The sequence below is a fragment of the Mauremys mutica genome, chromosome 2, assembly GCF_020497125.1.
Source record: "Mauremys mutica isolate MM-2020 ecotype Southern chromosome 2, ASM2049712v1, whole genome shotgun sequence".
Taxonomy (NCBI): domain Eukaryota; kingdom Metazoa; phylum Chordata; order Testudines; family Geoemydidae; genus Mauremys; species Mauremys mutica.
Genome location: NC_059073.1, coordinates 40992515 through 41127705, shown reverse-complemented (window position 1 = coordinate 41127705; position 135191 = coordinate 40992515). Strand labels below are relative to the sequence as shown.

The 135191-nt window shown below is 42.9% G+C and overlaps 3 protein-coding genes and 1 long non-coding RNA gene across 9 annotated transcripts in view; 2 read left to right on the top strand and 2 right to left on the bottom strand.

Moving 5' to 3' along the window:
• Window positions 1-9896, bottom strand: part of LOC123365236 (cytochrome c oxidase subunit 6C-2) — a 10085-nt gene extending 189 nt beyond the window's left edge. The window contains exons 1-3 of one of the 2 annotated variants that reach the window (XM_045007946.1): window positions 9746-9896; window positions 8440-8567; window positions 4932-5070 (exon numbers count right to left, since the gene is read on the bottom strand). In XM_045007946.1, the coding sequence (XP_044863881.1) occupies window positions 4945-5070; window positions 8440-8553 (240 nt within the window). In that variant the 5' untranslated portion in view covers window positions 8554-8567; window positions 9746-9896 and the 3' untranslated portion in view covers window positions 4932-4944. Of the gene's footprint in view, window positions 1-4931; window positions 5071-8439; window positions 8568-9257; window positions 9277-9745 lie in introns of those variants that run through there. The other variant, XM_045007947.1, reaches the window with a different exon arrangement.
• Window positions 9897-31706: 21810 nt separating this feature from the next.
• On the bottom strand, window positions 31707-131697 carry RGS22 (regulator of G protein signaling 22). Of its 5 annotated transcripts, XM_045007937.1 has the most exons (29): window positions 131328-131697; window positions 131030-131141; window positions 130172-130200; window positions 124910-124972; window positions 117326-117547; window positions 111761-111846; window positions 110340-110505; window positions 109465-109633; window positions 107303-107386; window positions 103943-104642; window positions 87879-88040; window positions 86691-86871; window positions 84487-84650; window positions 83394-83502; window positions 77540-77665; window positions 75858-75959; window positions 63460-63654; window positions 59599-59691; window positions 58757-58923; window positions 55906-56068; window positions 53067-53225; window positions 51013-51090; window positions 47656-47817; window positions 42276-42455; window positions 40559-40720; window positions 36164-36262; window positions 34571-34673; window positions 33695-33814; window positions 31707-32178 (listed from the first exon to the last, which is right to left on the bottom strand). In XM_045007937.1, exons 2-29 carry the CDS (start codon window positions 131052-131054, stop codon window positions 32162-32164), a joined length of 4086 nt encoding a protein of 1361 aa, XP_044863872.1. In that variant the 5' UTR covers window positions 131055-131141; window positions 131328-131697; the 3' UTR covers window positions 31707-32161. The 5 variants fall into 5 exon arrangements, with proteins under 5 accessions (XP_044863872.1, XP_044863870.1, XP_044863871.1 ...); XM_045007935.1 differs by lacking the exon at window positions 31707-32178 and having other exon boundaries at window positions 33465-33814; XM_045007936.1 differs by lacking the exon at window positions 31707-32178 and having other exon boundaries at window positions 33465-33814; window positions 51022-51090.
• LOC123365233 lies at window positions 37172-45214 on the top strand. The gene is made up of 3 exons (XR_006577487.1): window positions 37172-37982; window positions 41754-41846; window positions 44592-45214. It is a non-coding gene; the product is annotated as an uncharacterized LOC123365233 (long non-coding RNA).
• A 2364-nt stretch (window positions 131698-134061) lies between the features above and the next one.
• On the top strand, window positions 134062-134862 carry LOC123362634 (ribosomal RNA small subunit methyltransferase NEP1-like). The gene is made up of 2 exons (XM_045003042.1): window positions 134062-134097; window positions 134383-134862. The coding sequence occupies exons 1-2, from the start codon at window positions 134062-134064 to the stop codon at window positions 134860-134862; spliced, it is 516 nt and encodes a 171-aa protein (XP_044858977.1).
• Window positions 134863-135191: the final 329 nt, after the last annotated feature.

Genomic DNA, 135191 nt, shown 5'->3' with positions numbered 1-135191 from the left:
TGTATGAATTCAAACAGAGAGGGAAAGTGTTTATGCCAGTAGTTTAGAGGAATTTCTCGCTACTATTTCCTCATGGCTTATTATGACACTGCATGAGGTAAATAAAATTGAAACATGGAACAAATCAAGAGCTACACAGTAAGATCTGGAACAGCCTTCACAATTCACTATATACACATCATTGATAAATGCACAAGTGTATGATGGAAAAAATAAGTCATCTTACTAAGTAGCAAGAAGCCTGAAAAAAAAAAGGAATGCAACAGAGGAGATAAATGAATGCAGGTGGATTACCTGAAAAGGAAGAAATCCAAGTTTGTTAAACTACTTCTCTGTATTAAACTGAACAGCCTCAACCTCAATCCTTCACAGCTGTGCTCCATGACAAGAGTCATGCAAGACCGTAGCACCAGAATGGCTACACTTTATGTCCCCATTATCACAGTATCTGAGCAGCTCACAGCCTGTGTGTGTTTATCCTCAAAAACACCTGTAAGGAAGGACTTTAGTTCTCCATTCTGTAAAATGGGGATAAAAGTGCTAAGGGCTAGATCCACAAAAGAACTTGGTGGTGCCTAAATGTTGGACTGAGGCATTTAAATTCCTCAGTATCCCCACTCAGTTGCCACTTAACTCTGTGGCACCTAAAAATCTGCCAGTGAGCATTCACACAGCTGCCTAAATTTAGATGCCTAGCTTATACCTAAACCCCAGCAGAATCCTCACACTAGCTCTCTCACATGCAGTGTCTTATCCAGTAGGCACTCAGAGCACAACTAAACCCACCCAAAATAGCTAGAGGAGCCACCATTCCCCCTTATAACTTTTAGTCTTTTGATTAGGGCACTCACACAAGCTGTAGGACCCCCAGGCTCATTTGCCACCCCAGACCCAGGAGGGAGAAGGGATCTGAATTTTAGTCACCCCAGGAGAGTGCCCTAACCACTGGGTTATGGGATATTCGGCGGCAGACCTCAATCTCTCTTGTAGAAACTGTTCCACTATGTACAAATACTTAAATATGAACTGAGCAGAGGCAGAGATTCAGAGAACTGCCCCAGAATACCCCACTGCACGGTGGGTAAGGCATTCTCCAGAGAGGACAAAGACCAGAATTCCAACCTCCCTTCTCCAAATCAGACAGACAGGGGAATTGAACCCACATCTGGAACAGCCTTGGTAAGAGTGGCTCCACTGCTGACACTTTTGGGGGGGGGGGGGGGGAATACAGGAGAAGGCAAAAAAGAGATTACACACGTAACTTCTGGGGAGAGTTCATTTGTGGCTGTGAATGCAAGTGGAGAGAAGAGCCTCTCTCCAAACCAGATTTAGTCACCTGTCTTTGAGGAATGGGGCTTAGGTCTCCTCAGCATTTCCTTTTGGGTACCTTCAGCAGCTCCCTACACAGCATGCTAGTTTTTCTAGGTCTCATTCCTAGGCATCTAACTCTTCTCATGCATTATAAAAGACCCTAGGTGCCCGCCTTGGGGCTGTGGATTCCACCTGGTAGCAACACACTCAGAAGTCAAGCATTGCAAGACTCAGCACTGCAGTGCCTAAAGCCCTTTGAAATGCTAGTCCTACCTACTTGCCCTATGCCACACACAAGTTTATAGCAGAGCAGGGAATTGAACCTCAGTCTCTCAAGTCCCATGCTAATATGCTAACCACTGACCTACTTCCTCTTCGGTAACTGCAAGAAACATTCCAAAACAGCAGGTTAAAAGAAGTTGTGTTAACCCTAAAATTAGGGAGAAGGGAACGGGGGGGGAGGGGGGGGGAAAGGTGAGAGAAAAGGATTTTCAGAGTCTATTTTTGAGTTAGTCCAAACCACTGACTTGCTGCAGTTTTAGATATAGTCTAAGAGATCTTCAGCATGGGTCAGGAAAGCCTATGACAAATTTTCTGTTTACTTATCCAGACCTTCAACAGGTTGGTATTAGTACAGTTCCTACAAGACAGGTGTCCATAGCAAAAACAGCATCAAAACTGAACCTCCATCCAGTTTCATATATATATTTGGAGGGGACGGGAGATTTCCCCATTCACTTTATAGGCAGAAAGTACAGGTGCAATCTTCTACAGATGACAGAAGCAGCAATGATAAATTGTATCTCCTCTTCCCCCTCCTTCTGATTTACCTAAACCAGTGGTTCTCAAACTTTTGTACTGGTGACCCCTTTCAAATAGCAAGCCTCTGAATGCGACCCCCCTTAACCATATAAAAAATGTGTTTTTAATGTATAACACCATTATAAATGCTGGAGACAAAGCAGGGTTTGTGGTGGAGGCTGACAGTTTGTGACCCCCCATGTAATAACCTCATGACACCCTGAGGGGTTCCAACCACCATTTTGAGAACTGCTGACCTAGGCAGTTATATGCACCCTACAATCACTGCAGGTCCCCACCAGCTTCTCTCCTACTGCAGAAGTTGAGGATATTTTTGCACATCTGTTGATAATTCTTCTAATGCACTACCTAAACAGAGTTACAGATTAAGATTATGCTATCTGTGCCACTTTCTCTCAATTAATGCCACTGGGTAAATGATGAAGAAAGGATAATCCCAAAATCCCTTTAAAGCCTTGAGCTAGTTAATGTTTCACAGTTCTAACAAACAGGTTCACTCAACCTGGTCAGAGAGACTTTTGTACATTGCTTGCAAACTGGAAAGCTTACAGCCTCTTGGTGTAATCAAGTGTTTCTTTTAGCTCTGTTTGCACAGCAAAGCTTGATTCTTAGCTTCAATTAAAGAGTTTTAAACTTGCATCTTTGCTGCCAGTATTGTTTCAGTTGATTTTCCTCCCATACTCAGATCTGACATTCTTGCCAAATAGCCTTTCAAAATACCCTGAAGGCGGCCACCTGACCAAAGCACTGGTGATGTAAGTGCCGGAGAAAGCTAGTTTACATAAACATATTAGCAGTATTCTTTATTATGATCTTAAACTGGAGTAGAAGTATGACTGTGCAAAGGTAAAGTGATCCCTTTGTTATTTACCACGCTCTTACATGTTGCTTAAAAAAAAAAGTAGAATTTCCAATGGGAGGAAGAATAAAAGGATGGTCAATAATCCCATTATTAGTCTATGCTACTCTGTTTTGCATTTGTACTTTACAACTATATGAGGAGCATCCATCATCCATTTTTTTTGTTATACGGGAACCAGCTGCTATCTGATGTTATGTTTGTGTATGGAAGCGAGAAACATTAACACCATCAAGTCCAGTACTGAAGCGTTTACTTAACAAGTAACAAAACTGAATGAGACTAAAAGTCAAACTTTAGCTGGCCAGGATAATTAGGCAAGACAAATCATCATGTGATGATCACAATAAACATTCCTGAGCACCGGAAGACTGGAGAAGTTCTTGCCCCTGATCAGTCTTTGAAGAAGTAGTTTTAAGAAAGTGGAAGAAAGTGATCAATGAAGAAATCAATATCAGTTTCATATGTAGCCCCCCAATCAGGACTGGGGTTGGAGAAGTTTTTTTTTTTAAAAAAAGCTCTTATGCCAAGTTACAGCTTACTTTAACACTGATGTTTCTAATCACAGCATCTGGAAGAGAGGAGGCAGAGTTCTGGGGACGTTTAAGAGCAAAGTTATTAGCTGTTTGGTATTTTTTATTCAGAAAACCCTTTGTAGTTATATCGAGGGAACAGTAAAGTCCATTAAGGGGAAAAATCAAATGCTACTATTTACAAAATATGTGAGAAGGCATGAACTCCCATGTTCCCTTGTACCACTTTCTTTTCTTTTTTTTTTTTTTAAATAGGGAAATTCAGCTTGTGGACAGTTATCTTCCCTTTTCCTCAAGCTCTGGAGAAAGCAGGATGTATTGGAAGCTGCTTCTATGACCCATGAACATGCACTGTTTCTCTCCATCCCCAAAAGAAGTGATCTTTTGGGTTTCTCCCTCTCCTTTATGGTCAAAGGAAACCAGGAATTGCCATAATCAATCAGACCCGTGGCCAATCTAGTCCACATTTTTCCCCCCCATCAGCCAGAAGCAAACGTTGCAGAGTAAGGTGCAAGAAACTCTGCAGCAGGCATAGGTGAAACAACCTGCCCCCAGCTTGATTAAGCCAATCTTCAAACAAACCATGGAACTTGAGGGTTTATATATCCCTACCAAGTCTTAATTTTTTCAACTAACTCTCATGACTGGATATACTTGTTGTATGTGCCCCATCCTTCTTTCAATCTTGAGAAGGTTTTGGCCTCAGTATCCTATGGCAAAGAGTTCCACAGACTAAACAGTTGTATGAAAAAAATATTTCCTTTTCAGTTCTGAATTTGTCATTTTCACTGGGATGTCTCCTTGTTCTTGTATTACAAGACAGAGAAAAAAGAATCTCCCAGCCTACCTTCTCTATACTATTATTTTGTATACTTTTATCATGTTTTATAAAGGTAAAATCTCTCATATCCAAATTCTTCATGTAAGAGTCTCTTCCTTTGTGAGATAGGGTTATCGTAACTGCACAATATTGCAAGTTAAAGTGAACCACTGATTTATATCATGGCAATAATTTCTGTATTTTCTATTCTTTATGCATCTTAACACATTACTTTGACAACTGCGCATCATGCAGAGATAACAATGATGCCAAGTCCTTTCCTTAAGTTAACACTTAATTTATTACCCCCAAAGGGTGCATAAGTAGTTCAATTTTTTCCCTTCAACATGCAATACTTTGCATTTATCATCATGGGCCCTGCAGATTTAGGAACAAAAGGAATGTTATCTGTAGCTCCCACTGAGACCCTTTTTCCTTTTCTAAACTTCAGGAACTCACCTCCATTTAACTGAATGTCAATTTAAGGGTAGAATTTGATCAAAAACATCAACATGGGACGTTTCCAGTGTATCAATATAAACAGTAGTTAGTGAGATCAGTTTGATGTAAGGCATCTTGCAATTACCTATATATGCTGCTTATGAGTTTTTGGGTTGTACACTTTCAAACACACCAGCTTCCCTCATGGCCTCAAAGTCCTTCATGGCATCAGAGTTTTTATAGAAGTCTGCATATGCTCGTTTCCTGGGCTCAGCCACGCCATACTGAAATGCAAAAGTAGAGAATTAGAGTTTTAAGAGTAGAAAAATTTGTATAACAGATGCAGAAAGCTTGTAATTCACTTGGTGGTGCCGTATCACCTGATATAACACTACTTCAGTCTCAAAAAGCTGTTTTTAGTTCAACACAGAACAGTTAGATATTAGAGGGTTACAGCAATACTTTTACTCAGATTTAGATCCTGAACTATTTAACAGATGGCAAAACAAATGTTTTGTGTTGTTTCATCTAAAAATTGGAACCAGATTTACAAACAGCATTACTAAATTTTCAGGAATAAGTTAATTCTTCCTTGTCAGATAACGTGCACAAGTCCAAGTGATCATTTTCTGCCAAAAAAATGTCACCACCTGCCAATTGTTCTATACTTAAAGGATTTACAAATAAACTTTTAATATGCCCATGGACAATCACATGGTTACGTGATTTAGGGATGCAGTTTTATCTATCGTTCCTACTAAAACTGAGTTATAGTTAGAGCAATTCTGTAAGGTTACAAAAGGGGCTGCCAAAGCAAATAGCCAAAGTGACGCACCCACTTTGGCCACATCTACACTAAGAAAAAAAGGTGGGTTCATACTCATTAATTAACACACGATTAAATCCTAGGGAAGACAAGACAGTTTAATATTAACCTGGTACTTAACCTAACACATGTGAACACTACAAACTGCTTTGTCTTCACTAAGATTTTACCTTGTGCTAGTTACCATGTGTTCACACATAAAGAACATCCCCCATCTTTTTCCTAGTATGAACACACTTCATACACTTGGGCTCCATGCTGTGGTTCATTTGTTTTGATAGGATCTTTTAGTCAACTGAATAGCCATATAAATCTGGGAGCCCTTCAAGAATCATCTGATTGGGCACTGCAGTGGCAAAGGGCAAGATACCACACATGAATTTCTTTACCCATCCCCATCTTTCTCTAATTTCATACCAGCTGTGAGCGTAGCTGGCTAGGAAAGAAGGCAATTGACAATATTCCCAGACCGGGGCATATTTTACATTAGTTTAAAATACATGCAGATCTAGACGAATGCAAGAGGTCAATGGAGTTATACACCTGTACATTTTCAGGATTTGGCCACGTGTGTGCATAATTAAGGGAACAGTGGATGAAGTCCAGTCTTCCTACACATACCCCTTCAGTTCAACAAAGTGTGCCCAAGCAAGATACAACAATGAAGGAAACTAACTGCTCTTACGTGAGGAGCTTGGCTCTTCAAACACAAGCCCCAGGCAGAAAAAGCACAAAACAGATTTATGCCATATCTGCATTCCCAGTTTTTGTGGTGTGCTCTTTGTACATACCCAAGAATCTGACCCTTTATTTTTTAAAGAGTTGCCCCACCACAGGTGCTCCAGGTTTAAAAAAAAAATTGTAGTGATTAAAGATACATCAAGTGTCAGTTTAGCTATGTCCTGGTAAGTTGTTCCTTTACTTTAATGGACTTTTTTCAAATCTCCAATAGGAGCTGAAGCCTCTGACTGTGCTAGTAACAGAGCTAGGCTTTACTGATGAATAATAGTAATTAAACCTTAATATTTATAGCTGTCTTCAGCTAGAGCTTTCTGAAAACGTAAATGCGGCAAGTGACAAGAAGGAAGTTTAGTAAAGGACTGGAGGCTCAGTTATTCCATGTACTTAGAAATGAGTTGCTGAGTGTGTGTATTTTGATTGCTTAGGAAATCAATTCTGAGTGAAACTTTTTAACAAGAAATCACCCCTCAGAAACCTAGCAAACATTTAGTAATAAAGGCAATGAAGCCATCCTAAGACATAAAAAGTGATGGTTATGCATTCAGTGTATTAAAGGTATTTAAGTGTTTAACTACTGCTATTCTGTCTGCACGACTCTTTAGGGTCCCAGAAAGCAAAGCTTCACTCATGTGGCCTTGCCCCACTCCTTAAAAAAAAAAAAAAAAAAGGTCTTCAACCTCACACTTAAGCCACAGTTCTATTTTTTCACCATGTTGTCCTTACCCCTCCAGAGATATTTGTGTCCACCTTGCCCACTGTACCTTATCAGATAGATTGCCAACAATAATGATAGACGCTCCACTGAGCACTTAGGTAGTCTTCTGACCAAAGCAGGATATCAAGGCTGATTAACAATTCTCTAGCTTTCAATGGTGGCTAAAGTTAGTTGAAAAGGTGGCTCTCAGCCTTTATGATCACCCAGCAGATAGCATTTTTATTGTATTCATTATTACTTCTATTGCAGTTGCATCCATAGTGTATTAAGCACTTTGCAAACACAGAGGAAGATCTCATCTTAATGAGACCAGTCTCTAGATGTTTATTTTATACTCTACAACAACTTTACAAAATACTCAGATGCCAATGCACATGCCAAGAAGGGTTAACCCACTCTAAGAAACCAGAAATGGCTGAGAGATGTTTGACTCTCCTAAATCAAATTAAGTTACAGAGGGCAGAGAGTTTGCCCATCTTGCTTAGCTATGCGTTTCAAAGACCATCATTCTGTGGATAACTTCATAAGTGGGACCCTCCTCAAGGACCGTCTCTCTCCCCTCTTCCCCCTCAATAAATATCCTACATTAAACATAGGCAAGTCCATGGACCAGTTTGAGCACCATCAATTTTAAATTTCTTAGGCTGAGCCACCATGAGCTATACACAGCACTAGGGATATGTCTGAACTGCACAAGTAACCTGGGTGACTGGCATCCATGTTAGCCTACCCCGGGTGTGTACATCCCCACAGCAAACCCCTACCTGTATTACTGTGTCCTCATTCACTCATGTGTGTCTGCAGGCATATCTCATTGTTCTTAATGGTGAGATGCCCTAGGACTCTTTCCCACTTAACTGCAGGAACACTTGACTGTCCTTCAGGAAAAATTGTGGGAAGGCATTGGAGGATTATCTCCTCACTGAAAAGCAGTCTGAATTAAAGTGGAGCCTGTATTCTAAACCCCCACCTCCACCAGATAAGATAACCCAGGCTTAAAGCTCTTCCAAACGTGGGTAAGATTTTTTTCCCCCCCATATGAACCAGGTGGGCTAAAAGCTGGGTATGAGATCATGTTAACTGGGCAGTATAGACACAAATTGTGCAACGTGTGGCTCCTAGGGATAGTCCAAGGCTCGCCAACAACTATGTGGCCTCGGCCAGGTCATTCAGAAACTATCGGAGGATATCTGTAAAATAGGAACAACTCCTCTCAGAGAAGCACCAAAAGGTTTTATACAGCACTCTGGAGACATACTCATGAGAAACCCATCACAGCAGTTTTCTGATAAACCAAGTCAAAGTCCTGAACCAGAAGGCTATATAGATTGGTCAAGATGAACTGGGCTCACAGCTATTATAAGACCTCACCTTGTACAAAATTGCACTTCCCAGGGATGCAATCAATGCCCCTACAATATGGACTCTCAGACGTTTGCCCAGGAGGCCCCTCATCTGTGGTTTGGGCAACAGAGTTGATGACATGGTGATGATTTCTCCTAGGAAAGTAATACATTAGAAATTTATTAAGAGCTGTACACAGGAAGTTCCTGTCCTAATTAATGCATTTTGTTTTCTATGTATATAACAGACTTGATAGACTAAACATTTCACAAGAGGATACTAGATTAGCTTCACAACATACGCAAAATCATTCCCTCCATTAAAATACCTCCTTACAACATTTGAGATGCCTTTTGAAGGAAATCTACTTGTGAGGGGAAACTATCAAAACACAACAAACTTTAAATACATATAATAGACTAGTTCATGGAGTGTTTCTTTTCTACTGTTTACAGTGTCTTAGCCACACAATACTCTTCCCTCTCCTATGAAGTCTATTGTCATTTTATATTCCTGAAACAAGTCATACTCAGATTTTTTAGGCCAGGAACCATATTTTATTAACCTAGACAGCATCATGTATGACTAATGCGCTATATTAACAAAATTAAGATGGCAGACAACTGTACTGTATAATAATGTGTCTCTGCAAAGGGGTTTTATTGGGCCATGTACACAGTAGTGCAGCAGACTATGCACACAGTCCTATAAGAGACACAGGACTGAATGTCAGGCATTGTCTATACAAGAGTTTTGCCAGTGTAGCTGTGCCAGCAAAGCCCTCCACGGGCAGCTGCCGTTCTGCTCAGATCAAAGTGCTGGTGCTGGAAACACGCGGTTTGTACCTCGCTGCCTGTCCTCTCCCGGCAGGGACGCAAGGCAGCGGTAGTCTGTGGTCTGACCGCCCTGGGAACAGAGACCCAACACGGGTGTCCAACTTCACACTCATCCCCGGGGACCATACGCAGAGGACTAGGCCGGGCCCCGCCCCTGGCCTGCGGCAGGTGCTTGGTCCGCAAACACCAACCGGGCGACAAACTGGAGACAAGAGTCACACGGCCCAGGCGCGCCCGGGTCAGCGCCGGACCCAGAGCGACCGAGCCCCGCTACCAGCTCCTCCGCCGGCAGCGGGCCCCCGGCCCCAACCCCGCGACGCCCCCGCGCCGCGCCGCGCCCGGCCCCTCACCCGCAGGATGCGCGGAGGCTGGTAGCGGCCTCAGGGACACGGGGGTCAGAGGCCGGGTCCGGGGAGGGGGCGGGCAATGAGGGGGGGGGGACGCCGGGCTCGCGGACCAGCTCCAGGCCAGTGGGGCGGGGGGAGGCCTCCACTCACCTCAGCAAAGCACCAAGGTCCTTCCGCACTGACTGGAGCCGGGCACAGACTACGGGGCTGCAGCCGCGCATGCGCAACACACTGACTAGGCTACGGCAAGCCACCCGGCTCAAACCGCGAGCCACAAAATTCAGATTCGCATGGGGGTGGGGCTAAGCCACACAGCTGGGGACCACCATGGCGGAGGGGGAGGAAGGAGGGAGTGAGGGCAAAGGAAAAGCAGACGGGAGGGGGAGGACAAGCACCCCTGCTGTGGCTCTGGCTACCCCACCCCCATCTCTCTCTAGGCAAGGGCATGACACGAGCACCTCCCCACCCCCACCCCATACTGCCCCTTCTGTAGCAGCCTTCAGCGTGACAGCCTCATCCAGGGCCAGATTAACTTTTTGTGGGCCTGGCCCCAAACATATTTGTGGGCCCCCATGGGGCAAGGTGCAGGGGGGTGGGATGGTCAGTCTCCAGAGGGACGGGCGGGCAGGGGGCAATGAGGCACGGTGCGGCGGAAGCAGCGCCGCTCTGCGCAGCCCAGCAGGCAGGCACTGTTTACAAACCTGCAGCCGCCAGATGCACAGTGGTCTTCCCAGCCCTGTGCTGGCCGCATGCCCCTTCCCCCTGAGGGCGGGCCCCCACCACACCGCCCCCCTGCCCAGTGCCCCACCCTTATGCCCAGCGCTCCCTCCACACAGAGCTCTATGCCCAGCCCCCACCTCTCCCAGAGACCTCCCCTGCTGGCCTCCCACCACAGCTGCACAGCACCCTGCACGCCACACCGCTCACCCAGCACCTGCCGCCCATAGACCACTGCCCACCACCTTCCTCACAGTCCCACCATCACAGCTGCACAGCACCCCATATTCCTGAGGGGATTCTGCACCAAAAAAATTACAAATTTTGTGCACAATATTTTAAAATTCTGCAAATTTTGTCAGTAAATAAATGTGAAGGCTCCAACATGGCAGTGGGGAGCACAGGCCACTGGTCACATGGAGGTGGGCGATCACCCTGCAGCCTCCCCCCCATCCCACCCTGTGACAGGGACTTGGCAGTGAGGCTGCACCCGACCCTGACACAGTCCAGGTGTGGGTGAGCAGGCTCAGCCCAGCAGCAGGATCCAAGTGCGGAGGGACTTAGTGGGGGGCGGATTCAGGTGCGGGTAAGAGAGTTCTTTGTGGGGCAATCTGGGTGCGGGTGGCTCAGTGGGAGATCTGGATTCACAGAAGCTTATTGCGGGGCAGCATCCAGGGGCAATGGGACTGTAGGGGATCCAGGTGAAGGTGTTTGGGGCTCAGCAGGGGAGGTGGGGTTCATTTGGGTGGGGGTCCAGGTGCAGGTGGTTGGGGCTCATGGGGGGTGGTACAGATGCCGGGGAGGTGGGGCTTGTCAGCGTGTGGGTTTGATGGGCCTGCTTAACAGGGGAGCCCCAGCTTCTGCCAAGGGGATGCCACATGCTTGGCTCCAGTTTTCCCCTGCCCCCGCTTCCCCCATCCCATGCCCCTTCTCTACCACTCCATCTCCTCCTCATCCCACACCCTTCCTTCCCCACTGCCTCTTTCCCCACCCCTGCTTCCCCAACCCCTTCTCTTCCCCATCCCAGGCCCCTTCCCCACCGCTCCATCTCCTCCCCCTTCCTTCCCCCATGCCCCCGCTTCCCCATCCCATGCCCCTTCCTCACTGCCTCTTTCCCCCTAGCTCCAGCCTTCCCCTGCCCTTCCCCACCATAGGCACTCACTATTGTACAGAAAACAGGAGGCTCCCAGCACACACAAGGGGAGCTCAACCAGCTCTAGGACCCAGAAATTGGCATCTTCTGAGCAGCACCCTCTTTTTTCAGCCAGCAGCTCTGTGCTTGCAGAAAGTGGGGGAGGCAGTGGCATGTGACTCTGTGTGCCCCCACACCTCGCCTCTGTTTGGGGGCACTGCCCCCCAAACTAAGCCCGTGGGCATTCTCAGCTGCCACCCCCCTCCTTTGCTTCTCGGTCACTTTTGAAAAGGAAGCAAAGAAATCTTAAGGGGATCTGTTTTCATTCCCCCAGGAATACCACACACAGAACCTCCAGTGTCCCCCCACAGACCCTCCATTCCCCCACACCCTTCCTGCCCCCAGCCACACTCACCGGCCTGCTGGGAGTGACTATGTCCATGCATGGGCTGAGCCTGCAGCTCTGCTGTGGCCGGTCAGGTATCCCTCTGGCCCCTCTGAAGTGGCACAACCAGCAAACAGAGCAGGAGCCACTGGCACCATGGTAAACCCATGTACTGGCATCATCGCCGCATGCCCACTGCAGTGAACAACAGTGTCCTGTCCCACCCTGAATCATAGAATATCAGGGTTGAAAGGGACCTCAGGAGGTCATCTAGTCCAACCCACTGCTCAAAGCAGGACCAATCCCCAACTAAATCATCCCAGCCAGGGCTTTGTCAAGCCTGACCTTAAAAACCTCTAAGGAAGGAGATTCCATCACCTCCCTAGGTAACCCATTCCAGTGCTTCACCACCCTCCTAGTGAAAAAGTTTTTCCTAATATCCAAACTAAACCTCCCCCACTGCAACTTGAGACCGTTACTCCTTGTTCTGTCATCTGGTACCACTGAGAACAGTCTAGATCCATCCTCTTTGGAACCCCCTTTCAGGTAGTTGAAAGCAGCTATCAAATCCCCCTTCATTCTTCTCTTCTGCAGACTAAACAATCCCAGTTTCCTCAGCCTCTCCTCATAAATCATGTGCTCCAGCCCCCTAATCATTTTTGTTGCCCTCTGCTGGACTCTTTCCAATTTTTCCACATCCTTCTTGTAGTGTGGGGCCCAAAACTGGACACAGTACCCCAGATGAGGCCTCACCAATGTCGAACAGAGGGGAATGATCATGTCCCTCGATCTGCTGGCAATGCCCCTACCTATACAGCCCAAAATGCCATTAGCCTTCTTGGCAATAAGGGCACACTGTTGACTCATATCCAGCTTCTCGTCTACTGTAACCCCTAGGTCCTTTTCTGCAGAACTGCTGCCTAGCCACTCGGTCCCGACTCTGTAATAGTGCATGGGATTCTTCCGTCCTAAGTGCAGGACTCTGCACTTGTCCTTGTTGAACCTCATCAGATTTCTTTTGGCCCAATCCTCTAATTTGTCTAGGTCCCGCTTTATCCTATCCCTACCCTCCAGCGTATCTACCACTCCTCCCAGTTTAGTGTCATCTGCAAACTTGCTGAGGGTGCAGTCCATGCCATCCTCCAGTTCATTAATGAAGATATTGAACAAAACTGGCCCCAGGACTGATCCTTGGCGCACTCCACTTGATACCGGCTGCTAACTAGACATGGAGCCATTGATCACTACCCGTTGAGCCTGACGATCTAGCCAGCTTTCTGTCCACCTTATAGTCCATTCATCCAGCCCATACGTCTTTAACTTGCTGGCAAGAATACTCTGGGAAACCGTATCAAAATCTTTGCTAAAGTCAAGAAATAACACATCCACTGCTTTCCCCTCATCCCTCATAGAAGGCAATTAGGTTAGTCAGGCATCACTTGCCCTTGGTGAATCCATGCTGACTGTTCCTGATCACTTTCCTCTCCTCTAAGTGCTTCAGAATTGATTCCTTGAGGACCTGCTCCATGATTTTTCCAGGGACTGAGGTGAGGCTGACTGGCCTGTAGTTCCCCGGATCCTCCTTCTTCCCTTTTTTAAAGATGGGCACTACATTAACCTTTTTCCAGTCATCCGGGACCTCCCCCAATCGCCATGGGTTTTCAGAGATAATGGCCAATGGCTCAGCAATCACATCCACCAACTCTTTTAGCACCCTTGGATGCAGTGCATCTGGCCCCATGGACTTGTGCTCGCCCAGCTTTTCTAAATAGTCCTGAACCACTTCTTTCTCCACCTCCTCCCCATGCTGTGCTGCCCAGTGCAGTAGTCTGGGAGCTACTAAAAAATCATTGAGTACATAAGCTTTTTCCACATCCTCTGTCACTAGGTTGCCTCCCTCATTCAGTAAGGGGCCCACACTTTCCTTGACTTTCTTCTTGTTGCTAACATACCTGAAGAAAGCCTTCTTGTTACTCTTAACATCTCTTGCTAGCTGCAATTCCAAGTGTGATTTGGCCTTCCTGATATCATTCCTGCATGCCTGAGCAATATTTTTATACTCCTCCCTGGTCATTTGTTCAATCTTCCACTTCTTGTAAGCTTCTTTTTTGCGTTTAAGATCAGCAAGGATTTCACTGTTAAGCCAAGCTAGTTGCCTGCCATATTTACTATTCTTTCTACACATTGGGATGATTTGTTCCTGCAACCTCAATAAGGATTCTTTAAAATACAGCCAGCTCTCCTGGACTCCTTTCTCCCTCATATTATTCTCCCAGGGGATCCTGCCCATCAGTTCCCTGAGGGAGTCAAAGTCTGCTTTTTTGAAGTCCAGGGTCCGTATTCTACTGCTCTCCTTTCTTCCTTGTGTCAGGATCCTGAACTCGACCATCTGATGGTCACTGCCTCCCAGGTTCCCATCCACTTTTGCTTCCCCTACTAATTCTTCCCTGTTTGTGAGCAGCAGGACAAGAAGAGCTCTGCCCGTAGTTGGTTCCTCCAGCACTTGCACCAGGAAATTGTCCCCTACACTTTCCAAAAACTTCCTGGATTGTTTGTGCACCACTATATTGCTCTCCCAGCAGATATCAGCGTGATTGAAGTCCCCCATGAGAACCAGGGTCTGTGATCTAGTAACTTCTGTTAGTTGCCGAAAGAAAGCCTCGTCCACCTCATCTCCCCTTCTGGTGGTCTATAGCAGACTCCCACCACCACATCACCCTTGTTCCTTACACTTCTGAACTTAATCCAGAGACTCTCAGGTTTTTCTGCAGTTTCATACTGGAGCTCTGAGCAGTCATACTGCTCTCTCACATACAATGCAACTCCCCAACCTTTTCTGCCCTGCCTGTCCTTCCTGAACAGTTTATATCCATCCATGACAGTACTCCAGTCAAGTCAAGTCTCTGTTATTCCAATCATAATTCCTTGATTATGCCAGGACTTCCAGTTCTCCCTGCTTTTTTCCCAGGCTTCTTGCATTTGTGTCTAGGCACTTAGGATAACTCACTGATTGTCCTGCTTTCTCAGTATGAGGCAGGAGTCCTTCCCTCTTGCACAGCTCGTGCTTCCTCCTGGTATCCCACTTCCCCACTTACCTCAGGGCTTTGGTCTCCTTCCCCTAGTGAACCTAGTTTAAAGCCCTCCTCACTAGGTTAGCCAGCCTCCTTGTGAAGATGTTCTTCCCTCTCTTCGTTAGGAGGAGCCCGTCTCTGCCTAGCACACCTTCTTCTTGGAACACCATCCCATGGTCAAAGAATCCAAAGCCTTCTCTTAGACACCACCTGCGTAGCCATTAATTGACTTCCACGATTTGACTGACAACAGCCCTGTCCCAACTGACCAAGGGCACCCTCACCCCAACCTGCACAGACCCACCAACAACAGCGTCACCCTGACCAACCAAGGACAGCCACACCCTGACCAGCTCCGACTGACTGATGACAGGCCCGCCCTACTCCAACTAACCGAAAACAGCCCTGCCCCAACTTGCTCCAATCAACTGACAACAGCCCTGCCACGACCAACCAAGGACAGCCCTTCCCCATCCTGCTCCAACTGAAAGATGACAGGCCAGCTCCAATCAACTGATGACAGCCCCACCCCTTCTGACTGACAGCCCCGCCCAGACGACAACAGTCCCATCCCAACTGATCCATGACAGCCTCACTCACCCTGACCAACAATAGCCCTTCTCCGACCCATGACACCCCAACCCAACTGACTGACGACAGCCCCACCCCGAGTGACCGATGACAGCCCCAACCAACCAACAACAGCCCCGTCCTGCCCTGAATCATTCTCACACATCTTCAGAATTGGTGCAAGAGCAGATGATAGATAAAATGACATGATTTAGTTCACTGATAAGCACGACTGGTCCAGTCTGTAAATAAAACAAGCACGTTGTTGACCTTTAGCAACTAATCAGAAGATTTTTGTACCTCACTTTAAAATAAGATGATGATTTGCCCATGTTTCCATTCTACCTACTACCTTAGTCTTCTTTTATGGTCACCCTAAGTAAAGGGGATTTCTTGTCATTATAGGTTTGTATATTTTTTACCTAAAATCTTCCAGCACAACATGTCACCTTGGTCCTGTCAGCAATAACATCATTTTTAAGCAAATCAGCAATTCTATGTAAAAGGAGAATTAGTTAAATGACACTCATGTTGGCCTGAATGTTACCTCACCTAAATTCATTCACTATCCATAATTGTAAATTAAAGTGTAACTAACAAAGCTCTTAATCATAACCATTTAGCAATTCTTTATATTTCAATATCATAATTTAGTTTGTGTATATTATCATACCCCCTTAATCCATTTGGGTGCAGAGGATTAAAGAGCACTTTGACTCTAAAATATTGTCAATAGTTTCTTTATCTTCTTTTAGCATGGGTGTCCAGGAACTCTTTTTCTTGCAAATCATTACAAAAAGCTTCATTAGTAATTTTCTCTGTGTTGCGTTTTGAGGGGAGTCAATATTTTAGGGCCTTAATAATTGTTTGTGCTGTCCCTTCACCTATTGTTGGTGGCAGCTGCTGCAGAGTCTAACGTATCAGGTGTTAGGCATGCTCAGATCATGCATGAGGACTGGGCCCCTCTGGTGAGATACGTGTTTCCCTACTTAGTTTAAAAATCCCACTTCAGGGCCTTGGCTTGAGCTAAAGCTCCGAGCAGCTTGTTATCTGTGGGGCAGCGTCAGAGCTAAGGCAGCTTTGACAATGTTGACAGTTGGAAACTTAGGTGCCCAGGGGGCTTAGGCACCTAGGAGGGTTAAGTAGTGCCTGAGCTGTGGCTGTGAAAATGGCAGTGGCACCTCCTGATGGTCTTAGGTGCCTATCTGCCTGTTGAGATGTCTAAATCCCTTTAAAAATCTGGCCTTAAAGATCTAGTTTGTTTGCTTGAGTTTTTAATTTATTTGTAAAGAAAAGTTGCCAGATTTACAACTCTGGAGACAAGTCTCTGTTCATCCCCAGGGTAGTGTAGCGCTGGCAGGAACTGAAGCACCCAGGTGCCCTTTGGCATAAAGAGATCACTTCTACAGCAGGAAGGAGGTAGTTAAAGCTCATTTATTGCCTGCTTCCTGCTCCTAAGTTTTCCACTGACTTCCATGGGAACAGGATAGGGATCTGAATCCCTGGCTTTGCTACTGAGATGGCCAGAAAAGGTACCCATTATCATAGTGGTTTGTGTGACGTGGACAATGGTCCACTTCCACTAGCAGCAACACTGTAATAACCAATTATTTTCACACAGGCTACGAAACAGTCATTTGATGGCAATAATTGTCAGCCAACCTGGATCAAATTAGAACGAATACTCTAGTGGAAAAAGGCTGTATGTCACAATAGCAATCATCCAAGCCTGCCACATTCCTAATTTGTTTGTTATAAAATCTACTACTCTATCACCAAGGAAGGTTTTTTTAAAAATAAAAACAATACTAGCTGCTAGCTTTGTGCCACAAACAAAAACATTTGTGCTCCTCACGCTGTCTCTGAGCCAGAAATTAACTAATTAAAGACTTCTTTTCTCAGAAATGTGTTGGCATCAATCAGAGGTGCTGGGGCACAAACACAGATGCTATGGTATGATAAGATATTTTATAAAATTGAAGTGGCAGTTAAACAAAAGAGCTGTATTAATCTCAGCTGTATTCAGAGCATCAGGGACGGGGCAAATCAGTGATTCCTAAATGGAAAGAATACAAAATTGGTAGGGGAAAATAATCATTTTCAAACTTCTAAAAGGGTATCCCGAACAATGGAGAAGAAAAGCAAACATTAAAATCCAAATAAACTCAGTGGATGGAGATCTCATGAGCCTTTTGTTGATTTCATAAACTGTTTTTAGCATTTTAAAATCTCACTTCACAATTTTTTTAACTTTGTTGAACTTTTTAAAGGGCCAGATTCTGACACCTGTGCTCATGTGGAACAGTACCTTATTCCATGAATGACGCCCATTGATTGTCCAGCACATGGTGCCATGATGAATCATATTATCAAACAGGAGACTCAACTATGTTTCAAAATAGACACATCATAACTACAGGGTTAAGAGCACCTGTGGCCCCTTTCTGGTACCTCTGAGGGCATGTCTTCAGGTGTTAGGCCTTATGCCTTTACTTGTCTGAGGCTGGAATTTTGCAATTCTCCCACTCCTAGACTGAGCCCTGTATATCAACCATTCTCACTCTGATAGTCCAACTGAGTTCAGGCACCTCCAGTTCTTCCCTTCAAGAGTCTGTGACCATGGAATACAGTGATCAGGCTGCCTTCTTAAAACAAAAGTATTGTTTACTTTAGCTGTAAGAACAAAGCTTGTAGATAAATAGGATTTTAAATCAACATCATACATACTTCTATCTTACCTAAAGGTTTACCATCCCCTGATGCTAACTTAGGCAGGGCTAGCTTCTTCAGACACCCCCAGTGGGGTCCTGTTTCCTCAGACTATCTCCCCTGAATGGTCACTGCCTCTCTCTTGAGCGAAGGTCTTTTTAACCCTGTCAACGTTCTTTTGTCCTTCTGTGTTTGAGTGCCTTTTCCTGTTCTGGTCCAAACCAGTGTTGTAGGTTTGCTGGAGAATAGGCAAAATAAAAGCTAATAGTTCTGGCCTTGTCCCGTATCAACTCTTAAATGTTTGCTTATCTAGAGCTATTTTTTCCTTGCTACCTGTTTTTCTAGACAGACTCCTGTTGAGTTAAATCAATATAGTCATACAGGAAACACCCCAATAACTAGGCCAACATAAAATATTCATAAATCCTAATTTCACCTGAAAATCAGGACGTGTGTAACTGCCAACATTTCTTCAAGGAATTAATTCTGCCTGCAAAATTGCATCTGCAATTAATTGCAGGCACAAAATTCTGAGTGCACATTTGGACTCTGGTTTTAAATATCAGCTTCCTGGTGTCAGGTGACACCTATTTTCCACACAGGAAAGCCTCACCTTTTCCTTCTGTGGGCTGTGGCATATATTTGAGATGGACAATAAGACGGCTGCCGGCTTACAGTATATTCTTGAGGCTCCCCTGCACTTCTTTTTAATAAAGAAGTCTTAGTATGCATAGCTTGTTCAAGTATAAAAACTTTGCATATGTGTAAGCTGAAGTTACTTGCAACTGCAGCCTTTTACACAAAACTTTCTTAGCCCCCCTGTTTTAGTGGATTTTAATTCCTGTTGAGATGCTGATATGACAAATCTTATAAGATCATTGCAAGTAACTTCAGAATAATTTTGATGCCTGGCAGCTTAGACATATGCAAAGTTTATTTCTAATGGAGAAGGTGCAGTTTTGATGGAGCTAAATGTCCCACATTACATTATTGTAGTGACATATCAGATAAATGATGTCCACCATTTGTGAAATAAGAGTTCATGAACAGTCATGACTGCTGCTTTCCAGTACAATGTAGACCGACACCCATAATGGATATAATACACTAGGTCTCTAAGAGCAAATTGACAGGCAGCAGGTGAGTCATTTTCTTTTTTGATGGCTATCCAGCAACAGCCATCATTGGAAGAGGAGGTGAACAGGACCACCGCAGACTTGACAGACAAGTCCACTGGAACAAATTCTCCCTCAGCTAGCACAATGTTTGAGCCAGAACCACTCCTCCCTGATTTCGAGATACTGTCAAAATATGTATCGTCCGCTGTAATTTTTTGGATGGGTTATGACAGGCACTGGCCATAATGTATCCACCTCTACAATCTCAGCTCTGACACTGACTCCCTCATGGCTATGGGAAAGATGCTTAATCTCTCTGTGTCAGTTTCTCTATCGATAAAACGGGGATAATAACAACTTAACTACCTCATAGCTCTGTGGTGAGGCTTAATTAGCTAATGTCAGTAAGGCTGAGTGAGGATGAAAAATGATAGGTGTTTATTATGATCTATGTATGTATTAGGCAGGTCAGACAGATTATTGAAAGGGACACAGTTAGGAAAACATTTTGCCATTCAGCAAACAAATTACCTGCATTCTAAACCAATCATCCTCTCACGATCAGACAGCACTGTGGATACCCCCATGTTTTTAAGCAGTCTGATTTTGCTGTTAGTATCATCTCATGCATCTGAAAGAACACTGGGAAAACTTTATAGTTTAAGGCTTTGTTTTTTCTCCTGCAGCAGGCATGTTCTCTCATCAAACTAAACAAATAATAATAATAATAATTTAAAAAACCTTAGGCAGAAGCAAAACACTACAGATTACTAACTGTAAAAATAATATCAAATAATACTTAACATTTCCATAGCCCTTTCCCAGTGAGGATCTCAAAGGGAAGGATAAGTTTTATCCCCATTTTAAAGGTGGGGAAACTGAGGCACCAGGAATGGAATTGATTTATCCAAAGTCACACACACAGAGCAAGATTGTGAACCCATTTGTCAATAGATATGTCTTCACTGCAGAGTTAATGCCGATGATCAGCATCCAGGTCTGAGCACCCAGGTTAACCTAGGTATGAGCAGCCACACTGCAAAGCTACACTCGAGTTACTCTGTCCTCACTGGTGCTGCGCTCATCCGTGTGTATGTGTCACCAGGATTTCTGGAGGCCTATTCCATGGTTCTTTGTGAAGCATTAAGCTGAGCTGGAAATTGTGGGCAAACTTGTCTCTCCTTCTGGGCACACAGGGAGAAGTGTGGGAAGGCACTGGAGGGCTAGCAGCATGCAGGTGATTCAGCCTGCCTCTTTACTACAAAGTAGGCAGATTACCAGCCTAACTGAAAGTTTCACTCAGGCTTTAGCCTATAGTCCCAGACAAGGTAGCTAGCCTGGGGCCAAAGCACCACTGAACTCTGGTCAGAGGTTTTTCTGTGTGGACGGAAGGGGGCTTAGGGGAAATACTCAAGTAAAAGCCTGAGTTAACTCAGCATTGCAGACATACCCAGTGGGACTATTCCTGGGAGAAGCTGCTCACAACGGGAATAAGGAGGTCACAATCTGGCCCATCGACTGCCAGTGGCAGTCTGAAACAGAATCCACAGCCTCTGCACTCTCCAGTAGAGTACACCACACAGCACATATCAGACTAATTAAAATATTCTGTCTGGGACATTCTTTGTAGTGTAAGAATGACAGCACAGTTAAAGTATTATTATCTCATTTGAACCACTTTGCATTTCTTCTTGGCTCTGTAACCCTTGCCGCTTGCAAGGCAACTCTCTTCTAACAAAAGCATTCTTCCATGGTCCTGGTCTCAGACTGAGCTGGAAGGCCATTTCTCTCGCCCCAAGACCTGCTTTTTCCATACCTACAAAAAGGTATAGGTTGAGGAACAGATGGGTATAGCTGAGGTGTTTATGTTCATTATTTAAAAAATATGAAAGTACATAATTTGCATATAAATGTTGCATACTTTGATTGTATTCCTCTCCCTTACACTGTGTACACTGCTTGTCATCCTAGAATGTCAGTTCTTTGAGTCAGAGACCATTTCTGCCTCTTCCTGGTACAGCACCACACAATCGGGTGCCCAGTGCAGGGACCTCTGGCACTACTGCAATACAAATAATAACAAAAATAAGGACTCTTTTATTCATTTGGATTCATTTATAATGTGTGAGGGACCATCAACTTAAAAGAGCGCCATGCTCGACTGCTAAGCTGTATGCCTATGCCAGTAATGTCATTTGATGTTCAGGATTTTATAAATAAAACTGATTCTATTTATGATCATTAACATTCTATTTATTATCATGAACGTTAACAAGGTTTGTCATCCTACTAGTTAGCGATTCAAGTTAATTGCTGCCATCATTCTGCACACAAGATTCTTAATGAAGCTAAAATCAATGTCAGGATATGGTCCCAAGTTTGAAAGATTAGACAAGATAATAAAACTGGGCTTTCAGAAAATCACAGAATTATCTATTTTTATTTTTTAGCTAAACTATTGATGGCATTCAACCTTTTTAAAAAAAAAACATAAAATGGCCTGGTTTTACTTTATTGTGTTTGAAAAGAATCTAATTAGGAAATTGTAGATCTCATGTTTCGACCACATTGAAATGTTTGAGCTTTGTGATTAACAGAACTGGCAATAGATAACAGTGTAAACAATCCTGGCTAAATGTATTTTGATTAAATGAGTTTAGAGTACATTGTCTTAAGACACATTTGGCCATGTTCTGTCTGGTGCTAGATGTATATGGGTGGAAAAATTGCAGCATTTTTCCAAGCAGGAGGCATGAGATTGCTACAAGCCATAGCCTCCACCATGGTATTAATTAGCGTGTCTCACCAACCAGAGCTGTAATATTTGTAAATGAAATTCTAGAAAGGCATCAGCAAAGAACAGGGTGATGAAGCCAAATGGAAAACATAAATCAGTAAAAGGCTTAGCTAGCTAGAAGTGCAAGCTCAGCCTTTGAAGTCAGTTCAAGTACTGCATGCTTTAATTTTGGTGTAATCTTGTGATGAAGGGTACAAACAAGAACGCAGAAACAGCTTTTGTAACTTTTGGCCCACTTGTAGATGAATCAGTTTGTTGATGGTTACCAGTGATTATGCAGCCAACAAAACTGTGGTCTTCATTAAGTTAGATTTGAATAATTGGCTTCAGGGGAAGTTTTGGGCGCAGAGGGAGTGCAGTATCATGCCCCAAATCGTACTTTAATAGAGGATGAGCATTTGAATTCAGAGGCAGCTGTATATCTCAGTAACGTGGAAACCCAGATACTTCTTTATATCTCTGTATTGGTGGTTTTCCTTTGCTTTTTTTCTGTTGGCCTCAGCTGTAGAGCTGAGGTGGCACAGGATCTAATACTGTCCTGGCATTTCAGTACCTGGATGGTGGCTAAAGAATGGAAGGACCGGCTGGGTTACATTGCTCTGGCCCTATGGATAGCTTTCTTAGGACCTGCTACTGCCAGATGCTGAGCATCAACAAAGATACCAATGAAGTCAATGGGAACTGAGGTTGCTCAGAACTTGCCAAATCAGGCAGCCAGGCATTAAGAGGGCCCAGGAATGGCCTAAACACAAATACCATTACTGGGAGATACACACACACACACACACACACTTACTTTTTATGTCAAATATTAGTTATTATTTCTCCAGCTTGAAAACAGTAACTCATTAGTTTGAAAGCCTGTGGCCAGCAGTTAGCCATCTGCTGTTAATTGCTACTCAGTGAAACCTATGTACCTGTTTTGGGAGGAAAGACTAAAGAGAGAGTTACTCTTCTCTTGTAGCTGTTTCACTTAAAGCAGGGGTGCATTTCCTTTCCCCAGATGGTGATACATGAGTACAGAGCAGTTAAGGAGGAATAACCCTGGACCAAGGTAATATTATATCTGCATCCTCTGAGATGCCAATGGGTAAAGAACCAAACACTTTCGCCCAGTGGTCCCCAAACTTTTCACGGTCATGCCCCCCCTTATGCCTGTCCATGCCCACCCCCCCGGGAGCTGGGGCCAGGAGTGGGGCCCCAGCTGGGAGGGAAGCGTGGACAGGGGTAAGAGGGCCAAGGCTGAGGCTGCAGTATGGGGTGGGTCTGGGGCCAGCTTGGGGAATAGAGCTGTGGCTGGGAGCGGGAGTGGAGCTGCAGCTGGGGGCCGAGGCTGGTGGTGGGGCTGTGGCTGGGGGTGGGCAAGGTTGGGAGCCATGGCCCTGGCTGGGGGCAGGGCCGAAACAGGGCTGGGTGGCACTCCCTCCCTGCCCTCTATAGGGGCTGGCCCAGATCCCATCATGACCCCCTCAACGTTCCTCCGTGCCCCCCAAGAGGGGCACATCCCACAGCTTGGGGAGCTCTGCTTTAAGCAGATACCATAGTTTAGACAATGATATGGAAGAAAATGGCTGGAAAATTATTAGGGAAGATAATGTATACTGAACTTAAACCCCGATTGATTGCAACATTGAAATAGTTCACAGAACAAGACAATTTAATGTTTCATAGATTTTAAATTTGAATATATTTCTCAAGCAGCAAAGTTCTAAATTCTCATAGAAATGTGCCAGGTTTGTTTCACAATCTACTTGGTTCATGCATGAATGGTAATCAAGCCCACCAGGATCTTTTGTTTACAAGACTTGACCACCATATCCTTGGGGGGAACAAATGCGTATGGGTAAAGAGTACTAATGAAGACTGAACAATGGTTAGAAAGCTAATTGTTGAATAGATTCACTTACTTAGCTTTGTGTATTTCAGACTAGAGTTGTTTGTATAGCTGAAATTAAATCTCTTTATTTGCTTGCCTTGACAGCTACTGTGTTATGTATAAGCCATTGTGTGCTGGTGCATTCCTGAAGTCTGACAAAGGTGTTTTCTTTTAACTTGTTTGTGCTATTGTTTGTTTCATTGAACTTCCTTGCTGAGGACAAGAAGCACTTTTCTTTGTTCAAGAATCCTTTTCTGAGAAGTGATAATTCCTTTAAAAAAATCTTGTTAACAAAAGACCTTCAAACAGATATCGCACAAAATAGTTTTAAGAGAGAAAAGAAAAACCTCAAATTTTAAAAGTGACACTGTTAGTGCATTCCTGTTTTCTTTTGATGTTTCAGAAATGAAAAGTTAAAATGAGCACATATAGTTCATCGGAATACGTACTAAATAACTACATGTTCTAAACAAATATTTAATTAACACGTGGAACAAGCAACAGCATCAACATTTTTAGTTTCTTTAAAAAAATAAACAGTTTTTATTCAATAATAAAAAAAAATAGTAGCAAATCCAACATAAAAGCGTGTGCATTAGAGAGGTTAAAAACCTTGGCTAACTGATTATTTAAAATAGAAACAAAACCTCATATTTATACCTAGAATATCCATATCATGTTTTGGCAAGCCCAATAAACCTCTGCATATCCCTATCCTTCTCTAGTATTTGGGCAGTGTGGAAAAATATTCTTTGGCACTAAAGCAATTCAGTGTATTGTGTATTCATTTTCTAGTTACATTATTATATTGCCAGTGCAAATTGCAAAGTATGAGTACATTTGTTTGAAGGTGGAAAATGTATATTTTTATGTTTCATATCAGTCCAATTCAGTGATGGAATTTTGTTGCAAGATTTGTTTTCATATTAAAGGACTACAAACTTGGTTTCTAGTTTGGGGACTACAAACTTAAAATATTAGATATGGGTCTGTTCCAATACTGCACATTCAAGCAGCCTTGTACATGGGGGTTCAAAATACAGATCTGAATAGTGAATTTCCCTAATCCTGGGAGTGTTCTGAATCAGGTCATTAGAGATAGGTGCGAATGGTGAGCTCAGATCCAAACCCAGACACAGATCTGAAATTTTGGTGCAGACCCATCTCTAAAAATATTTACAGAACCTACCAGAACCACCAATAGTCTGCAGACACTTTGATCACAAAGTTTAAAAGCTCTAACTAACCTATCTTAGCTATAGTCTGAAATGATTTACAGTTGTTAACTGAGAGCACTGAAATCAAAAGGTGAAAAAAAATATTGACCAATGACCTATATAGCAGAGCAATTTTAAACCCCTTGGTCAAGTTCATCTTGGTGTAACTCCACTGGCTTCCATATATTTACAGCAGGGCTGAATTACGTCATATTATTTAATATTGGATACAAAAATTATTTCAGGAGTTTTATTAATGATGGGGTGAAATCTTGAAGCACTTACTCTGGTTTCAAACAATTTTTACCCAAGCAAAACATCCATTGCAATCAATAGTTTGAATAAAAACAAAGGGCTAGATTGTGTCTGTCCTTCTAAAGGTTGCAAGTGGGAAGGGCATCAAGAGCCTTTCTCTTGCCTTGCACCGCTGTGTGCACTAGCTGTTATGGTTGTATAAGGATGAGGGTTTGTAGCTGATAGCCTCCATTTTGGCAGGCAGGGTTCTGGACTGCAGGAAGCTGAGGGCTGCAGTCAACACTAGCTTCTGATTTCAAAATTTGATAGTTAAATACAAGTTCTCCATGCCTTAATAAGAACAACACAACCCCCAGCACAAGGACTATAAGACTACTCCCAGCTAGTAGCCTCTCAAGCATGGCTACTAGAATCGATGCGAGGGGAGGGGGCATGTGGGTTCACATGTCCCCCCAGATTGCTTGGTCACATGGTGCAGATGCCCCTCCCCCTCTGTGGAGCAGCTGAGCGGGCAGGGCAGGGAGAGGAATAGCTGGGAGGTGCTCAGAGGCGCTGCTGCTTTAACTATGCTGGGAGAGGCAGAGGAACAGGGGGGAGCTGCACCAAGGGGTGGCTGCTTTCCTGGTGGGGGGGAAGGGCTGCTGGGAGGGTGCTTTCTGGAAGGGGAAGGGCTACTTGGAGGGTGGGGTATGTGATTCTAGTTCAGGGGTGGGCAAACTTTTTGGCCCAAGGGCCACATTTGGTATGCAAATTGTATGGCAAGCCATGAATGCTCACGAAATTGGGGGTTGGGGTGTGGGAGGGGGTGAGGGCTATGGCTGGGGGTGCGGGCTCTGGGTTGGGGCCAGAAATGAGGATTTCAGGGTGTGGGAGGGGGCTCTGGGCTGGGGCAGGGGGTTAGGGTGTGGGGGGGAGGGCTCTGGGGGTGGGGCTGGGGTTGGTGTAGGGGGTGCTCCGGGCTGGGACAGAGGGGTTTGGAGGGTGGGAAGGGGATCAGGGCTGGGGAAGGGGGTTTGGGTGCAGGAGGTGGTCAGGGGTACAGGCTCCGGGCGGTGCTTATCACAAGCAGCTCCCAGAAGCAGCGGCACGTCCCTTCTCCGGCTCCTATGCAGAGCCACAGCTAGGCAACTCTGCGTGCTGCCCTGTCTGCCTTCCATTGGCCACAGGTCCCAGTTAATGAGAGCTGCGGAGGCAGCATTTGGGGTGGGGGCAGTGTGTGGAGTGACCTGGCTGCCCCTACATGTAGGAGCCGAAGGGGGAACATGCCGCTGCTTCTGGGAGCTGCACGGAGCGGGGCAAGCCCCCAACCCTGCTCCCTGGCTAGAGTGCTGGAGTGGGGCAAGCCCTGGATCCCGCTGCCCGTCGGGAGCTTGAGTGCCAGATTAAAATGACTGGAGGGACGGATGCAGCCCCCAGGCCATACTTTGCCCACCCCTGGGGTTGTGCCCCCCCCCATTGTCAGCAGGCATGTATCATCTATGAATGATGGCCACCCCCAAAGGGATCAGAATGTAGAAAAGGTAATGGCCAGCAGCACTGGCTAGATACACTAGAAAGATCATTCTGCCCCCCTTTAAAGGGTGGTGCAGCAGCCAATCCTGCCTGCATATCAGGAAGCTAATATGGATCTATGCCTTACCATCACAATCGAGGCCTATGTATTTCAGCTGTAGCAACTTGCTTGTAACTTGTTGTGAGGAGCATGGGTTGCAGGAGAGAAGAGATTAGGTGAAGCAACAAGAAGTCAGTCTGTGTGCACATGGCTGGAATGCTAGCTGCAGTTATGACATTTCTGTTAATTCTGTAAATAATCCTATTAATAAAGAGTCAGTTTAGCTTTAGAAACACAGAGTTCTCTCCTGTTATTAATCAGCATATGGTATATGAAACATCAGCCATTCATCACACAGTTGTATGGCTTGTGTCATACATTGGCAGGTTTGCAGGCTGAGAGATATGTATAGGGCCTGATCCTGAAGAAGGGGCAACAGATTCTTCCTAAAAGTGTGGGGGAGGATGATGCCCCCCCCACTGTGGCCCTGCTCCCACGTCCTCTTCCCCCCAACCCTCCGCCCCCCCCGGCCAAGCCGGAAGTCAGAGCTAGGTCTGGGACCCCAGGCAGGTGAAGGATCTGCAGTTACCTATAGCTGCCTGTGCAGCTGTTACTCTAACCCAGCTCCAGCTTCCTGCCTGGCCTGGGGGTGAGGCCTCGGGGGCGAGGCCTCGGGGGCCAAAGAGACACAGCCAGGCATGTTAAGAGACGCCCGGACAGCTGTGGGGAGCTGTGGGCCCTCTCTCTGCCCTGGGTGGGAGGCCCAGAAGACGTGGATGAGGGCCAGGGGCTGCTCTTGGGCTCACTCCACCCCAGACAGGTGGAGGGGCTACAGCAGCCCAGGCCACCAGGCTGGGCTTCAGCTTCTGGCCTGGCCAGGAAGCAGGGTATCAAGGGGAGGAGGAGGGTCTCCAGGGGAGGAAGAGGGGCTGGTGAAAAGTGGACAGGCCAGGCCCATCCGCTTTCAAAAGTGGGAGGGCTTTGCCCCCACTCCATTCTGATGCCGCTGTCCTGAAATCCTTATTCAGTCAAAACTTCTTTTGAAATCAAGGGGAGTTTTGAATGAATAATTTCATGGCTGGGCTTTTAAAAATAAACTGTCCACTCTAGGCAAAGAATACAAATGTTTTTCTTAAAAAATGCCAGATTTGATGAGAGAAATGTGAAGTAATATGGTAAAGGTACTTAGTATTAATACCTATATATTCAAAACGGCAATTAAAAAAATTCCAAACAGTTTCAATATATTTAGGCTTGGAAGGATTAATTTTTTACTGGTAAATGTCAGTGAACATTGATTATGCCCACAAATGTAAGAAAACATATTTCCATCAATAATAACTGAAATTTACAGATAGACACAGAAAAATGCTGCTTGAGAACTTATTAGAGTTTGATTTAAGGAAAATTTTGACACATGATGTTTACAATTTGTGTTTTAACAGCTCTGAAGCTTAAAGTTTTTGAATCTGTGTCTACTGCCATTAAATAATAATTGCCTGACCCACCCATCCCAAAATTTCCCACAGCTGTGAAAATTTCAGTTGATAAACATTGGAAAAAATGCTTATTGATATTATCCTTCAAAATGATAAAAAATAAAAATCAAATTCTGCTAAGCCTAAATATATTGTATCCCATGGCACTAAACAAAAAAAGGATATGTTCAAAGAAGTGTAATTAGACTCTGTGTTTTGATCATCTCTAGAGCAGAATAATCACCAATCAGGTTGGAATGGTTTCTGATATTGCATCTTGCCAAATAACAAAAGTTTTTTCCTCAGGCTGTAGCAACAAACTCCATACAAAACTGTTGTTCTGATAGAAACCTACAGTTTTCTAAAAGGCACATTTGATTGAAGCCAAGGTACCCATGGTTGAAGCTAATGGAAATGAAGTGTGGTTTGACAAAAGGGAGAGATCTTAAACATACATAATGCACCTTTTTGACTTCTTAAAAAAAATATTGACTGCATGTAGAGCTGAAGAAAAGTGCTGGATCAGCAGCCCTAGCGCTGATTTTTTGCATAGAACAGGGAAAGCCAAAGGCAGTGCTGACATTCCTATTTGTAGAGTGATCTAGAGCAGTGGTTCTCAAACTAGGGCCGCCTCTTGTTCAGGGAAAGCACCTGGCGGGCCAGGCCAGTTTGTTTACCTGCCGCGTCCACAGGTTTGGCTGATCGGCTCCCACTGGCTGCAGTTCGCCTCTCCAAGCCAATAGGGGCTGCAGGAAGGGCGGTGGTATTTGGTGGTTTTAATAACACATGAGCCTCATCAGATGCGTACTCAACAGGAAACTGGCTACATGAGATTTTTTTTATATAACATAGAAATTCAAATGTGAAATGGACTGAGGAACAGCAGAGAGACAAAATGGGCGAGGTAAGATCTTTTATAGGACCAACTTCTGTTGGTGAGAGAGAGACGCTTTTGAGCCACACAGAGCTTTTCTTCAGGTCTAGGAAAGGTACTCCAAGTGTCCCAGCTAAATGCAAGGTGGAACAGATTATTTAGCATAAGTAGTTAGTACATATTGTAAGCGACAATTCAAGGTAGAATGACTCATTAACTCCTCTGAGTCATAGGACAAAAAGTGGGGGTTAGTGGTTACAGATTGTTGTAATAAGCCATAAATTCAGTGTCTCTGTTCCGGCCATGATTTTAGTGTCTAGCAGAATTATGAATTTAAGCTCCCAGGCTCATCATTTGAAAGTGTCATGCAGGTTTCTTTTGAGGATGACTGATAGATCAGATATAGAGTGATTGCCGTGTGACACTCTCTGGGGGAACTTTGGGTTCATAAAGCAATGAATGGATTGTACCAGCCTTGCAAAATTCTAATCACTCACTGAGAGAAGTATTTTTTTTAAATAGGCAAGTAAGGTAATTTTTTTCATCATCATCATTGTCATGGTAATGGGTGGGAGAGTAGTTTTTGTGCGTGGGCTGGTAAATGTTCGTGACAATATTGCAAGGCTGGAATACATTCATGTGGAGTTTTATCATCTGTGACATATATCTGGATAATAGGCTTCATTTAATAAGTAATCCAAGTATGACTCAAGTAAAAAGCTACTAATGAAAGATAAACATTGTCTTCATGCTATTTAACTGTTTCAAAATACCATGTAGGCGAGAATACAACAAATGAGAAACAGACCATCAGTCTGGAACATTTCATAGCATGCCACACACTTCCCAGAATACAGGTAGAGTCACTCACTGATTTTTAGACTAAGACATGCCACTACCTTAGTGGCATGGCACAACTCTCCTTTGCCTTTCACTTTAATGAGAGGTAGGCCACATGCCCCTGCATGTGCTCTGCTAGCTGCAAACTGTTGCAAGGAGTGCTGTTCAGGCATACAAATGCAGAAATAATAGAACCAAAAGTCTATCTGAACTTTAGGAAGTTTTGTGTATACGTGATGGGTGGGCCTGAAACCACGAAAGTGAGGTTGTTCTCTCTTTGCCCTCAACCCTGCAGAAGCCCTTCCATAGGAGCTCCATATGGTTCCAGCTCCCTGAGCTTAAGAAAGAAAAAGGGGCTCCAGATTTTCCCCCTCTTCCCCGCACAGCCCACATGCTGCATTAATTTCCCACAGCCTATCTTGCCCCACTCCAGCATTGTGGAATGAATCCTTTATGGGGAGGGCCTCTAGGAATAGCAGAGGGCAAGGATGTTCTTGGTAGGCTGGCTACACGGGAGTACAGAGGATAGTCTGGTCTCTGGCAGATCCCTGAGATTCACATGGATCCTTGCCTTCTTCCACTGGGCGTGGGGAGAGAAAAACCCCATTCTATAATTGGAATAATTCCTAGGAATTGCCACAAACTGGAACTCAGTGAATTTCTTTTCCCATACCTGGGTTATGCCCATGTACAGCAGAAGCCACTAACTTTGTGGCTTGCAATCATATTGACTGAACAACAGGGCTAGGGTTTGGTTTTGACAGCTCTAAATCTCATGAATCATTGTCAGTCAATGGAAGTTGCATGCGAATATATAAAGGCAGAATCAGGGTCATAATACACAAAGCCACGTTGCTTGACAATTATAGAATCAAAGACAGGGGGATCCTTTAGCACAGGGGTGGGCAAACTTTTTGGCTTGAGGGCCACATTGGGGTTGCAAAACTGTATGGAGGGCCGGGTAGGGAAGGCTGTGCCTCCCCAAACAGCCTGGCCCCCGCCCCATCCAACATCTCCCACTTCTCACCTCCGACTGCCCCCCTCAAAACCCCTGACCCATCCAACCCCCCTGCTTCTTGTCCCCTAACTGCCCCCTCCTGGGACCAGGGCCACCCAGAGGATTCAGGGGGCCTGGGGCAATGCGGGGGAGCTGCGGCGCTTGTACTCACCTGGCGGCGGTCCGGGTCTTTGGCGGCATTTCAGCGGCGGGGGGCCCTTCAGTCACTCCACGTCTTCAGCAGCACTGAAGGACCCCTGCCGTCGAAGACCTGGACCGCCGCCAGGCCAGGGCTCGCGGAGACCTCTGCCCCCATCCAACCGCCCCTACTCCCTGTCTCCTGACTGCCCCCCAGGGCCCCCGCCCCTTATCCAACAGCCCCGGCCCCCTTACCATGCTGCTCAGAGCAGCATGTTTGGCAGCCGCGCTGCCCAGCTGGAGCCAGACACACTGCCACGCTGCTCGGCAGGAGCGCGCAACCCCGCCGCCCAGAGCACTGTCCACATGGTGGCGTGGCTGCGGGGGAGCTCAAGGGCTGGGCAGACAGTCCCATGGGCCGGATGTGGCCCACGAGCTGTAGTTTGCCCACCTCTGCTTTAGCAAATGCATTGGGCTGTATTTAAGATGGTGTAGCACTTATTCATTAGCTCAGGCACTGAAGAAGCTGAATCCAATTGTAAGATCTTTGGGGCAGAAACCACATCTACCTGTGTGTTTATATGTGTGATTGTACCTAATCCTGATGGCAGCCTCTTGGCAGCACCCAGTGTAAATAAGAACAACATTATATTGCTATGGAGTATGTTGGAGGACTTTCCTCTGTTATCTTGATTCTAGCATCTGTTGGCTTTTAAATATCCCAACTGATTATCTGTGCTCTGAAAATATGAGTGCAAAACTAACCACACATTATTTATTTTGACTGCTAGCTCATCCCAAGGCCGCCATAATTCATTATCTCAGCGTTCTGTTCTTCATTTAGGTTTTAAATCCTCCTGCAAAGGGTAATAGAATACCATTAGCAAGGCAGAAGCCATGGGAAAGGGATGGAACTTGCAATCACCAAGGTATCAAGAGGCTTTAGTTCATATCTAGGCAGTAATGAGATGTGCTGCTTTTTGGTAATACAAGAAGGAGAGAAGCAGTGCTAAGAGTGAGCTGCGTTCCTGTGTCACAGGCAGTCACATCACAATCAGAGTCTCACGGCCATCCTAAAGGCAGCCAAAACCCTGGGTTGTTTGTGGGGAAAAGGAAGGGACAGAAAAGGAGATGGAGTACTAAGGAAGTTGGTGGGGCAATGGAAGTTAGCAAGGAAATGGGATGGGAAGAGAGGAAAGGGGACTGATAATGAGGGACCGAAGGTGTGGGAGTGATTTAGAGAGCATAAAGGAGGGGTTGAACAGGCCGAAAAACCATGGGAAAGAAAGAAAGAATTTGAAACAGAGATGAAGAAAATCTAGCCTGTTGCATATTGCTCCTTCTGCTGGTCACAGACAAAAGGTACTGCCTCAAGAAGGGCCCATCCAGGCACTGCGAAGTGCAGTAGCAATAGGGAAGGGTCGAGTCCACCTTGCCTAAAGTAGGAAAATTAAAATAAAGCAATAAAAGATTAAGGGAAAACGGAAGGCTTGTTTACACTTACCGGGGGATTGATAAGTGGTGATCGATGCATCGGCGGTCAATTTAGCGGGTCTAGTGAAGACCCGCTAAATCGACCGCAGATTACTCTCCCGTCAACTTCTGTACTTCACCTGAATGGAAGCACAAGGGGAGTCGATGGGAGAGCGTCTCCCGTCGACATAGCGTAGTGTGGACCCTGCGATAAGTAGATCTAAGTACGTCGACTTCAGCTACGTTATTCATGTAGCTGAAGTTGCGTAATTTAGATCAGTCTCCCCCTGTAGACAAGGCCTGCGAGGGAATGGAAGCATGTTTCCTTAGACATTATAGTAGTTCTAGACTTCATCAATTTAAAAAAAATTCAAGAGAGGCACTGTAGGTTCAGAGAGAGGCACTGTAGGGGACTCTTAACCTGGGGATTCAAATTGTAGCAAAATCTGTTTTTTTCCTTTGACATCTCTTTCATTCTCTCTCCTCTACCCTTTTTTATTCTGTTTCAGCTGCAGTGGCAGAGGCCTGGTCTACACTGGTGGGGGGGGAGGAGGGGGTCGATCTAAGTTACACAACTCAGCTACGTTTTTTATGTAGCTGAAGTCGACGTACTTAGACTGACTTACCGTGGTGTCTTCACTGCGGTGAGTTGACTGCTGCCGCTCCCCTGCACCTCTCGCGGCAGTGGAGTACAGGAGTTGACAGGAGAGCACTCGGGGGTTGCGATAAATCAATCCCCACTGGCTTGATCGCTGCCCGCCGATCCGGCGGGTAGTGCAGACATGCCCAGAGTTAGTCTCTAGCTAGCTCTGAGTCATAATCTGAGAATTTCAGAATCCAAGGATGTAATTCAACTATGAATACCAAACAGAAGCAAATTATTAACTATTTGGGACTCACTTCCCACATCTTTGGGAAGATTGGACTGTTTCTCCCAAATCAGACTAGTGTTTGATGAAGTGATGGATTTCTCTGGATTTGCAGTGAAGTCTGGCTTCAAATAAGTCGTGGATGAGAAACCTGTATAAAGAAAGCAATTTGAAATTAAGGGAAACTGTGCTTTTGCTTAGGAGAAGTGCCTATTTTATGGTCAGATACAATCTCCAAAAAATGAATGGAACACCACAGTTGATTGTATAGTTTTGGGGCATGGACTATGAGGACATTAAATTAAATGCAGATATGAGCTGCTGCACCTCCCAGTACCTTCATGGAGAGAACACTGACAGTGTAATAGAATGTTTATTCTTATTTTGTCCACATAAAGTTCAAGTGGCTGTAGTGCAAGGAACTGGGGAGGTAAAATGCAGCCTACAGCACAGAGCTGAAATGCACGGCTGCAGAGCACTCCCCCTTGGCTGCTGTGTCAGTGCACAGGCTGAAACACTGTACATTCTCCTCTGTGCTACACGTGCCTAGGGTGACCAGATGTCCTGATTTTATAGGAACAGTTGTGATATTTGTTTTGTTTTTTTTAATATGGCTCCTATTACCACCCACCCCCGTCACGATTTTTCACACTTGCTATCTGGTCACACTACATGTGCGCTGCAGTGGTAACACTGGATCTCTTGGCCGCTCCCAACACCACCCTTGTCACTGAGCTATATGGGTGTTAACAACCACTCCACAGCAGACAGGGTAGTGGAGGTGAGGACCACCCACACAGCCCTAAAGCAGAGCAAATGAGGAGAGCCTCATGCTGTGTGACTTTCACCGTATAATGTTTAGTAGTCAGAACACTGTCCTCCTAAACCACAGAACATGATTAATAACCTGTAGAAAATAATGATGTCCTTTTCTCCAGATCGTCTTGTATTTTAAGGAGTACTCTCTCCTGCTCGAGGGCTTCTATGTACTTGGAATAAGACCAGGAAACCTGCAAGAACCATTTTCACACATCAGCCTCTGTACCGTGAGACTGGTAGTTGATGGTCTATTTCAGCAGCAGGAGGGCTTGTTTATGTTAATACAATACCAGCTTTCTCAAAGCTGAAGAAGTTATCGAAAGGGGAGTTGTGCCATTAAATACTGAAATTGTGAAACAATTCACTAGCAAGAAGTGAATCACAACGCATTGGGAGGTGCAATACAGAAAAGTCTGACAGATTGGATGCTTATCCTAATTTATTCAGCTCTCCATTTTCTTTTACTCTTCCCTTCTCCGTGTCACATTTTTCTTCCTTTCCTCTTCCTAAAACATTACAGAATCTTACTCCTGCCAAAATTTCATTCTTTTTGTTCCTTTGAACACCCAAAAGTGCCCACTCCCTCTGACCCACCATGAGCCTCTCTACCTGCTAGCTTCCCCGCCCAGATCCCAGCAGGTCATATGAAATCTCCTAATTCTTCCTGCCCACACTTGGCAGCACCTTTCTACAACATGGTACCTTCTCTCCTGCAGTAAGGAAAAAATGCTGCTCTTTAAATTTTAATGTACCCAGTCAGGTTCAAAGTAAGCTTTAGGCTGCTTACCCAAACATTATGAGACTGTACCTGTTTGGTTTAAGGCATAGCCCTAGTCAGGAATGTTCTGTTTCAGCCTTTTTTCCTGAAACATTGAAAGTCTGAGGCCAATTTTAGATTTGGTGGTTCAGTCTGAGGAACTTTAATTCACTTCCTACAGTAGCATAGGATTTGAAGACAGAAGCAGGTTCAGCAGAGATTACCAGACTCCTAGAAATTCTGAAGCCGCTCCACCCTGGCCTGTCTGTGTAGGATAGCATCCTGGCTTCAGAAACAGCCAGTCAAGACTTTTCCAGCAGTAAAGCAAAGGTAAAAGGCCTGTTTGAGTGAGAGGACTGTGGGGGGGAGAGTGTGCTTATTCAAACTTCACTGAACCTAAAAACATGGTTTGGATTTTGGTTGGTTTGAGATTTTGGATGACATACAAACTGGTCTATATTCCAAACTATATTCCACCCATCCATTTTACACTATAAACCATCGCTTAGTGTTCAGAAGTTGCTGTGCTCATTCCTTCCGTTATTTTAAAGAAAAAAAATTACTATTCCCCTGGCATTATAGACCCCCAATCTTCAGGAAAGCTCTGATATGAATCTGAAACTCCATTGCCTTGGTCTTATCTCAAGTGTAAATCAGCGCTACCCTCACTTATAAACTCAAAAGGCCTCAAGTTGTTAGAAATACTCCCCAGCATCTAAAAATGAAAGAACCTCAGAAGAGGCAGAGCAGGCTTTTAACCTGAAAAGTTAATGTGTCGAGAATGAGCAGTTTTCTAAGAACCCTGCAACAGAGGCATTAGTAGCCAATCCTCCACCTTCGCTTTACATCAGCACCTTGCCTTACTTCTCTTCATTGATGTAGGTGGGGGTGTGGATATCTGTAGCAAGATATTTTATTACTCACCTGTCGTCCATATCCAGTTACAGATGAAGGTGTTCCTCTACCCAGACTGGTGTCATCCACAGAAATACTTTCTGATAAGCTGACAACTTTTTTCACTTGCTGTTACCAATAGAAACAATTCTTTGATTAGTTGCAAATAATTGAGCTGGGGTGAAGAATAAGGTCAGAGAAGATGGTATTGTTGCATTTCAGCTGACCCACATGCAATATCACATAGCACTCCAAGCATATTTTGTACAGAGCTTTCTAATGCCCAGTTTTGTAGTTTATCATTCTTGCATACTAATAAGATTTGGGGTTTTATAGGTGTTTCTTTGCCCAATTCAACGTTTCCACCACTCTAAATTTCTGCCAACCATTTTCATTGTGAACAGTTCCCATCCACCCTCTTGGACCCTAAATGGCATAATGAACCAGCAATGGAACACATTTCCATCAGGCTTGTCTACACAATCATTTAATTTGCAGCCCACTGGGATGTGAAACTACCCGCTGTGGACTAACTGTCTGTGTGGACCCTGCTAATGCACATTAACAGTTTGTTAATGCACTTTGATCTAGTCCTCTTTGAAATAGGAGTACATCAAAGCTCATTAACAAATGGTTAATGTATGTCAGCAGAGTTCAGTGGACGGTTAGTTCACAGCAGGATAGAGCAGAGTAGATTTTCACCCCAACTTGCCACAAACTAAATGTTTGTGTAGACAAACTCATATAATCTAGATTTTTAAGGCCAGAAGGGACTGTTGTGATGATCTAGTCTGACCACGTGCATAAACATGTCACAAGACTTCCCTGAATAATTCCTTCTTTAAGTCCAATAGCTCTGGGTGAACTAGAGCAGATTCTTTAGAAAAACATCCAATCTCAATGTAAACATTTTCAGTGATGGAGAATCTACCACAACCCTTGGTAAATTCTTCTAGTGGTTAATTGCTCTCACTGTGAATGTTATTTTGATGTCATCATAATGCTTTGTGTTTGAACCTTCCGTCTGAGGAACTCAAAGTCCTTTACAAACATTGATTAATTAACTCTCACAACAACCCTGTGAGGCAGGTGTTACTCCCATTTTGCAAATGGCACAACTGAGCAAGAGAGGTTAAATGGCTTGCCCATGATTACACAGCAGAGATGATAGAGCTGGCAAAAGAACCAAGATCTTCCAATTCCCTGCCACAGAAGAGCATCTTTCTTCTATACTTCCCTCATTCTCCTCACCCTCCGACTGACCAGAGCTCCTGAAACACTGTCCAAGGGGGTCCTCAGCTGCTCCTCCATCATGAATTTTATCTTCCATCCCAAAACAGGCCCTCTGACCCCTCAAACTCTCCATTGATAGGACAGAGACACAGTACAACCTTGAGTACAAATTTTATACTACTATTCTTTAAACTGGGAATGGGGGATTTGTGTGAGTTTTTGGATGATGTCAGCTCATGCTGTGCTAGATCATGACACAATATCATGTATCATAGCATCACATCACCCCCAACAAATATGCTTGGTGATGTCAACTGAATAAAAGCTTGAAGAAAATTTGAAAAGTGCTTCTGCTTTCATAGTTTATCTTTAATGCAGGAAAATGTAAGTCAATAGAGAAGCCTGATCAGGCAGGAGAGACAAGAGCTTGGGAGAAGAATCACAAGCCTCGCAGCTGAAGCAGGAGTTTGGCAAATACAGACATTACTTAGCCAACAGAGGACACTGGTTCAATAGCAGAAATCCCTCAAGGCCCTGCTAATTGTTGGCAGTGTTGGAGGAAATTCAGGACTCATTTTTAGACTCTGCACCATGCTAGTCTAACCCACTAATGACTGTATGTTGCACTGGCACAAAGCAGTACCACTTGGTCAACAAGTCAACCCACTGTAGGATTTTAAAGTAGAAATTGGTTAAACATTAGCAATCCATTCACGTAATAGATCTTCTCTGCCTCTAACCTTGGATTTTCTGTTTTCTAAATTTCTTGGAATTTTCATAAAATTTTATTTATCTTCCTCCCCTAATTGTCCTAACATACCGTAAAGTCCTGGAAATTAAAGCTAAGTAATTTTGCTATCTACCAAAGAACTGCAAGGTTTTATAAAATGGTGACTGACTAACATATATCTTCCAAGAAACTGCTTTTAAAAATAGTTAAAGCTTTATGGTCTAAAATTTAAAGATCCTGTTTCTGCTAGATACTGAGCACCGTCAACTTCCATGGATAAGAGAAGCTTAGCGCTTAGCAGGATCTAGCCCAAATTGTTTAGTAACCTACATTTGTGCCATGAGGCTAAAGAGAAGAAGGAAAAGTCAAACCCAGGCATGGGGGATTGTCCTCTCTTGGTGGAGGGGGAGGGAAGGATGAGCACAGATTTAAAACTAATTGCAACTTTTCAGTCAGGCTTTGGGTGTTTTTCTGGTTAAGATTTCAAAAACTCTTTTTGTAAGTGAAGTGTAACTGCTTATGCAGAAATATTGGCATAAGAGCAATTAATAGAGTGACTAATGCAAATAGGAATAAGGAATGTAGCATGTACAGCCTAATGCCTTACCCAGGAGCAAATCCATAGCTCAAAGCCCAGGATTAATGGCTGGCTTTGGCCACGGGCCGATGTGCAGAAAGGGAGGAGGTAAAGCAGCCTCCCTCACGCTTGCAACCTTCACAACAACTACTTTACCCAATAGCTGAAATATTGGCATGTGAGTGAATCCTCTGGCCCTGCTATGGCCTGCCTTCACCCCACACCCACACTACCCTGCACATCAGCACCCAGTGACTATGCATAGAGCTGGACTCTGAACTGGACACAGATGATGCAACCCAAGTATAGCTCCCCTGTGTCCAGCCCCTCTACATTGGATTCACTGCCACAGGGCCATCAATAGCCACAGATGAAGGAGCTGGATTTGCCCCTACTGCTGAATGGCACATACACAGAATATTAAAATATTCCCATAATGTAAAGAAAAGATTTTGCACAGGCATCAACTTTTCCTTGCTCCATAACAATCTCCTCTTCTACACAGGACTTTCTTTGTGCTATATAAGGGCTAGGGAGTTTCAGCTTTGTTGCTCCAAACTCCATCCAAACAATAGTCTTAAAAAAAAAAAGAAAGAAATTAGAGAGAAGGAAAAGTCTGTTTTTACTGGGGTGAAGACACAAACATGCACTACCCATAAATGTTGCACTCTTTATTCATGCCCATGCTCTGGCATTTCAGTAGGGAGGCAGTGTTCTCTGGAGGAATGAGCGCGAGTTGGGGGTTTCAGTCTTGGCTTGACACTGATAGCTGTGTGGCCTTGGGAAAGTCACAGCATCTCTCTGTGTCTCTGTTTCCCCCTCTATAAAGGGGATAATAATAGTTACATGATCTCCCAGGTTGTTGTGAGGATTTATTAGTTAATGTCTCTACCTATCTAGATACTCATATAGTTCATATCACTACAGTATCTGAGCACCTGTTGGTACGGTACTTTGAATATGTACAGTGCTATATAAATGCTAATTAGAAGTCTTGCAGGTGTAATAGCTTATTTGCTCTTAAAGGGACACACACAGATCACATTTGGCCCAACATTCAGATTTTGTAAACGCAACCTTTCATCAAACAAAATATCAACAGAAACTTTTCCATATTTTAAAAAACAAAATTTCAAGAGAAACAGCTTCACAAACATTCCCCTGTAGTAGCTGCATCCCAAACACAGCCTACTTCTACTAGTGCATTAGCAACTAACAACTCAGATTAGAAACTGCTCACTAACAAAAGTCAAAGTGAGTAGCCTAATAATTTCATTGTCAGTGCTGAGGGAAATGCAAAAAATAAACAGAGGATAAAGAGTGAATCCTGCATCAGCATTTCAAAATCTTTGTTTGAATAACCTAAAGTGCTTTTTATTACACATGCAAGGAAACATGTTGATTTTAAATATAATTTGTGACCTGATAGTAAACAGCTAAACATGGTCTACTAACAATGCCAGCATGTTCTAGTGCAATTCCATGTGCAATTGTCAGTTTTACACATGCAGCACATGCAGATCTGTTTGAAAATTTAAGCCCTTCATGTTTTTACTTTCTCCCTCACCACAAGAGATGAACAGAAATATATTTCCACCCTATTTAAAATGAGAGGGAGGATAAATGCCCCAATCCTGCAAACATTTACCCATGGGCTTATCTTTAAGCACACAATTTAAGCATATGCGTGAGTGTTTGCAGATTGGAGCCTAATTCTCCAAGGACTGAATTGTACCTGAAGCTTGTATTCTAACAAAAGACATTTAGGGCCTGATTCGAAGCCAACTGAAGTCAATGGGAGTCTTCTCATGGCCCATAGGGGGAATATTTGAATGTTTTACTCTTGTTTGCCGAAAAATGTGTTTATGGTATTTCAGCTTCTCACCTTTACAAGTGCGAGTCTTTCCTCTGTTGTTTTTCTTTTAAATTTTTGTCTCTTCTTTTCCTTTTTTCTCTCCAAAGTAGGCAAAATTTTCTCATCTGCCAAATTGCTTCGAAATTCACAAAATTTTGGCCAAAATTTAAACAGAAGAGCAAAAATAGTCATCTGAGCAGAAAGAAAAGGAAGTGTAACATGACTATGTTAAGAAAACAGAGTGTACTGTAAAAAGTAAATGTAGTTTACCATAACAATGCAATAACTATTCCTTTTTAGTACACAGCACGTTTCCTCCCACGTATTGTCTCCTGACATTTCAGTCCAGCTTTGCTCTGCACATGCTTCTCATCAGTATGTTTGTTACTGGTGAGAAATATTCCTAAAACACAGTTAAAAGGCACTCTTTTTTATATTTCCCTAAACAATTGTTTGCATTAATGAAAACATCCATCATTTTTTACAAGTATTCTTTATAAAGTATTCACCACTTGGATTGCTTTTTATACCACTCTTCTGCTTAAGTATTCCAAATATTCTGTTCATCAGGGAGACAGCTTTGGTTTTTTTCCCTCCTTAAGAGGAAGGAAATTTTTTTTGTTGCCTCTGGAAAAGCTCTTAAACCACATTAGAGATCTATGAGTAAATCTTGGATAATTTTTAAATGATATAATCTCTCATGGGGTCTTTTTTGAATGGGAATAAGAAAAACAATAAAAAAAGCAATCAGAAAGCAATGCATTCTACCAACACATTGTACAAGGCATGATATTGCTGAAAGTCCTGTATTGTCACTTGACTTTAGTGGGAGTTGAGGGCGCTCACCACGTCACAAAATTGGGGCCAATGTGCTTAATAGTGATATTTAATAAGAATGTCAGTCTTATCGTTGTGCCAAATTCTTCCATTAGTCCCACGCTGTATTTCTGGAATTTGCTGTATTCTATACAAGTTGGGTCCTTAAATCAGCATCTTCCCTTATCTTATGATCTGTATGAATCCTCCTGTCTTCCATATCATTCACCTCATGATCTGAATGTTTTGTGGATTTGCATTAATAGATCTTCAAAAAAGGGGTGGGACAATTTGGTGGGAAGAGGGGGAAGACACAGCTACATGTTTTTGAGGAACAGAAGTATAAAAGGTAATGACCATAGAAGGTAAAAAGTGTGGGTTTACAAATGACTTTATTTGGTTTGTGCAGCAGAATGAGCAGAGAGAGAAAAAACCTGTTCACAGCCTGTTCCTATTACACAGACCTTATGAAGAAAAGGAAAAAGAAAAGGCAGCATTTTCAGTAAGTTATAAGCTGCTTTTGTGTTTTGCTAATGTCTACAACATTTTTTATATCTACTTAAGTGGTTCCTCAAACTACAAAATTTGGTCGCTACAGTTTAACTATTCACATCAAGCAACTCAGGAAAATGGAGTAGTAGGTCTAAAGCAAGAACTCCTAATGCAGGGCTGATCACCCCTTCCCATGGTAAAACCAGCTGAAAAAGATCATACAGTGTATTGGCAATTAACAATATTCAGAGGTCTCTCCCACATCTTAATCCCTTAATTTTCAGGATAATAATTAGTATAATAGGTGCAACTTTGTGCCCACAATGGTTTATGGGACCAAAATTGTGCCCATAATAACAGAGACCATCTCTAAAAATCAGGTACAATATCTCTAACCAAATCTGGATACTTTTCTCCGCACCCATCCCCATCATCTTACCTGCGCCTCTCTAAATACATATGGCCCTAGTTCTCTCCTGTGCTCAATAATCTTCTGAGCTTGCTCTTGTGGGATGTCAATTTGCAGAGCCGGTGGGATGGTGGAATTAATAAAGCAGTTGATGATAGCTGTGATCTTATTCTGGATAGTGGCATCATCACAGTGAGAATGGCACAAATCCTGAACAGTGGAAAATGCAGCATACAGTGAATATATTACTCATCAGTAACTAGCCATTCAGTCCTTTACAAAAGCTAAGCGATCTGACTAACATCAGTTATATGCAAATAATTATGACACACAGTGGTGGAAGTAGATTTTAACTCTTACCAGTATGGCGACTCATGGGAGGGACACAAAGTGGGGCACCAGCTAAAGGGGGGCACGTGACCTCCCCACGTGACCCCTCCCCGCCCTGCTCCCAGCCCCCACACTGTCCCTGTCTCCTCCCCATCCCACATTACCTGGGAGGAGAGCTCTGTCCTCCCACTGCACTGGCTCCCCCTGTCATTCGGCTGCTCTTCCTGGCAGCCAGGCCCCAGAGCCACTCCTGGATGCTGCCTGGTGCAGCACAGCAACTGCCTGGGAGAGTGCCTGGCTCTCCCAGGCAGCTGCTGCGCGGCACTGGGCAGTGTCCCAGGCAGCATGGCTGGAAGAGGAGAGGCGCTGGCCTTCTGGCTCTTGCCCTGCCCCTTCCTCTCTCCCGCCCCAGGCTGGCGGGGGTACTTGAGCCTGGGGAGGTCACTTGACCCTTTGTGCCCCTCCCACCAGTCGCCTGCACCTCACAAAAAATGTTCTATGACTAGAGCCCTGCATGGAAACAAATTCGTACTCGCAGATGTGGATAGAAATCGGTATCTGCTGAACTGCGCGGCTCTCCCAGGAACGACAGTGACAAAAGGAGCAGAACATGGGACCACCGGGTGACTGCACGCCGGCAGCTCCTACAGTTCAGCTGTATCGCCCCCATCCCCGTCCCCATCCCTGTTCTCCAGCAGCGCTGTACAGACCCCAGAAAGGAGATGCAGCTGCGTGGAAGACCTGGGGGTGGGGGTGGAGCTGAGGACGGTTCTGCTCCTTTCGCCACTGTGGTTCCTGGGAGAGCCCTGCAGTGTTCAGCAGATACCGAATGTGTCTTTCTGGTATGGTGTATCGGCAATAAATGTCTTAATGGTACAGTGTACCTGACCGTATCGGCTTACTTGCACCAATGATCACACACACACACACACCCCTCCTTAACTAAGATGCAACAGAATTCTTGCATTGACTTTCTTAACAACAAATGGCACCAAAAAAGGAAAAAAGGCCAATGACACACTGGGTTGCATTCATAGTCATGGAGCAGATGTGATAGTACCTCTATGTGCTTCTGGGGAGGCTGTGCACTTGATATTCTAGGTTCAATGTGAGCATGTTATTGACAAAAGTAAGGCAGTTCCAAACACAAATGAAGGTGTGAGAAGGAACAATTTAGGCTACCAGTGAAACCTTCCTGATATTGAGATCTACTGGATTGTGTTATAGTTTCCCAAAGCCCCATGGCTTGGGATTATTAAAAGTAGAGTGGACACAGCACTAAAACATGGACAACAGGAATTCACTTGCAAGAGTCTCGTTCCTATGATCCTATAACTCTGATAAAACCCGTGACTGAAAGCAAGTGCTGTGTAGTCAAGCTCTGATGAAGTGCAGTGGCAGCATTAACCTATGAGAAAATGTTGTGAAGAACTGTTATCAAATCCTTTGATATGTAGTTTCCTTCTATGCAGAAATCCTAACTTTCCATTGTATTATATGTTTATCACAGTTCCTTAAATATCTCTATTAAGATACAGTGAGCACGCTAGAGAACCTGTGGGAGCAGATCTGATTGAGCTCAAGAATTTGGGTTAACTTTTGATAGAAGAAATTGTGTTGCAACTTGATCTTTAATCTGAAAGGAAATTAAACCCTATGGTTTTTAAAAGATATTTCATAATTCAGAGAACTGTTTTGGTTTTATTATTAATACTTTTTTAATGGTGTGAAGGGAAAAATGATAAAAATTACAATGAGAAAAGATGAACACATGTTTGAAAGGACAATAGAAAACCATATTCAGCATATCATAAAATAATATTATGCCTTTTCTTATTAATTTAGGATGTAAAAAAATTCAAATAAATCATAGAGGAAAGAGGAACAAGCCATAGGATATAAGAGGAAAGATGAGAGGCAGAACATAGTGTAGCAGACAGAAAAAAAAAATCCTACACTCTAATATTTATCCATATTTGTTTTAAAAGTCATTTCTTCTTATTTATTATCTTTCAGTTGCCCAAAAATGTCCTACCAATCTGCCAGGTGGTAAGGAGCACTGCAGACGTCAACTCCCACAGGGAGTTCTGTTTGAAAACCAATGGCACAATATGATTCAGACACTGCAGGCAGGCACTATGCAAAGTTCTGCACACAGCTTTTTGGCAATAGTCCTATGGTACATCCTGACCTGCAACACGCCTGCTCGTCTAGTCCTTGGCATCTATGAAGAGCAGCAGCTGCCAACCCTGCCAAATTGTGTACATGTATAATTATGGTCAGATTGTACTTTTCCTTGTTAGATAGGAAAACAAATAAAATTAACATAAATGGAGGGTAAAACAATGGCTTTTTCTTCATAGAATATGTCCACAAAGAAAACACTTCAAATTGGAGACCACTTTTCTCCATAATGTAGCTTGGGAGAACCACAAACCAACAGAAACCTCAGACATTTGTGTGTGGGTTTTGGCCTCCCAGCTACTCCCAGTTCTGGAGTAACAAGTGAATCACCATCTCATAGCCTTAGCTAGAGTCTCAGTTCTGCTGTGCCTTCTGAACCGGCTGGCTTAGGGAAGCACTTAGGGTTCAGTAATTTCAAAGCCTGATGAGCCAGCTTTGCTTTTCTATGGTGGCAGCGTTATTCATGTGCTAACTTGTATTTATGATGGCTAAGCAGGTGGCCAGCAGTGATTATTGGTATCATTAGTATCTCATTTATTTATAACTATTATTTATTTTTTAAATAAAAACTTGAAACATGCAAATTATCTCATAGCTTGCCCAAGCAACCACATATTTTTACACTATTATCCTCATCCTCCCTCCTGCCAGCCCTTCTGTTTGTTTGTTACTCCTACTTGGGACTGTCTTTAGTGTGTGTGTTCATACAGTGCCTGGCACAATTGGGCCCCAATCCTGACTGATGTCTCCAGTGGTTACTGCAATATGGAATGAATGATAAATAATAATATTCATTGATCATATTAACTGATCACAGCAGCCTTCCCCCCCTCTCTGCAGCCTGTATGTAGGGGCCAGGGATTGTCATAGTCATAAGAAAGGCCATATTGAGTCAGACCAAAGGTCCTTCTAGCCCAGCATCCTGTTTTCTGACCAGTGGCTAATGCCAGGTGCCCCAGAGGGAATGAACAGAACAGGTAATCATCAAGTGATCCATCCCCTGTCACCCATTCCCAGCTTCTGTTAAACAGAGGCTAGAGATACCATCCCTGCCCATCCTGGCTAATAGTCACTGGTGGACCTATCCTCTATGAACTTATCTAGTTCTTTTTTGAACCCTGTTATAGTCTTGGCCTTCACAACATCCTCTAGCAAACAGTTCCACAGATTGACTGTACTTGTGTGAAGAAATACTTCCTTTTGTTTGTTTTAAACCTGCTGCCTATTAATTTTATTTGGTAACCCCCTAGTTATTGTGTTATGAGGAGTAAATAAAACCTCCTTATTTTCTCTCTCCACACCATTCATGATTTTATAGACCTCTATCATATCCCCCCTTAGTCATCTCTTTTCCAAGCTGAAAAGTCCCAGTCTTATTAATCTTTCCTCATACAGAAGCTGTTCTATACCCCTAATCATTTTTGTTGCCCTTTTCTGGACCTTTTCCAATTCCAGTATGTCTTTTTTGAGATGGGGTGACCACATCTGCATGCAAGATGTGAGTGAACCATGGATTTATATAGAGGCAATATTATATTTTCTGTCTTATTATCTATCCCTTTCTTGATGATTCCCAACATTCTGTTTGCTTTTTTGACTGCCGCTGCACCCTGAGTGAATGTTTTCAGAGAACTATCCACAATGACTCCAAGATCTCTTTCTTGAGTGGGAACAGCTAATTTAGCCCCCATAATTTTATATGTATAGTTGGGATTATGTTTTCCAATGTGCATTACTTTGCATTTATCAACATTAAATTTCATCTGCTATTTTGTTGCCCAGTCACCCAGTTTCGTGAGATCCCTTTGTAGCTCTCCACAGTTTGCTTTGGACTTCACTATCTTGAGTAGTTTTGTATCATCTGCAAATTTTGCTGCCTCACGGTTTACCCCTTTTTCCAGATCACTTATGAATATGTTGAATAGGACTGGTCCCGGTACAGACCCCTGGAGGACACCACTATTTACCTCTCTCCATTCTGAAAACTGACCATTTATTCCTACCCTTTGTTTCCTATGTTTTAATCAGTTACCAATCCATGAGCGGAACTTACCTCTTATCCCATGACAACTCACTTTACCTAAGAGCCTTTGGTGAGGGTCAAAGGCTTGTCAAAGGCTTTCTGAAAATCTAAGTACCCTATATCCACTGGATCCCCCTGTCCACATGCTTGTTGACCCCCTCAAAGAATTCTAGTAGATTGGTGAGGCATGATTTCCCTTTACAAAAACCATGTTGACTCTTCCACAACAGGTCCTTGTGCTCTCCTGAACACAGGCATGACTTACTTACTGCTAGTACTTTGGTGTAGCTCCATTAAAGTCAATAGAGCTATGCTGATCTACTGCAGCGGAGGACATGGCCTAAAGGAGACATGACTAGTTTGGGAGAACCAGAGGATGATGACAACTCAGATTGCATCTTTCCTGAACACTTACCCTTTGTAAAATTGTGTACATATTGTATATATAAGAGTATTTTCTTTACTTACAATGGTTAATACTACTGGAATGCCTCTATAACCCGAATAAACATTTTAAGAATGCCCACTGTGTTTTGTACAGCACAGTGCACATCAATGCTCAACATATAAATAATAATAAAATTTTGGACGAGTTAATTGACAATATCCCTGTAAAGGTCCATATCATTCTAGAGTGTATATAAGCATAAAGGAATGTGGGTATGAAATTCTCAATTAATTTAAAATATTTTCTCTAAGGAATGGAGGAGAATCTGCATGGAGGAAAGAACAATAAAGCAGTGAAGCGGGTGGCATTGATGTTGACAGTAAATTGCATCAAGGCACTATAGTTAAAAGTCTCCTGAAGTATGTTAATAGATATATACTTTAAAATCTGCATGATACTCCCCTGCTCACATTATAGCACCATACCTTATATTTCTGAACCTCTTGCCAGAAGAGCACTCCGTTCTCCAGTAAATCTCCTTTCAAAGACACAAAGCGCTGAAACTGTAATGCTGTTACTGGATTCAGCAGCGCTTTACGGAACATGATTATTTCTCTAGATGAAGAAACCCACTTATTGTCCACATGCTGTCAAAAGGAAAAAAATTCACTGAATAAACTGTTTCAAAAAGCAATAACAAAAGCATTAGTTAGGGTAAACTGTCTGATTCTTATCTTTGCACTGACCCTAACTTTCAGTAGTTTATGACAGGGATACAATAGAACTTGGCAATCTTTCTTTCTTTCTTTCTGTGGTTGGTTGGTTGGTACAACATTTTTTGGAAAGGATGGATGAGAGAGGAAATGGGAACAGCCATTGCTATTAATTATGGCAACAAGCTATGTTTTAGGGAACAGTTTGAGTTTTGTACAAACAAACAACAGCAACAAAGAGAAAGGAACAGACAAACCACATTGCTAAAAACTCCAAAATGCTTTTGACATGGACCTCACTAACAAAACCAGTTTTGAAAAGTGTTGCCATGATCACCAACAGAAGCTGGAGAGTTTGCTGCTTCTGGAATGAATTCTACAAATAGTAAAATGTGATTTAAAGTCATCAAGACATTTTGGGAATCTTCATGCTTCAAAATAGATAGTGAAACAGAATGCATGAAAGGGTGAGTGAAAAGTGAAGCCAGAGGGGGAGAGAAAGAAAGACAATTTATGCAGAAGTTCATTTGACATGAAGTTTAGAATGGAACACAACCCTCAGTCCTTCTTTACTGAGCTCACAATTCTCATGCTTTGCTATTATTCCTTGAACAGTAAGCCAACCAATTCCTCGCTGTTATCAGATGGATGACTGAAAACTACCCTATAACATCAGTATACAATCCATGAGGACCTAAAGGGAGGGAGTCATGTCCAATGGCTAGCAAGCAAGGGGTAGAGGAGTATTTTTTGTTGCAGATAGACTTGGATATGTAACATGAGAGCTGGAGCTGAAAGTCTGTCAATGGTTTCTCCTAACAGTAAAATAAAATCACAGGTTATACATAGTTCCCTGCTACAGTCACCCAGCCTAACTTCTGGGCACTGTGGGAATTATGACAAGCCCCTCAATGTTTCAGGACTGGGAATGCTGCCTAGGCTGCTACTGGTGATGTTAGTGCAATTGCAAGCTCCCTCCTGGCTGCCAGCCATCTGGGTGCCATTGAGTTGGTTCCTCTGCTGAGCAGCCTGTGTGTCTTCTGGCCACCAAGAGGGCAGTTCAATAGAATCAGAGGCAGCACAATTTAGTGACCTAAGGACAGGACTGAGAGCAAGGGACTTTCACTTGCTAATATTGTATCTGATACTGACTCTGACTTTCTGCCTAAGTTTCCCCATCTGTAGACTGTTGATGTTACTATTATAGGCTGTGCTTGAGTCTAGTTAAATAACTGTATAAAAACCCCTGAGCAAACAGGAGAAAAAACAACAACCCCAACTCATCAGGATGATGAGTAGCTTCAACTCTTTTGACACCTCTGCGCATGAGGTTTTGTTAGCTTAACTGCAGCCAGAAAAAGGATGGTTGGGGCTACTCCTGGGACTGGCTTCACTGTAACACTGATGAGCACTCAGAGTTGGTGGGGCAATTGCTCCTCAACCCTGAAGTTCTGCAAGATTCCAGCTTGTCACCCCTCTTGTTTAACCTGTGTATAAAGTTCTAGGAGGGTTAGTAAGGAAGCAAGGACTGTGGTGCCTTATGTGCACTGATGATACCCCGCTGTATTTCTCCATGCCTTCTGACCTGTCCAAAACTGCTACATGCATTACTTTGGGTTTGTCTACACTACTAGGGTAAGTCGACCTAAGTTATGCTACTCTAGCTACGTGAATAATGTAGCTGGAGTCAACATAGCTTAGGTCAACTTACAGCAGTGTCTTCACTGTGCTGTGTCGATGGGAGACACTTTCCGGTCGACTTATCTTACTCTTCTCGGGGAGCTGGAGTACTGGAGTCATCTGGAGAGCGCTCTGCTGTTGGTTTATCAGGTTTTCACCAGACCTGCTAAATCGACACCCACTGTGAAGACAAGCCCTCAGTGTCTGGGGAGATGGGCCATGGCTGAGGGCAATCTGGGTGAGTCTTAATCCAGATAAGACTGAGGGGATTCATAGATTTTAAGGCCAGAGAGGACTATTATGATCATTTAGCCTGATCTCCTATATAACACAGACAAAATGATGTTGGTTGGGGAAAGGAACTGGAAGATATGGCAGGAGTAATATCAACCCCTCAGACTGAGATGATGTGCTCATCTGTGGCTGACTGGATTCAACCCAAAAATCAACTTGCTTAAAGAGAAAATTAGGTAAATTTGACTCAAAAGAATCATATTACTACAGTCTTCCTCAAATGCTAAAGCCGCTTCCATTCAGAGTGGTGTGACCACCGTGATCAGGAATTGGTTAAGTGTCAGGAGATGGGAGTGAAAAAATAATCAAATGCATCCTGCTTATATGATGATATGTGACAAAAGCACAGCCCTAAGTGGGATGCTGCAAATAATTATTTCCCTAAACACAGGTACCAGTGAAAACCCAGTTAACTGAACCCACCTGCACTTTGGATTTCTTTCTATCTAGTGGTTTGCAGCAGTAATGGTGACCTGGTCTCTAGTTTGAATTCAACAGACAATAAAATTTAGACTGAATAAATGTATACAACTTGCACGTTGGCAACCACAAAGAGTTCACTGCTCTTCAAGGGGGAAAAAACTGGCAAATGTCTCCTGAAATGTCATATGACTGAGGTTTAAGATGTTTAAAATTGATATTATCTTAGCGCTGTAAGGTTAAAATACAATTCTAAATGAAACAGATACTGTGTGATATGATTAAACTTGCCCATTCTGCTGCATACTTCACATTCTCTTTTGTGTCTGCATGTAATCCACTCTCAATAATAAATAAACTACCAGATGCTGGAATGAACAGCTTGTCCCAATAAGCCCACTGCATGGGAAATACAGATGAATGTGCATTAAAGATCCAGTACCAATTATGAGTCCCAGAGGAGTTCAGACTGCTGCACAATCCCTGGGGAGAGACTTGAATTGCTCCAGAGTGACCCCTCTGGCCAGTACAATTATTGCTGGAAGTCCCATCCAGTTGGCGGCCAAATTAACCACTAATGTCAGCAAGTACAACTCCATTGAAGTCAATGTAATTACACCCACTGATGCCAGCAGTGAACTTGGGCCTAGATATGTAAAGCAGGGAAACAATGAAGAAATCTCCAGGCTTCAACAGGGAAACAGAGGAATACCGGGGAAAAGAGACATAACATACTTTACTTGCCTTCCAGGACCCAATCTTCTTCTCATTTCTCTGGATTAGGAGATCTTCAGCTATGTCCCTTATCTGTGGCTGAACACAAGATTATCAGTATGTTCATATGCCAAGTACTAAACTCTTCTTGTTTAATGTGCAGGCTATAATGGGTTTGGATATGAAATGCTCCCAGCTTTTAAGTCATCTGCTTCAGAAAAGGTAGACTTGATCAGGCAGCCCCTTTGCAGCCAAAACACCCACCTAAATCAAGGGAAGTCTGTCTGCATAAGAGCTGCATGGTCAAACCCAGCACGTCTGGTCACCCTGAATTATGAAGATGGATGGAGAATATAATCTGGTTCACGTCCTCTAAATAAACTCTAAAGCAGCTGTTCTCAACCAGATTCTAAAGCCCCGAGCCCAGCGTCTCCTGTGGGGCTGAAGCAGGGAGTGGGGCTAAAGCCCTAACCCTGACGCCCTCCACCGGGCTGAAGTCAGGAACAGAGTTGCGGGACTGAAGACAAGCCCTGGTGCCCCCACGGGGCTGAAACCAGGAGAGGAGCCACAGGTAGTCCTGAGCATCAGCACCCTCTGTGGGTCTGAAGCCAGGAGCAGAGCCATGGGGCTGAAGCCTAGAGCCTCAGCACCTGAAACTGGGTGCAGAGCCACGGGGCAAAAGCCCCAAGCTGTCCCCCCCTCCCATGGCTGAAACTCCAGCCCCCCTTGCGCCCAACCCAGGGCTGAAGTCCCAAGCCCAGAGCCCCCTCCCCTGCCATGGCTGAAGCCCTGAGCCCCTCAGAGCTAAAGTTCTGAGACCCCACACCCGGTGTCTGAAGCCAGGAGACCTGAAACCCCCACCCCCCACTGGGCCCTGGAGTTTTTATAGTAAATTGGGGTACGTGGGCCTCAGAAAGAAAAAGGTTGAGACTCCCTGCTTTAAAGGGCCTTTTCATCCCCTCACTTTGTGGTAAGATAGAGAACATAGTAAGGAAACATAAATGGAGATAAAAAAAATACCAAAAGCCCCTATGATTGTTACAAATCATAGTTTTGCAAATAAAATAATTTGGTTTACTTAAAAACCTACAAAATACTGATTTGTGAAAAGCATCCAGTGCTCTAAATCAACAAATAGAGAGATGGACTATCCAATCTGCCCACATTTTTGTAAGCCCTTTGAACCCTGTTTATGTTAAAAAAGAATTAAAACTAAGTTACATCTCTGATTTGAATGAATTCAGTGCCTGGTTGGAAATGGCAGGTTTTTCCTCAATCAGTACAATACAAACTCTCCATTCAGTTTGTGTGTATGTCTGCTAAAAACAGGATTTTTTGCTAGTCTCAGCAGCAGTGTTATTCCTCCTACCGCCCACATAGATCCCATCCTAGCTACACTGCCATAAAAGTCAGTGAGGTAGAAGCTATGCCCATAGCAAAAAAGCTAATGTATGATGTGCCAGCAGGAGCAAAGCTCTCCCTACTCTGAACACTCATGTGTAATTTAACTGATCATTCTTCAATGTAACCAGTCAGAAGCCAGGCCTGTAGCCAGCCAGTCTTCCCACTTGGCAGCTCTGCAGGAGGCCTGGAGTAGCTCCTATAGGCGATACAGCTTCAGGTGGGAGGACATGGGCAGCGTGAGAAACAGGAGTAGCAGAGTGTGGGAAGCCAGCTCATTTGCTTGTGCTCTTGTCTCTCTGAGCATCTCTGTAACTCTTTTCTGTGGAGCTGGATTTCTTCTGGGTGTGACTATGTGCGGGGTATAGAGGGTGAACTCTGCTGCAAAGGTCCAACTTTTTCCCACACTGGCTGACTGTGAAGGCAGCATCAACTGCCTTCTTCAGCTTCAGTGGCTAACGAGGCCATCAGCAGGATTGGGCTATTAGAGGAAAAAAACCTCATCCACAGGCATCAGCGTAACACGGCAAGCTGTATGCACAAGTCACTTCCCTGGGGTTTAAATTCAATATGAGCTATGATTGACTGTCATTTTTCTGTACCATCTTACCCTAACAGTAAGCTACATCTCAGCATGAAAACAGTACTGGGATGGGCCATATTTGAAACATTACCTTTGTTTTTCTACGTGCCCCAGATTGTTCTTTTGCCAGGAACAATGGCAGCCACTTTTTTTCTAGCCTCATCTGGACGTATTTTTGAATTTCTAGCAGAACTGCTGAGGAAAGTCGATCATGAAGTATGTGTCCCCAGCCTCCACCTGACTGCATTAGCTAAACAATCCAAATACAACAACAGGTTAGAGAAGCTCTTTTGTGTATGGGCAAAAGTCACTTATCCCTTGTGACAGATGCAATACTGTGGAACCATGGAATATTCAAAGACTATTGTGTTAGCTTCATAAATATTAAGTGTATCTTTATGGGCTGGCTAATGACTGCATTCCTGGCTAAATGGGTCAGATAAGGAATGGTTCCTGCAGGAACTAATGTCAATTGGAGAAATTAATGCAAATTCCCAATAATGAAACAATGCACGTAGCAAGTCTTCTTCAAGTTTCAACCACTGAGGAATAGCCTAGACTGGCCTGACCTGGTTCAAAGGCCTTGGCACACAAATGATTTGAAACTGTATAAAATACCTTCCCTGAGTTGAGGAGGGTCTTACACACATCACCCAAAAACTGACAGGCAGGATGCTGTGTCCAGCAGAATCAGGCCCTGCGAGAATATGTTAGACCTATCTGAGTCTGCAAGTGGGAGATGGAAGACCCACCTTGTAAGGTAGGCATACGTATAAGCTGTTTATTATTTTTAAAGATGTGTTTTCTCTGAAATTCTTTTGTTCTGAATAAATAGTACTTTGGTTTATGAGAGTTGGATGGTCACTGAATAACACTGTCATTGCCCCAAAGAAAGCATAAATTGCAGGTGCTGATGTGAAGTCAGATCTGCTGAGGCAATCAGAGTGAATTGCAGGAGCAATGCACTTAAACACAAGCATAACTTTAATCAAAGCATGCTTAACCAAGGATCACAAGTAATTTTCATAAAATGGAGCAGATTGCAGTTGGCCCTATCACAGAGAGGTATGGTCCACAGAGACTACAGGTTGCAGCATAAAGTCCTCCATCCTGATCCAAGCAAATGTTACAAGCATCAAGCTAGAACACAACACTACATGCTTTAGACACGCTGTTACCTACAGTTGGCTTTACCTCCCTACTAAAGATGAGAGCCGGAACAGATCACTTTGGCTTAAAGCCACTTTTTGAATGCTTCTTTCTGAGCTGTACTGTGCATTACTGGGCTGAAGCCTAGCGAGATCTGAGCAACGGGGTGTAAATTAATTAGACACTGGGGAACTTTTGAGGATGAGAGCGCTAAAACCAAAGAGATGGAGTACACCTTATCCAAAATGGAACCAGACTGCTGGAGTAGAAATTGACAAGGTTTTAGGAGGTTTGTTTAAATGCAAAACTGAGGAAAAGCTGATGAGTGCTGAGGAGCACTTAGGTTAGACACAGGTATCTGCTAAGGTTACCAAAAATACAAAAGTAAATTGAAATTAAATAATCTGTTAGAAAAACAAACTGGGTATATATCAAGTGGCAGTTAATTAAAATGGACGCCTCTCAGTCAACACAAAGTTCTGCTGGAATACATACATGTATTTGCATAATTGTTATTGTGACGATTTTGGGAATCTGCAGACAGCTGATGAATTCTATTTGAAGCTGGAGTCTCTATGTGTATCTGGGTCAGACTGCAAACTCCATATTGAATGTGGGGCTTATTTGCCTTCTGTCTTTTGCCTCTCATTGAATTAACACCCACAAGAGGTGACAGGAGACATTCTTACACCTGGCACTGGGCTAACAATAGAGGGTTGTTGAACTCTGGTGATCATCCATTTAAATGGCGTACCTGTGGACAAAGATGGCTACTACCCAGGGCAAACCAGGTTTTCCATATCTGAGCTCCTGGTGGGGGGAGGGAGTAAATAGTCAACACCTGTTTGATGACTTTGATGACCTGACAAAGAGGACTGGAAATTATAAGATAAAGGGTCTGTCAGCACCCACTGTAGAGAGCAAAAGGGCATTGTCTGAAGGGGTCAGAGGGAGACTCAGTTTTCAGAGGAGAAGTCAGAAGAAGAATCCTGGACACCCAAGATGACTCTGACCTAAGCCCAAAGAACATTCAAGATTGGTGAGTAAACCGAGGCAGGGAAATGTGAAAAGGCATTTTATTGATTTGTCTAGAACTGTATAATTCTTTAGCTATCTACAGTAACGAGTGATTACTTTTGGAACCTTTCAAGGCCTGTTTCAGAGTGGTAGCCGTGTTAGTCTGTATCAGCAAAAAGAACAAGGAGTCCTTGTGGCACCTTCGAGACTAACGAATTTATTTGGGCATAAGCTTTCGTGGGCTAGAACCCACTTCATCAGATGCATGGAGTGGAAAATACATTCATCTGATGAAGTGGGTTCTAGCCCACGAAAGCTTTTGCCCAAATAAATGTATTAGTCTCTAAGGTGCCACAAGGATTCCTCGTTGTTTTTTCAAGGTCTGTATGTCTGTCTGCTTCCACCATCACGAGTCCCTAAGGAGGTGAACTGTAAGCCTGAGGGCCCACAAAGTGGATCTCTGGGCAAGGGTGTGTGTAAGCAACTGGGGTGTCTATGGGGGCTCAGCACTGGTCCTGGGGACCTCGGGCAGCTGGACCCTGAAGTCCTATTTATGCAAAGGGGTAACACACAGAGAGCTTGCCCAGAAAATGTGCCAGAGAGGCACAAAGAGATGGTGGAGGAGCCTATTCAGACTCAGGAAGCTTAAAGCCTTTATGCCCAGTACGTGGGACCCAACCACAGCAGCCTGGAGCATGTCCAGCAGGGGGAGCTCTGCCAGAACTGTGACAGCTATGTATAAATATTGTTTTATATACTGATACCTGGTCTTGTTGTTCTTTTGTAGCTGGACTATTGGGTCCAAAGAAGTATTTTTTATTTAGGTACTTGTTTTTAATATCTTTAGATTTTTCCTCTCTTTTTTCTTTTTCCTTGTGGAGCATCCTTCTGAATTGTTCAATGTCTATCCAGCACATGAGATCCATGCTACAAACAAATCAAGGAGAATATTCTTCATTATTCCATGTTGATGTCATTTTCATCAGAATTCTAACAAGTTATTATTTTAATTACAATTAACAGAAGTGGAAGCAAGTGTCCAGATCTTGCATGCTATGTCAGAGGATATACTTTTTGCCTCAATTGTACCTTGCTAACATGAGAATGAGTATGCCACTTGTTCAGCACTCAGATGTAGAAGGGGAATGCCTTTAAATCCTAGTCTACAGTAGACCAGACCAAATAATTTATTTGATGAATTTGTCTCTTTTTGAATCATCTATTAATAAGTTCCTATTTCCTCAAATATTTTATTATCCATATTAAAAGATGAATAATTTCTACATAAAATTCCTGGTCCGTAAATTGCTTGTAATCAGTTCAACATGAGTATTTGATATTAAAAATTCCAGCTTTTTAATGGGATAATCTTGATTGGACACACAGGTTACATGATACTGGGTTTGTTCCTTAATTGGAGAAGAAAAATATTTAGAATGCTCACACTTCCAAGTTCACTTTCTATGATTATTCCCTATTAAAATTTAGTGTTTCTGTGAACATTCCTGACAGTAAACTTGTTTGCTAGAATATTTGCAGAAAGTGAAACATGCAGAGGCAGACCCAGCCAAGCCACTTCAATTTCTTGTTCTAATAAATATTTACAGATTTTTATTTCGTTTTTTGAGATATTAGCTCATGGGTAAAATTTACAAAAGTATCTAATTGATTTAAAAACTGACGTCCCATTTTCAAAAGTCCCTTGGGTACTTTGGAGTTTAAGTCCTACTAGGACTTACTCTCCTAAGTAGAGCTAGTTGGAAAAATTCTAGCAACGTTTCATTGGAATTTGCCGATTTGTCCAAATTGGAATGTATAACGGGGACAATTCAGTTTCAAAAAAAGTTCAGCTGGAACACTACCTCGTTTCCTAACAGTTCACCCACCCAGTTCCTTGGCAGCCCACTATACAGACTGCCTCAGAGTTGGGGACCACAGAGCTTCCAGGGTCTGCGGCTATGGGGCAGCTTGCTAGGTAGACTTCCTCAGAGCCAGGGGCCCTAAAGCTTCCAAATCAGAACGAAACCATAATTTAAAATCTCAAAATCCTCCATGAAACAGAATGCCTTTTCTCCACAAAGTTCTACTCCTGTCACTTAGGCACTTTTGACTCTTTTGCTCCACGCTAGTCTATAATTATATCACCATTTACCCTGGACCAGTAGACAACACCATCAGCATTAGTTTCGGGACGGGGTGGGTAAACTACGGCCCAGGGGCCACATCCAGCCTTTCAGATGTTTTAATCTGGCCCTTGAGCTCCTGCTGGGGAGCTAGGTCCGGGGCTTGCCCTGCTCCGCAAGGCTCCTGGAAGCAGCGGCATGTCCCTCCTCCAGCTCCTACATGTAGGGGCAGCCAGGGGGCTCTGCACGCTGTCCCCATCCCAAGCACTGCCTCTGCAGCTCCCATTGGACAGGAACTGCAGCCAATGGGAGCTGCCGGGGCAGTGCCTGCAGACAGGGAAGCGCACAAAGCCGCCTGGCCATGCCTCCATGTAGGAGCCGGAGGGGGGATATGCAGCTGCTTGAGGTAAGCGCTGCCTGGAACCTACACCTGACCCCCTCCTGCACCCCAACCCCCTGCCTTAGCCCTGATCCCCCTCCTGCCCTCTGAGCCCCTCAGTTCCAGCCCAGAGCACCCTCCTACACCCCCAACCCCTCCTCCCCAGCCCCACCCCAGAGCCTGCACCACCACCTGGAACCCTCACCCCCCACACACATCCCTGCCCCAGTCCAGAGCCCTCTCCCACAGCTTGAACTCATTTCTGGCCCCATCCCAGACCCCTCAACCCCTCCTGCACCCCAACCCCCAATTTTATGAGCATTCATGGCCCACCATACAATTTCCATAGCCAGATGTGGCCCTTGGGCCAAAAAATGTGCCCACCCCTGGTTTAGGGAAACCTAATTTAAAGAAACAGATGGGTGTAAAAAGGGCTTGGAAGGCTGAAAAAGGAAATATTTTAACTATTTTGAGCAGTTACTTAAGAACTGAGTACTTCTGCAATTTTCTGGAATGTTAAAAATATGGGGACTAATGTGGGAAGATATAAAGAAGTTAGGGACAAAACTCACATTTACTTCTGTTGAAACGTCTGCTTAAATCTTTATTTTACATATGTAGGCTCAATTTTTGAAAATTGTGTGCATAAATTACACATGCAGTTACTGTGATGGTGTACTTAACTGTATTAACTGCATGAACCAAAACTGCAGTTGCTTACACACTTGTGATAGCTGTGTGCTCAAATTCTGTGTGTATATATTTGTAATTCTGAGCCTTCAATTTGAAAAAAAAAGAAGTTCAAATTGTGCTACCAAAAGCAAGTTTTATTCATTATAGATCAAATTCTGTGTTGGGTACATGTCTTTAAATGGCCATGGGACACATGCAGGAAGAATTTGACCACAAATGATTTCATAACAGGAGATTTATTCTTAACAAACAGCTGAGACTGCCATTCTGATGTCTGAACAAAATTCTCATTTTAGTGCATACATATCATTCTCAAAAAAATGGATAGATTGCAATCCTGTAACCCTTACATAGCCAAAACTCCCATAAAAGACAATGGGCATTTTGAGTGCAGAAATGATTGAAGAACAACAAACATACACGGCAGAATGCTCTTCAAGAAAGAGTCGGAACTGTTCTAACTCCAGTCCATTGCGGATCAGGTCGTGAAGGCTACAGCCTCTGTATTCCTCAGGGACTTCACTTAAGAGCTGTGCTTCTCTGAGAACATCAGGCTGAGGTAGGGGACTGACTTCAGGAACAATACTCTAACAGAAGAAACAATTTCAATTATATAAAGAAATCTTCTGCCTCTATAACCTGGACAATCTAATAATCCTCCATTAATCCTTCTTTATTGTTTTTAATTCCTTCTCTTCTGTTTTTGCTAATTGCTGCCATGCAGTCACTTTTTCTCCTGTTACAGGAAACAATGCTCTGTCATGACCAAGCAGACAAGGAATGATGCTGCTACACAGAAATTATTACCATTGCTAAAGAGGAGCAGAATCTGTCTTGATATAAAAGCTTCCCGATTCCTAAGGAAATAAGCTGCATATATCACTAAGGTATGTTATCAGCTTTATTTTAAACATATTGGGCCAGATTCTACCCTTAAATAAATAAACCAGTCACTTAACTGAAATCAAGGGATTTCCTCAATATTTAGGGTTCAATCCACCTCCCACTGAACCAGTAGAAGTCAGACCATTGGCTTCAATGGAGGTTGGATCAGGCCCAAATACTGATGTAACTGAGAGCAGAATTGGAACCATAATTAAAACAATGATGGCTGTCAAGCATTCATTTGAAAATTAATACTAGTCAACAGCACTGTTAGTCCATCAGACCTGCTCACAGTCTCCTTTCATTGCTGATCCATAAAGTGTTAAGCCTCTCAGATCGAAATCAAGTTTGTTTTTGTTAGTAGGTGCTTGTCTTACCTCATCCTTCTTGGAAACACTCTCTTGATGCAAAGCCTGTAGCTTTCTAAAGTACACTGAGTCCAGCTGTCGACTTTCTTCCACCAGCTCCACCTAATAAAAATAATATCTTATGTCATCCCCACAGTACATATTATAGAAAGATGGAGAGCTGGGCAGGCAACTTGCCAATGACAGTGGGTAGAAAAGAAACATTCTTGCCAATAACGAGACAGATGTTTAGAAGAAGAAAAAATCACTGCAAGTTGCATCCCTAGTAGAGCCACTGAGAAGCTGCAATCCAGTTCTTAGAACTATAGCACTCACTAGGAAATGATGCTCACCACCAATTTTGAAACATGAGCACCTCAATAGAGAATCCAACCAATAAATATGAAAGCTATAAGACAACTATTCTGTGCTTTTTCTGTTTTGTTCCATATTGTGTCAGTTGGTGGCTTTAGACTATAAATTGTTCAGGGCAAGGACTTGAGTGGTATTTTTTAATCTGTGTAACACCATGCACATATATGGTGCTTAACAACAACAGTAATCTTGCATTTGTATGTTCAGATGAGCAGTTAGGTGCATAAGTAACTGTTTTGTGCACCTATATATTGGTTGGAATATTCAAATGTGGCAATTGGACATTTATCAAACACCTACATGTTGTAGTGGTGCAGTAATCCATCACAGACAGGCTTCCCCCACCATGGTCTTAATTATGCAAGAGCTTATATGAAAGAGAAAAGACAATATTTCCAAATTAACATTTACCTAGACACTAATATCATACTCAGCATCATATATCTGAATGTCCACAGGCCACAATCTAACTCTGTTCTACTGCTGCACAACCCTTTTTTGTTTCTTCATTGTTGTTATTGGGTTTTTTTTGAGAACTAATATGTATTTTTAAAACAAGCAGGAAAATAATTTCAGACCATTTTGTACAAAGATTAAATCAGAGAATTGATAGACGTGGGATGAGACGCCATAATGAAAAAGGTTTGATTTGGTGTTTGGGTTTTTATAAAAGATATTTTGCCCATACCTCAAATGTATGATTTAAGCCTCTCCTTTATTGTTGGTTGAAATAGCTTGTTTTCTGTGGAATAAATGTACCTGTTCTGTGTTACCAAGCAAGTGGGGAAAGAGGACACAGAGAGTCTCCTCTCCCTAAACAAGTAGCAAAGCTGGATCTTTCCTAGAAGGAGAACTAAGTTGCTGAACAGTGCATTGCATCAAGAGGGCATAGTCTGAGAGGAGCAGCACAGGGCTTTCCAGAGCACGTGCTGTTCTGTCCACCCTAAGGAATATGTCTTCTCCTTTTTGCTGGACCCAACAGGCTCAGGCCCTATATTTTTTTACGCATCTGCCCAGGTCTCTTCTGTTATTAGAGTATTGTAATTTGAAAAGTTTATGCACAACCATACAATAGCAAAGCAAAGTACCACCTGTGCTGAAAGGGTGACAAAAGTTTCTCATTATATCACTAACAGAGACATTGTAGGCTACATGCATGAAATTAATATAAAGCAATCATAGAAGGTTTTAGATTTGTCACTAGACAAGATTAAAATGATATGTTAAAAGAATATTCAGAAAATGTCATCTCTCTTTTAATAAAAAATATTAAGAATTATGCTTTACAGTGAAACCACTTGGTCAGAGGAGCTGCTATTCTCAGTATATGTGAAGTGTTACTAATGTTTGCAAAAGGTGTAATGCTTAATATAACATTAGTCTGGCAAAGTCTAAATGGAATTTCATACTAATGAAAGGGTTGGCCAATTACAGCATTGTTTTTTGTGGATACAGACTAACACGGCTATCTCGCTGATACTTGACAGCATATTCTGCAGATCACTAAGAATGTAGCTGAAATATCTTTCTCATGACAACGCTTGGAAAGAGAAGAGATTATGGCATAAAATGTACGTCACGACAAAATTCTGTTCTCAGGCCTGTCAGTCCTCAACCTTGAAATCCTGGTCTCCCAATATGTGTGGCATCCTCATAGCTGTTCATGCATGTAGAGCAGAGGTGGGCAAACTACCGCCCATGGGCCACATCTGGCCTGCGGGACCATCCTGCCCGGCCCTTGAGCTCCTGGCCATGGAAGCTAGCCCCCGGCCCCTCCCCTGCTGACCCCAATCCCCAGCAGCCTCAGCACACCATGACGCCAGCGCTCTGGGCAGCGGGGCTGCGAGCTACTTCCGGGCAGCACAGCTGCGGGGCTGGCTCCGGCTGGGCGGTGTGGCTGTCAGTCCTGGTGCTCTGAGTGGTATGGTAAGGGGGTGAGGAGGTTGGATAAAGGGCAGGAGGTGCTGGGGGGCAGTCAGGGGACAGGGAGCAGGGGGGCGGTTGGATGGGGCGGAGGTTCTGGTGGGGGCAGTCAGGGGATGGGGAACATGGGAGGTTGGATAGGCTTGGGAGTCCTGGGGGGCCTGTCAGGGGGTGGGGGTGTGGATAGGGGTTGGGGCAGTCAGAGAACAGGGAGCAGGCGGGGTTGGATAGGGAGTGAGGGTTCTGAGGGGGGCAGTCAGGGGGCGGGAAGTGGGAGGGGGCGCATAGGGGGCAGGGACCAGGCTGTTTGGGAAGGCACAGCCTTCCCTACCTGGCCTTCCATACAGTTTTGGAACCCTGATGTGGGCCTCAGGCCAAAAAGTTTGCCTACTCCGATGTAGAGAGAATATAATAATAGTAATAATAATAATTAATTAATACTTTGCACTGCTATAGAGATTTCCAATAAAATATCTCAAAGTGCTTTACAAATATTAACAAATATACTCTCATCTATGGAGGTGTTATTATGTAATTCTCTTTTCTTTACATATAAGAAAAGAAAGCCACTTAAATCAAGGTCATAGTGAAACTACTAGGATCAGAACCCAGGTTTCCAGATTCCCATTCCTGTTAAACATATCTCTGTCCCGCCTCACCTAATGCACAGATACACTGTATGAATCTGAGAGCAGAACTTTGTCCTAACTTGTGTAATCGCTTGTGAGCAGTTGCATTTCCCAACATACTATTAAACAAAGTCCACATACAGAATACAGTCAGAACACACAGCCTTGCCTAATTACTTCTTGTTCTGATTTTTTTGTAAGAAGCAAAACTGAAATTTCCAACTTTCTCTTCTGGCTTTGCTGCTCTTATAGTTTTTCCCTCAGGATTGCTCAGCCCTTATTTTAGATCCTCTGTCTAGAGAGCCACTCCCACATCATATCTGGATGGGACACTGGGCAACCTGCCTCAGTAAGCCTGCAGAATACACTTAATTCTTTCACAGCAGGCTCACCACCTGCTTACATGGTAGAGTGTTTCAGGCAAACATTACTTGTCTGTTTTACAATATTTCCTCTTATTCTAAGCATTAGCTACAACTTAATTCTAAGCACTAAGACATGTTTGAGGCAGTTAGTCTTGACGTAGGGTCATTATAATGACACTCTGACAACACTGCTTATTATTTCTTTATGGTAAAAAAATGACTCCTTGGCTACTCGTGCTAAGTAAAATCATAGGTGTGGCCTTTAGTCAATGGTGTGATTATGAGGTAGCACAGAGCACACCATCCCATAGGGAAAGCCTGTGCCTCAGGAAGTTACATTCCCTCCCAGAGCAGAGTGGTCCAGTTCATTAGAGAACAGTGCAGGTTGCATCTTCAGAATGGTGTAGCCTGCTCTCCACAATGTCTCCTACTCATTCCATGGGTCAGTGCAGAGGGGAACTACAGCTATGGCCCCATTTTTTCCTTTATGAGGAACACTGAGGGAGCAGTACCTGCACTCACTCAAGCCTAGTGACTTGAATGGGGATGATCAAGGGACAGAATAAGGGCCCCTCACTAGCTGGCCCTATGTAAGTTACCTTTCCATAAATGGATTTGTCTACTTCCACCATTTTCATCCATGGTACCAGCAGAAGGGTGAGGATATATTCTTCTGCTGGGTCAAAAAGATCCTCATAAGGTGGCTCAATTTTCTGATAAATCTCATTTTTCTTATCCTGTTGCAGTCCAATATCCATGCTGGCAGAAGGAGCAATGTAAGTGGCATAAAGGAACTACAATAAAAGAGAAGACAACAGTTTTTAAACCACCATCCATTCTAATGGCCACAGTAAATAAGTTAGTTAAAGATGAGTGTGGTAGCAAACTGTTTTTTATTATCCTAGTTACTCTCTCAGTCACATCATCTTCCCCCCCCTCTTCCTCTATTCCCTTGATGCTACTAAGTTTTCCAAAATACAGTTTCTGCCACAGCTCCCTGACTTCCTTACTCCTACATTTTCTGCTTATTAAAAGCTTCTTTGATGACAAAATCATGCATAATGGTGATGGTAATGCTTACACATTTTGCTGATCCTTCGTTGCAATCACCATAACAACAACAAATGCAGATCTTCATCTTTGAGTTACACACTGTTATTACTCTAAACATTTAACTGTAACAGGATGCAATGTTCTATAATACAATAAACCATTTTGTGAAAGATGGTTACTTCTTGCTTTTTAGAAACCAAATCAAGCAAGATTTTGGAATTTTAATGTAAAATTGAAAATTCTAAGTACCAAGAAGACTGCAGTCCTGCTTCGGGATCCACTAGCATGGACTTCTGTGCATATGCAGACCCTCACTGATTTCACTGGGACTCTGCCACAGCACAGGAGCCCACTTCAGCATATCCCAATGGAGAGCTGGGGCCTAAAACCTCTCCGAAGCAAACATCTATGAGGCTATGATAAAATTCATATAGTTTTAAACATTCTTTACTTTTGTTGTTAGCACCGTATATCATTAAAATTGTAAGAATATTCAAAGATATAATGCAACTTTTGGGACAGATTCTAAGCATGGGTAAATCAGCATGACTCACTGACTTGAATGGAGCTACACTAATATACACCAGCTGAGAAAATAGCTTTCCTTGTTTTGTCTCACACAGCTTAGACAGTGAAGTGAGGCTGGTCAGTTTTATTTTCTGGTTCTCATGCACTAATAAAATACTATTGTGTTTCAGTGTCTAGCACAGCAGAGGAATGTTTGAATAGTTAAAAAATAACTTCTCTTTTCTTTATTTAGCATATCAAGTTATGTCAAACTTCAACCATAAAACAAACAAACCCAAAATGGTTACTAACCTTTCTATAACTGTTATTCTTCGAGATGTGTTGCACATGTCCATTCCAATGTAGGTGTGTGTGCATCCCAAGCACAGTTGCATGATTTTTCCCCCTCATGGTATCCCTTGGGTCAGTTCCAGTGCCCACTGATGCCTGCCAGCCCCACCCCCCTCAGTTTATTTTTACTGAGTGACTCCAATAAGAGATGGAGGATGGGTTTTAGAATGGACATGTGCAAGATTAGTAACCATTTTTTCTTCTTCGAGTGCTTGCACATGTCCATTCCAATGTAGGTGACTCACAAGCAGTTGTGCAGGAGGTAGGCTCGGAGTTCAAGGACAAGCTGACTGCTAGACTGCATGGCCGAAGTTGGCATGGTCTCTAGTCTGCTGGGTGATGGAATAGTGTGTTGAGAATGTGTGCACTGATGACCAGGTTGCTGCTCTGCAGATGTCCTGAATAGGGACTTGCACTAGGAAGGCGGCCGAGGAGGTGTGGAATGAGCAGTCAGATTAGCTAGAGGTAAAATGCCCATGAGTTTGTAGCACATCCAGATGCATAAAGTAATCCAAGATGAAATTCTCTGAGCAGAGATGGGGAGGCCCTTTCTTCTCTGCTATCGCGATGAACAGCTGAGTTGATCTGCAGAACGGTTTGGTCCTTTGTATATGGAGAGCCAGATCCTGTCTAAGATCTAAAGAGTGCAGGTGCTGCTCCTCCCTGTTCACATAGGGTAGAATATCAGCAGGAAGATTGCTTGATTGAGTGGAATTCTGAAACCACCTTTGGGAGGAACGACAGGTGTGGATGCAGCTGAACCTTATGCTGAAGAAGATTGTATATGGGGGCACCGATGTAAGGGCCTGGATCTCTGATACCCTTCTGGCTGAAGTGATGGCCACTAAGGAGACCACTTTCCAGGAAAGGTATAACAATGAGCACGTTGCTAGCCACTCAAATGGTGGGCCCATGAGCTTTGACAAGACAAGGTTTAGATCCTAGGGAGGAATGGGTTCTCTAACCTGGGGGTATACCCTCTCCAAGTCTTGGAAAAAACGGATCATGATCTTGTGTGAAAAAACGGATTGGTTGTTGACCTTGGGATGGAAGGCTGAGATGGCCACTAGGTGGATCTTGACTGAAGAGAGGGCCAGACCTTGTTGTTTCAGCAGCAGAAGGTACTGCAAAATGAGCTGCAGAGTGGACTTCATAGGTGGAATTCCCCATTGGGAGGACTAGATGGAAAACCACTTCAATTTTTGCAAGGTAGGTGGCCTTCTATTGCCCAGTAGGACTCTACGGACCTGCGCTGAGCAAGCCTGCTCCTCAGGGGTCAGCCATAGAGCTTCCTACGGAGGAAGGGAGGATCGAGCAAGCAGGGCTGGGGCCAGTGGGGAGGGGCTCAGAGAAGGAGCCAAGCAGGGGGCGGGGCAGGGGTGTTCAGTTTTGTGTGATTAGAAAGTTGGCAACCCTACTTCTTGAGACCAGAGGCCCTGAGTTCTGAGAGATCCTAGGTGGGCTCCCCAGCTGAGGGCTGATGCATCAGATACTAGACACAGACAGTTGAGTCCTTGAAAAGGGTACCCCTGCACGTTCCACGTGGTGGTTCAGCCACCATGTCAGTGAATCGAGGACCTGAGCGGGAACAGTGACCACTGAGTCCAGATGATGACATAAAGGAGTGTATACCATGGCCAACCAGGCTTGGAGAGGTCTGAGATGTAGCCTCGTGTGTTGCACTACATACGTGCATGAAGCCATGTGGCCCAGAAGACTACTTTCATGTAGTCTTGGTCAGATGAGACTGGAGGAACCTTATTAGGGATGTAATTGAATGAAAACGATTGTCCAGAAGTAGGTCCATCACTTGCACGAAGTTGAGAACAGCACCAATGAGCAAGGATAAGAGTGGATTTCTGGATGTTTATCAGTAGACCTAGTGCCCTGAAGGTTGATTGGATAAGATGGATGTCAGATTCCTCTTGAGCTCTGGACCAGACTCTTACCAGCCAGTCGTAGAGGGACAGGAACACATGAACTCCCTTTTTTCTGAGAAAGGCTGCCACCACTGCCATGCATTTGGTGAAGATCTATGGAGCAGCCGACAGGCCGAATGGAAGGACCACAAACTGGTAATGAACTTGTTCATAACAAATCTTAAGAATCGTCTGTGGCCTCTTCCACAGCTCCCACCTGAAGGAGGGATTGGACTTCTTCCAACAGTTGCTCATGAGAAGGGTCCCTGAGGAGGGACAGGTGGGGGGGGGGCTAGAAAGGTGGGGTAGACAAAAATTGGATGGTGTAATACACTTCTACCGTGCTTAGAACCCAGAGATCTTAGGTAATGTGGACCCAGGCACTGAGGAAGTGGAGGAGCTGGAAAAAGAAGGGGTAGCTGGATCCGGTGTTGAGGGGATTGTAATGTTGACCTTGAGCATCTCATCAAAACGAGTGCTTCGAGATCCCCGAGTGTCTGGGCCCAGTCTGCGCAGGGCCTGCTAAGGAGGATTGCAAAGGGGGCTTATGTCTGAACCCCCTGCTCTTCCTCCTCAGTTGATCTTGCCTGACTGATTGGGCAAAGTAGTGGCCAGTCTGTTGGGACCTGTAGTGCCCTCTGGATACTGCCAGGATATACAGACCCAGAGATTTCAAGGTCTCTTTAGAATCCTTGAGGCCATGTAGTCTAGTGTCCATTTGCTCCAAAAAGAGCGATGACCCTTCAAAAGGAGAGTTTGGTGCACTTCATGTGGAAACCCTGAGGACTGCAACTATGAGCTGCTGCGCATGGTTACACCTGCGGCCATTGATCTGGCCATGGAATCAGCAGCATCCAGAGCCACTTAAAGGGAGGCCCATGCCACGGTCTTCCCTTCCTCAACTAAGGATGAGATCTCTTGTCTAGAGTCCTGGAGGAGCAATTCCTTAAATTTTAGCATGGACTCCCAAATATTAAAATCATAGCAGCCTAGCAAGGCTTGCTGGTTCACTATGGAGAGCAGTAGGCCCCCCATGGAGTAGGCCTTCCAGCCAAACAGGTCCAATTTCTTTGAATCTTTCCTCTTGGATATGGATCCCACTTGACCTTGAAGATCCCTTTCATTGGCAGCCACCACAACCAGGGACCCCGGGGGAGAGTGCGAGAATAGGCGCTCATATCCTTTAGCTGATACAAAGTATTTGCATTGTGTGCACTTCACTTTAGGAGGGAGGGAGGCAGGAGTTTGCCAAAGTGCCTTGACTGGGTCCATAATGGCTTCATTGAGTGGTAGAGCCACTCTAAAAGGGCTCACTGCTGACAAAATGTCTAAGAGATTATGTGATGTCTCCTTAACCACGTCTCCTGTAAGTTTGAGGTTACCCTCTTTAACGAGTCCTGGTATTCCTTGTGGTCATCTTACAGTGGAGACACTACTGCTGCCACCACTGCCTCGTCTGGAGAGAAGGATGAGGAGGCTATAACCAGCTGAGGAGCCGCCGTCACTTCCTCAGTCTCCACAGAGGCCTACAGGACTTCCCCCTGAGGCTCGGTGTTGGGTTCAGTACCGGAGTCTGAGTGAGAGGTCTCTTGGTGCAGTACCAGGGGCATCATACTTTCCAAGGCCACTGAGTATGATTGCCTTGAGAAGCTGCCCTGAGGGGGCATGCCCCATGGGTTCCTAAACAGTCATTGCATAGCTGCCAGGTCCATGGGGACCGGTGCCTAAGTGTTCGGTGGCATCCCTGTACTTGCGGCAACAATAAAAAAGGAATGGCCCAGGGAGCAGTGCGGGCGGCTGTGTCAATGGAGGGAGTTAGGACCCCACTTCTGACTATGGGGATGAACTGCAGCATGGAGAACAAGGCAATGCCATTCCCTTCAGTGCCAATGATCAGTGTCATGGTGAAAATCACGTGGAGGCTGCCAAAGGGATTTTCCCTTAGAGGGCAGACACGGTACTGGGCGAAGTCTGAGCAACAGCTCTCTGCTGCTGAGTGGCACCAGTGGTGCCGAGTCTTGTACATCCGGGTTCAAGGGAACTGGGCTTGTTTAGTCTGCAGAAGAGAAGAGTGAGTGGGGATTTGATAGCTGCTTTCAACTACCTGAAGGGAGGTTCCAAAGAGGATGGATCTCGGCTGTTCTCAGTGGTGGCAGATGACAGAACAAGGAGCAATGGTCTCAGGTTGCAGTGGGGGAGGTCTAGGTTGGATATTAGGAAAAACTATTTCACTAGGAGGTGCTGAAGCACTGGAATGGGTTACCTAGGGAGGTGGTGGAATCTCCATCCTTAGAGGTTTTTAAGGCCCAGCTTGACAAAGCCCTGGCTGGGATGATTTAGTTGGGAATTGGTCCTGCTTTGAGCAGGGGGTTGGACTAGATGATTTCCTGAGGTCTCTTCCAACCCTAATCTTCTATGATTCTATGACCCACCCATGTAATAACCTTGAGACCTCCTGAGGGGGTTACAACCCCCAGTTTGAGAACCCCTGCACTAGGGGGAAAAAATCCAGCAACTTTGCTCAGGGCACACACATGCTTACACTGGAATAGACATGTGCAAGCACTCCAAGAAGAACCAACACTTTGGGCCTAAACACTTTACAGTGGCTCTTTAAACTCTGCAAAAGCCAAGTCATCAAACACATGGATCCCTTTACAACTGTCATCCTTAGAATTTTTAATGACTAGAATCTTTAACAACCATGCAAGATTCCACCCATTTTCTACATAGATGTAGGCACCTAAAAAGCAAGACAGGTTTGTTTTTAGCACGGTCTATACATTGTTAGCCCAGATAAAGATTCCCATGTGTAGGGGTGAGACTAAGAAACTAACAAATCCATAGGTAAAGCTAAGCTGAAGAACTCAACCAAATTTATCAGGTCAATGTACACCACTGGCTAATTATAAAATAAACTGAAATTTTGCAGATACAGCACTAATTAGACTCACAGTGATGTCAAACCTTGGAAGTTACTTAAAACTAATAAAGTTACAATTACATCATATTTTAATCTGATCCAACACATTTCACATGTAAAAAAGCCAAGTTATAAAAAGACAGTCCAGTCATATAAAGATGTGATATCTATAAAAATAACCATCTCATAAAAGGGTTAGACATTTTATTCAAGTCAAATTAGACAGCAATAGGACTAAGTTGGTCCAGTCATAAAACCACACATGGGAGCTCTGAATTAGCGAAGACCCCAGTGTATTAGATTTAACCTGGTCATTTAAATGGCTAACCCTCCTGTAATGTGTCTTTTTAAAACACAAAACACATCTTTCTTTGATGGAACTGTTCTCTCTCTAAATAGAATTTTTTATATACAAAATGTTTTCATGCAAATGACCTTCTGTTTGTTTTGGTTTAGAAAATGGAAAAGTTGGAAAAACTAATCTATAATTACCTTGATAGACAATGTCATAAATTATTAACAGGCTTTGAATTCACTACCTTTGCAACATCAGGGCCTGATGCTGCAGCTGCTCCACATATGGAACTGCTAGTGACACCACTTCCATTTCACCTGTGCAGATGCTACAGAATGAGCTCCTACATAAAGGCAGATATTATATCCATTAGGCTATATATAGTTACTTCCATCTGCACACAGATCAGTCTGAGTCAGGTCAGCAAGCACTCAGCACCTGGATCTTGGGACCCTGATACAGCTTCTCAAGGCAATCATACTCAGTGGCCTTGGAAAGTATGATGTGTCATACAGGGTGTGTCAGAGCCTGAATACCACTGTGACTTGGGTCCAAGCCCTGTCATTTTGCAATGTGGATGCACTTCAACTCGCAGAACTGAGTCAGAAGGTCTGCGTAGTGCAGTATGGATGCATTAGCATGGCTGTGAGACCAGGGTTCAGCAAATGTAAACCCAGATTTACAATTCAGTGTGGACACTTAGGTTTACAGTGCAGCATAGACATATACCTAAGGGCCAGATCCTCAGCTGCTCTAAACTGACGTAATTCTGTTGACTTCAAGAGAGATGCACAGATTTATGACATCTGAGGAGCTGGCCCACAACCTACCTTTCTATCAAGATTTTTATACTATGCCCATCACTGTAATATCTGAGCCCCCATGTAGAAATATAGGGCCAAATTGTGACTAAGTGCTTGTGCTGATGCATGATGGGAGAGGTGACAAGGAACCTTCCACCACCTTGTGTTCCCGGCACAGGGGTCAGTCACAACTGCACAGCTTTCCCTGGCCTGAATGTAAGAAGTGAATGGGATATTACTGCAAATTGTGCTGGTCATCACAAACAAGTGGAGAAGAGGTGTCCATGGCTTTCTCCTTCTGAATTGTCGAATGGAGCCAGTCAGTTTCAGAGGGGAGAACACATTACATGCTCTTAAAGCAGGGATGGGCAAACTACGGCCTGCGGGCCGGATCTGGCCCCTGAGGGCCTTGGATCCGGCCCACAGGATTGCCCCCTGTGGTGCCATGGGCCCCACACCGCTCTCAGAAGCAGCCGGCATCACTCCTCTGCAGCCCCCAGGCGGGAGAGCAGAGGGCTCCATGCCCTTACCTCCAGGCACCGCCCCACCCCGAAGCTCCCATTGGCTAGGAATGGGGAACCATGGCCAATGGGAGCTTTGGGGGAGATACCTGGGGAAGTGCGGCAAGGACAGCGCATGCGGCGCCCTCCGCGCCCCCCCCAGGGGCCGTAGCGCTTCCTGGAGCGGCGCAGCATGGGGCCAGGGTAGGCATGCAGGGAGCCTGCCCTGGCACCAGTGCACGCCGCTGCCACCCCGGAGCTGCTTTAGGTAAGCGGTGCTAGGCCAGAGCCTGAACCCCGCCTGCACCCCACCTCCCAACTCCCTGCCCTAAGCCCCCTGCCTGCACCCCGCACCCCTCCTGCATCCCAATCTCCTGCCCTGAGCCCCCTCATACACCCTGCACCCCTCCTCTGCCCCAATCCCTTGCCCTGAGCCCCTTCCTGCACACTGCACCCCCTCCCACACCCTGCACTCCCTCCCTCCCTCCCGCACCCCAACCCCCTGCCCTGCATACAATTTCCCCACCCAGATATGGCCCTTGGCCCAAAAAGTTTGCCCACCCCTGTCTTAAAGGGTGTATCCAGGAGCGCCCCCAGAGTGGAAAACATTTTCGGTGCTCATCTCCATTCTTTGAGCGGCCGAGACCAAAAAAAGCGAGCTGCTCAGCAGTTTGGCTCCTCCTGGAAGCTGGTGCCCAGGGTGACTGCCCTGCTCAACTACTCTGGTGTATCAGGGGCCCTGCTTCCGCTCCATGCCAGGGAACTATAAAAAGTACTGTGCTTCCAGATTTTCACTGGGGCTGTGAAACTCCTGAATGGCTCCTATGCGAGACTGTGCACTAAGGACTTCATAGAGCATCATATTGTGTATTACAAGAAACTCAGTTTAAATTAAATGAATATAGGGCTGTAAAATTCAAATAAAGACCTCTGTGCATGTAAAATCTCAGGCTCATCAGACCTAATTCATTCAATGTTTTGCAACTTCAGTAAAACATACAAGGAATTTTCCTACCTTCCAGCTATATATTTTTCTATAAAAGTATTAAAGTTAGTGATGGGTCCAAACCAAAAAACAGTGATCTGGAGTCTGATCAGAGTTTGCATCTTGAAGTTATTTATAATGGACCAAATGCAAATATACCAAATTTCTGGGAAAATCAGATTATGATTCAGGTCTGGATTATGAACTCCCAAATTTGGGAGTGTTCAGATCTGGGGTTTTGGTTAAACTCATCCCTAAATGTAAAGATTTTCAGTATGTAATCTCAGAATGCTTAGCTTTATGCAAAAACACAAAAAAATGCTTAGTATTGTTCCCCAACAAGTCCATGATAATAATAACTCTTCATCTAAATTGGCTTTAGTATTAAAATATTATATTTCCAATAATGGTATTAAATTTGTCTAACCCTAAATACAATTTTTCATTGCAGATTGCAACTTGTGTTTCTTTATTATTTTTCTTTTCCAATTAGTTTTACACTCCAGCATGTGTGTTTATAGTGAAATAACCCATGCATTCCTGGATTATTACTGTCACTCATCTCTTTTCTAGTGCATCAGATTTCATCCTCACTTGAGTTTCTTTTACTATACACACTGATATATTAAGGAAACACATGCCAGGGTATATCATAAAGCTTAGATAAAACACTGACCAGAAAAATACAAGGATCAAAGAAAGTTTCTTCTTACTTCTAACTGTGTTATGTACAGAAAATTGTATGAAACACTCAATCTCTCTGAGTCGTAAATAGTAAAGTATATGACAATATGCTATTAGAAATCTGATTGACATTAGGAGTAGCTCGAATAACTATCTCATTGTTTCAAAGGTGAATGCAGAATTCGGGAAGGCATCTTTTCCAGAAGCAGGCCCTTTTGATTGGATACAGATTGACTCTCATCTGTGTTCCAATGAAAACAAGAATAATTTGTGTGCAGCCTTAAAAGGCAAACTTGAGAATGATACCAAATGTTTCAGCACATGTGTTGATTTGTTATGTTTCATTTCAGCTGTGATGCTAATGGAACAGTTTCACATATTTCGTTCTGATGTATTTACTTTAATGGTCATGTGTATGTAGCTTTCTGTGATTGCCTAATAACACTGATTGTCTGATGTTTTGCTGTCACCACCAGGCCGGGGCTGGAAATAAGATAAGACAAGACTAAAGGCTTGCTTTTCAGTCATGTAGCCTTTTACTCCAGAGCAAAGTAAGAATAAAACATGACTGAATCAGAACGACAGTATTTCATAGCCGCTTTGCATCGGTGCAAATGACTGCACCAGGTACAACGCAATGGAGACTCGGGCCCAGGGGCTAAAAATTTCAAAGGTCAATTTGGCTTCTAAATCCATATTAAGACACCTAAATAAAAATTGCCTGATTTTTCAAAGATCCTATGTACCTGCAGCTCCCTTTAAAATATATGTGTTCTGTGGGCACTCAAGTCAGGCCACTTACATATTTAGGTGCCTAAATATGAATTTAGATGTCAAACTTTAGGCACCTAGGTTGGACATTTTTGTTTTAAGGCTGAGACTGACACATACAATTTATAATGTGTCCTCCTGAATTTTAGGAAAAAGAGAAAAACTCAACATTGTGACTGCTTCAAGTGTTTGTTATCCCTGAGTTATTGTGGCGTTTCCTTTATTGCCCAGGAGCAAGAACGTTTAGATCAGGGCACACAGAAGAATGAAGACACAGAACAGGAGGTGGAATTAAAAAAGCAGGCTGCAACTTTATTAACTTTTAACATGCTGCCCACACCCCACTCTTACCCCTTCAGATTACTGGGCATTAATTGGCTCTAGTATGAGATTAACCAGCCTTAAGCATTAACATCCCACTGAGTGAGGGTTGAGGATAGGATTCAGTCTTGCTACTCTCCCACTCTGAAGGAGAGTGAGGGTACAGACAAAGGGTGTCTTATTCTTCATGCACCTTAAAACATCCGTATGCCCAACAGGCTATTGAGGCCCAGGACAAAGTCTCTCAGGCCTCTGTGGACAATGAGGGAATGACTCAGCCAGTTATAGCTTCCGCATCCTCCTCCCCAGACAAGGCCATGGTGGCAGCAGGGGTGACTCCACCTCAGAAACTCCTGGGTCCCAGGCTTTGGTTTAGCCCAGAAGCTGGCCTCTAAAGCCTCTCATGTGTACTGGACACAAGTATTGACAATAATTACTCTGTTTTATTACCCCTTACTAATTTCTATTGTTTGTTTTAATTGTGATCTCTTTTCCTTAATTTCCTACATTACCAGGCCTCTAGGACTCTGCAAGTACAGGAAAAAATCCTCCATAGCCCCCCAAAGCAAGCCCAGAAACCCAGCTATGACAACTGCAGTGAAATGGTAGGGGTAGCCAACACAGCACTTGTGGGTCTAAGATGGCTCCAAGAGGGCCATAAGCGATGGTGGAGGAGAGGGTCCCTGTCTCCAGTGAACCCGCCAATGGGAGACAGAAGTAGGATGAAACTTCCCAGCTCCCCATGCCCACACATGGACTCCATGTGTTTCTGGGCAGGTGTGAGAGCATGGAGTAGGAGGTGCCTCCTCCTCCTCTCCCTGAGAAGGATCCCCAGGAGTAGCCATCCCCCTGCCAGTTCAATCAATGCCCACAAACAGCCACTGACCCATGCACACTCAGTGCTATGGAAAAGCCATGGAAGGAGAGTTACAACTGCTCAGTACAGCAATAACTTAAAATGCAAATTACATTGAAATTTAAATTATCCTGGTTGTGTAAAATGCCATTCCTCTCTCTACAGACATAAGCTTTATGGACATGGGAAGTGGTGCTCCCTAAGCAATACTTGGGTCTGCTCTCTTTGGAGCAACAGACACATATTTAAAGGCACAGGATAATTTAGAAAGGAAAAGGAGACCCAAGTTTCTCAAAATGGCAGTAAAAACTGCATGGCATACTTAAGATGGCTGTAACTTTCTCCCCCATCAGCATCCAACAGTCTTATAGGACATGGGTCTGAGTTATCAACACTACTGGTCAGTGAGAAAATAATTAACTTTTTCACTACACCTGAACTTACAGTGTAAAGCCAGTGAAGAACTCTCACAGGTAAGCAATCTCATTAGCACTCTAAAAATCTATGAAGTAGCTTAACACCAAGAAGCGAGAGTAATTGTATAATCAGGAGTAATAATGGGCTGAAATTAAGAAAAGGAAAAGGTATAAGACTGACAACTGGAAGATCCACTTCTATGACTAAAGTCAATATTCTAAGCTTAGGCTTCAGGATTTGAAATTCTAACCCTCATGAGAGGGTAACAACTGATTTACATATACACACACAAAAAGAATGATCAGCATTAACAGTAGTTATTTCCAAATAAGAGGTAACACTGGCAGTGAGTAGCAAAGGGGAGACTATGCAAACTGAATATTAATAGATAAAACTGGGAATGGAATTGATCCTAGGAAACAAATTATGCATGGCTAACATTTAAGTCAAGTAATTCCATGGTAACAATTTAAAGCTGGATTTATTGACCACAACCTCAAATTTCCTTTGCTTGGGGTTGGGGAGACTTGGAAACCCTTTCGGCTCTTCTGTCTTTTTTAAACAGTCTTACAACAAAGATATTACTGAAGGGAAAACACATTTATAACTTACTTGAGCTTGCTTGCATAGTTTAAAAGGCTGAAGGGTTTCTTGGTAGAAAAGTTGATGATAAGCCTGTAGGTCAAACCAAAAGTACGCACTGTTCTTCCACAGCTACAGATGGAAAAAGAATATAAGTTATTACTACCCAATTATCAGGGCTTTATAAAAGCTTGGGTTTCCAATCCAAGTAATTGTTTAGCTCCTTGGGGTCATCATAAATCAAGCTCAATTTAAGATGGTTTTAATCTTCTGTTGCATACTGGCAACAGGACAACATGTTTAATGGCATTGTCACTGCGATATTATATCTTTTATTGTATCCTTTGCATATAATTGGCCATTAAAATTGTTAACGTTACAGTTAACATTTGAAGAGTAACCACATTTTGATGGCGTGAAGCCAGCACTTAAGAAATGTTGATAATGTACGTGCAGAACTTGTGCCATGGTGGGATAGCATTTTGCAGCAATAACCCAGACAATTAAACGTTTTATGCTGGGCATATGTTATTGTGACTATATTACATTGTTATTATATTTGTTTCTAAGGTACCATATCTTGGCCTCCGTTTCATTGAGTCAAACAAAAACATAAAACATCTTTCAGAAGGAGCTAGCTCTTCCCCTCCTCCCCCCACCGCTCTCTTCTAGCCTTTCACTTATGGGGGTTGGGTCTTGGTGAGTATCCCAAAAGCACATCTGGGGCTAGCTGCTTCATGAGATTGACAGTTAAAGGAATACCTGCCAAAGAGGGGAGTTTTGCTCCATAACCTGTTGGTTACAAGACTTGTTTCAGTCAGAGGTCAGGCTGAACATAAGTTCCACAGCGGAAGACACTTGATACAAATGGCTTGATTTTTGGAAGGGAGTGATCACTACAGATCCCATTTACTTCTGTGGGGTTTATGGATGCTCATCCTCTTTGAAAAATCATGCCAATTTTGTGTAGGTGGCTAAATGTAAATTTAGGATTCTAACTTAAGGCACCCAGGTTTGAAAAATTTTGGTTGTTGTCTCCTGGAGAGCCAAAGGCAGAAGAAAGCATTTCTGGCCACTGCTGCTGCATTCTAGACATCTGTGAGAAATCTATAACCCTGCCAATGGATGGAATGACCACGGCCTACATCCTCATCTTTTTCAAATCCTTCCTAAAGATTCACTGCTTCTACAAAGCCCACATGCTGACTAGCTCCAACCGATTCTCCCACTACATCCTGCAGCAAGTAGAGGCTTTGCAGACAGCAGAGAAGAAATATAATTATGTTTCCCAGAAGTTCATGGAGCTTCAGTGAACACTAAAGAACTTTATGCAAATGCTGGATACTTCTGGACATAACTGACATCACAGGGAAGGAGGCGGAAGACTAGCATGTGAAAGAGATTATATTCTAGTAGATATTCTTCTTTTTCCCCTTTTTTAAATCTTTCTGAAGGCCAGGATCTCATATTGTTTTTCTGCCAGATGGAAAAGGGAGTTATTCACAATGAATAGTCCCTTTCATCCCTGATGGAATACTCAAACTTCAAATAGGTTTGGGATAGTCAGGTTAAGGCCCATCTTTAGTTTCAAAATATGCTTGAACACCACCCCTTTCTTTCTCCAATTATTTTTTCAGCCTGGCTGCCCTCTGTAGCTTTGTGTTCAGTCAGTTGTGGAATAAATTATCACAGGGTAAGAAAATACCTCATACCTCATTCCCTGACTTCTCACAGAAGCGTGTGAAGAAGTAGCCTGCTCTGTTCTCCACATAAAGAGACTGCAGCATACATTCCATTTTAGAACTCCCTAGGACAACACTCTCTCTAGGACTTTTACCCTAGGTTAACAGAACAGCAAGAAACAAAGGCGATTAATTTTTCTTAGATGTCAGTGAGTTGAAATGGGGTGTCACGCAGACTGTTCAGCTGACATCTTCACTCCAGTCAACCAGATTTTACATTGTACTATACATACAATTGGTGCATAGAGGTCATCTAGTCCATCCCCCTGCGTTGACGCAGGACTCACAGTACCTAGGCCATTACTGATTGGTGTTTGTCTAACAAGTTCTTAAAAACCTCCAATGAGGGGGTTTCCACAACCTTCCTTGGTACTTAAATATTCTTAAAGTTAAAATGTTTTTCCTAATATCTGAACTAATTCTCTCTTGCTGCAGATTAAGCTGATTACTTCTTGTTCTTCCTTCAAGGATGTGGAGAACAATTGATCATCCTCTTTATAACAGCCCTTAATAGATTTGCAGTCTTATCGGATCCCCCTCCATGTTCTTTTCTCAAGACTAAACATGCCCAGTTTTTTAAATTTTTCCTCATAGGTCAGGTTTTCTAAACCTTTTATCATTTTTATTGCTCTCCTCTGAACTCTCTTCCCAATTTGTCTCATCTTTCTTAAAGCATAGTGCCCAAAACTGAACACAATACTCCAGTTAAGGCCTCAGTGCCAAGTAGAGTGGGACAATTACCTCCTGTGTCTTACATACAACACTCCTGTTAATACATCCCAGAATGATATTCACTTTTTTTTTTTGCAACTGCGTCACAGTTTTGACTCACTCACTTTTTGAGCTACTACAACCCCCATCTCCTTTTTCAGCAGTACTACCATCTAGCTAGTTATTCCCCATTTTGTAGTTGTGCATTTGATTTTTCTTTCCTAAATGTAGCACTGTGCACTTGTCTTTATTGAATTTGTGTTGATTTCAGACCAATTCATCAAGATTGTTTTAAATTCTAATCCTGTCCTCCAAACTGCTTGCAACCCCTCCCAATTTAGTGTCATCCACAAATTTTATAAGCATATTCTCCACTCCATTATCCAAGTAATTAATGAAAATGTTGAAGCATTCCAGACTGAGGACAGACCTCCCCCACCCCCCGGGTCCCATTTGCTCCATTTGATAGCAAACCATTGATAACAACTCTCAGTACAGTCTTTCAACAAGTTGTGCATCCATCTTATAGTAATTTCATCTAGACAGCATTTCCCTAGTTTGTTTATGAAAATGTCATGTGGGATTGTGTCAAAAGCCTTACTAAAAATTAAGGAAAATCACTTACTTCCCCCTATCCACTAGGCCAGTAACCCTGTCAAAGAAGGAAATTAGATTGGTTTGGCATTCCAGGTGCTTACAAATTGATACTTTATTAACTTGTTCCATTAACTTTCTAGGTATCAAAGTATCCAGGAGTATTGAGTAGGACAGGAGAGATTTAAGGGGGTCTATTTTGACACCTCCTGCCCCACCCTCCTGCAAAGAATCCCAAGGAAAATGCAGGCCAGTGAGCTGACCCCTGAAAAGCTGCGGAGATATGTGGCAGACTGGTCACATCCTGTGAGGACACTGGGAGCGGATGAAGGAGTGGGGATGGGAGGACAATAGGTTTCTCTCCAAAGATTGCTCAAGAGCAGGTAGGGAAGAAAGAGCAGAGCCTTTTGAGAGAGGTCTTGTGAGAAAGCAGTCACAATGAGAAGCCTGAGGGTATGGAATAATTAGAATCCTTGATACTCAGCATATGCACAGTGGGCCCAGCCATTTGATGGCATCATCATCAGCTGGGTGAAGCGCCAGGTGGCAGCAGCAGTGATCCCTTGAGGTCAAGGATGATCTCTTCCACAGATTTTAATTTTGATGGGTCTTTTGGTGACCGAATCCTTGAGCCACAAACTTGTTGGCAGACATTGCAGGTGATGTTGGAAGGCAGGGTTGGGCCATGATTTCTGTATGACAGTCATCTGTCCTTTCTTTTCTGGCATTTTTCTGCGACCAGGGCAAGGCAATTTTCCTCAAAAGTGATCTTTCCTTCTCTGACAAGTCTTCACTAGTTAGCCCTGTCCTGGACCACTGTCTACCAGTGTGTGGTATTGATGCCACATCTCTTAATCTTTGTCTTGAGGGTGTCTTTGAAGTGTTCCTTTTGGCCTCCCCATTTCCCTTCTCTTTTGGTGAGTTGGGCATACAGCAATTGTTTTGGTAGGCATGCATCAGGCATGCACGCACAGTGCACGCTCCACCTCAGCTGGTGCTGGATAATCATCCAATACTGAAGGTGTTGGCCTCCGTGAGGACACTGACGTTAGTGTGGTGATCCTTTCACTTTATGTTGAGGATCTTCTGGAGAAAGTGCTAGTGCTAGTGCTAGTGCTGGCTTTCCAGGTGTTTTCTGTAGGTCACCCAAGTCTCGCCAGAATAGAGGAGAGTTGGGATTACCACCGCTTTATAAACTAAAAGTCTAGTGTGTGTTCTGATGTTGTGGTTGTTGAATACCCGTTGAGACAGCCTGCCAAAGGCAAGGCTGGCACAGCAGATTCTGTGCTGAATCTTGACATCTCTGTCTGCCCTCTGTGAGAGATGGTAGCCAAGGTAGGCAAGGTGTTCCAAATTTTCCATTCTTCTCTGTCAATCTAGAACTTCCTTGCTGGGTTCGATGATTGACCAGGAGCTGGCTGGTGGAGAACTTTTGTTTTGCCAGTGTTCAGGATTAGTCTTAGACTTTTGTAAGCCTCACAGAAGCAGGTAAGGGCTGTTTATAGATCCTCCTTTGAGTGTGCAACTACAGCTTAATCATCTGCATACTGGAGTTCACCCACCACTGAAGTATGTCATTGGGCACTCGTCAAGAATATGCAAAGTAGTCTGAAGTTGACTATATCTACATCATGGGTCATTAGAGAAATCCCATTTGAAGAGTGACAGGCCGCACAATTGCCCTGTCCTGTTCAAAACTGGTTCAGGGATGGCCACAGGTGCCTTGGAAGGTCAAAACCTGGTGGGCAGATGGTGGGGTTGGTGATGAGAGAGTGATTAATGACTGTTATCGCTGACCACCCATTACGCCAAGCAGATTCCACCATCATGTCCTGTGGTGGCATAAGTGACCATAGGGCCCTTGATAGCCTCCATGGATAACCAAGTGGAGAATAAATGGCTGGGCCTCTCTTCTCCTCAGTCAGAGATAGACTCCTCCAGACAAAAGACAGGGATGTACAAATAGAGATATTTAGTAGTGTGAATATTTCCTGAATATTTGGTTCCACAATATAAATTTCACTTGACCACAAACATCAGCCTGTTCCCCCATCCCTTCTGTTAACTAAACAAGAATACCTTCAGCAAAGGAATAAACAAGAGTACTAGCCTAATGAAAATAAACAGTCTATTAACAGATTAAGGAACTCAATGCACATATGAAAGGTCCAACCATTACAGTTTATTTCCTGAACTGGGCCAGCAGTGCCAACAATCTCTATGAAAGAGCAGGACACCTTTGGAATGTTCAATGAGCATGAAGAGTTTGGGATTTATAGTTGTACCTGTGGCATTATTTCTTAATTCTTGGACTTCAAGAAGCAGGAAGCCCCCAAAGCCTACATCATTTCAGCAAAAATTAAGGAAACATTCTTCTGTGCATTGGATTCAGGAAGTTGCTTTTGGAGGCAGCAATTTTGCAAGCCATACAACAAAGTGTAGGAGTGATTTAAAAAATTAGAACTGGAACATGTTCCTGCTGTATATTTTACTGTTTTCATCACTGCATATTTTAGGGCCATATTCAAGCTCTCACTTCCACTGGTCACTAAAATATTGCCCAAAACTGTACTAAGGTGTGGGAATGTCTCTATTGAAGCATTTATCCATTAACTCACACATAATAATACTTTTTACTATCACACAAAGAACATTATTATAATTAAAACATAATCATTTATTAGTCGTTACCATACCACAGTATGAGAGTTACCACCATTATTTCCTATTCTAAGAATAAAGAAATAGAATGGACCAATGGATACCATAGTGTGGTAATTATGGGTGAATGTTGCTTTCTAATAGGGCAGTCAAGTGATTAAAAAAATGAATCAAGATTAATCGCAAGATTAAAAAAATGAATCAAGATTAATTGTGTGATTAATCGCACTGTTAAACAATAGAATACTAGTTATTTAAATATTTTTGATGTTTTCTACATTTTCAAATATATTGATTTCAATTACAACACAGAATACAAAGTGTACAGTGCTCACTTTATATTTATTTTTATTACAAGTGTTTGCACTGTAAAAAGACAAAAGAAATAGTATTTTTCAATTAAACTAATACAAGTACTGTAGTGTAATCTCTTTATCATGAAAATTGAACTTGCAAATATATAATTATGTACAAAAACTGCATTCAAAAATAGAACAATGTAAAATTTTAGAGCTTGCAAGTCTGCTCGGTCCTACTTCTTGTTCAGCCAATCGCTCAGACAAACAAGTTTGGTTACATTTGCAGGAGATAATGCTGCCCGCTTCTTGTTTACAATGTCACCTGAAAGTGAGAACAGGTGTTCTCATGGCACTGTTGTAGCCAGCGTCGCAAGGTATTTACATCCCAAATGTGCTAAAGATTCATGTGTCCCTTCATGCTTCAACCACCATTCCAGGGGACATGCGTCCAACTGATGACGGGTTCTGCTCGAAAGCCATCCAAAGCAGTGCGGATCAACACATGTTCATTTTCATCATCTGAGTCAGACGCCACCAGCAGAAGGTTGATTTTCTTTTTTGGTGGTTCAGGTTCTGTAGTTTCCACATTGGAGTGTTGCTCTTTTCAGACTTCTGAAAGCATGCTTCCCTACCTCATCCCGCTCAGATTTTGGAAGGCACTTCAGATTCTTAAGTCTTGGGTCAAGTGCTGTAGCTATTTTTACAAATCTCACATTGGTACCTTCGTTGCATTTTGTTAAATCTGCAGTGAAAGTGTTCTTAAAATGAACAACAACATGTGCTGGGTAATCATCTGAGACTGCCATAATATGAAATATATAGCAGAATGCAGGTAAAACTGAGCAAGGGATGTACAATTCTTGCAACGCCAGCTACAAAAGTTCCATGTGAACGCCTGTTCTCACTTTCTGGTGGCATTGTAAATAAGAAGAGGACAGCATTATCTCCTGTAAATGTAAACAAACTTGTTTGTTTTAGTGATTAACTGAACAAGAAGTAGGACCGAGTGGACTTGCAGGCTCTGAAATTTTACATGGTTTTGTTTTTGAGAGCAGTTATGTAACAAAAAAAAATCTACATTTGTAAGTTGCACTTTCAGGACAAAGAGATTGCACTACAGTACTTGTATGAGGTTAATTGAAAAATACTATTTCTTGTTTATCATTTTTACAATGCAAATATTTGTAATCAAAATATACACTTTGATTTCAGTTACAACACAGAATACAAGATATATATGAAAATGTAGAAAAACATCCAAAGTATTTAATAACTTCAATTGGTATTGTCTTGTTTAACAGTGCAATTAAAACTGTGATTAATCGCAATTAATTTTTTTAATCATGATTAACTTTTTTTAGTTAATCGTGTGAGTTAACTGTGATTAATCAACAGCCCTACTTTCTAATTAAAACACTGTACAAGGCAAAGATATTATCTGTATAATCAGACACATTTTCCAAAATCACTGGGTATATCCCCTTTGATTGGTTTTACTGTAGATTAAAGTGTCTTCAACCATAGATTCAGGGAAGCCAGGTTCTTCCAGGGCTACTTACTGGGAGCAGCTCAGCATAGGTGTATTTTCTATCTGTTTGGGACTTCAGGCATTTTGTATCATCAGTAACAGCCAAGAGACGAGTCATGTTGCTTCCCACTGATTTTGGCCTGGACCCATAAACAAATAAAAATGTTTGATAACTGCTTAAGAAAAGATTAGGAATGTTTAGTTTAGAGAAGAAACAAATAAGAAGGGACATGATGTAGATGTAACAAAATAGTACAAAATAGAATGGTATGGAGAAGGTAAATTGAGCATTACTATTTAGTTTGTCTTCTTATAGAAGGAGCAAATAGACATTCAATGCAACTGAAAGGCAACAGATTTAAAACTAAGTTAGAGGAAATATTTTTTTACATAACACATAATTAACCTGTGGTACTCCTTCTCACAGGTTATCATGGAGGCCAAGTGCTTAGAAGGATTAAAAAAAGATATGTATGTGCCCAGTCAGAACACTGACAGTTACATCAGAAAGGATAATAAATGTTGCTCATCTAAGGCCTGGTCTACACTAAGAAGGGGGGGTCGAACTAGGGTACGCAAATTCAGCTACGTGAATAGCGTAGCTGAATTCGAAGTACCCTAGTTTGACCTACTCACCCGTCCAGACGCGGCGGGGTCGAACTCCGCGGCTCCCCCGTCGACTCCGCCACCGCCGTTTGCAGTGGTGGAGTACCGGAGTCGACCGCAGCGCTTCCGGAGTTCGAACTATCGCGTCTAGGTCTGACGCGATAGTTCAAACTCCGAGAAGTCAAACTCACCGCGTCGACCCGGAAGGTAAGTGTAAACCTACCCTAAATAAACCTGCTCATCTAGGCTTCCATCAGCCCCTGCATACTTCCCTGGACAAAGCCCTCATGCTCCTGGGCATAAGCAAACCACTAACAGCTAGAGGTTAGGAAGAAATTTCCACCACAGGCAGATTAAAAATTGTGCTCTTGTGAGAGGATTATTGTATTAAATTAGTGGGCAATAGAAAAGTTGCATTCCATGAAAACAATGAGTATCTTAAGATTTTTGTAAAACCATGTTAAATAGTTGAGAAGTATGGGATTTATAGATGATACACAAGAGATTTTTGCACCTACCTTTTTCTACTAACATCAGGTTTATTGGTTACGCTGTAGAAATCATCCTTTGTGATGGTTCCACTTGGTGGCAGGGTAGCTGACAATAATCTGGTAGCTCTCTTAGAAGATAAATTCGTCACATTTGTTTTTAATAAGGTTGTGGGTGAGCTGGTTTCATTTCTCTAAAGGAATAGAAAAATAGAACATCTCAGAAATAAATTTCCCCACCTTTGTTCTTTCTGATGCTCTCCAGTTAAAGGTTTCTATTGACATCAGGGACTTTCTTTCCAATCACAATATGTACAGTAGATCCAAGCTTTTTCCATCATCCTCTAATAACTACAAAGCATTAAAATTTGCTAGCAGAGGGCAATATTTCACCCTCTGTCTTTACATACAATTCCAATTAATATCAGTGGGGTTTCTGCAAATGAAGGTACAGAAGAATACGGCATATCTTGTTTAACATGACCCATATTAAACAAATCACCTAAACAATCAAGATCCTGCAATTTTAATGTAACCTTTTTTGTCTTTGTAGCTCCTGATTCCAGATTTAATCCAGAAGACACGGAAACTCCAAAACATAGCAGATAGACATTGCACAGGGAAGCAGACAACTTATGTTCGGGGAAGCTGCACATTATTATACTATTCACCATAAGTGGAAAATGTGGGCACACCTGCGGTATGGCCAGTGGATTCATACACACAGTGCAGATGCAATCTACTAGTCCTTTCTATTCCCAGTGGTGGCACCTGCTCATCTAGACTTCCATCAGCCCCTGCATATTTTCCCGGACAAAGCCTTTTTGCTCAAACTTTGCTCACAGGACCAGGATTTGTTCCTTAATGAACTCTAAGGATGCTGATGAAGATGAATGGCAGCAGATGAATGTCCTCTAATTTACAAATCAGTTGAGAAGTTCAGAGGATAACTTAGAATTATGAATGTTTTGCAAAGCTTTCACAAAACCTGAGACCACACAAAGCTCACCTAGTTTCAGGCTTTCCTATAAACTCAGTTATCTGAAGCCAGGTTCACAGAAAGTTTTGCTAAAATGCAAAACTCTTCCAAGTAAATCTGGGCCAGTATAGGGCTATGCAATGAAACTTCACTATGTATGAGTTTGAAATGAAAACAGGTGAAAATTTGTTCGTTTCCATTAAGACTGTGAGTTCATTCAAAATCCAGACTCAGCGAGTATCTCAAAAGATCCAAGCCCATGTCATTAAAAACAACAACCAGAAAAATGTTTGCATAAATCCCTATAAAGGGAAATCCAGAAGTTTCTTTAAATTTTAATTAAACAGCTGAAGCCGTTTGCAGTAACATCAGGCCACCAAGATTAATTTAGACCATAATGAACCATCCATTGCCATTAATTACTTAATCTTTTAATACACATAGCTATTAAAACTGCATTCTAAAAATTATTTCAATAAAAATATTAGAGATGGGTTTGAACTCAACCCCTGAATCAGAACATCCCTTATCCTTGGGCGTATTTGAAATCTGAACTGTGATCTGGATTCACAATTTGTAAATAGCTCCTATCTTGAGACCTGGTCCTGAATGTTGCTGAGTACGTGCAAATTCCATTGAAGTGACCTCTCATCTTCAGGCCCTTTGTGATGAGCTGAATCAAGAACCCTGATCTTGCAATGTACAAATTCTAGTATATTAAAAATCCATATCTAGATCTGAGTTTTGTAGCTTGAGACCATCTCTAGAAAAAATATCACAGCTGGCTGTTCTGCCTAAACAATTATGATTTGAGAGACAGTAGGCCAGATTCTGCTCTCTGTTACACTAGTAAGTGTGTATCCAAAGTAACTTAATTGACACCAATGGAATTACTCCAGATTTATACCAGGATACTAGAGGGCAGAATCTTGACCTCAAGCTGTTATGTAACTCAATGAAATTTGAAATTTTCAGCTAAAATCTGCTTTCAGGTATAGCCATGTGGCCCACTGACATCAGTGGAGTTGTCAAGGTGTAACTGTGAACAGAAATTGGCCTGCTGTTTGTATTGGAGCTACTGTACAAAACCCAGTAGCATTCTACTGCATTTTACACATAGAATTTGGATGAGACAAGCTTAGATTAACTGGATCTGACTCTATAAACTGACTCAAGGAATGAGGACCAAATCCATGTCCCTTTTACTTCAATAGAACTTTTGCCGTTAACTTCTGAGGGTTCTTGTCATGCCTACCTGAGGATGGGAAGGTGCTATCCTTGGAATGCAAGATTTAGCTCTCAGTGGTAACAATGTCACCATTTGTGGGTAAGGATCAATATCCGTCCTTGGTCTCTCATGAGAGGTGTGCCACTGCTTCAACTTTGCACTGGCAGTTTGTACTGCAGCTGTATGAGTGACACAAAATCTGGGACCCCTGCAGGGTGGGGGGAAATACATACACGTAGAATTTATTCAAAACACAAACTATTGACTAATGTGACATTTACTACATCAATGTATGGTTCTATTAATAACCAGAGTGAAAGACCAGTCAACAAAAAAGATAAATTTACCACTTACACTACTCTAAATATAAGTGACCTATTGCCTAAATATGTTAGGGTTCTAAATGGCATACTATAATACAGCTGCTTTTGTTTATGAGACTGCAATTTACATTCAATCTAGCATGCTATGCCTAGTCTGTAAAAGAGAATGGAGCCATGAGACACCCAAACTACAACTCCCATGAGGCACTGTGGTAGCATGAAGTAATTTGGTAGCCTTAGCTCCTGAGTGCAGAGATTCACTTTTTTGGGGGAGGTGGAGGAAGGGGGAAATGAAAAAGAATATGGCTGATTATACTTTGCAAACTAGATTAGAATCTGCATACTCTACTACAGCAGAAGGAGAACAATTAATATGAAGACAGATGATTTACTGTGAAGTCCTTGAGAGAACAGCCTTTGTAAATCAAAGCTAAATAAATAATAGTATTCAGCTCTATATAACACTTTTAATTCTCAAAGTCTCAAATCTACAGTAGAGGCAAATATCATTATCCACATTTAAACTTTTAACAGCAGTGCAGTAAGCAGGCTTTCAAAGTTACAGCAAGACAGCTATTAATATTCTGTATAACAGAGGTCCAACAGTAAATTGTCAGGGTCACACTCTGCATAGATTTATATCATGTGCAACACCAACGACTTTAGATGGGCTGTACAGGATTTAGTTTAATATGGAGCTTGACCTTGAGTCTCAGATCTCTCAAACAAAAATTTGCAGGGCCAAGATCTGCTATCACTTATGCTAACACCAGCTCCATGGGGTTGTACTAGAGTAAATGAGGTCTGAATTTCCCTCACAACTTTAGCAGCAGTAAAGGGAGTAAACATTACAAAAACAATGACTTCAGAGTTCATCTTCAGTTATCCCTACCAGTAAAGAAGTAAAGGTTTCACTACTTCAGGCTGAATCCATTTTAAGTGTCTTGTATTCCACTGGTCTCCAAGTAGCAGGTCCAGTTTGAATAAGACTTCTGAGTTGAGAAAATAATCGCCACTGCTCACTAGATAGAGTTTTTTCATTTTATCAAGCTGTCTTGAGTCAAAGAAAATAGATACATATATTACATCCTGCACACATATTAATAGATTCCAAAGCTAGAAGGGACCATTGTGATAATCTAGACTGATCTCCTGTATAGCACAGGCCATAAAACTTCCCCAAAATGATTCCCAGAGGACATCTGTTAGAAAAACATCAAATCTTGATTTAAAAATTGTCAGTATTGGAGAATTTACCACAATCCTTGTTAAATGTTTCCAGTGGTTAATTTACCATCACTGTTAAAAATTTAAACCTTATTTCCAATCTGAATTTGTCTAGCTTCAATTTCTACCCACTGGATCATGTTATACTTTTCTCTGCTAGATTGAAGAGCCCATTATCAAAATTTGTTTCCCCATGTAGGTACTTATAAGGTACATCTACACTTACAGTATCATGTAAGTACAGACACTGCACACCCACATAGCATGGGTACATAGGTGCTGGAACAATTTTTATAGTGGAGTGCTGGGAGCCATTGAACCAAACTGTAAACCCTGTATATGACGGAAACCACATCAAGCCAGGAGGTGCTACCGCACCCCAGCACCCCTAGTTCCAGCATCTCTGCATGGGTATAAATAGCAGTGTAGACAGTGAGCCATAGCTTAGCCAAGCAGAGTAGAAAAGAGTGCCCTACATGTCTGAACTCCCGGACTATATACCCTACTCATCTCTCTACATGCCCAAGCAGAGCCTCCCATGTCTATTCCGCTATTTTTACCAGTGTAGTGTCCTGCTGCCTATTCGCTGCTGGAGCCTTTCCCCATCACCGTGAAAGGCTCCAGCACCGGCGAAAGGTTCTGGCAGCTCCCTGATGCCAGAGCCTTTCTCCAGGATGTGTAGCTACACACCACAGTGGCAAGTATGGATGCAGCTTGCCTTTCACTGTGGCATGTAGCCACACTTGTAGTACCTGTGTTCTGCATGCTGCCATAATCAAGTCACACCTTAACCTTCTCTTTGTTAAACTAAATAGATTGATCTCCTCAAGTGTAACAATAAAAGGCATGTTTTCTAATCCATTAATCATTTTCCTGGCTCTCTGAATCCTTTCCAATTTATCAATATCCTTCTTGAATTATTGACACCAGAACTGGACACTATTCCAGGGGTGGTCACACCAGGGCCAAATACAGAGGTAAAATAACCTCTTTATTCTGTGACAGTCTATACTATTATAGTCACCACTTTTACAAGACTGTACAACTATGCCTTGTGTGGTATCATTTGAAAACTCATAACCTGCTAAACATAATTGACATGGTAAAATATAACTATATTCAGTGTTGATATACATAAGTTTCTACTATATAACATTGCTGTAACATACTCCAAGTTTAGGAAAAGTAGGCCCAAACCTTGTACCAACACCCCAGCCAGGTGCGAAAGAGCTATCACCTGCTTAAGCAGCCATCCTCCAGCAGGGGGAAGATGTGAATAAGAAATGTATATTTCATCACAGGGACTGTTCAAACCTCAAGTCCACAAGAGACTGTTTGTCATCTTCACCCCAGCTGGGGGTAATCCTCAAAGAGGGGAGAGTGGTATAAGAATGAGAGACAGTGGCCTCCACATCACCCCTCTCTCTTCCCATCTCTACTCCCAACAGCTACAATGCGTGAAAGACAAAGGAAACATCTTTGAATTGGGAGAGGGGCCCTGGCTGGAAGGCTTTTCATATACTGCTGTATATGGTGAGACAAAACCCCTTTGCTTTTAAGTTCATTTAGCTTGTTAAATTAAGTATTAGCTTGCTTTTTATTCTTTTATTTTCTTTTATATCCAATCCTGGTTTAATGCATCACCACTTGTAGTCCCTTAAAATCCATCTTCCTTATTTACATTTATCTTATTGTTTTATCTTAACCAGTGTTTTTGGATTAAAGTGTGTGGGAAACTCCATTTGGGATAACAAGGATGGTGCATTATCATTTTCCCTTGATGAAATGGCAGACTTTCTATGAGCCTGTACTGTTCAGAAGGTACTGAGCAGCACAGACACTGACTTTTGGTTTTGGCGGTGAGTGCTTGCTCCTCTCCACCTTTTGTGAGAGCGGTGGGCGGGACCTCATGGGGGAAGAGGCCGAGTGGGGCCAGGGCCAACAAAAGATTAATCCAGCCCTGCAGGTGCAGAGCACCCCCTACTTTTTTTGTGGATGCTTGAGCCCCGGAGCACCCACAGAGTCGGCACCTATGCTGAGCAGTATAAGACACACATTTTCGGGGGGGACAGGGCTGGGACTAGGAATTTGCGCGTATTGCCCTGTATGTAATTCATGAGTGACAGGTCTGAATGCTCATGTATTTAGCTGGGGGTGAATTTGCATGCTGAAGGCTGTGTGGACAGCCTAGGAGTGGATGTTCTGACACCAAAGCAGTGTAAAAGGGATGCCAGGCTAGAGAATTAATGGGACACAGCTGTGCAACGGCCCAGATTGTACCCTAGGTAATGTCACCTACACTTACTCAAGATTCTCCTGTTTACACCACCAAGAAGTACATTAGCCATATTGGCCACAGCATCGTACTGGGAGCTCATGTTCAGCTGATTATCCTTCACAACCCCCAAATCATTTTTACTTGCAGCCTGCTTACCAAGCGATCCAGATTGCTCTGTATTAGTGACCTATCCCCTTCATTATTTACCACTTCCCCAATTTTTGGGTCATCTCCAAACTTTATCAGTGATGATTTTATATTTTCTTCCAGGTCATTGATAAAAATGTTAAATAGAATAGGACCAAGAACCAATCCCTATAGGATGCCACTAGAAACACACCCGCTTGTATGATGATTTTCCATTAACAGTTAAATTTTGAGACTTATCAGTTGCCCAGTTTTAATCCATTTAATGTGTGTCATATTAATTTTATATCTTTCTATTTTTTAATCAAAATATCATGCGGTAACAAGTCCAATGCCACATGGAAGTCTATATTACATCAACATTATTACCTTTATCAACCAAACTCCTAATCTCATCAAAATATCAAGTTAGTTTGCCAGAATCTATTTTCCATAAACCTATGTTGATTGGCATTAATTAATAACCCTCCTTTAATTCTTTATTAATTGAGACCCAAAGCCGCCACGCCGTTATCTAGCCTGGGATTGATGTCAGACTGATAGCCCTATAATTACCCAGGTCATCCCATTTACTCTTTGTAAATATTGGCACAATACTAGCTTTCTTTCAGTCTTCAGAAACTCCCCCAATGTTTCAAGACATATTGAAAGTCAACACCAATGGTCTAGTGAGCATCTTAGCCAGCTCTTTAAAAACCCTTGGATGCAAGTTGTCTAGACCTGCTGATTTAAAAATCTCTAACTTTAAAAACTTCTGTTTAACATCCTCCTGAGATACTAGTGCAATGGAAAGAATGTTATCATCATTAGATGATGAGACTACATCATCTGTTTTTCCCTGAATACAGAACAGAAATATTTATTGCACACTTCTGCCTTTTCCACATTATTATTCTTGATAATTCCACCATTTCCATCTAGTAATGGACCAAGATCATTATCAGGATTCTTTTTGTTCCTACAGAATTTTAAAATCTCACTCTTACTAACCTTAACTCTTTAGGTCTTGATTTCTTCTATTGTCACTTTGCTTATCAGTTTTCCACAATTCCTATATTCTGATTTATATTCATTACTATCAACTTCCCATTTATTATATATTATTTTTTAAAGTTTCCTTCGTGTCCCCTCTAAACCAGATAAGTTTTTAACTGTACAATGTCAGGACCACAGTATGGGTGGCCTGGTGTAGGGGTTCACATAAGATGCAGGCCAAGGGTCCAGTTATCAGAAATCAGACCTGTTTGGAATGTCAGAAGATCAGAATCAAGAGACAAACCAGAGAGCAGAGACCAAGAATCAGTTACTATGAGTCAGGCCACCAGGAGATCAGGTTTAGTCAATGGAAACAGAGGGCAGAACCAGTTATCAAGAGTCAGACTAAGTCAGGATACCAAGATCTTGTGCACAACACAGTCCTCATGGCCTTGTATGTGCACTAGTTGGGGATGCTATTAGGTCCTGTGTGGAAAAGAATTCTTGGTACAGGGTTTCAGGAAGGATATGTGAAATATGAGGTGGACCTTGAGAGACTGGGGTAGGTGTAGTTCAGTGGTGACCAAGTTAAGTTGGTGATGAATTCAGACAAGGCCAAGGAACTGAAAGTCCAATTTACATAAGAGTCTATTTGTGCAGAGGTGCTTCCCTGAGATCCACACTATTTGTCCCACTGAATAAGTGGGGCCTGACTGATGATGTTTGTCTGCATATCGCTTCTAGTCGGCTTTCACTTTTCCAGATGACCCCTTACTTCTTCCTGCACCAAGTCCAATGTGATTGGGTTAGAAGTCATAGGTAACTGTATGAATCAGAGGTGGTACTCATAGATGGCAAAAAAGGGACTTTTTACTGTGGAAGCGTGATCTGTGTTATTGTATGCAAACTCCACATAAGATAATAGTGAGCACCAGTAATCTTGATGGTGGTTAATATAACATCATAGCTATTGCTCTAAAATCTGATTGACTCTTTCTGTCTGGTCAGTGGACTGAGGGTGGTGGGAGAAGAAAGGTGTGGCTGGATCCCCAGAAGACATAGGGCCTCACACCAGAATTGGGCTGTAAATTGTGATCCTCAGCCAGAGGTGATGTGATCCAGTAGGCCATGTGTGGTCACCAGCAAGGAAAGGGGCTGTACTGCAGCTGGTTAGGTGCAGTGCTAATAACCCTTACTAGGAAACAGGGTAATACGGCCTAGTGGCTGGAGTCAATAAAGTTGCCCTTCTACACAGCACTGCATGGCCCAATGGTTCGAGTCAGTAACGTGGCCCTTCCGCTCAGGGCAGCATGGCCTAATGGCCAGCATCAATAAAATGACCCTTCTGCTCAGAGCAATGCAGCCTAATGGCCAGAGTCAATAACATGGCCCTTTCATTCAGGGCAGTGTGGCCTAATGGCCAGTGTCAATAACACAGTCCCTTCTGTTCATGGCAGTGTGGCCTGATGGCTGGAGTCCATAAAGCAACTCTTCTAGCCAGGGCAGTGTGGCCTAATGGTCAGAGTCAAAAAAGTCGCATCCCTCTGTGGGGTTGTGTGGGGTTGGCCCACTGGGGAAGTGGGTCGCCACTCAGGGATGTGTGGCATCCTAGGTAGGGGGACTCGGGCCCTCCCTGCTGCTCCGAGCCCCAGCCCAGGGCCCTCGTTACTCGCCACCGAGTTAGCAGGGATCGTCCCGAAACATGCTGACTGGGTTCCCGGTTCACCCAGCAGAGGCGAAGGGGAGTGGCTTCCTCAGCCTGCAATGCACAGTTAACCCCTGCAGAGCTAGGGTGAGGTAGATACACCCTGTCACACCATGACTAATCCATAGTTTGCCTGTATCTTCAGCAGACGGTAGCCTAATACAGGGCATTTTGGTGAAGTGGTCTATACCATAGAGATCATTATGAACCTGTTAGACTCTGGTAGCTTCACAACAAAATCCAATGTAATAGTGGCCCAGGGTCCAGATGGAGAGTCTAGAGTTTGGAGTAGGCTGCAGGGTTTGTGGAGCAGCATCTTGGCTTGAGTACACACATTGCAGGATACTGTGAAGGCCTGTATTATGGGGTGCATTTGGGGCCACAAGAAAAGATGGGTCAACAATTGCTGAGTTTTAAAGTGGCCCAGGGGTCCCGTCAGGGGGAAGTCACGGCATAGCTGTAAGGCTTCCGCTCTCATCTTACCTGGGGGAACGTAACTGCATTTATTCATGAACATGACCCCCTCCGGAATGTCATGTGGTTCCCTGTCAATGCCAGCTAGCTTGTGAGGTGGAATTTTTGAGGCAGAATGAATCAGTGTGACCAGATCCTGGCAAAAAGTTGCGGGGCTCGAGGATGTGGGCCAGTTCCTGGCTAGGTCCATGTGGTTCAGACTCAAAGCTCTGCGACATGGCATCGGACTTGCCATCTCTTGTTCTGGGGCAATATGTGATGGTGAAGATGAACCACGAAAAGAATACAGCCCACTTGAGTAAACCAGAGCTGTCATCGATATGTGGCACCCCGGGTTGGGGGACTCGGGCCCTTCCTGCTCCTTTGAGCAGGGTTACTCACCACCAAGTCAGCAGGGATCCTCCCAAAACATGCTGATTGGTTCCCCAGTCCATCCACTGAAGCAAAGTCTGAGCCCCCTGGACTGCTTCCTATCCTGGAGATGGTCCTTCCTATGCAATGGTCCACGGTTCCTATGGATCTCTGGGGTCCTCAGGCGGTGTAGCTCCTCATGACACAGCCTCCTCTCTGGGTTCGTCAATCAGCCTGGAATCTGTCTAGGGCTCTGTGTGCCTTGGCTTTGGGGTCAGGACCTGTAGCAGCTCCCTGGAGAGAGCCTGCAGGTTGCGTCCTTTCCTTTCAGCAGCCTGCCCAGACTGAACTGGGCTGCTTCCTTTTATATCTTGCCTCCAGGCTGAGCATGCCCAGCAGAGGTGAAGGGGTGTGGCTTCCTCAGCCTGCAATGCATAATTAACCCTTGCTGGGCTAGGGTGGGGTAGGTACACCCGTCACAGTGTCTTTGGGAGAGTACGGCCCTGATTGCCATACTAGAGGCATCAGCTTCTACTAGAAAGCTCGTGTTGTATCCAGGTGGGCCAGTATGGGTGCAGTGGTAAAGGCAAGTTTCAGCTGATCGAATGCATGCTGGGTTTCAGGGGAACCACTGGAACTGGGCATTCTTTCAGAGCAGAACAATGAGGGGCCCAATTTATTGTGAGAAATGTAAGATAAACAGCTGACAAAAATTCATAAACCCTAAAGCATTGCAAATCACAGGTTATGTGGGGGTGATCCAGTCATGAACAGCCTGGACCTTGTGTGGGTCCCAGTGCCGGCTCCAGGGGTTTTGCCGCCCCAAGCAGCCAAAAAAAAAAATTCAGCGGGAGGTCCTTCGCTCCGAGCAGGGGTGAAGGACCCTCCGCCGAATTGCCGCCGAATACTTGAAAGTGCTGCCCCGCTCCGGAGTGGCCACCCCACTTGATAAGCTGGTGGGTCCATATTGATTCCTTTGGGGGATCAGGATATTCTGTGATAGCCCAGAAATTCTGTGGAAATCTGGTCAAACGCATACTTCTGAAGCTTAGTCTAGAGTCTGTACTACTGTAAATGCTCCAGGACCACTCAAATGTGACTAGTGTGCTGCTCAGGGCTGTCTGAGAAGATCAGGATATTGTCGATGTAAGCAGAGTCAGGATGAGCTCTACCCTGACATCTGGTGGCAAATTATGGGGAGTGCAGAAAGAAGTTTCATGTATTCGCATTGGTATTTCAATTATTTGCATTGGCACTCCCACTCCCATTAGCATAGCACACAGCAGCCTGGGATGGCTATTTTCACCGCTGTGGGATCCCCAATTTCTTTGTTATTGGGGCAGGAGGAATGAAATGTTGTCACCCTGATTGGGTAAATGGGGAACTACAAAATTGTCTTGTGATGGGGGGTTTCATTGTCAGCTGGATAGCGCTTGCTAGATGGGGCACATGGGTTCCAAAACCCATTGAAAAGAGAGAGGCTGGGGACAGATGTCTGTACTTGGTGGTGCAGGCTCCTTGTGTGAGCCAGAAGCACCAGTTCCACCTATGCCTCTCTCCACTATGGAATGTCAGAGTTAATTTTTTGATTCCCTTAAGAATCGAGATACCAGTTACTGAGCTGAACTCATGGGCACTGGGTTCCCCTACTATGAGCTGGAATCACTAAGAACTGAAATCACTGAAGAGCTGGACTTGCTGAGCTGAGAGCACTGAGTACTGTGCTAATGAGTGGGGGAGCCTGAAGCCATACTGTGGAGCAGAGCAGCTGGCAGAGCGGAGTGGAGCAGTTTGTGCAGCCACTGGGTGAGTGGAGCCAAACAGCTCGCGAGGATGGCTGGAGTGGCTCACAGGACAGCTGGTGGACCAGAGCAGCTGGCAGAGCGGAGCAGCCCACAGAGCAAGCGGAGCTGAGCTGTTTGCGGAGATGACTAGTGGAAGCAGAACCCCATGAAGAGGCAGGGCAGTTGGCCCCGAAACCACGTAAGGTGCCTCTTTCTACCCAGGCTGGGGAGGGGGACCTCTGCAGAGAGACTCTTGAGCTCTGGGGCTGCACTGACCCGGGACAGAGACTTTTGGATTGTGGGACTTTTGGGACTGTGGGTGATTTGGGGGTTGCTGGACTCAAGGGCCCCGAGAGAAGGACATGGCCCAATTTGCTGGAGTGGGTCTTTGCTCACGGTTTGACCTATGAACTCTAGCTGAGGTATTTTTCCAATTTAATGCTTGTTGTTTGTCATGTAATTAAACCTTTTCTGCTACACCAAGACTCTGTGCTTGCGAGAGGGGAAGTATTGCCTCTTCGAGGCGCCCAGGGGTGTGTGTAAGATTTTCCCAGGTCACTGGGTGGGGGCTTGAGCTGGTTTTGCATTATGTTGTGGGGAAGGGACCCCTATGTATTGAACCCGGCCCTTGCTGCTATTGTTTCGGCCCGGCAGAAGGGTTACATCTAGATAAAACACTACATATTGGTCTAGCACATTCCAGAACACATTGCTGATAAAGTACTGGAAGGTAGCCAGGGTATTAGGCTGAACCGCATCACCAGATATTCAAAATGATCATAGCACATTTGGAAGGCAGTCTTCCATTTATCACCTTCCCTAACACATATGAGGTTATAGGCTCCCCGGAGACCCAATTTAGTAAATATAGGGGCAGCCCACATGCGATCCAGTAACTCAAGAACCAGGAGCAGAGGGTATTGGTTCCTCGTCGTTATTTGATTCACGATGTAACAGTCAACACAGAGTCGGAGACTGCTGTCTTCTTTTCTGTCTAAGAGGACTGGGGCACCAGCTGGTGATGTTGATTTGTCAATAAACCCTTGGGCCAGACTCTCCTGAAGGTATTCCCGGAGTGTGGTCAATTCAGGTTCAGGCGTGGTGTAAATCTGCCTGAACAGCAGTTTTGCCCCCAGGTGTAATTCTATGGGGCAGTTGTAGGCCTGATATGGGGGAAGGTTTTTCACTTTCCTCTTTTCAAACACATTTTTCTTAATTCTAGTATTTTTGGGGAAGTTCCGATGTAGCTCAAGGGGGTGCGTCTGCCAGGGCCATCACCTTTGCCTTCACTCCCCTGGCAGGTCCAAATGCTGGGACTGAATTTGCCTGCCGCTGACAGTGCTGTTAACAAAATGCAGAAGGGAAGATGATGTCTTGTTTTTGCCAGTGAATTAGGGGATTATGATGGGTCAGCCAGGGAATTCCAAGGATCAGGGGGAAGTGTGGAGAATTAATTGCATTGTGTTATGCAGGGGTGGCTCTAGGTATTTTGCCACCCCAAGCATGGCAGGGAGGCTGCCTTCGGCGGCTTGCCTGAGGGAGGTCCCCGGTCCCATGGATTCGGCGGCGCGCTTGCGGGAGGTCCGCCGAAGCCACGGGACCAGCGGACCCTCCGCAGGCGTGCCGCCAAAGGCAGCCTGCCTGCCGCCCTCGCAGCGACTGACAGAGCGCCCCCCGTGGCTTGCCGCCCCAAGCACGTGCTTGGCATGCTGGTGCCTAGAGCCGCCCCTGGTGTTATGGTACCCCTAAATGCCTGTTTTCAGAAGGGCTGTTTCCTCAGTCACAGGGACTGAAGAAAGAGGCAACCCATCAGTAGTTTCTATGAGGTCTGCAACTAACTTGTATTGCAAAGCGATTTGTAGAAACCAGGCAGTTGTGGCATCTATGAAGTTGTCAGCAACTCCTGAATTGACAAGAGCCCATTGGACTGGAATCCATTGTTCCACCTTGGGAATGTGCAGCTGATCAGGTACCTGAAAGTGAGGGACATCCTGACATGGTGCACGATGTGTCCCAGTCAGACTGAGATGTGGGGGAACTTCTTTCCTTTAGTGCCCAGGCCCACCCCCTTAGCAGGCCTGGGCCGCCTTATTTCCCAGACCCTTCAGGGCTTGCGTGAGACAATTCAAAATAGAATGGCCTGATTTTTCACAATAGAAGCATATATGGTGCCAACAATGACATATTCTGTCCTCATGGGTGAGCCACCAATGGGCAATATCCACCTGCATCTGTTTGGTGCAAAGTGCAGACATCAAGGGAACAACATGCAGAGAGGGATGTTGCAGGGAGCCCCTTTTTTCTTCCCTTCTTTCACACAGCTGGTTATCTATATGAATGGTGAGATCCATGAAGGCATTTAAACTCATGGGCATCTCTACACGGGCAATCTCATTGTGTATTGCTTCCCACAGACCCCACCAAAACTGATACAGTTGCACTGCCTCATTCTATTCAGTATCTGCCATGAAAGTGCACTCTGTAGGTAGCCGCTGTATCCTTCCCCTGCCAGAATTTCCTCAGAGCAGTCTTGACTGTTCAAGCTTGGTGCAGATCATCCAATATTACTGACATGGACTGGAGCAAGGGTAGGCAACCTATGGCACGAGTGCCGAAGGCGGCACGCGAGCTGATTTTCAACGGCACTCACACTGCCTGGGTCCTGGCCACCGGTCCGGGTGGCTCTGCATTTCATTTAATTTTAAATGAAGCTTCTTCAACATTTTGAAACCTTATTTACTTTACAATAGTTATTTACTAAACAATAGTTTAGTTACATGTTATAGACTTATAGAAAGAGACCTTCTAAAAACATTAAAATGTATTACTGGCACGCGAGACCTTAAATTAGAATGAATAAATGAAGACTCGGCACACCACTTCTGAAAGGTTGCCGACCCCTGGACTGGAGGAAAGCATTTCTGTTAAAAAGAACCAGGCTATCATTCTCCAGCAGTGGGGAGGCCCAGTCTAGTGCTTCTCTCATTAGCAGGCTGATAGGCAAGCTCACATTGGACAAATCAGAGTTGTAGGTCTGGGGACATGTCAAAAACAAGTGACGACATTGGTTAATGAAGCTCCAGAACTGCTGGCAGGACCCATCAAAATATTCTGGAAGGGGAACCTTAGGACCCTGTTCAGGGTGGGGCTCTTCAAGGAGTCCACAAGTGTGGCATTTTCTGCACACAACTGGTCTACTTGTACCTGGAGTAGCTGGTTCACCGTGTCAGCTTTGTGACCTGATCCTGGAGGGCTTGATTAGCCACCTGAAGGCGCGTGGCTCACTCAGGTGAGTCCAGTGCTTCCAGAGGCAGTGACTGGGCTGCTGAATCCATTCATCTCACACTGGGCCCACTCCTGTGGGTTACAGTGGTCTGTAAAAGCAGTCAGGGCTGCAGCACGGGCAGTCTGGCCTATGGGTTAGAGCGGAGTGTGGGCCAAGGGCCAGGAGCCAGTTACCAGGAATCAGGCCAGGTTGGAATGCCAGGAGATCAGAATTGTGAGAGAAACCAGAAAGCAGGGATCAAGAGTCAGTTACCAAGAGTCAGGTTGAGTCAGGACACCAGGAGGTCAGGTTAGGGTGACAGAACCAGAAGGCAGGAAATAGGAAGCAGTACCGAGAATCAAGCCGAGTCAGGATACCAGGAGATCAGGATCAGATGATGAAACCGGAAGGCAGGAACCAGGAGGCAGTTACTAAGAGTCAGGCTAAGTCAGAATTTCAGGAGGTCATTATCAGAGGGCTGGAGCAGCTAAACACCAGACCAGCAGCCCACAGACTACTTCCTGTTTCCTCCTCTGTCTTCAATAGGCCTATAAAAGCAACCAAGCAGTCAGCCAATGGCACAGGAGCTGTAGCACAAGTGCAGCAAACAAAGCTGTAAACAAGGGAGTTTGGGGATGGGGGTGCAGGGTTCTGGTTTTGTTTTGGTGTTGTTGATTTTTTGTTTGTTTTTCCCCTTGACAGGAATTTAGGCAGTAAAGGTACAGAGGCTGCAGTAGTAATGACCAAAGCTATGGAAGAATCATAGAATCATAGACTATCAGGGTTGGAAGGGACCTCAGGAGGTCATCTAGTCCAACCCCCTGCTCAAAGCAGGACCAACACCAACTAAATCATCCCAGCCAGGGCTTTGTCAAGCCTGACCTTAAAAACCTCTAAGGGAGGAGATTCCACCACCTCCCTAGGTAACCCATTCCAGTGCTTCACCACCCTCCTAGTGAAAAAGTTTTTCCTAATAACCAACCTAAACCTCCCCCACTGCAACTTGAGACCATTACTCCTTGTTCTGTCATCAGGTACCACTGAGAACAGTCTAGATCCATCCTCTTTGGAACCCCCTTTCAGGTAGTTGAAAGTAGCTATCAAATCCCCCCTCATTCTTCTCTTCTGCAGACTAAACAATCCCAGTTCCCTCAGCCTCTCCTCATAAGTCATGTGCTCCAGCCTCCTAATCATTTTTGTTGCCCTCTGCTGGACTCTTTCCAATTTTTCTACATCCTTCTTGTAGTGTGGGGCCCAAAACTGGACACAGTACCCCAGCTGAGGCTTCACCAATGTCAAATAGAGGGGAATGATCACATCCCTCAATCTGCTGGCAATGCTCCTACTTATACAACCCAAAATGCTGTTAGCCTTCGTGGCAACAAGGGCACGCTGTTAACTCATATCCAGCTTCTCGTCCACTGTAACCCCTCGGTCCTTTTCTGCAGAACTGCTGCCTAACCACTCGGTCCCTACTCTGTAGTAGTGCATGGGATTCTTCCATCCTATGTGCAGGACTGCACTTGTCCTTGTTGAACCTCATCAGGTTTCTTTTGGCCCAATCCTCTAATTTGTCTAGGTCCCTCTGTATCCTATCTCTACCCTCCAGAGTATCTATCACTCCTCCCAGTTTAGTATCATCTGCAAACTTGCTGAAGGTGCAATCCACGCCATCCTCCAGTTCATTAATGAAGATATTGAACAAAACCAGCCCCAGGACCGACCCTTGGGGCACTCCACTTGATACCGGCTGCCAACTAGACATGGAGCCATTGATAACTACCCGTTGAGCCTGACGATCTAGCCAGCTTTCTATCCACCTTATAGTTCAATGAAGATGACCAGATGTGGAAGCTGCAGGATGTACATGATGCTAGAGCGGGTACCTGAATAGAATTTAATTTGTATGAAGTGCCGCCTGATAGAGCTGATGAAAGAGAAGATCCGAGGCTTGGAGATACAGATGGAAACTATGGTTAAGTTTTGAGGGGGCTTTGAGCAGATGATGGAGCAAAGGCAAGAGGAGGCTGAAGGAAAAAGTCAAGACTTGCACATGCAAACTGGACTGAAGAACTCTGAGGGGAGACTGCAGGGTGAGGAAAGTGGCCAGAGGAAGCATGTGACTACGAGAGGAAAAGACCAGATAGTGAAGGAGAAATAGAGCTCAGGAACAGGTTTGCTGAGTTGGAAAATGAAGAAGGGTGTGGCAGGCAGTAACTGAAGGTGGGAGGGCAAGGAAGAATAGAAGTGTGGCTAGTCCTATAAGAAGAGGGGAAGAGTCAATGGAGATACCCAGAGTTCAGAGCTTCAGGAGGATACAGGATAACTTGCAGAAGATTGCAAGGGAGAATAAAAGATAAAAGGACTTGCAGCCCGAAAGAACAGGCAGATGGCTGGAAAATCACACCATCACCAGGAAAAGGTATGTTTACTTGACTGGTGACTCCTACTAAGAACAGACAGGCCTGTCACCAGAGCTGATTTGGAGAACAGAAGGGTGACTATTTGTTGGGAGCTAAGATACGGGATGTGGACCTGAGGCTGAAGAGGATCCTAATGTGAGCAGGAAAGAATCCACTGATTATCCTTCATGTGGGAACAAATGACACAGCTAGATTCTTGCTGGAACGTATCCATGGAGACTATGCCAGGCTGAGGAAGACACTTAAGGAAATGGAGGCTTAGGTGATCTTCACTGGGATTTTGCCTGTCCCTAGAGGAGGAGAACGAATGTGAGACAAGATTATGATGATCAACAGATGGCTCAGGCAGTGGTGCTACAAGGAGGGCTTTGGGGTGTTTGACCACTGGGAGGCATTCATGGATAGAGGACTGTTCTCGTGGGATGGACTCATCCTGAGTAGGGAGGGAAACAGACTTCATGGATGGAGGTTGGCACAATTCATTACAAGAGCTTTAAACTAGGAACTCAGGGGAGACCGTTGGGAGATGCTCATGTAATCTCCATGCCTGATTTTAAGATTAAGAGAGAGGAAAATCAAGTAAGAAAGGATATAGCAATGAAGAAAGGAACAGCAGTGGGTAGGAGCATGGGTATTAAGAGAAAGGATAGTGCTGATACCAGTCAGGTAGGTGATATTGGCAGTAATATGATTGTACCCAATTGGATGAGGAATGTGGGCGAAGCCAAGCTGCAATAGTTAAGATGTTTGTACATCAGTGCAAGGAGTCTGGGTAACAAAATGGAGGAACTAGAACTACTGGTACAGGAAGTGAAACCAGATATTACAGGGATAAAAGAAACATGGTGGAATAGTAGTTATGACTGGAGTACTGGTATTGAAGGGTCCTTGCTGTTCAGGAAAGACAGAAATAAAGGCAAAGGTGTTGGAGTAGCATTTTATATTAATGATAAGGTAGACTGTAAGAAATTAGAAGTGATAGAATGGATAAGACAGTCTGTTTGGGCCAAAATCACTTTGAGGAAGAAAGCTACTAGAGGTCCCCTAATATAGTGCTTGAGGTGTGCTACAGACTACCAGGATCCAGTTTGGATATGGACATCTTTAATGTTTTTAATTAAATAAACACTACTGGGAATTGTCTGAGCCCCTCCTGCACCCCAATCCCCTGCTCTGAGCCCCCTAACCCCCTGTCCTGAGCCCCTGCTATGCCCCCACACCTCTCCTGCACCCCAACCCCCTGCCCTGAGCCCCCTAACCACCTGCCCTGAGCCCCCTCCTGCACCCCCTGCACTGAGCCCCCTCCCACACTCTGCACCCCCTCCTGCACCCAGCCCCCTGCCCTGTTCCTCCTCCTGCACCCCATACTCCTCCTGCATCCCTGCCCTGATCCCCCTCCTGCACCCTGCACCCCTCCTGCACCCCAGCCCCCTGCCCCAGCCCTACATTCATGGCCCTGCATACAATTTCCCCACCCAGATGTGGCCCTCAGGCCAAAAAGTTTGCCCACCCCTGGACTAGATGATCACAATGGTTCCTTCTGACCTTAAAGTTTATGAGCTGATTATCCCATTCCCTAGTAAGATTTGGAGATCTGTAGCAGATACCAACTATTACCACATCTTGTGCTTTATCAGTTAAGACACTGTTCTATAAGCATTCAAGATCATGTTCTTTCAAGTTATCAGTGACTCAGAAATACGCACTACCGTTTTTTACATAAAGTGCCACTCCCTTTCCCTTTTGCCCACTCAGTCTTTTCTAAATAAGCTATAACCATTGATATTAACACTGAATCATAATAGGCATGATTCATCCCATTGAGCAAACAGCTGTCATTTTGGAAATATGTTTTCAAACATTTCTAAATATCAGAAGCCAAAATATTTCTATTACCAAATTAAACCCAAGTTGTGTACCGAATAAATGTCCCTACTGGCTTAGGGCAGGTGACCTAAATTTAATAAAGCTTAGGGAAGTGTGTCATACTGTATGCCCTGCTTGTGACTTTAAAATCTTACATTTATAGAGCATCTTTCATTCTGTTTTCATTAAGACATTTATTCATATTCAGTTTTATAAAAAAAAAAACCTTTTGTATAAAGCCTTAATTTTCACCCTGATTCTGACCTCACACTAGTTTTGCAAACATATAACTCAGCTTCAGTGGTTATTCCTGAATTACCCTTGTATTAGTGAAATAATCAGAATTAGAACCATTGTGTCTGCATTATTCACTCATGTCCATTATGCATGGGTAATTCTAAATGCTCAGAAACAACATTTATCTAGCCTTCTTTATAAGCATTAAAAACAATGGGAAATACCTTTGCTGTCTTCTAGTGTCCTTAAGGACCTTTAGTCTTTCAATGTCCATCCAGAGCCACCAGTACCTTTCACCCAAAGTTCCTTTTATGAACTTCTTGAATCTTTCAAACTCATTTCTGTTGCCAATATCATAAGTTCTGTGACTGGTACACCAGGCAGCCCGACTGTCTGTGACATCACTTTCAGACCTTGAACTTGAACTCACTTCTTCAGTCTCCTGTTTTATGCAATGTCCTTTGGAGTCTAACTTGTTGGACAGAGAGATATTCTGAGAAGTAAGTGGCTCTGCAGCAGTAGCAGAAAGTTGATTATTTGATAACTCATGTATAAATACTTTGGACAGTTTACTGAAGTTCATATCAGTCTTGCTCTTAGCGGCCGGTTCTCCCGTCAGTTTTGAAACTGATTCATTCACTATATACTGAATATAAGTTGATGTAAACTCGTCTAATGTTTGAAAAGCTGTCATTTCCTGCCTACCATCGTATTCCAGATTTTCTTTCTCCTCAGCACCATTCTCCCATTTCTGGTCTAGGTATACTCTTAACATAGTGTGGGAAGGAGTGTCAGCAATGGATACAGAAGTGTCAACCTCTGTACTTTTGGATCTCCCTCTAACATTGTTAGTTTTTGCAGTTCCTGTCCTCTGGGGGAGGGGAAGACTCCTTTGACTGTATTCCATATCCAGGGAATCCACTCCTGCATTAAATCAAAAGAGATAATTGAAAACGCTTTCAGATTCAAAACTGTTCTCCTGGCGAACAGAAACAAGTTTTCAAGTTACAAAAACTGGAACATATTTGCATTTTATTGTTGACAGCAATGGAAAGTGCCATACTGCCACAGTTGGGATCAGCAAATGTGCTTGAGCTGCAGCTACCTTGCAATAAACAGGAGGAGTCTTCTGCCAAAACATTCTCTGCAAGAGCCCCTTGAGTCTGTGAAACTCACTCCCCACTCTGGTCCACCAGATCCCTGCATTTTCAACCATCCGACCCCAACACATTCCAAGGCAACCTACCTTGCCAGCAGGCAGCACCCCACCAACTGGCATCCCAACCCACAGGCATCTCCACCCCCAGAGCACCTACTAAATGTCTGGTCATGCTGCTAGGCCCATCTTTTCTCCCATGCCTGTGACGAGATGGTGGTTTGAGGTGGGAGGCATTTTTTATTTAGGAGCAAGAGGGAATGGTAAATGGTAGCTGTTTATCTACCTATGATGGAATGGAAAATGTATTACTTGTCATATTGGAAAATGGCATGAGTTTATTGATTTTAATTGTTGTCAGAGCATTGGACAGGCGCCTGTCAATGGAATAACATCTTTTTATACATGGAAAGAGTAAATATACAAGAATATGTCTGGGACCTTGGATCCTAGGACCCTATGATTATAAGAACTGCCATACTGGGTCAAACCAAAGGTCCATCCAGCCCAGTATCCTGTCCTCCAACAGTGGCCAATGTCACGTGGCCCAGAGGGAATGAACAGAATGGGTAATCATCAAGTGATCCATCTCTCATCGCTCATTCCCAGCTTCTGGCAAACAGAGGATAGGGACACTATCCCTGCCCATCCTGTGTAATAGCCATCGATGAACATATCCTCCATGAATTTATCTATTTCTTTTTTGAACCCTGTTATAGTCTTGGCTTTCACAACATCCTCTGGTAGAGTTACACAGGTTGACTGTGCTTTGTGGAAAGAAATACTTCCTTTTCTTTGTTTTAAATCTGCTGCCTATTAATTTCATTTGGTGACCTCCAGTTCTTGTGTTATGAGAAGGAGTAAATAACATTTCCTTATTTACTTTCTCCACCACAGTCATGATTTTATAGACCTCTATCATATCCCCTCTTAGTCATCTCTTTTCCAAGTTGAAAAGTTCCAGTCTTATTAATCTCTCCTCGTACAGAAGCTGTTCCATACCCTTAATATTTTTGTTGCCCTTTTCTGAACCTTTTCCAATTCCAATATATCTTTTTTGAGATGAGGTGACCACATCTGCATGCAGTATTCAAGATGTGGGTGAACCATGGATTTATATAGAGGCAATATGATATTTTCTGTCTTATTATCTATCCCTTTCTTAATGATTCCCAACATTCTGTTTGCTTTTTTGACTGCCATTGCACATTGAGTGGATGTTTTCAGAGAACTATCCACAATGACTCCAAAATCTCTTTCTTAAGTGGGAACAGCTAAATTAGCTCCCATCATTTTATATGTACAGTTGGGATTATGTGTTCCAATGTGCATTAGTTCGCATTTATCAACATTGAATTTCATCTGCCATTTTGTTGCCCAGTCACCCAGTTTTGTGAGATTCCCTTCGTAGTCTGCTTTGAACTTCACTATCTTGAGTAGTTTTGTATCATCTGCAAATTTTGCTACCTCACTCTTTATCCCTTTTTCCAGATCATTTATGAATATGTTGAATAGAACTGGTCCCAGTACAGACCCCTGGGGGACACTACTATTTACCTCTCTCCATTCTGAAAACGGACCATTTATTTCTACCCTTTTTTTTCCTATCTTTTAGCCAGTTACTGATCCATAAGAGGACCTTCCCTCTTATCCCATGACAGCTATAAGAGCCTTTGGTGAGGGACCTTGTTAAAGGCTTTCTGAAAATCAAAGTACTCTATATCCACTGGATTCCCCCTTGTCCACCTGCTTGTTGACCCTCTCAAAGAATGACTGTAGATTGGTGAGGCATGATTTCCCTTTATAAAAAACATATTGACTCTTCCCCAATAAATTATATTCATCTATATGTGTGACAATTCTGTTCTTTACTATAGTTTCAACCAGTTTGCCCGGTACTGAAGTCAGGCTTATCGGCCTGTAATTGCCAGGATCACCTCTGGAGCCCTTTTTAAAAATTGCTGTCATATTAACTATCCTCCAGTCATCTGGTACAGAAGCTTATTTAAATGATAGGGTACAAACCAGTTAGTTAGTATTTAGTAGTTCTGCAATTTCACATTTGAGTTCCTACAGGTCAAATCTTTAACCCAAAAAGGAATCAGTTCTGTTCACAATAGTTTCATTAATAATGTGTTTAGATAAATAACCAGCTCCCTTCTCTCTCTCCCTGTACCATTGAGGCAGCTCCATTTCTTTTTGCTCCACTCCCACTCATCCCATTTAGCCATCCTCCCTTTGATTGGCAGTTCAGTGCAGATGTTCTCAGCCTCCAGCCTCCCCCGTTGTTCTTAACTGCTGAGCAGGAAACCTGACACTTTTACTTGCCCAGATTCCTTCTGCATATCCCAGGCTTCTGGGCAATAGGATTTTTCCAGTCCAGATGGTAGTTGGCACAAGTGACCATTTATCTATAAATATTGCTTACCTAGATTACTGCTGCTACTGCTGTATAAATCAGCTGTGTAAGACTGAGCAGAAAAACTACATGTGCCTTGAGAAGGAACGGAATCTAAATAGAAAGCAAGAAAAAACAAAGCCATAATTCTACCATTGCTATACAGCATCTTGGTTTCAATTTGTTTTTTAAATTTGAGGGTTAACCGAATCCCATCCATATTCCTGTAACCATTCAGCACAACAAGAGATATAAGTATCCATGTTTCAGTGCACAAGACATCCATTACTAATCACAGTTTAGGATGGGCAGATTATTCCATCATTTTCCATTATAGTATTTCTTGTAACTTCCTGTGAATTATGTAGTGGTGGACAATGTCACAGGCAGAATATTGAATGGAATGGATCACTTGTCAGATCTGGTATAGAAATTCCTATGTTCCATACTCACACTATTCCACATTTTAAAAATATTTTTAAATTTTAAAAATCCACCAATTTTCATAACACTGAATCTAATCTAATTTACCTTAATTCTTAATCTACATTGATGAAGGAATAATTCAAATATTATTTTATTACATAACAGATAAAAAATATCACAAGTGGCAAAAAACATCAGGCTAACCCATTGTCCTGATCCACCAGTGGCATAAATTCCAGCTAGAGGTGTGTGTCAGGAATCCCAGCCTGCAGCAGAGCTAGTCTCTAGGCAGCCTCGTCAGTACAGTTGGTCTGCAGCAGGCTGTCTGATTAGCCAAGCAACTGATTGTCCGCAGATGCCAGCAGATTGGCTCTTAAACCAGCAGCAGGTCACTGGCTTTTCAATGCTCATGCTCATTGCTGTGCCTGCTCCTGCTTTGAACCCATTCTTGTCTGCCACCCTGCTTGCAGTTCCTGCCCTCTGGTTTGACCCTCAGGCTCCTGACTACGGTCTCCAGCTTGACCCTTGGCTCTGGTACCAAGTTTTTGCCTTCCAGTTTTACCCTTGGCTTTGGCGCCCAATGACTGACTACAGCTCTGACTCTGGCCACTAGGCTAGACTGCCCTCATCCTGGTTGGCTGACACTGCTATCTGACCATGCCCTGCACCTCATATTCCAAGGATGTTCCCATGAGATAACTATGCTGCAACCAAACCTCACCTGTGCCAATTCTTTGACTCTGCCCCCAGTCCATTGAGGTTAAGGAAGGGAAGTACTGTGCATGCATAATGCCTTTTAGATTGAAGGAGCAGCAGATTTTGCATGGCAGCATAATAGCCAGATGCAGATGAAAAACAGAGCTCCACACTAGAAGACAAAGCTCTCAGGCAGGAGAGCTAATAGATCCATAGGGTGAAAACTCACTGATTATTGGACAACTGAGGGGAGGATCAAGAAGAAAGACTGTCCACATGGCTACTAGCAACCCTCAGTAAGGAAAAAGTGAATGCATTGGGATATGGGGGTGCATTGCTAAGGGACTCACTGAAGTGTTGTGGTTAAAAGTTCTTGCAGATTTAGATAATGCTAAAACACTTTGTGGCTCCCCCAACATTTGAAGCCACTATTCTCTGAGCAGAAAAACGTAACAGCAAAGTGGACCTCCCGCTGGTTTCCATTCCAGTCCCAGCCCAATGCAATACAGATCCTGCAAGTGCTGTACAGTCTTGACCTGGCTGCTTGCAGCTCTGCATAAACTAATGATTAAGCCATGACTTACATATTAGTGCAACCCCCGTACATTCATGATTAATGAATGAGTCAGCATATTTTACAAAGGTAGGTTTCCAGAGCAAGAATGTCCTGAGGCATTATCATACTACCCCATCCAATGCTTTGGATCCACACGGCCCTGATGAGGCAATTCTCAAACACAACAGCTTCTGTGTTCTCACAGGACTGGGGAGAGACCTAGTTCCTACACTTCCCCATGTGTTTGGGCTTTTCTGATCCATTTTGCTTCCCTCTGCTCTGCATAGCAGAGGAGAGGTTAGGGGCCACGTATAGTAAGTGGCATTTAACATTGCGGGAGTAGAGAGGAAATACATCTATTATTTTCTCCCATCCAAGTTCCTAGGTATTGTACTGCAGGCCACAGAACAATAACAAGCAGATATAGCAGCATTACCCAAACTCTAGAATAGCTTTTATTTCAATCTTGTCGTATTTGTTATCTAAATAACATGGCTGCACCATTACTACTTACCTGGGCTGACCTTGTGGTTGTATGCAATAGTTCTCTGAGGGCCTGTAGACCAATACTGTGTGCCTTGAATTTGAGTGGAAACTAAAGGATGAGTAATTGTATCTGTAGTTGTTGTTTGCTGACTTTTTTTGGCTAGTGTAAACCAATCCTTTGTCTGAGTAACTGTAGCCTATGAAAAGCAACATTAAAGAAGTTCAACGTAGCTTATACAATAATTCAATTTTTTCTATTTGTTGTAGAGCTTCTCAGAAAGAGATCTTATTGTCTGTGGTTATTCTGTGCTCTCTCACCACGTAGGTTTTGTTATCATGATGGTTCACAATGGATGTAGAAATGTTGAGGGAAACCTGCCAGGATTGAAGTATGGCCCCTGAACTAAGGGGAGGAGTTTGAGACCAGGGCCAGGAAGAGACGTGGGGAGAGGTCTCTCCAGAGAGGCCACAGTGGTGTGAATCTGGAAGCTGGGAAGACAGCCAGGAGTGAAACACAGCTTTATGGAAGAAGGGCTGCTTGTGGGTATTCTATCCCAAGGGAGAATAAGTTGGAGCCCAGAATTCAGGGCTAGGCAGAAATCTGAAGGAAAAGACTCTCCAGAGAGGCCGGGGGCTGGAGTGGGAACATCAGAGCTCCCTCTGCACTTAGAGGAAACTGGAATTGTTGTGATAAATGGGCCTACAAATTTACCCTGATTGTGAACTTAACTGAAAAGTGAGTGAAAGTTTGTAAAATGTCATAATAACATATAACACCAAATGTTAATGGGCAAAGATGCAAGAGGAAGACAGACAGACTAAATTAGTACAAAGGGTCTTAGCCCATTGTGCTCAATCCAGCACAAAATTGCTGCCATTGCCTATACGTTGTGCTGATTTTACCTTGCCAAGTGAAACATAGAACTTTCTCATAATTAGTTCCTCTTCATCCTCCTCAGGAAAAGGAGGTGTCAGCTCTCTTTTCATAATCCAGGGATAATACGTTGTATCTATAATGAAGTTAATACCAGTTCTGCTCCATTCTACCTGCGAAAGCAGTTTAGCTAACCTACAGTTAAATATATTAGGAGACAAATGAGTAGTTCAGTTTAAGCATTCATCAAGACATTCGTTTAATTTATCTTTACAACTGACAGTAAGAAACGTTAGCATTCTCAAAATAAATTCTAAATGGGAACTTCCTGTTCTACTTATCTTCTATTTTACCCCCTTGACCATAGTTACATATGTGAAGAATGACAGCCATTCTACGGCTCATAGAGACAGAGAAGAATTCCTCCTAAAGCTAGGCATGGTATACGTTAGGCTTGGGCCTGGAGTTTATATCTGAATCCAGCTCCAAATCCAAACTTCACCAGAGATGCGAGGGGGAGGGGGAGGAGGAGCGGAGGAGTGTTCGGATCTGGTGTTCTGGGTCAAATTCGGTCTCTTTTTCCCTCCCATCTGTGCTCACTTTGGCCCTGATTCAGGAAGGTCCTTAAGCATGTGTTTAGTTTTAAATACTAACTTCAGTGGGAATTAATTACATGATTAGAGCTCATTTTATATAATTTTTTTTGTTTAATGAAGAAAATGGTTTGATACAACAGAAAAGGCTTAGGCATGTCCATTTATTGCCTGAAGGGAAAATACAGCATTTCTCTAGGATTTGTTATCCTTTGTACAATTTTCTCTCCAATGTAAGCATAGTCTTCAGTATATTGAATATTGTTACAGTTACTGCAAACATTTTAAAATATTTTTATGCAGCACTCAGTGCCCAAAGAACTGGTCAATTTCTACAATAAAAAAGGGACTTGGTAAGCCAGGATACCAGGCAGCCACTCTTAGGGACTCACCAGCACAGCTGTGATCATCCTGCACACTCCAACCAACAGAACCCAGACATGAACTTTAGGGATCTGGAGGAAGGGCCTTCCCCAGTAGGTCCAAGGCCCTGGGACATCCTCTCAAAGGAGGTCAGGAAGAATACAAGTACATCAGGTCATGCTACAAGACTCACCATTTTGCCTTAGCATTCCTCAAAGAACCTGGGCAGAGGAAAATCTAGCAGACATAGCAGCTTTATCCTAATTCTAGAATAGCTTTTATTTCAATCTTATTTTATGGACAAGGGAAATTAGAATCAAGAGGAAGTGGAGAAAAAGCATCAGCCTCATTTTAATTTATCCAAATCACTGAAATTATGTGGGTTACATGGGGCAAAAGATCTGAGAAAATGTAAGCGTTATGACAAGACAAACTAAATAGAGGAGATAGATTAAGAAATTTAAAACTTGATATGACATTAGAGTGGGCAATACCTGTATTCAAAGTAACAATCACTTTTTAGAAAGGCTGGGAGTCTTTCTTTCTTAATCCACTGAATTCCCTGTTCTCGCTCAAGACGCTGTTAAAACAAAAAAACCATCAAATATCTGTTAATGTTTCACTTCATCAAGTTTTATTTGCCACACAGTTAATTGATAGGTTACCTTGCAGTAATTCCAGCAAAGTAAACAACTTTCCCCCTCAAACATAGTCTAACCAGACAAGTGAATTAATTTACCTTCTTATAACTCCTGAGGGTCTGATTCTGATCTTTCTTAAAACTGCATACATGGAAACTTAAGCCATTGGAATTTCCCTGTTCAAAACTAGTGCAAGTGACAGAGGAATGCAAATCAGAGTACCAACTGCAATATGAAACAGGTAACTTTGCTGACTATACTTATTTTAAAAATAACTACAGTTAGTGTTTTCATCAATATTTTGAGGGCTGAGGAAACTTTCAAATGGTCTTAACAAGAGCCCCAAAGCAGGAGAACTGTGGATATTTTTAAAAAATCCACAGTTTTCACCTACACCCATATGATGTATTGAGGACAGTGTTAGAATTGCATGGTATCACTTTAAATGTGTGTGAGGGGTAGGGCTGTTTCCTGGTCCTGCTTTCAGGCTAGGGAGCTCTGTAGCAAAGCATGCAATCCACATCTGTCTGGAAAGAGCCATCTTAAAGCAAAGTGGGATGAATTGTGCCTCTCTGCCTTAGGGAGCAGCCTGTAGGTTCTTGGGTGTTACAGTTCTGAATTCTAAGAAATAAAGTAATGGTACATTGAAAGCTTCCAGCAAGCGTATTTATGTTTTTATCTAATTTTTCTGTGTGTATGCCATGAATATAATAAGCAGTTATATACTGGGTTAATTCTGACATCGGTGGAATTATTACTGATTTACACCAGCATACATGAGAGGAGAAGCAGTCTCATAGTATCTCTCTATTGGTTAATAAGAAATAAACCTAAAATCTGGCACCTTTCACAGCTTTATAAATCCTGAAGAGTTTAGCTTTTTCACTTCTCTCAGGTGTATTTCTCTGTTCCTACATTGTATTTTAGTGACTTGATTGCTGGTGAAATTGATGGCCTGGAAGAATGAAATCCACAACTTGTCCACAGGTGTAGTATACGCAGAGACAAAATGATGGATGTTTAGCAGTTTGCTACCTCAATTAATCAGTACTGGGCTAGGTCCTGAATTATCTTTCTGTGAGCTAATATTTCATAAGGGACAAGGGTTATTTCTGCTCCATAAATATCCCCAAGGGAGTTAAAATATATAAATTACTTTGAAAAGTAGGTGGTTTCTTTTAAATAAAAGAAAATATATCAAAACGATGAAGGCTTATGTTGGCTGTGGGTCATATCCTTTGTGGAGATGAAGAATAATTATTTTCGTCCCTATAATGTATGCCTCTTTTTGGTAACTGATAAGGTTTTTGGAAATACAGAAGGTTGTCTCTTTATTTTGGTCAATCTCCCTGGATGTAAGAAAAATATTTGTAACATTTATGTACCAGTTGAATCAAATCCTGGTGTTTTATTTGAGTTATTTATAGCATGTTTAATTCTCCTGTTAGTGGATGATATGCAAAATTATATTTATCATCTGAAGGAAAGCATTCTCAGAAAAAGAGTTCTAAATTTAATACAGTAGATTTTGTAACTAGGTCCATCTTTAGGCATTGTGGGACCCAATCCAGCATAGTTTTGAAGCATGTGTTTAACTTTAGGCATGTGGATGGTCTCATAGACTGCTCAGGTCTTATTTAAGTGCTTTGCTGGAACCTATGTGAAATAAGATATGCAGAACCTCTACCAGTTTCCTTCTCTACTTGTTAATAGTTCTTCCCATTACTGCATATGCCTTTCCTTCATATATTTCACCCCCGATTGATTCTTGACTGACCTCAGATCAATGCATACATACCCCACATCTGTAATAAACCAAGACATGTACCGTTTTCCTGTTCATAAGTCTAAACAGGCTGAGAGGGAGACAAGGACTGAGAAAGAGAACACAAGATGTATTATCGCTGTTGGCAGGATACAACAGCTGTGGCTGATTTTTTCTACTTTGTGTAGCTGCTGTACTGATTTTTGGCATGCTGGTATGCCCCAGCAGCTTCTGAATTCATGCCTGTTAGTCATAGGTACCATACAAAAGTAGAGGGGGCATACAAATCACCCATCCAGGATGCCAGAAGGAAGAACAGAGGTGCAACATGCCAAAAAAAAAAAAGTGTCAGGAATGCCCTGAAGAATATTTTTCTTTATAAAGGTCACAATATTTCCCTTATGTGAAAAATCCCATGGAGGGTCAATTATTCTTAGAAACAATGCAGCACTGTCCCCTTCTCCCAACCTATGAGAGAGGCATTAGTGGTGGTGAAGAAGAGGCAGGATATTCAGAGAAACCCAGCAAAAACCCTGCTGATCTTAGGAAGAAACATATCCCCTTTATGCAACACCACTGAAATCAACGTAGTTGCTTATTTCAAGGCTGAATTTGACCTAGAGCAGTGGTTCATAACCATTTTTGGTACCTTATCTGGACCTTGGATGTTGAACCTGCTTATACTGTGGTCACTATTACTTAGTGCCTCCGATACCATCACTTCTTGAATTTGCTCCTGTGGGTTACTTAAGACTAAGTCAAGAACAGCTTCACTTCTCGTGAGCTCTATAACTTGCTGCTCCATTGTGCCATTGGACTTGTGTATATGTGAGCAGTTGAAGGCCGTCAGTACTATGCTTTAGTTAGATTTTGCTGCCTCTTTGACCTCTCTTAACATTGTGCATTCAATTTTGTTTTCTTATCTGTAGGCTGATATAGTGCTGCTGCTGCCCCATTTCTTCAGCCTAGTCTGTCTTTCCTGTTTAGTTTGCCACCAAATATTGTGGTACTACAGATATTTTTCTCATTCTATTGTGAGCCAGAATCTCTGCTTCACCGAGTTAATGCTCAGCAAAGCAGAGAGGCAGCCAGTTAGAGCTCTCTGATTCTCTAACTGGCCTCCAGCCCTGGCATAAGATAGAGCAGCCTCATTCCTAATTTTTATAGGGCATTAGAACTAGGGCTGTCAAAATTAATTGCAATTAAAAAAATTGATCGCGATTAATCGTGCTGTTAAACAATAATAGAATACCATTTATTTAAATATTTTTGGATGTTTTCTACATTTTCAAATATATTGATTTCAATTACAACACCGAATACAAAGTGTACAGTGTTCACATTATATTTATTTTTATTACAAATATTTGCACTGTAAAAAACAAAAGAAATAGTATTTTTCAATTCACCTAATACAAGTACTGTAGTGCAATCTTTTTGTAATGAAAGTTGAACTTACAAATGTAGAATTATGTACAAAAAATAACTGCATTCAAAAAGAAAACAAGTCCTACAAGTCCACTCAGTCCTACTTCAGCCAATCATTCAGACAAATAAGTTTGGTTACAATTTGCAGGACATAATACTGCCTATGTCTTGTTTACAATGTAATCCGAAAGTGAGAGCAGGCATTCGCATGGCTCTGTTGTAACTGGCATCACAAGATATTTACGTGCCAGATGCGCTAAAGATTCATAAGTCCTTTCATTCTTCAACCACCATTCCAGAAGACATGTGTCAATGCTCATGATGGGTTCTGCTCAATAATGATCCAAAGCAGAGCGAACCGATACATGTTCATTTTCATCATCTGAGTCAGATGCCACCAGCAGAAGGTTGATTTTCTTTTTTGGTGGTTCAGATTCTATAGTTTCCGCATCCGAGTATGGCTCTTTTAAGACATCTGAAAGCATGCTCCACACCTCATCCCTCTCAGATTTTGGAAGGCACTTCAGATTCTTAAACCTTGGGTCGAGTACTGTATCTATCCTTAGAAATCTCACATTGGTACGTTCTTTGCATTTTGTCAAATGTGCTGTGAAAGTGTTCTTAAAATCAAACGTGTGCTTGGTCATCATCTGAGACTGCTATAACATGAAATATATGGCAGAATTCAGGTAAAACAGAACAGGAGACATACAATTCTCCCCCAAGGAGTTCAGTCACAAATTTAATTAACACATTTTTTTAAAGAGCCTCATCAGCATGGAAGCACATCCTCTGGAATGCTGGCTGAAGCATGAAGAGGCATATGAATGTTTAGCACATCTGGCACGTAAATACCTTGCAACACTGGCTACAAAAGTGCCATGTGAATGCCTGTTCTCACTTTCAGGTGACATTGTAAATAAGAAGCAGTCAGCGATATCTCCTGTAAATGTAAACAAACTTGTTTGTCTTAGCAATTGGCTGAACAAGAAGTAGGACTGAGTGGACTTGTAGGCTCTAAAGTTTTACATTGTTTTGTTTTTGAGTGCAGTTATGTAACAAAAAAAATCTACATTTGTAAGCAGGGCTGGCTCTACTGTTTATGCCACCCCAAGCAGCGCGCCGAATTGCCGCCGCGGACGGCAGGGGCAGTCCGTGTGCCATTAGGGTGGCACACGCATTTCCATGGCGGTGGCAATTCGGTGGCAGCTTCTGTCTTCAGCCAAAATTGACATCGCGGGCAGCTGAACTTAGAAGCTGACGGGCCACCGCGGAAACACATTTGCTGCCCTAACTGCAGACGAACTGCCCCCGCTGTCCGCGTCAATTTGGCGCCCTGCTTGGAGCCGCAAAAACACACAGACTGCTGCCCCTTACAGATTGCCGCCCCAAGCACCTGCTTGGAATGCTGGTGCCTGGAGCCAGCCCTGTTTGTAAGTTACACTTTCATGATAAAGAGATTGCACTACAGTACTTTTATGAGGTGAATTGAAAAATACTATTTCTTTTGTTTATTCATTTTTACAGTGCAAATATTTGTAATAAAAAATAAGTGAGCACTGTACACTTCATATTCTGTATTGTAATAGAAATCAATATATTTGAAAATGTAGAAAAACATCCACAAATATTTAATAAATTTAAATTGGTATTCTATTGTTTAACGGTGTGATTACTCGCGATTACATTTTTTAATCCCAGGTCATTTTTTGAGTTAATCGCGTGAGTTAACTGCAATTAACCAACAGCCCTAATTAGAATAGCCTTGAATGAAAGAAACTAGAGTCATATAATTTACTCCAGTATAATATAAGCAACAATGGGAATAAACCAAGTTTCCCAGTATACTGAATGTTATTTTCTTTCTATACTGCTTTGGCAGTATAGCTGCATCTATACTAGGAATGCCTTGTCAGTAGAGTACTGTGGTATTCTTATACTGGTAAAGTGCTCCCAATGTAGACATGGTCTAACTTTTGTCTTAATATTAGTGAGCATTCAGACCACTGAAACAAATTCTACTTTACAGGATGCACATGTGTACTTCAATTCACTTGAATGGAAGACCTATGTGCATCTCAAGACATAATTTGGCCCATCATACTGTTTTCCTAACACACAAACTAACATTTTTCCCAAGATAACAAGCCAAACACAACAGTAACTGCTGTCAGTATCAATATAATTGGATTTAAATATAAAGTCACTGGACACAACATGCTTACCATAATACTGTAATTTGGGTCAACACTGAAGTCTGGAAAAATGCTGCTCTTTTTGGAAAGCTGCCCATCATTCTTTGCCTTCCTTGTAACATCATAAATGGGACTGGGAGGTTTCTGATTATGTAGAATTTTTTTCAGCTGGCTTTCCAGACATTGTGGGGTATCATTAACTACTTCAAAAACGCCAAAATCAGGATTAAACTTAACTGGCTCTGCAAAGGTCTGCAAAAGAAATTGCAATAAGAGAAACCTTTCATATAAAAATTCCTGTTTCTGCAGTAGGGAAGCACCCTACAGAACACAAGATAGTATCATTAGACATTTTCCTTCTTCATTCCACGGCTTTTGCTAGGGACTGCAATAGTAAATCTGCATGCTTGCTACTTTTCCGGCTCATTGTAAGATTTTCCAATAAATTATTACCACAGCTCTCAACTATATCTAATTACAAACTATGTCACTCATTTCAGACCCTAATTCACCTTCTTCCCATGCAAATATAGGCCCCAATACAGCAAATGCTTGCTCACACACGTAACTCCCATTGTCTTTAACAGTTCTGCAAGCAGCTCACTTACAGGATCAGGTCCCTACTTCCCTGTTTATACCATAAATTATTGAATCCCATATCCAGTGAAGCTTCTTGCTCTACCATTTTGGTGGATGGATCATTCTGAGTGTTTGACATATATAGTAAAGACTTATGCCTCAGTATTTAGATATAGTAGGTCAACAGCCTACCAAAATCAAATCCAAGAAACTTACCATGTACTGCCAATTCAATCAGGTACTGTGTAGTATATAGGATGGGCCAAATCCCACCTTCAGCTATGGATATGCAACTTTTGTCAAGTCCAAGGGCTGTCTGAGCAATACCCAAAAGGAGAGTATGGTCATCATTAGTTTGTTGAGTGTTGTGGATACCAGATTTTCCACTGCCATTTTTCCTATAAACCCCAACTAATGCTACCTTTCAATTTTTACATTCAGCAGAAATGTTGGGGAAAATTATAGATAGATCTGATCAAAAATCTTGGATGATGCCCCAAAAAATTGTGAAATTGAGGTTCTGTAAAAGCAGAACATATAAATAACCCACAATCAAACTGTAGGACAACCAACATTTTACATTAAGAAGAATTTCATAAAAATTAGAAAGTGAAATCCTGGTCATATTCCACTCATTGGCAAAACTCCCTTTGGCTTCATACAGTAGGGTCAGGATTTCACACAGAGTTTGTAAAATTGGTGTTTTACCTATATTGGAGAATAAGATTATTTTCTTTCACTTGGCATATTTTTCATTTAATTTAGCTTCTTGTTTTTTTATGAGAATGCATACCATAGGCCAGATTCTGTTCTCTGATGCACCGGTTTAAATCCAAAGTAACCACGTTGAACTCCTTCCAATTTGTCAATATCTTTCTAGTAATGAGGTGCCCAGATCTGAACACAATATCTTAGGCTACAGCAGAACCATAGAAATGGTCTGTTACATTCCCTTCACATCATGTAATTCCTCTACCTATAGGCCCTGATTCAGCAAAGCATTTAAACACATGCCTAACTTCAAGCATGTGAGTAGTCTCCATGATGTCAGTAGGACCATTCACATGCTCAAAGTTAAGCATATGCTTAAATGCTTTATTGGATCAGGACCAAACTGTCCACAACTGCAGTGGTATGTTTCACAGCCATATCACTCTACAAAGGCACATCTAATGTTCTGTTCACCCATGAATCACTTTTGACATTGTTATTTTCCAGGTTTCTTTGTGGCTTTGATTCTTTTTCTCCAGATTTATTAGCCTGCATTTTAAAGTGATTCTGTTGTTGTTTTGTATTGTCTCTGTTTGTTTGTGTCCAGAACTCCCCCCAACTTAATATCTGCAAATTTCTTATATATTTAACCTTAATTTGGGCATTTTCTGATTTTTGAGTGATTGTGCACCTTAATACTGACTGAACATATTTTTTATTATTTCATTTCCTATTATTTTTAAAAAGAGGGTGAGGGGGGAGGAAAAAACCTCAAATTTCCCAAGCTTTGATGTGTTCTCCCTTGCAGAAAAATGCAAACAAGGCATAGAAATTCCATAATCTGGAACTATTTGAATAGACATCACCAGATTATTTTAGTTCTATGGTATTTAAATTGAAAACTAACCAAGGACAACATTAATTTATCACTCATATCTACTTTTACTCAATCTCTAGTATTTGATTCATAGGCTGGATTTTTCATTGTGCATTCTAATTAACTGAACAGAAAACATCTGGCAACGTTAATGTAGTGAAACAGATGCCAATGACAACTTTTTAAATATAAATTGTGTTGTCATTTTGGATGTTTGACAACAAATCATTTATAAGACATATACACTAATGGAATGAAAAAAGTAAGACTTCAAATAATGTGTATGAGACCAAATCAGCATCAAAGATGTAGTTTTCTTTCACCAGGCTTAGTATGTGCACACATACACACAAGCTAAAATTCTATCAGATAGAGAATATCATCAGCGCCTCAAATAGAAACACCCTTAAAACAGTTAAAACCTTTATGGGGAAGGAAGCATTTACGTCACTGCTTAAGAAAAAACAATAAACATTTCTTGTTATTATGATGATGATAATTTTATATCTGTGATAAAATATGCAGTAAATCCAGGACCCTCAAAAATGTTATGATAAAATTTGAAAGGCAAAAATCAACTTAGTTTGGCCTGGTGGCAAAACATCCCCTCCTGCTTTTGAAAGTCATAAGTGCCAGCCGTATCCTAAACATCCAGTATGTTGGACATCAACTCAGTTTCACAAAAGTCACTAAGCCAAAAAAAACAAAAACAAAAAAAGCTGTTTTCATATTGCTGTTTAGGAGAAATTTTAATAAACAAACAATCATACACAAACAGTTGAAAGCAAATAAACCTCTCAGATATCAAATGCAAACAGAATATATGAATATGTTCTTGGCTGAAGAACAAACTGAATGCACAGTTCTGAGTTGTAAAGCCTTATAATTAATTGTACTGATGGCAACTGTCCTTTATTCATCCCAAAACATCAACCATCACCGTACACCCAGAACATCAGATGTATCCATCTCTATGGCCTCAGCTTTTACAGCTGTCAAAAATATTTAACTTCAGCTGAGGTTCCTAATGTGTAACTATGCTCACCAAACCCCACCCACAGTCTCATAGCCTAAACCCAAGAGAAAATGAATGACAACAGCTCAGCATCTCTTAGGATCAGAACCTGAACAGGGAGAAAATGAACAGAGTAAGTCCTAATAAATCATACAATATATTTTTGACTTTGCCAAAACTCCATTAAGATGTATATTCTACATAAATGTCAATGAAAGTCCAAACCATTACAAGTGATTAAGCAGCTTTAGGAATCCAGGGTGAAATCCTAGGTGAAGATAAGTCCATGGCAAAACTCCCACTAACTTCAGTGGGGCCAGGATTTCACTCCCAGTGCTGAATAAGGAGCAAATCACAGGCAATTAGTAAAGATCTAATTAATGAAGAAGAAATGAGCTTTTTGTCAATCAGTGTCAGTAAGGAGAGAAATAAGGACAACTTCTGATGAACTAGATCAGTGGTTCTCAAACTTTAGCAACCCGAGGACCCCCATTTTGATTTAAGAAATTTCCCAGACCCCCCAAGCCTCCCCACTCAGCCCCAGGCTCCGCCCCCACTCCACCCCTTCCTCCAAGGCCCCACCCCACCTCTTCCTGCCCCTACCCCACCCCTCTCCTTCCTCTTCCCCAGCTCTTTCTGCCCCCTGACCCATGCATGTCCTGTCCCCACTCCTCCTCCTCCCTCCCAGCGCCTCATACATGCCAGGGAAAAAGATAACCAATTATTCACGTTAATGATATAGTCTATAGGGATTGGCTACTTATTTTGTTGTAGGTATAAGAAAAGATCTTTGGTATCTATTTCAAAAGGAAGGCTCTTTCCTTTCTTTTCCCAGGGCTGGCTCCAGGCACCAGCTGACCAAGCACGTGCTTGGGGCGGCACTTTGGGGCAGGGTGGCACTCGGGTTTTTTGGGGTTTTTTTGATTCGGCTGGGCGGCGCTGGAGGGTTTTTGTTTGTTTGCTTGTTTTTGTTTTGGCGGTGCGGTGGGGACTTGGACAGCGCAGCACTCAAGGGAGGCGGGGACTTGGGCGGCACGGCGCTCGGAGGGGCGGGGGGCTTGGGCGGCACGGCGCTCGGAGGGGCGGGGGGCTTGGGCGGCACGGCGCTCGGGGGGGTGTTACGGCAGGGCGGCACTCTTTTTTTTGCTTGGAGCGGCAAAAAAGTTAGAGCCAGCCCTGGTGGTACCAAGGCACATGCAAATTTCCTCTGTGCAACCTGGAAATTATGGGGATCTACTGACCATGATATGGTGCTTCCAAAGAGGTTTAGAGTCTTAGAAATGGGGAATACTCTAACTTTTGTCAGTCATCTGACTTGCTCTCTCCCACCCATCCACACTCTGATTTTGCTCCAGTAACACCAGTTTTAAACCACTGTACTCCTGATTTAAACTGGCATAAGTAAGAGGGCAATCAGACCCATAGTGTTTATTTTCTGAAAGTGCAATTAGCCTAAACATTATTTTATTTTTTTTGTTTAATTTATTTTCAGGATGATTTCAATGGGCCAAATCTTAGAGTCCTTCTTTACTCAGGCAAAACTCCCATGGAAGTTTTGCCTGCATTAAGATTCCAGATCCCTACCTAGACTGTGTGTCTAGGTATTTCTTCGGCAGCCATCACCATCGTACCTGGGTGCCAATAAAACCATGTAACAAAGTAATAATCAATCTGCAGGACTATATTCATCTTCCTCTCCACATTACACCATTAATACGTCTCTGTGTGTGTTTGTGTGCACCGAAGAGAGAGGAAAATATATCTATTTTTAATACGATAGAAGTGTTGAAATATTTTTATCTTCAGAGGAGTAACATTGTCCATTCTTTAGGGCTTTTATAGTGGAAAGGCTTTTGAGAAGAAGCAGCTCTTAAAATCTGAAGTTGGTAAAATCCATGATCATCCTGATTTCTGATGTAAGGGAATTCCACAGCCAAGGGCATACCACCAAGAATGCCCACTCCCTGTGAGTTTCAAGCTGGGTACTGTCAGCAACAGTGTCTCTGATTAATGCAGATATTGCGGTAAGTCACAAAGAAAAGGACAGTCCCTTAGATAACCAGAACCCAGCCCACTGAATGCTTTGAAAAGGACTTTAAAAGGGATCTGGAATGCAATGGGAAGCCAGTGTGGCTTGCAGCATGCAGGAGAAATGTGTTTCCGTTCAGTGGTGTTACCGAGTAGATGAGCCTGTATACACTGAAGCAGATGTATCTGTCTTGTGTCCTTAACTATCATGCGCTGGTAAACTATATTCCTGGAGGTGACGAATGTATAGTTCACAGTGCCCAGGTCCATATCCAACAAAGAAGGTGTAGCTACCTGGCCAACTGGAGATGGAAATATGCTTATTACAATATTTCTGTTTTAAGTAGTTTATAAAGGACCGTTGTTCTTAAATTAATCACTGAGATAGATGTAAACTGTTTTTATATCATGTAATCACTTTCTAACTTTCTCAAATCACTGCACCTCAGACCAAAAGAAAAGTGTCCTTTTGGTTATTCTGTATAATTTTATCTTTCAAAAAGTTTGTTCTGACAACTTCATTAAAGTATACATCATTTGGTGTCAGAATGTACTGAATAGTAGTATGATAACCTAATTGTTTAAAGAATGTACTGTAAACTACAACAGAGTATTGCTCTGTGCTATACAGAGTCACTAGTGCTATATTTTTACCATACACTGATGGTATATTCTAAATCAAAAGAGAGAGTCTCTCAACATAAACATTTGCTGCCTCTGATTTGTTGCATCAAGTCACATGATATTTCTTCAGTTTAACTAGTTGCCTAAACACTAACAGACCTGGGTAATTATGTTTCTAGGCAACAGCTATATCAGCATAACAAAGTCAAAAAGACAGAATTTTCAGTGGAGTGCTTTGGACAAGAATGTTGCACTATCTCAGAGTCAATCTTCTGGAAGAGGAGGGAAGTTGGGAATATAAAATATTCAGGCTACAGTATTCCAGATAATAAAGGGACTTAATCCTGAAGAGAGAACCCCCTCAACAGAAATCAAAGAGAAAATAAAGGTGATGAGACCACTATTAATAAAAAGATCTAATAAATATTAGTTTCCATTAAAATACTTTGGATAAATGTGTAAGAGAGACTCTGTGGCATTGTTCCCCCAGAAACCCTCAGGGGTTACCTGTGTAAAACAATACTTGCTTAGTCAGCATTGCCAATGTGAGTTGTCTTCTGTAGATTTCAGGGACCACTGCAAGTGCTCAGACCATGGAAGCATAGCTCAGGGTCTGTGCTGCCATAGAGGCAAGATGGTGGACTAAGCACTGTGGAAACACAGGGACTTCTGACAGACAGCCCAGCCCTGAACTAGGTGTCTTGAGATTTGTGCAGGGTAGGTCCAAGGACATCCATGGGTTTAGGGAAGCAGACTCCATCCCCACCATTCTTTGTGATGGAATGATCTGGAGGAAAGTCAAATGGAAACTCAGTTTCCAAACAAACATGGGGTGGAGGAGGTATTTTTGTGATGAGGAAAATCTGACCCATTTAAGATTAAAAATTGCTACATCACAGAACAGTCCAGCTTTCTCAATAGATGGCCTTGGCTTAAAGAACATCAGGTTTAGGTTTGGATTCAGACATACTAAAGTAGCTGGAAAGAGAACTCCCATGTTCTTCTTACAGTGCCTTCATTGTTTAGTTGAGAGAGTTTCCCAGGAAACTTGCAGTGAGAGGTACTATATAGTATATAGGGAGAGAGCTCCTGTGAGAAGACAGTATCATCACTATGGGCCATACCCACACTCCGGTATATTCCTTTACATGGTGACAAATTTTATTTAAAAATCAAAAACTGGTTTTTAGAATCCAATTCTACCATCTTCACCCAGGCAAAATTCCCACTGAAATCAGGGAAATTTACTTTCAGACAGAATCAATAATGGTGTATGTAGGGGGGAAGTGCACCTCTAAATTAAATCAGTGGAGATGCACCACTGATGAATTTGGTCCTTGGTCTCAATGACCAAGAGACAAACTAGGACTAATATTGGCAAACCTGAATGCCTTAAATTAGGCACCTAAATAAAACTGGCCTGATTTTCAAAGGTATTTTAACATAAGCACTAAATATGTCTTCTTCACTTCTAATCTATAATATTTTGATAAACTGCAAGTTACGTATATAGATTGACCTGAAACAAGAGAAATTATATCCCAAGAAGTCCAGATACTATGTTGTATTTTATAGATATTGGCAAAGCTTTACTGATGATAACATCTTAAGACATTAGATGCTATCATTAAAATATAGAAGCCCTTCAAAAGAATTGGAAAACCAACAGAACACTTTAGTTTAAAAAACACAATATGCGTTTCCAAGCCAGTTTGCTTTAGTACTAAACACAATAAAGTTTTTTCTTGGGTTTAGGAAGAAATTAATATAACATACTTACTGGAAGATTCAAGAATTCATTAAAGTAGTTCACAAGCATATCATCTGTCGCTAAATAATCTTCCTATGGGAACATGAAAACACAAGACAATGTTTAAAGTAATCTATGTTGATCTGTATTTGTATATATGATAGTCTTTTATACTATGGTTTGCCTTAAAGCAGATCAGAATTTTTGCACAAAAGTAGACTTTTCACTGTGTCATTGTATTAAGAACATAAGAACATAACATAACATTCATTGTACATTCATAACATTCATTGTACATGTAAGCAGAGTCAGACTGAGTTCTACCCTGACATCTGGTGGTGAGTTGTGAAAAAGAACTTCAGAGGCTGATCTTGTTTGCCTGGGCACACCTACCCCGCCTAGCATGAAGGGACTGCTTGCCCAAATGATCACTTTGGCTGCTGTGGGATCCACAGTCTCTTTGTTACTGTGGCAGGAGTAATAAAGTGTTGTTATCCTGGTTATGTGAATCAAGGACAGTAGAATTGTACTTGGCATTTTATGACGGAGGGACTTGCCCTCAACTATTTAGCACTTGCTAGGCAAGGGACATGGGTTCCAAAGCCCAGTGAACTGAGAGAGGCTGGGGACAGGTATGTGTGCTTGGCAGCGTGGGCCCCAAACACCACTTTGACCCCTCCTCTCTCTGCTGTGTAATAACAGAGCTAATTTTGATTCTATTAGAATACTTGTTATGTGCTGATTCTTAGGGTGAGTGGTTCTGAGTGTGCCCGCACTGCCCCCCCAACCCAACAGCTGAAATCACTGAGAGCTGTGCTAAGTGTGGGGGGTGGGGCTGAAGACATGTTGTTGAGTGGCTAGCAGGGTGGCTAGCAGAGAGGAGGGGAAAGGCACTAGTAGGATGGCTAGCAGAGAGGAGGGGAAAGGCACAGCTAGTGGAGAGGAGCAGCTAGCTGGACAGCTGGCGGTGAAGACTACAGCAGAACCCCATGGCGAGGCGTGGCAATTGGCCGTCGACCTGAGCAGTGGAGCATGTAAGATGCCCCCATATCTCCCCCCATTTCCACCCAGACTGGGAGGTAAACTCTTCAGATGAACTTCTGAACTCTGGGGGCTGCACTGACCAAGGACAGAAACTGTGGGTGGGGTGACTGTTGGGTTTCTGAACTTAAGACTCTGAGGGGAAAAAGACACTGCCAAACTTACTTGGTAGTGGGTCTTTTGCTCATGGTTTGTGTTATGAATCCTGTTTGTGGTGTTTCCCCAACATAATGCTGCATTGTTTCCCTCCTTTATTAAAAGGCTTTTGCTACACTCAGACTCTGTGCTTGCGAGAGGGGAAGTATTGCCTATTAGAGGTGCCCAGGGGGGGTGGTATGTAATTGTCCCAGGTCACTAGGTGGGGGCTCGAGTCAGTTTTCCATTGTGTTATTGAAATACTGAACCCAGCCCTTATTGCTGCCAACTCTGATGGGCAGAAAGGTTACATACACCAGTGATGTGCTCAATACCATACAAAACATACAAAGACAGTTCATGTGACAAAGAACTTATAGATAAAACACTTGTAAACCTAAAATCTAGTAAAAGTGGGAAATTTGCAAATTTACTTCTGAAAAAAACTGATATGCAAGTAGCCTACATATTCCTGACTTGTTCCACACCCTTCCACCCATCTGCACCCGGGAAAGAGGAATGTAGCTGCTTCCATCCCCAAACTGATACTCACAATTGGATAGCTGCCAAAGGTGAATGAGAGAGTGCTAACCAGATCAGAATTTGACCCACCATATCAAGCAGTAGTATGCCATAGTTGGGGCTGGCCCAAACTGGGAATTTCCCCATTGTCTTAACTGCTAAAATCAATGGCAAAACTCCTACTCATGTCAATGGGAGAAGGAACAAGCCAGCATGGAATATATTCTCTGTTGTGTTTTTTAAAATATGTCAGCTTTATGAAAGAGAATTCTGTCTAGTTTTTAATAATGTCAATTATTAATGGGCCAAATACCTTGAGACAACCTGCAACAATAAGAAATAAGCCCCCTCCAACCACACACCCCTACTTGTCAACTATACCGCACACTGGAACTCATACGGGGTATATCCTCGAACAACTACAACCAATAGTCAATGGGCACCCCCCTCCTGAAAGAAATTGTTCCTGAACCCCCTTTTCTGGCCTTCAAGCAACCCCCCAACCTCTCCAGGCTCATCATCAGAAGCAAGCTCCCCACAGACCAGGACACCAACTCAAAGCGGCACCAGACCCTACCAGAACAACAGATGCAAAACCTGCAGACATAACTCCACTGCTACAATGATCAACATGCCTCCAACACACCTCTCAAGATCCCTGGGTCTTACACATACGTATCACAACATGTGTTGTACCTCATCCAGTGCACTAAATGCCCCAATAGCAACTAGGTGGATGAAACCAGATACTCACTGTGCTCACGAATGAACTCACGCAGGAAAATGAAAAAAAACATATCACCTGTGGGTGAACACTTTTCACAGAGCAATGACTCTATAGCTGATCTATTAGGCCTCATCCTCAAAGGAAACCTGCACAACACTTTCAAAAGACAAGCCTGGGAGCTTAAATTCATAACTTTGCTAGACCAAAATCATGATCTTAATGAAGACACTAGATTTATGGTTTATTACAATAATCTGTAACTCACTTTTTGTCCTAGGACTGCAGGGGTGTTAATGGGCCGCTTCACCTTGAATGGTCCCTAAGAATATGTGCTATTTATGTTAAACTAATCTTGTATTCAGCTGTGACACTCTGAATACCTTTCCCAGACCTGAAGAAGAGCTCTGTGTAGCTCAAAAGCTTGTCTCTCTCACCAAAAGAAGTCAGTCCAATAGAAGATATTATCTCACGCACCTTGTCTCTCTAATATCCTGGGGTTGACACAGCTTCAACAACACTGCATACAATTTTTCGAACACTTTATTATTTCTGAGCATAAAAACTGTCTTAGTCTAAATCTATCTATTGGGGCTGTTAAAGTTCTTAAGACGTCAAATCCTGACGCTTCCTCCATAGTGATTAAGTGCAACTACGCACATGGGGGACAATATTTGATAGGGCATATACGGCATGAACATTCCTAGAACTACTGTGTCAAGCTCAGCTCCACAGTGGCTTGCTGTGTACCAGCACTCAGGACCTGGGAGAGGCATGGAAGGGGAAGGGCAAAGATATCTGAACTAAGCATTAAACAGGAGAATTTGGATCAAAGGGTCTGATGCAAAGCACATAGAAGTCAGTGGAAAGACTCCCACTGACTTCAATAAGCTTTGAACCAGGTTCTTAGGCCCCAGTTTGGCAAAGCACTTAAGCATGTGCTTAACTTGAAGACAATGAAAAGCACATGCTTTAAATAAACATATGCTTAAGATCTCTCCTGAATCAAGGCATAAGGGTCTGATCTAGTGCCCAATGAAATTAGTGAAAGACTCCCATTTACTTCAATGGACATTGGACTGAGCCCTAAGTGCATAAGAACTTTCTTATTTATGTGAAAAGTTTTGTTAGAAACAGGTTGTGCATGTATAAAAAGTATCTATATTTCACATTTGCTGTGCATAAGTAATACATCTTTAGATTTGAAATGGGTAAAGACTAGTTTGATGATGATTAGATACAATAATATGTAGTGTAAATACTTCTTTCATCTAAGTGAATTATTTGAAACAAAATATTTATTACTCACTGAATTAGAAGTCCTATGAAAATATACAGGTACACATGTTTTTTATTTGCCAGGAATATGTTCTTTAAAGTCTTATATAGCAGCAAGAAATATAAACAAACTGGGTCATTAATCCATAAAACTTTTACTACACTGTTAACGCAAGCTTTGCTACTTATTGCACCTATCTGCAAGTTTTTGAAAAACAATAAAATTTTCCTATGGGACTTTTATTTCAGCAACCAGTCTTATTCTCATTTCAAAATAATATTTATACACTTACTATTTGCCCATTAGAGTCCATATAATTTTATATACAAAAAAACATTTTAGATGTTGGTGGCAATAGGCATTTTCTTTTAATTCTTTCCCTGATGCATTCTATGGTGTACAATCCAAGTTATAATTATTAAAAGCATTCTCATGATTCCAATAGGCAGTCTGGATGAACTACAAATGGCTTGAATTTCCAGTGCTTATGCAGGCAAAACTTATTGAAGTAACTGGGAATTTTGCCTGCATACAGTATACAGGTATCAAGGGTCCTATTATTGTCAGTCTTAAAGCAGTGAAGGGATGATCATTATGTCAGTAGTATCCTGTAAAAATGCTGTTTACATTTTCTAGGGAAACATATCCCATGACACTGTATCTATTCTATATACTAGCTTTCTCCATATCACCGCCATGAGTGTACTAGCACAGATACAGAGTGATGTTATAAGATACCCAAGAAGGATCTGAACACAGATAGACTTGGTAAGACAATAGAACAGTACATTAAATGCAACTTCTACTGAAATGAAAAGTGCTCATAGATAAAAATCCAGTGCTCACTTTAAATGTCAAAGCCTTAAAGTGATTATAGAAACCCTGATCCTGCGCTGAATTCTGTATAGTGGATCCATGCACCTACTTGAGTTCCACTGAAGTCAAGGGGTCTGCCCACATGGAGTAGATTATAGAATCAGAGCCTAACCCAATGTAAACTTTTGGTTCAGCTAGGTTATTAATATGTTATGATACATATTTTTGTTTATTCCTAAATGAAATTAACCTGGATTTCAATATATATTATTTATATTGGAGTAGGAGTAGAACCTAGGGGGTCTCCATCAAAGATAGAACTAAATATCTTTTAAAAACATGCATACTGCTTAGGCATTCAAACAAGGAAAGGGGTGTCATTTGGTATGAAGCAATAAGCAGAGAACAGATGAATCTCTCAAAATGGTAAGAAAATGCATCTGTAGAACGTATCAATTGGACCTTCCAACTAACTATTTTCTTCCTTCCTTCCTCTACCATTGTGCTTTTCTTTATCTTTGCAATCTTATTCCCCTTAAATTTCTGTTTCACTTTTCCTAACACTGCAGCATTTTTTTCTTAATCAAATGAAACCATGAGAACCATTTTTTTAAAGAAACATTGTCAGAAGTAGCAGTATTCCTGCTCGGAAAAACATGTCAATGCTCAACTACTACAATGGAAGAAATAAGAAACCATATAGTAGTAGACCTGTTATTTTCTCTGTAGTCCCAAAAGAGAAAAATAATTATTGGTCCTTTTAAAGTTTACTTACAAATGCATCTTCTGTTATATCTGGAGGCTCTGAAACACAGATATAAAATACTACTTGTTATTCATCCAACACATTTCCATTTATGTTTGTTGAGGTCAATTTGACTGCACACATAATTTAGCGATTACTCTGAAAAATTAAGTAAGTGATGGGCCTCTACTAATTTCCTGGGTTTTCTGAAATAAAATAACCTGATCTGAGAAAATAAAACAAACTCTAAGGAAATGCTGTATTGCCAACCCCAAGCATTTAAAAATCATGAATTAGATCTCAAAAAACTCATGGGATTATCTTAAATATCATGAGATTTTTTTGAAAAATCATATATTGGGGGTATTTGTCTTCTGGGTTTTTTTTTTGAGCCTTTAGGCCACATTTTCCAGCTTTACTCTGAAATCATGAAGACTAAAAACTTGCTTTTTTTATAAAGAAAGCTGAGATTCCCATGTAATTCCATGACTCAAGAAGCTGGGGCTAAACACACTAGATATTGTGAAACTCATGATAAAATCATGAGAACAGGCAACACAGGAACTGTTCCCAGGTGAAACAGTTATGCTCCAAGTCTCACCCACTTGAGAAACAGCTTCCCTTCTTTGGGATGCATATGAGGGAAGTGGAGGAGTACTTGTGGCACCTTAGAGACCAACAAATTTATTTTAGCATCAGCTTTCGTGGGCTACAGCCCACTTCATCGGACGTGTTTATGATCTTTCATTCTTAGGACTGAAGAATTTTGCTGTATGAATTTCAAGGATATAATTTAAATCTCCCTCCTGGGAGTCATCATCCCCATAGCCTGAGACATAGCCCTAAGTGGTTACTGCCCTTTTGTCCTGTTGGGAGAGCTTTACATACCAGTGGTGAGCCTCTTCTCCCTCATGTTGGCACTTTTTGTGTAGAGACTGATCCCCCGTTGTGTTAATGCTGCATTGTCCCTGGGACAGCCAGGGAATCCGTGTTTGGGGACCTGGAAAGAGACGCAGCAGAACCTTGGCTCAGGGCACACAGGCTGCAGCGACCCGGCCTGGCTTTCTTGTGTGGTTCACAGCAAGTCTGGGTTGCTATGGAATTACAGACAATGCATGGAAAGAACATGAGCCATTAGCAAATACTTTTCCTCCTCTCTGAGCGTGACTCATCGAAACAAACTCACCAATTGGACAGGCTGGTGAGATTATCACTGTTCATCTCCAGGGGAGATATTCATGAATAAGCGACCTGGGGATATTCATTATTTACTGATATGAGGTGGGCACAGGCAGGAAAAAAGATTAGACCAAACAAACTTCCCTAAACCAAACCTAAACAGCTCTCTTCTCAAGAGGATTCTGTTTTTCCCTGAAGGTACCACGCTCTCTCTCTCTCGTCTTGATTCAAGGGGCTGAGTATTATATGCACAACATTTGCCAGTCGGTTTGCACCATGTATCAAATAATTCTGTGTCTATAACTGGATTCTGGGGCCTGATCACACAAGAGCCACTGGAAATCCCAGGCACTGTCTGCAATTCCCAACACACACAAGTAGAAAGGGGAAGCAGGGAGGGGTTGTGTCACATACAGGGTGTTTCTCTAACAAGTACAGCAGACTCCATTGTGATGTGTTGGCTGCTGCCCTTGTGACAGCCTTCCCCTGTGAGCCTTGTAGCTGCTGATGCTCGCAGGGCCCTGACTCAGCAGGAACACAAAGATAGCTGCATTTTCCCATATGAAGGGAGCACTATAAATAACCTGGGTGGGCAGGGAAGAGAAGGGGTGATCCTGGTCTAAGGATGTTAGTTTTTTCCTTCGCTGAGGAGAGCACTCTGGGAAAAGAAAGGAAAGAGCCTTCCTTTTGAAATAGATACCAAAGATCTTTTCTTATACCTACAATAAAATAAGTAGCCAATCCCTATAGACTATATCATTAACGTGAATAATTGGTTATCTTTTTCTTGTGCCTGAAATTATTGACATGGTGGTGACTTGAAGCCTGGTAGAAAGAGAGAACTGTTGTTATAATCCAACTGATCAAAAAAGCTTTACATGTACAAAACAGCCAACTTAGCCTAATAAGATGTGTTATTAGTAAAGAAATATCCAGCTAGGCTGAGATTTTCAAAGGGACTTAAGGGAGTTAGGCACCCAGCTCCCAGTGAAATCAGTGGAATCTGGGCCACCCAACTCCCTTTGGCTCCTTTTAAAATCTCAGCCTGGAAATTTTAAATCAAACAAAACGCATTTAAGGCTATTTGGTGTTCTCTCCTCAGTTCAAAGATCCTTTGTGTAGGTACATTTACCTTAGGTGGGGTACCAAGTCAGCCTTAGCTTTTGTATAACACGGTTGTTTTCAAAGACATTATTTCTCAAGCTGAACTGGGTGTTTTTTTCCAAATATAAAAAACGTTTATTGTATATTATTACTCTTCAACTGGAAGTTCCTTCCGAGAGTAAGTAATGTTCTGAAAACTAGCCAGAGAAATCCTGCTGGTATGACTGCTGTTGAGTGAGGATGCTGCTGGAATCTGAACTGTGATAATAAAGCATTATAAATGAGATTGGTTTAGTGCTGAAAGGAAAATGTTAGAAATTCTCCAAATTAAGTGGAAATTACAGCCAGGTAATTAAAATACTAATACATCCAATTGTCTAGATGAGAAACTGTTAGCTGTAACTGGTGTTCATTTAAAGTACTACCCTCTATTTAAGCAATAAGGAATAGACTGTACAGCAGTGCTGAATAATATAGCTGAGGTGTGCAGTGAAAACAAAGGTAAAGCCAAGTGCTTCTGATACACTGGAGAGCTGTATTATTTAAAACAAGTGTAACACAAAATGTAAATAATTTCAATCCTCCCAAATTAAGTGGTTTATAGATAATTACAATATCGGTATAGTCAGTATTCTAGCAACTGATTAAAAAGTATTTAATTACTTGTAAGTGGAGTTCCGTGTAGGTAGTTTATAAGGAATACAGACCAAAGATTAATGCTGAAAAATGCACATCTAAATGCATTGTTCACCACTGCTACACAATTTGGCATTTTTATTGTAATTATAAAATAATTTAAAAAAAAAACAAAATTTTAAATATTTTAAGTATTTTTTTAAATTCTCCCACACAGTTCTTTGGAAGAGAGAAAATAGCAACATTATTTTAACATAATTTAATTTAAATATAATTCTTTCCAACTGACAGCATTACAGTGCATTGAATAAGACAACTAATAAAATAATTTTAAATATGTTAATTATTAAAATAGTATACCAGTCTCTCTTTCCTGCTTTCTAGGTTTCTCTAGGCTTCTGATAGCCCCTTATCTGCAGCCAGATGCTTATTTTTAATTAAATAATAATAATAATAATAAATGGAAACTAGTTAATGTACCCTTTTTGAAAATAAAAAGTGAAAGCTACAAATCAACTCCATTGTGAGTGAAGTACACCTCTACCTCGATATAACACTGTCCTTGGGAGCCAAAAAATCGCATTATAGGTGAAACCGTGTTATACTGAACTTGCTTTGATCCACTGGAGTGCGCAGCCCTGCCTCCCCGGAGCACTGCTTTACCGCGTTATATCCAAATTCATGTTATATCGGGTGGCGTTATATCGAGGTAGCGGTGTATCTTTAAAAATGCAGCCATGTGATTCCATTCTGATCACTCCATTTGGATCCTCTAATAAGCTCACTCAACAGGAAATAATGTATTTCTCATACATATTTCTCATATTCTCAATGGATGAAATTCATTCTGATGTAAGGCACCTCAAAGCACTCCAGAGCATTGAAGTTCCACAATGGGACTAGGAAGTAGAGGTGGTTTTTTTTTGTTTTGTTTTTATCAAAAGTAATTTTAATATAAGGAGAAAGAACACTCCCAGAGGGGTGCCCATTGGCCTCTCACCATGGGAGCAGCCTGTATCGAAGAAAAGCTCAGCATGGTATGCCTTGAACTCTACCACTGGGCCTTCAGCCAAGGTTGACTCTCAGTGCTCCTTACACACACAAGTAGAAAAACAGATGCCAATTCTAGAAAGATCAGCGTCCTACTCCACAGGGCCAATTATGGAGGGCTCACACCACCCCCCATGCCTCCTCAAAGGCTGTGGTGATCTTGGCACAGGTCAGGGCAGCAGAGAGGGGATAGTTGCTGATGGAGATCATCTTCTCTGTATAGTTAACATTCAGCGAGCCATGGGCATAAGCTCCCACAACAATTGCAACAGGTTCTGCAGTGGGAACCAGTTCACGCACATCTGTCACGTTGGGGACTGAGAAAGAAGTGCCAGACCGTGAAGGTTGGGAAGACGTACGAGCTGCTGAACTGCGACAAGCACAAATCGCTGCTGCTGCGAAGCGGCCGGGACCCGGGGGAGGTGAGGCCCGACATCACACACCAGAGCCTCCTGATGCTCATGGACAGTCCCCTGAATCGGGCTGGCCTGCTGCAGGTTTACATCCACACCCAGAAGAATATTCTCATTGAAGTCAATCCCCAGACCAGGATTCCCAGAATCTTTGATCGATTCTGCGGTCTGATGGTTCAGCTGCTACACAAACTCAGTGTCCGTGCAGCTGATGGGCCCCAGAAACTGTTGAAGGTCATCAAGAATCCAGTGACAGATCATCTCCCTGTAGGAAGTAGAGTTGCAGGGGACTTTCCATTTTCTGCATATTATGCAAGGGGACTCAATGCCAACTCCTGAATAAGCTTGTGTGTATTATTAGGAATAATAATAATGTTTTATTATTATTACTATTTGGGATTTTAGTAATATTTGAAAGCCCTAATCAAGATCAGGACCTCATTGTATTCATCACTAAAAAAAAAACCACATAAGACGACACAGACCCTGCCCTAAAGATCATCTATTCTGGAACTCAGTTTCAGCTGCTTATCTGGTTTGTTCCTTCATGATCTCATCTTACTGCTAAATAGTTCCATTTGCAAAAGCTCAGTCTTGACTATTATCTGTGGCCTAATTTCCAACTGCTCCTCCTTCTTTCTTAATTTGCAAGGCCTAAATAAGTTGCT

Bases quoted from the DNA above. Each gene is read 5' to 3' on its own strand.
- RGS22 (XM_045007935.1), bottom strand. From the start codon at position 131,054: ATGAGGGAGAAGAGGCTCACCACTG. The intron at 59,692-63,459 runs GTAACTTACATA...TATTTTTATTAG, and splicing joins ACAAATCCATTTATGGAAAG to GTGGAGCTGGTGGAAGAAAG. The intron at 56,069-58,756 runs GTATGTTTGTTG...ATTTGTTTGTAG, and splicing joins CTTGAAGAGCATTCTGCCGT to CATGGATCTCATGTGCTGGA.
- LOC123362634 (XM_045003042.1), top strand. From the start codon at position 134,062: ATGGGAGCAGCCTGTATCGAAGAAAAGCTCAGCATG. The intron at 134,098-134,382 runs GTATGCCTTGAA...CAATTGCAACAG, and splicing joins TCGAAGAAAAGCTCAGCATG to GTTCTGCAGTGGGAACCAGT.